This window comes from Aythya ferina (genome assembly GCF_964211825.1).
Source record: "Aythya ferina genome assembly, chromosome: 4".
Classification (NCBI taxonomy): domain Eukaryota; kingdom Metazoa; phylum Chordata; class Aves; order Anseriformes; family Anatidae; genus Aythya; species Aythya ferina.
Genome location: NC_140300.1, coordinates 39676036 through 39810926, shown reverse-complemented (window position 1 = coordinate 39810926; position 134891 = coordinate 39676036). Strand labels below are relative to the sequence as shown.

The 134891-nt window shown below is 38.2% G+C and overlaps 1 long non-coding RNA gene across 14 annotated transcripts; it reads left to right on the top strand.

The window, feature by feature from the left end:
- The first annotated feature begins 24175 nt into the window (after positions 1–24175).
- LOC311435748 lies at positions 24176–94444 on the top strand. Of its 14 annotated transcripts, none has more exons than XR_014692351.1 (4): positions 24176–24354; positions 37826–37921; positions 93046–93111; positions 93809–94444. It is a non-coding gene; the product is annotated as an uncharacterized lncRNA (long non-coding RNA). The 14 variants fall into 14 exon arrangements; XR_014692352.1 differs by lacking the exons at positions 93046–93111; positions 93809–94444 and adding exons at positions 38717–38759; positions 39502–40392 and having other exon boundaries at positions 37886–37921; XR_014692353.1 differs by lacking the exons at positions 93046–93111; positions 93809–94444 and adding exons at positions 38717–38759; positions 39499–40392 and having other exon boundaries at positions 37886–37921.
- The last annotated feature ends 40447 nt before the right edge of the window (positions 94445–134891 follow it).

The window sequence follows — 134891 nt, the reverse complement described above, 5'->3', positions numbered from 1 at the left end:
GCACATCTCAAAAAAAGAAATAAAATCCTCATTTCCTGAGGGCAGTTGCAAAAGCTGGCTTATTTAAAGAGGCTGGAGAAAAGAAGAAAGTTAACAGTAGGGAGACAGGCTATGTTAAGGAGCAGGGCAATACACTGACAATCACTGCCTCTAAGAAAGAATAGGCAAAGTTTTGTCCACATGACTTTCGAGACATGGTGACTTGAAGAGGTAACCGCAGGCTTGAAGCCCTCATAAAGAAGTCTGACAAAGAGCCCTGTCTCTGCCTGTCTCTCCTTGCCAGAGAAAGGCTATGGCTGATGGATGAAACCTGAGGGCACATAAGAGATGTCCAGGACAAGTGACATGGACTCAGATTGAGCTGAAAAGAGGTCAAAGCTGTTGTAGCATTCATTTGTACAAATACAAAATGAATATTCCTATAAAAAGTGTGAGTTCTTCGATTTACCTTCCATATACTCCCCCTGTTTATGTTCAGACAGCAAATGTATGAGTTTGGGCATTGTCTACCATGAGTACTTTACGTGCGTGTCCCTCTAAAAATGGACTCTCTCCCTTTTTGGACTTACCTAGGAAGAAAGATAGCTGATAGATAAGCTGGCCCTTTCTGTGCATGGCATGGTTTTTCATTAATTCTTGGTGCAACACATTTTTAATGATTAATTCAAAAGTTGCATCTCCTTTTTTTGGTGGCTATTGCATCTATGACAAATTGTGGTTGAGAGTCAGCTGATATTTGAGTGTACTCAAGAAATACCATTTTGAGTTCCCTATGATTGAAGGAGTAGATCTATAAAACAACAGTGGTTTATTAGGGCAGCCATATAGTATTGTTTCTGTTCTGGTAGGACACCCATTGCAAACATAGCAGTTCAAATGACAATGGAAAGGGCATGCACAAAGCACTTCAGATACAATTATATCTTTGAAGTAATACAAATAATGTATTAAAAACAATGACAGATTTTAGTTGGCTTTGATTAAGGGTGTTTAATTTGAAATATTTTAAGTTTAAGTTAAGAGGAAATTTCAGAGCCGTAATGTAGTTGTGGACTTTTTTTTTTTAAGCAGCAAATTTATTTTTTCTTTCTGAAAAGTGCCATAGGTTGCACATAACTCTTGCAGTGTTCACAACAAGCTTTGAAATTTTTGCCTGCAGAATCTACAATTAAAGTTTCCATTAATAAAAGGTTTTCTTCTTGAAGAGAGAAAGAGAGAGAGAGTGACTTTGTTTTTTATTATCTGCACTCTGGATACACTTTATGTTCTTGTATTCATGGTAATGCTAGGAGCAGACCAGGGGCTATCATTCCAGAGACAGCTATCTGAAGTCTAGGCACAGTTATGGATTTTACATTAACAGCCTATTTTGCAGAAATCCTTTACTCCTCATTAACAAAATATAGGTCTGATGGGTATCATCCTACTGCTGTTCTTTTGTTTATGTTTCTGTTATTTCAAAAATTGATTGTAACTCCATTTTAACTGGTTTTCCCATATATTACAGTATGCCATATTTAACATGTTTCTTTCAGACAACAATTTATGTCTGGAAGGTCTAGCCCAGGAAATCTTATTTTTCTTCAATTTTGCCTGATTTTCACTATGTTTGTTAGGAGTAATTAATAATGCTGACATTCCTGCGTTTGGTCTCCAGTTGTCTTTCCATCAGGTACTGTCAGTATTATTCTGCTTCCCTTGGGAGATATTGTCCTTTCTTCTACACCACCCCAGGGTATCCTTATACAGGGAAGATAAGGTCTGCCAAGGTAATGGCAGAAGACTTCTATAAATTAAAAACAACTATTTTATGAATTAAAAACAACTATTTTATTTAATGATACTTAGTTGGTTCCGAAATTAAAAAGCACAAGTGATTCTGATAGATATAGCTTTATATAAAAGCATTATGAAAGGCTTGTTTTTATGCTGTGCTAAAATGTTCTCTCTGCTTATCCTGTAAGTTGTTTTAAATGTGATGTCTCAGGATATAAATATTCAGCTGTCTTCCCCTCGTGCTACTGCAAAGAGCCTAGATCACCCAGACCCAAGCATACCAAACTCCTTTCTGACCAGCTCTGCATCAGGCTGCTTGGTACCCCTGCACAGTACCCTGCCTTCAGCCTGGATTACAGTAAAACTGTGCCCTGTGGTGAGAAATTACTGGTACAGAGAACATCCCTTACTGTTACCAGAACTTCACATATTCAAAAATCAGGTGTGTTTCCTTGTCTGCACACTTTAGTGTAACTTTTTATGTCTTATCACTCAAGAAAGTTCATCTTGTCAATTCCTTTTATTTTCTCTCTTTGTATTTTAGATAGAGAAAGGCTGTGCAAGGTCTGCCTCGTATATACATTCATTTAATTATTAATTTAATAAGTCATGTAATTAAAAATGGGGAGTGCTTACTCCTCCACCTCCTTTTTTTCACCTTTAAATTGATCGTCCTGCAGCAAAAATGTTATATTCCAGTTGCAAGACCAACCTTCCAGAAAAAACAAAACAAAACAAAACAAAACAAAACCCATCAAATTAAGAGCTAACATCACAGCTGTGGTGCTGGAGCCTTCAAAGCTGGATTCATTTCACCTATCTCTAACTATTTAAAAGTGAAGCATTTAGTCAATGCAAGTCTTAATGGTCTCTGTAGTCTTTATAGAGAAGCCCTCCCTTTCTGGAAGCAGCATAAGCTCCTCTGGCATCTGCTTTCTGTTTGCCAGCCTTCTGCTCCCACTGGAGCTTTGCTTTCTTTGTGATTCCAGCCCTGCTGGACACTGATGCCTTCATGCTGGTACTTTTTGATGCATCTTTGCTCACATCCATTGAGTACAATAGGTTTTCTCATTGCTCTCTCTGAAGGATTCTGTCATTCCTCGTTGACTATGGGAGGTAGCTGTAGCAACCTGCTTTTTGTGTATTTCATAGTTGAGGAGCAAGAGACAAGATGGCTTTTTGTCTCTCGCACAGAAAACCTCAAAACCAAGATCCTCTGTGTTATCTGGCCTGGTGAAGTGATGGGAGATTGTAGTTCTGGTCTTCTGTCTTTGGCAGTACAGAGCTGATGGGGATATTCTTTCTCCCTCTCTTTAGGTAGCTTTCCTCCACCTGCAGCCTTCACATAGCTGTTTCAGCAGAGAAGAGCCAGGAAGGCATTGAGAGGAATATCTCTGTAGCTACGAGAGGACTTTGCTCCATATGCTTTCTCTTGGGTACAAGTCACTGCAAAGCAGTGCAGCAGGTGACCCTATAGTTCACCTTCTGATACAAATAAGCACTTGGGAGAGAAATCTGGTGTTTTGCACGGAAGAAAGGCAGTGTCAAAAACAGGCAATCAGTAAGGATAAGATGAAAATCTACTGTTTGTATAGAGAAAGAATGCTTTACAGCCCTAATCCATTACTAAAGGTTTCCATTCATCCTTGGCAATGAGATCAATTTGTGCTGAAAATTTAGTCCTATATGTGTGAATTGGATGTGATCTTATTTGTGTTTTACTGCATCAGGTCTGATAAACTCCCTAATCCATTTTAGTTAAGTTTCTATTGATCCACTTAAGAGATCAATTTGGCTTTGATTATTTTTTGGTGGCAGGGGGGTGGATTTCATTTGTCTCAGACTGAAGTTATGGAGGAAAAAAGAAGTAATTTAGCAATGGTAGTGTGTATGCACACTGTCTCTCCCATACATGCACCCACCTGCATATTTACTTGGTGGCGCTGCATGTATGATGCTTTGAATTTGTGCTATTGGCTATAGTTCCTGATACTGCAGTTGAATCTGCTTTTGGTGGCTAAACTGCAATACAGGTATGGGTGGTGGTTGTGGTAGTGGTGGAGAAGCCAGTGGGTATCAGAGACTTCTCTGAGTTCAGCTCTAAGTCAGAGCTGGAAGGGCAGATGAAAGGTCTGGTGGTTCCAAAGGAAAGCTGAGGATGGCTGCAGAAGAAGACAGGTGGTGACTGAACCATTGGTAAATGTTAGCTGTGAATAACATAATTCCTGTGAGGAAAGAGGACACTTTCTTCTTGCTCTGTAAATTTGTATCTGGCTGTGCACATCAGTGGAGGAGAACAGGGAGGGAAAGGCTTTGAGAAGCCCCTTTCTCCAAAGCATCTATCAGCAGTTTTAGGACCACCTGACAGAGGCTCCTGGAGGTTGCGGAGCAGAGAACAGCCCTTGGCCCACAGGAGGAGTCACCACTTGCATTCACACAGGATAAATATTCCTCACTTCCCTTTGGCGTGGTATGGACCAGGACCTCTCATGGCCATCAGCACTATGAAGGGGTAAATTTTGGTGGCCCATATGTGGTATGTACATGCCAGAAACTATGCTCATGGTGAATTTGAAAGCTTTTTTTGGAACTGCCATGGCAGCTAGGCATTGATACGATTTTTGTCTCAAGGGCACAAAGTTGAGGTCATTGAATAATTGCAAAAAGAGAAAGACTTTAAGAAGTACCCTGCTGAGTCATTTTTATTTGTGGAGATATCATAGACTAGTTATGTTTATATATGGCTATATTAGCACAAATATGACTTACATTTTCAAAAGCAGTTTTGCATTAAGACTACATTGTCTTTACCATTGCTGCTCTCTTTCCATAGTCAGATGAAGCTACAAGTAGAAGGCTAATAAATTTAAGTCATTAAATTGAGTGTTTCCTTTTCAACTGAAAGTAACTTGGAGCAATAAACTGAGAAGCCAACCAACCAATAAAAGAAGAAACAACAAAACAGCTTCCAAATTAAAAGAGATATATAGTGTTCAGACTATGAGTCAGCTAGTGAAGGCAACTGGCACTCTGCAGGTACTGTCCCCTGAAGTAAGAGCCATAAAAGCAGTTCTGATGTTTTTCATGGATGCAAGAAAGGCTGATAGGAACAGTGAATCTGAGCCTAAGTGCATGACTTCCAAAAGCTTTTGACTCAGGAGGTCAAGGTAGTCCCTGTGGTCGGACCTCAACATTTCCACAGATGCAAATATCCTGACTCTGCAATGGGGCTGAATGAATATTATCATCCTATTTCTAAGAGGCAACAGATGTTAGTCTTGCAAGCCATCTTCTTGTCAGAGGTAAGCTGGGGATGCACAGGCCAGAGTTTCCTCATGAAACAAGTTTGTTTATTGATGTGCTCTCTGCTGAAAAGCTTGTAAAACAGCACTAAATCTCCTAATTTAGGAGATCTTGGCACCAACGTGGATGCTGAATTTTCTGGGAGTTAGTTTGCCCAAGTAGCTGTCACTAGACAGAAGAGTGGGAAGCAGGCTGTAAGGTCCCTTGCTTTGCCAACACCCTCGCCTTGCCTGGAGAACCTCAGGATCAAGCCTGAGCATGAGGTGGTGCTGCTGAAGGCAGGAGGAGCCCTCTTGCATGGTGTCTGCTGTGCTACCTCGCAAATCCCTAAAAGCCAGCCTGAGAGGAGCTGGAGCTGCCAAAATGCCGTGAGGTTTAGAGCTCTTTAAAACACAGTTTTAAGCCCACGTTCCCTTTTGAAATATTGCCCTTTAGAATGAAAACTTCTATGAAACTCCCAATCTTGGAAGATCTTCCACATCAAAACACTGGAGTGCCTTGTTACTGGTTACTCATCATTTCCGTGGATATAAATCCTAATAACAGTGATTATCATTACCCCTCTGTGTGTTTCCTTCCTGGCACTATGGCAGTTTCTGCACCATGTGCATGCTATTCAGGAGCTTCCTCTTGAAATATTTATTTAGATTTGCTGATAAATGTGCGATTTGCAAATATAATCTCCAACTGAGCAGTCCTTCCCTAGTTAGCCAATTGTTCCTGCCACCTATGAAACATATGCACTCAAGTGCCATTCTGGGTGTGGAATTAAACATACAACGTTGTACAGAGTGAGGGCCCAGCAGAAGGCACAACGTGTTAGCATTCTGTACAGGGAGCCACCATTTATCTCTTGTGTGTAACCTTTCTTCTGGGGCCGGAATTTTTGTTTAGCATAAGTGACAAACCATGTTAATAACAGCCAAAAAGACTAATGTTTCTGTCTTGCTCTGCTGCTACATTTAAACTTTGCAAAAATGGCTTTTTGGTTATGGAAAAAAAAAAAGAAAAGAAAAAGAAAAGGGGGGGGGGGCTCAGATTAGGAAAAGGAAAGGGGAGAAAGAACTGTTGTAGGACTATGCAGAGATGAGTCACTCAGCTGCTATGAAAGAAGAGCTCGGTTGCTGGAATGTCAAAAAAGTGGGGGGAAAAGTAAATGGAATCAATTCTAAAAGCCATCTGGTCCCTATATGGGAGAAATTAGAGTATAAATGTAACTATCTCCCTCAACCCTCCATCTCTGGGAAAGGTGAAATTTTAAGCCATGATATCCACTATTACTCATCTCATTAGTCATCTTACTATTATAATTGGTATCACTGGGCTGGATGCTTGCATTCCAGCTTTTAACCTACCCCTGGTGAACAGGGAGTGGAATTAATCAGCTCTCTGAGGGCTGGCTGTCCCTCTGTGAAATGTCATCAAAACTCTGAGTGGATGTTGTGAGAGGGGGAAGGATGTTTTCCTGGAAGGCGCCTTTCAATGTCAGTGCATTTGTAAATGGGCCTCAGGAGCTGGACATTTTCCTAGTTAAGCTTATGAAATAATTTACCACTTCAAATGGCAGAGGGATTCAGCTCAGGATTAAAATTGGCCTGTTTTCCTCCTTTTCCTCATACTTCTGTCTGTTGATTCACATGTTCTGTTTCTCTATAGGACTTCACATTTGCAAACCAGAATCACAGAAAAATTTGGACTGGGAGACATGAGTAGAGACTGGTTGCTCCACTCTGCTTATCTAAGCAGGACAAGAGTGTTTCCTCCAAGGTGCTACGGTCCTTTCTTCTGTAGCATAGATGTTCACGAGCAAAGATAAATTTAGTCTTGCATCAGATATTTTCAGATATTTTTCTCTTTAGCAGTACGATGTTACAAATGATGTTTTAAGAGGAAGAACAAAGGGAAAGAAGGGGCAGGTTGCATTGAACATTATCTCAAATACGTTAGAGATGTAGGAATCATTTGATTGCTATCACAGAAAACTGTACTATTGATGTCTAGGTTAGAAGGGCCTACAAAACACCTGTTCCACTTGTCACCAGCCTCACAGGTCACAAATCTCTCTGATATAGCCAATAATCAACATAAGACATGCAGTAAGTGAGTCAAAAGCAAAAATAATAATGAACCACAGGAAGAGGCATGTGAGAGAAGCCAGAGGGAAAACAAAAACAAAGACTGGGATTAGGCCATAGATATGTATATGTACATACACACCAATGTCCTAGGTCCCCCAAACCAGCACAGTGTTTTGTTAGGCTGAGCTCCCAGCTGAGCCTGGGAATCATTTTCTACTCCATGCAATAGGGAGCTAAAACTCCCATCTTTTTGTCCTTGCCAATCCAACAGGACATAAAAATCTGTCTAGATGTGAGATCTGGTTTGCAGGCTGACACTGAGTGCATGAGTGGGACAGAGAACTGAGGCCATCAGAAATTAATACCCCTAAGAGCCTGTGAACTTGCACAGTGTTTGTAGCATGCCATGAGAAAGCAAATCTCTCCCCTTGTATGGCATCACACCACACACACCAGGCAAACATGGCCAGCAAGTAAGGGGATTAAAATGGCAGCAATAGCAACTCAGGCACCTATCGGATGCAGAACAACACTCAAATGAAATATTCATTTGGCGATTTGGCATGTACAGATGACCTTCTGAAAGAAGCAGGTGCTACTGATGATGAAATATTTAAAGTGAGTTTGAATCTTAAAAATGGAAAGAGAACATAATTTCATTATTAAATATGGCTATCAACACTTCTCTAACCCCATCTATATTTTCGTTTTGAGTTTTTGGCTTACGATTATTATTATTGGCAAATATGTGTTTATATGTACAAAAAGTGAATTGTGTGATTTTTATGAACAAGTGTTGCACAGGAACAGTTAATTATTTCTAATATCAGGCACAACTGGAATGACTAAACTCAGCTCCAGTGTTAGAGAAATGCAGTTCTTAAACTTCTGGTGCTCCTAAGCAAGAAAATGTATGTGTTTTATAACCAGTTGTTGAAATTTATGGCATCGAAATAAAGAGCTAGATAAAGGCTGACTCAGCCAAATGTACTCACGGCATGGGCAGAAGAGTGCCTAAGTTATTTTTGAGGGGGAGAGCATGTCATCTAAATTAATATGGAGGAATTGCCTCATAAGTCATCCCTACAGTTGCACTGCACTACACTAGTGAACAGACCAGAGTTCAGTGCTATGCTCATTTTGCAGATGTAACACTGATTCATCTGTTTCAGATCTTCATGGTGTTTCACACAGATGAGTTGTAATGAGACTTGGATTAAGAAGAGCAGTGTGCTATAGCTAGATCATTAAACCTGCCATTAAATCCCAGTGAACTCTTCAAGAAGCCTTCGTCACGTGCTAAGAGGCTGTATGCTCTTGCTGATGACTCCAGTGAAAAAAAAGAAAAAAAAAAAAGTGAAATATACTGTATTCTATCTAAAGAGAAAGAAATATCAGAAACAGAAGAGTGGGCGACACTGCACCATTATGAGTATGTGTCTAATCACTGTTTTTCCTGAACCTGCAGGGCAACCAAAGCAATTATATTTTAAGGCATGTGCTCACCCTGAGTGTTGTATTTTGTAGATGTGTTTCAATGAGCACTCTGAAAATGTCACTATTGGCAACAGAGCTAGTGGGAATCAATGATTTCTTTTCACACTCCTGAGGTATTCAGGAGTCCTGGAGTTTTGGCTATTTTTATTATAATTTTAGGGAAAAAAAAAAAAAGTCCATGTGTGGAACCAATGGATGAGAAAACTATGGAAAGAAAAACTCCTTCAGAAATCCATGGAGCCCCTCATCTGCAGCATCCTTAGAGGGAGATCTGCTCCCAGGCTATGAACCCTCCGATAATTGCTGGCATCAACAGCTGGTCTGCTTCCAGGGCAGAACCCATGCTCCTGAGGATTTCTCCACCTGGCTGGAAGCCAGGCTTACTTCTTAGGGTCCTTCTTCCTGGAATCAGTATTGCTTAGTTTGTGTTTGAAGAACACGATGCCTTTCAATGACAACCTGTTTGACTGGAAATTTTCTGGCTATTTCTGCTTGAGAACTCTTTCAGGCAAGCACTGTAGTTTATCAAGGCACTTCTCTGGTGTGACTTTGCAAGGCACGGTCTCCCTGCACTCTGCTGCTAATGGCAGCATGGCAGAAACTTGTACCAGGCTGCTCATTAGAGGACAAGAGAAACAAACTGCACAAAATAGTCTATATAACAATAGGGAAAATGTAAACTTGACAGGGTTTAGAAGGAGGCTAAATGTAGTCAGGCACCAGGACCTGTGAGAAGCGTAATGTAATCATATGTTCATGTTTTTATTGAGCACAGAATTCATTTGAGAAAGAAAAGTGGAGAATGCTTCACTCATAAGTGGTATTGCTCGTAAGGAGATAGCTGATTTCTCAAGAGGATTGTTTGATGAAGGATTGATATTTTTTCCTCTTTGATTCTAGTTTATTTATTTATTTATTTATTTTTAGAATAGAAATTCTTGCTGTTACAAATTATAACCTTTCCTTTCTAAGCAGATATTTCATTCTTTCTGATAGGTATTCAAGGTTTTAGCGCTTTGTGACAACACTTTGAAAACTAAGAAAATGCCCTTTAGCTCCCAACATATCTATTTTGAAATTCATTGCTTGCACTGTTTGTATACTGACTGTGACAGCCAGAACAGAATCGAGATGCTGATGACACGCTCCAGCTAAAGGAAATCGTATAACCCAGGGTACTCAGTACAGCCCTGAAAATGACTGAAGTGTACCAGAGAAAGCAACGAGCTGTGTCTCTCTTTAGAAATGGCTCGCTTTTGAGGCACTTTTTCTCAAAGGACTGAGCTGCCACAAGACCAGGAAGAGAAGAGCTACAATTCAAAGAAAAGAAAACATCTCTACAGCATCTCCCAAAATTGGACTAATTCCTGTGCAGTATGTGCTATTTTCTTGGCTATGCTCATAATGAAAGTTTGAAGATAATACTTAAACGTTGCAAGGAGTTCAGGGAATGGCAAAAAGTGTACAGTGGAGAATTAAATGAATGTGTTAAGTATGGGAGAGGTTTGGAGATTATAACACCTCCAGGCCTAGAAAGAAGGTGATGGAAAGGGATCTAACTGCATTATATCATCCCTAAGGAAATCCATGTAATAAAATATGACAGAATGTGTTCAGGAACGGATACACAATCTGTAGACCTTGCTTGAGAGGTAGGAATTAAGAGTTCAGACAATTCATGAAATACACAGCATTTCTACTAGAAGGCCCTTGACAACAGAAAAAACAGGCAAACAAGAAAAATAATTATGCCAAGAAGTATATATGTGTGTATGTAAACACATGTATACATACACACACACATATATAAAAACATTTAAAGGATTGATTGTGTTTGATGACTAGAGATGAAATGCAGTTGCCAATCTATCATAAATAATGCATCACTATGTGGATTTCTGCCCACTTTGCATCTATGTTTTTCCACCAACGGAGGCTGGTCCTTCAGAACAGAGGCACGTCTCACGGAGTTTGCCTGAGTCAAGCTTAAGGGCCTTGGGACTGGTGGATGTTTTCTTATCTGCTCTTTTTTTTGTTTACTCTGCCCCAAAGAAAAAAAAAAAAAAACGCAAACAAACAGAAAACAAACATGTGGCTAACATGCTGTATGGAGGAAAGCAATGGAGCCAAGACAGTCTGTGGCAGAGGCGGGTCACACCATTGCAAACTACTGATTTTTTTTCAAAGTGTAGGCAAATGGCTATTATAATTATATTTAGCTGCAACAACGACAGATACACTTCCAGAAGAGATGGCAATGATTGCTACAGGCAAAGCAGGAACATAGGTTGGATTTTTCCTCTGTCACATTCCCCTGACTTTGCACATGCTTGCATCTACCTGTACATCCCCTGAAGCCCAGCTGTGCCCAGATGACCCCCAGTACAGAAAGTTTGAGGCACACCAGCTCCCATAGCCAGAGGCATGTAGGAGGATGGCTGCTTGCCGTGGCATTTGCCTACATTTGCTTTCCATCTTCAGTCGCCTTTGAAGCACAAACCAGGTGAAGCTGCACGCTGCAGCAGTGACCACCCTCAGCGAGATGAAAGTGGTTGTGCGGCGATGTTTGTGTTAGATGATTTGTTCCAGTGTTTTAAGGTGATTTATTCTGACCTACAGAAAGTGCAGGCACACTGAAGTATCTTGAATCTTCAGCTGAATTTTCTGTGCTAACAATCTATTTTTTTTTCTCTTTAAGAGGCTTAATTGGTCCAAGCAGCTGAAATGACCTTGTCAGAACAATGAGTTTTTCTCAGATATCTTGAGAAGTGTACAGAGCACGCTGCTAACTACTGCACTTCATTAGAGAGTGCACCAAATTTGGAAGCCTCAGAACTAGTTGACTGAATCAAAGTGGATCACTTGTCTGTGCTTCCTGATTGTATAACACTGGAAGGCACTATAATGTCAGAAAATTAACATTCCAGCACAAAGCCTTAAACGCTGCTTTGAACCATATATCAAAAGGAGCTGTATATCCTCTGCTGCTGGTGTCTCTTTCCATTGAATTGCGTTGGTTTCTCTGAACTGCCACTGCCAAATGTTTCCACGCAGAACAAAGAGCAGGCATGTGCCGGGCTGGCAGGCCACTGGCAGCATTTAAAGGGTGGCACAAATGCTGAGCATCAGATGGATCATGGTCACGTTACTGTTTTGTATGGCGAAACTGCAAGTTTTCTAGGGGACCTTTAATATTTCTTCCAGCTAAATCTGAGTTGATGTACTTATTAGCAGTGGTTGGCAGTGTATTAATTACTCTGAGTAACTGAAAGCAGGTACCAGTTCTCTCAGATTCTGCCTTTTTGAAGAAGTTTGAGTTCTCTTCAGTGCCTGTATGATTGCAGAATGGGAGCACAACAGCCAAGGGTGAGAGGTGAGCTTTATGCCTTTCTGTCTGCTCTCTGCACGGCACATATCTATATCTTTCAGGCAGAAACTTGGCAGGGGAAAGGTCAGCAAGATGCCTAAAAATGAACTGGTAGGAGTGCGGTGGCAAGACCCAAACCTCTGTGTGAGAGAACTTGAAGTGGAGAAAAACTTTCAGCAGTCCCAGAGAGCAGCCACAGGAGTGACTGAAGTGTGTTAGACAACTGAGGTCACTCACTTGTGCAAACAAGCAATCAGTCTTTGCTATTGGGATGTTGCTGGGACCTTTGAGGGCCATAAAGATGAACAGAGGAAATCTCTGACAGGACATAGCCTGGTATCTGTCATAGCCTCCATCCTACAGGCAGCTGCATTCTCCTGCCTGTCCTCTGTCTTTAATTCTCCTTTGGGTCCCTGAGCTGGAACACACTACCTCCCTGGCGTGTTTTTATATGGCAGCATAGCTGAAACACACACTGGAGCGTATGTTTGAAACCCAGATAACGCAGAGCTAGATTGTGCTGGGAAAATGTCCAATTCAATGATTTGAAAGAGTCAAGCCACTTCTGTCAGTCAAAGTCACATGATGCAGAAAAACGCACAGAATATTTAATTTTAATTTAGTAGAAGTAATTCTGGTTTGAGGTAGGCTGCATGCCGTCTACTGAAAAAAAAAATAATTTAAAAATATTAATTGTAAGAAAGAGAGAAGATTTTTGCATCAAAGAGCCCATCAGCAAGCTGTCTTTCCTGTTTTATCAGTAAGCAAAGCTGAGAGCAAATAACAGATGGGTACGTCCCTTAGCGCCAGCAATGAGCATTCATGAAATATAGCACAATTTCCCTCCAGTGTGCTATGTTTTTTAACAGTAGTAGTAGGTGTGGGGCAGGATGAATAACTAGCTCAGATCAAAAATCCTTTTTCTCCTTCTGGGAACATGGCAGCAATTGGCATTTGGGCAATGACTGCATTATTTTGGTGTCATTGTGGAACAAATGACAAAGAGCTTCGGCAGATGTGGTTTTACAGAGTGAGAAGAGCACGAGGAAGATTTGTAGGGCTGGATTCGGAATCACAAAAGACAAACACACAAAAACCATCAGTTTTCTTACTGTCACATGAACAGGGAAACAAGCCTGTTCCAGCCACAGAAAACTCAGACTAGGTGATCTGAGATTAGTGTGTTGTATTAGTGCTGTGGTGTCAAACCTCCAAGCCCAGGGATGAAGCAGAGGGAGAGGCAGCTGGCATCACTCAAGGAGCTGATGGGTGGCTTGAGCACCAGAAGGAGCATGGCTGTATTAGATCAACAGGCCCCCTAGGCAAGCTGCCTGGTTATCGGTGGGTGCTGTGTCAACACAGCCTTTCTGATAACTGCACACTGCCATAGGTGGACCTTGCCAGGCTAAGGTTGGGATCCCTAAAATCTAGGTTTTTGAGCAGGGAGCTGCTTAGACTGACCAGCAGAAAAGAAGCCTTGTCAAGAAGTGAGGGAAGAAAGGTCTCTGCTCAGGGCTTGCAGCTGTGAAAGTTGGGTACGAGGTGCAGGCTGAGGCTGCTCAGCATCTCCCCACTTCAAACTAGCAAGCAAACAACATAGGCGAATGAATATTGGCAAGGCTATCAGTGTAGCTCTGAGGGGATATTCATTTCCCTCAAACCTACCTAACAATGAGAGAAGGAGACACTCTACCAGAACACAGGGCTGAAGTTCCTCATTGATTTAATATTGAATCTGTTTTTGCAAGTGGAGCCATTTCATCAGTGGGAATTCAGTGTGCTTCCAGGTGGTGCAGGTGAGGGTAATGCCTGCTTGTGAGTTCTGTAGGGGGTTTACCACTTCACAGATGCTGAGTAGGTTTGTGGGGTTGTCCAGCCCACACTTGTTCTGTGCAATACCAACAGTCAGACTAAAGCTTTTTAGATTTTCAGCATCTAAATTTCAGGTCAAGGAACCTACAGTGCCAGAGAGCTAAGTCTCATCTGAAAATCTATTTCGTAGTTTCCAATTACAACGTTTACAACTGTTATGCATGCATTCACTATCTGTTAGTTTATGCTCAGCTACTCAGCTATTATTCTAGCTGTATTTGATAGAAAATGCCAGAGGGCCAGATGGTTAAATAGTGTAAATTAACCAATTCCACTGATGTCAACTGATTTTTATAAGCAGAGATTCCAGGCCCCTTGAGTTCACATGTCTATATTCACACACCTGGTTTTGTTCAATAAAAAAACAGTGTGATGTATTTACAAACTAATGGAAACATGCAAGTTGCAGCAGTGCTTCAATTGTGATGTTTCAGATTTTGATTGTAAAGTAAGTTTCAGAGCCATAGGACTTATCCTGACCTGCTATTTGAGTTATCTTACAGTTTACAGGTAAGCGAGGCTGTGCTTGTTTCGCTGCTATCAGAGCTTCCCAAACATTTTAGATGACCAGGAACTGCTATGTTAGGTTTGATGTGAGTTGGGTTTCAATTGATTTAAAATGTGGACTACTAAATTTGGACTTTAAACTACTAAGAAGGAGCTTGGAAAGAGGTGATATGAATTCAGGTTAAACTCAGGTTCAGATAGAATTTCACTGGGGTCAGATCCCTGATATAGCTGGGAGCAGTAAAATGCAAAAACATTGAATAATCTGACTCAGTCAGATTAGAGTTGAAGGAAAAAATTACATAAAGCTCTGGGAAACCAAAACACATATTTTTTTAGCAGTACTGAAATGAAAGAATGAAGAACGGAGAAAGAATGAATGCATCCATAAAAATGTAAACAGGATGATCTATTTCTATGGGTGAGATTGTGGCATGTTTTGAAGCACAGTAGCATGAGGAAGTGATTCTGGAAATAAGAAAACAAAACCCCTCATTCAAAGCAAGAATCACTAGCAAAGGATCTAAATATAATTTTCATACATAATTCTGTCCTGAAAATATTGCTGTGAGAAATAAATATGAGATGCTTGAATGACAATAATAGGAAAAAAAAAAAAAAAAAAGGAAAAAAAAAAAGAGGGGAAAAATGAAAAAACAACAATAAAAATGAAGAGGAGACAAAGAGACAAGATGCAAAAAGATTTGGGGCATGTGATAAGCAGATATATTCCAAAAAATTCATTGGCCTTTATTTTTACAATGGTTTTTACACTTGCATTCTTGAATGCATACCAGAACAGCTGTAAAATTGCTGCAAATACATAGAAATGGGTTCCTTGGAGTATTTGTCATCCTGCCAGGGGCAAATCCTTCCAAATTTATTTTAATAGCTAGCAAAATTTGTTATCCATTCAAATGAATATTAACTTCTCCTGCAGGTATGCCAAGGAGTAACCTGGATTAAATAAACAGATCTAATAAAGAAAAAATAAAATCTGAGTATTTAGGTTACTGGTACTACATAACTGGATACTACACCACTATTTGTAAGAGTTATTTGTATCCATTACATATAAAGAACCAACTGAGGAAAAACTGGTGATAAAACACTGTGTAGGCATTATGGGGTTCTGATAGTAAAAAGAGAAAAGCACGAGTGGTTTATGATATCTTCAGATTCCCAGGGAACTTGTATACCTGTATCATATTTTTCTGGTTTTGACACTTTCATTATACTATACCACTGTGAGGAGCAACATCATTTTCCTGCATTTATGACTTGTAGTGGCCAGTTTAGACACAGGTTTCAGAGGAAGAAGGTTCCCCATCAGAGCAATATTTTGCATATTTTGCCCGATAAAATGTCTTCTCCCTGCGTGTTAAATCCTAGTGTTGTGGGGGACTGGGGACCCTGAAGATATTTCTTCCAGAACAGCAACACTCCTGAAACTTAAGAGAACTTTAGGGGGGAAAGGAAATTTTTGGTATTTCTGTATTTGAATTTGGTTTTGATGTCAATAAAGACAGTTTATATTGTTTCTGTTTGCAGTGATGGTGTTTCAGAGCATTATTATTATTAGTTCAGTTACCATATGAAGAAGTACTGTGTTTTTGATTTTCAGACGTGTGTCTCACTGTCCAAAGACACAGACCATCCTTTGCTATCAACACCTGGCAGAGTACTGATATCTTTTCAGGACTCCTGACTCGATTTTTGCTCAAGGAGGACATTTCCCAGCAATTCTCGCTTCTCGGCTGGGAGTCCTCCTCAGGAACACCCAAGCACCAGGCGACGGCTAACCTACAGCCCGTTCCTCAAGATTACAAAGACAAATTATAGTTTTTTTTTTAGGTGCAGTTCGCCGGTCTCCCCCCGCCGGCAGCCGCTAGGTGGTAGCAGCACCACAGCCACAAAGCCCCGCCAGCGCCGCAGGGCGCGCCTGCAAAATGGCGGCTTGGCGCCTGCGGCTCTGTCGCGACAGGGACTGGTCGTGGGCAGCCGGCTGTCGCTGGGACGTGGTCCCAGCACCCCCTAGGGAGGCGGCTGGGGGCTGCTGAGGGAAATCAGGGTGGAGAGAGAATAACTATACCCTCTGACAGGGTATTTCTGCCCTCAGTTTACTTATTGTGTATTGCGATATTTAAGTCAGCTCATGATGTCTAGGAGGACCCATTTTATGACCCGTTAATGATGTCGAACATTGAGCTTTATTTTAGCAGTTACAGCTTGCAACCTCAGTCTTGGAAGCTGGCGTCTACTGTTCAGTGAAACCTGTCACTGGGGACAGTAAACTTGGCCCTTGTTCTGCAGTTTTATGCTTTTATCACCACAGCTATTCACAATGAGTATTCCTTCACAAAGTGCAGTGAAAAAATGGAGCCAGAAGGGCAGGCTCCTGCTTTTCGTCTTGGGATTTAGAGAATACTTAGAACAACAGTGGGAAAAAAAAAAAAAAAAAAAAAAAGAAAAGAAAAATACTTAAATTTCCCAACCCAACCCTGTTGTGTTTCAAAAGACATTTTTCTTTAAAAACTCCCCTCTGTTTTTGCTGTCCCCCTGACTTCTTTAGGTCCTTTATGGCGGTAGGTATACCAAAACAGTATGACAAGGACAGTTTAGAAGATGTCCACTAAGTTGAGCAGCAACTGTTCAATGCTCAGAGTGGGGTGGCAGCATTTTTTTAATGTCCATGAATAAATGAGAGAAGGCAATAGTGTACTGAAGATTAGTGGGGAATGAAGAAGGATGCTTGTGTGTTCAGCTTATGTGTTGCACAGAGAATAGTGAATAAGACATGGATCCGTGTGCATTTTCCAGTCAGGTATTGCTGAAGTATTTCAAATTATGGAATCTTCTTGTTATTATGCTCTTCTTAAGAGAGGTAGGAAATTACATAAAGACCAGCCTTGAGAGTATGTTAAAAGCCCAGATATACTGCTCAGAAGGCAGGTAGTGACCAAATTAAAGCATTATCTCAGCCAAACTAATGAGATGCAATTGCAGTGCTGTGTTCAATTACATGATCACTTGGACCAGATCTTCAATGCATATAAATTGCTGTAGCTTTATTAAAGCCAGAATGCACTAACAGAGAATTTGACTTCCTTTCTCGAGCAGAACAGTTTTCTGGAGAAGTACATTCAATGAGATAGACCATTTTTGGCTTGAACTGAAAGGAGTACCACATATAAACTATTTTAATGGCTATTTACCTACAGGTGTAGGAGTTTACAAAAGCTTACTGAGAGTGGTGCACCAGGAAATGTGTTGTTATTATATTTCACCATTAAAGACTGATCATATACTTAGAGACTGTATCATCATCCATATGCACAAGGGGCAGAGCCCTGGAACTCAATTTTGGCTGGCGACTGCCTAACAGTACAGCTTCTACATTCCCTTAATGTGTAATTTTATTGGGCTGCCCTGGAGCCCTCTTTGAATATTATAGCAGCATTTCTTTCATATACCTCTAAAATGCCAGGATGCAAATGCAATGCTGCTAATGCCTCAGCCTATTTTGTTTTGCATCAGCAGTTAAGGGGAAAGAAGCTAAATCCAATATTTCCAGCCCTCCCCATACAATTACCTTGATTATGAATACATAACGGTTTTGGATCCCTGTGCTTATTTGATGTGGTTTCCTGTGAGTGTTAAAGGCTGCTTTTAAATGCTGACTGGTTTTCAACAGCCCAGTAGGTAAAAGCACAAGGCAAAGCTACTGGCTCGGTCACACCTTCCCTCCAAGAGTACAGTCACACCTGGAGGATGCGGTATGGGGCTTAAGTAGCAGATGCCGCAAAGCGGACCAAGGTAAACCCTGCACTTGCTGCCATATGCACGTTCCTCCTCTGTGTCTTGTTTTTTTCATCAAAACTTTTGTTGTTGTTGTTTTTTAAACTTCCTGGAGCTTAATTAAGAAACACGACAACTAAGTGAGAGTTGGCACGAAGCCCCTTTCTCATCCAGCACATGGGCATAGTAGGGTAATTGTAGTTATTTACATTTGGCATCCAGCTGACTGAACTAACTCCACTGTATCTTTTTTTTTTTTTTTTCTCTCTCTTGGAGTAGAGAGACTATTAAATTAAACAGGTTAATGTGGCTGCAGCATTTCACCCCCTGCTATCCCCGCAGCCATAGTAAATCTACCACCTGTTTATTTCCATAAAAATTCAATTACAGCAGCACCAGTTTATTCTTCTTATGTGAGCTGTTAACTTCAGGCAGTACCAGACTCAAAGAAATGCATGGCCCATTCCTTTCCAAAGCTGTTCTTTCCAAAGATTCTCTTTAGCTGCTGGAAGCTTTTTTTTTTTTTTTTTTTTTTTTTTTTTTTTTTTTTTTCTGATGCTGTGCCCTGCCCCATGACACTTAAAAATGAGAGAGCAGATTTCTGCCATGTTGCCTTGCCATGATGGTGCAAAAGTAGAAGCTACATGCACACACACACACACACACAGCCATCATCCCAAGTAGTGGGTGTGCGCTGTAGGGCCCAGGGGAGAACTTGCTGTGAGACCACAGCAGAAGCAGTCAAAGGAGGTTAGCAAAACAGGCTAATGACTGCTGTGGAAAATCAACATTTTTAAAAAATTGTGTCTTTGCTCCCTCCCACCTTTCCTCTTTCCCAGCTTTCTCCTCTGAGAAACGTAGCTCACGTAGCTGCAATGGGAACCGAGGGTGCACAGCAGGGTACAGAGGGGAAGAGAAGGCACGAAGGAGAGTTGCCTAGCAGGCTTGTTTCATGGTATCACTTCATCTCCTCAGTATCCCCAAGAGAATGATAACACTTCTCCATTTTATACAAAGTTTAGAGAGCATTGGATGAAAGATGAGTACTGCTGTTTCATTATTGTTGTTGTTATTATTATTATTATTTAATTTTGTGACCACAAATCCCACCATTCCTGTAGCTCACAGTTTCAAAAGCTATCATGGCCTGTCCCTCCTTGATTTCTGGTGGGAAAAATTACTTGGAAATGTTATTCTTCAATCAGTCTGAACTCTGAGCAGATGCCTGATTTTTTCCATTTCATCACTGCTGCCTCCTTTCCCTCCTCCTTCTTATTTTGTGGTCAAGAGCATTTGCGTCTGCCAAAAGCAACAGTTTTAATGGGGAGCTTGAAGGTCAAAACTCAGAAAGAAACAGCGTGTGACTCAGAAACTGAGTATATATGCTGTCATCCTTGGTTCTGCTATTGCTTGTTAGTACAGGCATTGTGTAAACTAAGGACTCCTTGGTATGTGCTGTTTGCCGGGGGAGCATCACACATTAAGGGAGCAAGAACCAGGGAGCACTGACCAGATAAAACCATTAGGTTTCAAGGCCAGTGGATGGGGTAGCTTAATTTTAAAAGTTGCAATATTTTGGACTTAGTAAGAGATTCAGTGGCTTAAATTCTCTTGTCTCATGTTGTGCTGTGCCTTGGGGCACTGCAAGTGGTCTCTAAGTCTGATTTCTCTGTCACTCCCTCAGTAACAGCATTTGGCAGAGGCACAGGCTACTCTGCACTGAGCAATGAAGGAAGACTCAGGCTTGTGGAGCTAAGAGAGACTAGATGTATTAACCATGTAACCATGGGGAAAAAGTCAAGTATTTTCTTCAGAAAATCTCCTGCTACCAGAAGAACATGGACTTATAAAAATGTTGACTACTGTTGCTGCATTATTATTTTTGTTTGTTACAACTGCAGACCCTCACACCTTGCAAATGTTCTCAGACTTGCTCATTCAGCCTGAAGAGAGTCAAGAGGACATGCTCACACACTGCCTTGTTATAGGTGCACCTTTCCATTGCACCTGTCTGTAAGTGATTGATCCTACTTTTCATGAAAATTTTAGTTATAAATCAATGGTGCTTAATTTGTAAGGGAAATCTGGATCACATGGATATTTTTCCAATAACAAATTATACAGTTTTTAGCTTGTGTGTTCAAGAGCCCTCAAGACAAAGAATGTGCCTCCTTTCATATACTTTTCTGAATTTTGCATAATTACTTACTATTTATGAACAAGGCATTGCTCAGGTAGTGTTACTTACACTAACAGTCTTTGGAAATCACCATATTTTTTTCCAAATTTAAATTTGGGATCCTGATAATGTTTTCAAAGTACATTTAAAAGATCAGGGGTAGGTTATGTTGTGGTATTTTTTCAGAACCAGACATGGATGCCTTGTCAAAGCAAACTATTTATCTTAAACACAGCTAAACAGTTTTTTTATTATTATTATTTTTAATTGTTATTATTATTATGTCTGATTAGATTCTTCCAAATAAAATTAATAAAATTCTAATGAATTTGTTCTGTCATGACTATCATCTTAGGCAAACTTCAACAACCAATTCATGCCTATGCTTACATGTAAGAATGGTAATTGATTCAAGTAGGGATTCTTTACCCACCAGAGTTCAAGTTTGCCTGCTGGTTCAAGGATTTGCATTCAAGTCAGTAAATGTTTGTGAAGGAAGGAGTTCTTGGCAGGAATCATAGCGTCAGAATCTAGTCTTTCTGCAAAATACGGGATAGCAAATTTTTTGCTGTTATTGAGCAGTAAGGGCTCATTTACAAAGGATGTTTCCTCTTGCTGCAGGTGACCTGACGTGGCATGGACTTTTGTAAAACTATGAGAATCTTAAAGCTATGTTATTTGTATTAATTTGCCACAAGCTATATTAGAAAGATTATCCAGAAAATTATTTAAAAAGCAAAGAAGAAGGGTCATTTTCCAAGTCTTTCACATTTCAGATTTTGACATTTAATTGCCAGCTTTAATATCAGTCCTTCATAAGGTTGAATAATGTTCTTGTTGTTTTCCCACTATCCGTCATTGTGGTAGAGGGGACATTTCCTTGAGCAAAGGAAGTATACCTGGATGCTGCAGAGAAACACATGATCAGCTAGCCCCACAGAGCTTAAAAAAAACACAAATGATTTGCAAACATTACACCTACACTGTCATCCCTGTTGAAATGCGATCTTCTTTAGAATAAAACATGACAACTCTTCAATGCAAAAAGTTGAATGGAGATTCTAGGAGTTATAGCGAAGCAGCATGTAGTTACCCAGACTAACTTACAGTTAAAGGAGCCAGCTTCCCATTTTATCCTAGAGAAACTCTTTTTCATTGTGAAGAGTGCTACAACTTAGTCTTGGCTTTTGTTTTTATTTTTATTTGTTGTATTGTTATGTTTTGATCAATTCCTTTTTGAACACCATCCTTCTAGGTTCTTTTTATGAAAATGGGGATGTTAATCCTGCATAACTTCCTGGGGGATTATTAATAGATATTACAGAATGGAAAGCTGCTACTATTTATTCCCACTAAGATTCCTCTGGCTTCCTGTAGGAAACATTCCTTCCCATTATCTTCCACTCAAATTTATTTATTTCCAGTGTACCACATCTATTATTTGCTGTCTGCATCTTCTTCACAAGGAAAAAAATCCTTTTTTTTTTTTTTTTGGTACATATTTTATTTAGTCTTTTACTTTTGTGGGTAAACAAGGTTCAGTGCTCAAAGAAGAAAGTGTGATTATGCAAGGGATATTGCTGAGATCCTAAGCACTGGCCTGGTGAGTAGGTGGCTTCCATCCAAAATGTAGCAACTAGGACATCCAGAAGAAAGAACATCATCACATCCTCAGCAGGTTTTCCGTGTGTGTGTGTGTGTGTGTGTGTGTGTGTGTGTGTGTGTGTCCCCACAATGATTTTGAGGTTGCTTCTTATCTCTAAACAGATTATTTTGAAAAGAGAATGGTGTTTTCTCTCTTGACCATGTCTACAAAACAAAGATTGATTTTCCCAGATTAGACAAAGAGAATACAATCAATGTATTCTCGACACAGTTTATCAACAGTCGAAAAAGTAAAAGAAGCCTTGAAATTGTTGCATTCACAAATCAAGAGCAAGACAGTAACTTACCAACAGTTCACTGATGACCCTTAACTGTCCTGTCAGAGCTGTCACAAAGGTAACCCGATAAACATAATGCCAGAGAAGGATGTCTAACTAGCTGGGAGCACCAAGACATTCCTGATAAACTCAGTGAAACCTCATTGATGAGGTGTAGCTGGCAGGACAAAGAAACCTTGATGGACTCAGAACAAAGAAGATGTGGTAATGAATTGACCTCCAAGGAAAATAGGAGTCAGCAGGAAAACAAGAGTTCTAGGAACTGAAGTCCTATGGCCCACTTACGCATCTATGGAAAAAAAAAAAAAAAAAAAAGAGTGTCATACTAGTAACACCTCATATAACTTGTAGATGTAAAGGTGTGCATACAGGTAAATGGTCATAAATATGTACTTGCTTCACTAGTTAGAATTCTGTAGTAACTTGTGATATATGCTTGCTTTACTCTTCTATATATAGTTGCTTTCCTAGTGATAATGTTGTGGTATGTGTAAATATGTATTTGTTTTGCTAGTAGTAATCAGTAACAAAGGAATTCATGGAAGCTAGGTCTTTGTGTCCTTGTGCATTATAGATGCTTACACACCCACGACTGTGAAATTTGTACATCTGTGGGTCTTGTGACCCTCACAAGTTGTGGCCACAACATGTCCTTATACATGTAACTTGAAATTCAAAAATATAAAAAATCATCAGTAGTGAAAAAGCTAAAGCTTGAATGACTTAGTACAAACATTTTAAAAATGCAAAGTACATGCATAAGGAGAGGAACCATACTTTTTTTCCTCATCTTTTTTTCTCAGTTTTAGTTACATTAGTTAGCAGAAGGTATAAGAACAGGTAAAATATTTCCATTAGAGATAACTTTCCTAATTTGATTCTGTATGTAAATGTGAAATCAATGAACTTTGAAGCAATGAAGGAAAAGGTTTTATCCCCATGATTTTAAGAGTTATTCTTGTTCCTGTTAGCTTTAAATTGTCTTTCAAGAAAATTTGTTTTAACAATCAGTGAAGAAAAAAATTGATGAGCATTTACAGCATCACCCACTCCACACTTTCTTTTTGTGAGGAGCAGATGCCACTGTTCTTCTTAAAGAGTAAATGTGAATGTACAGGTGAAAGGTTGCTTAGAAGAGCATCCAAACAGAGTATCCCATCCAAACAACTGTGGGATGACTGACAGCTCTAACAAATAACCACTGACAGCCAGAACCTGGGGTGTTTGCAGGCAACATCAAAGTGTCAACAGCCTGGCAGAGCTTGTCTGTCACTCCAGAGGGAGCTAATATGTTCTGAAACTTGTGAGCTTTAAGGGGTAATGACAAGAAAGACAGTCTAGGAGGTCAGTTCCCCTGTGTGTCCCCTCAGGACAAGCTGCAGGCTAAACTCCATGTTCCTGTAAGTTTTTTTGACTGGAACTTGATGGAGGTATAAGGATGAGCAGTGACACAGAGGCCTGGAATTAGTGGTTTTGTGTTTTAAGATGGTTGAATTTCACTATTTGGAAAGTAGGTGTGCAGCTGACCCCAGAAGTTCAGATAGCACCTGGTAATTTCTCTCTCTCTCTTTCTACTCTCTCTCTTTCTTACATTTCATGAGAAGGTTTCTGTCAGCAGTAAGATTCCTGACATAATTAAACTGAACAAGTGATTCCTGTGTGGTCTTCAGCAGAATTGATGGATTCTGCTGGTCAGCTGGGGGCTAATTAGCCTCTCCCATCCCTCACCGAAGTAAGGACTAAGTCCACGGACACAATGCACCTGTACAGTTTTAAATAATTAAATGAGTAAATAGTCTCTGCTTTTTAATTGGCTAGGTAAAATGATCAGTAAACTGGGTTGATGAACCATCAACCCAGTTGTGGTTAAATTGTTTAAATTAAGTTGTGGTTAAATTCACAGGAGGAGCTTATAAAGCTTCAGAGGATACTTCTTTGCTCAGGTCTTGCTTCTGTTCCAGAAGGAAGTAGTGATGAACTTCTGTGGCTTCTGCTTTTACAGGTTTTGTAGCAAGACAACAACAGTGAGAGAAGGTGAGTGCTGTTATGGCATGGATTTCACCAGCACTGCAAGTAGGAGGTACAGTGGGAAATCATTAAATTGTTTATTAAGTTTGTTTCCTCTGTTAAGGAAACACTTTTGGGAAGAAGTTCTCAAATTCCTGGATGGTCACCAGGGAAGATATCAATCTGAGGCCAAGCACTGTTCAACAGAGCAAGTACAACTAGAAAGTCTTTTTCAACTACAGTTTAGAAATGTAGCCCCAAGTGATGTCTTAAGTGTCAAATTGGTACTGAATTTGAGTGGGTTTTTAAAGTAAGTATCCTCAGTGATTTCAGTTGCCTTAGGGTGTTGTATAACTTAGCGTTTACCTACCTCTAATAATTTGTCTGAGGTTGGGATGTGATTATGACCTTTGTTTCATCTAGTCAACTTCTTCTACAGTGTGTAGAGTCAAAGCTGATTATGGTGGTAGGCTTTTCAGGATAAAGAAGTGTCATCTGCTCTGGGGGAAACATAAGTCCTGTCAACGAGGAGATAAGCAATTCACAGAAGTCAATGTTCTGGTTAATTTATTTAGATCAAATCTGGAACACTGTTCTGGTTGTGCTTCACAGACATAATCCATATTAACATGGTATGATTGCTGTGCATTGTGGGACTATCCTGAAAGCTGCTGGAGATATTTCTCCCTGGCAAGTTTATCTCAATGATAGCATGTTGTGCAAATGCATGTGCTATGAATATGTTGTGGCTTTTGAAGTTGAAGTGATAATTGGTCCTTCTGAAGTTTGTGATAATTAGTCTAATGGCTGTTTAGTTGGAAATCCCTACAGTTTTCGTGAACATCGATGATTTTTAAGCCTTGAACTCTACTTTCTGCCCTGATTTCCTGCACCGTTCTTCTTGGTATTGATGGTGATTTTTTTTAATTCTGCTTGTTGTCCTTTTGTTTTAACTTCATAAAATATATTGCAAAAAGCGTCTTACAGATATACTCCTGTTTTCTTTAGACATCTGCCACTGAGATCTGTTTCTTCATTCTTGTATTTCTTAATCTATCGAAACTAGCTGTAAAATGCTATTAAACCAGGCTCTTGATCAGAGGGAGAGCGTCAGGGAACATTTTACTTCAGTTACTTCCATGAGACAAATGTGATGCAAACTGAAGTAATTTATCTCTGTTGCAGAGCAGAACTGGCAATCTATTGTGGTAGACAGGAGTTGGATGAGCTGGGCAGTTGTGTTGTGCTAAAGGATCTCTTGGGAAAACTCCTGCTTTGGTGCTGGCAATAAAAGTCATGTCAGTACATCTGACAATAGTACATGCACCCTACTGGTGATATAAGACTCTTGTCCAAAGACCTAGTGTGTAGAGAACTGGTCCTGCGAGGCAAATCATTTTAGGGTTCACCCATTAAGGAAGGATTGACTACTAAGTAGAATCAGATGTGTGGGAAGGCATGAATGGGTGTATTTTGCAAGCAGTAGGTAGGTAACAGCGACTGAAATGATGAAAAGCACAGATGCTTAGTTTTTCATGTGGTCAAGTTGTTGGAAGGGGTAGCAGAGGGTCAAAGCTAAAGTTCTTATAATGGATCTAAGAGACTAGAAGCACCACCAGATATCCAAAAAGCTTTACACTAAGAGAAACATTGGCTTTGCTCTGCAGGGCCAGAGAAAGCTTATCGGACTAGGACTGATTATTTAGAATTTCTTTTGCCTTACCTTTTATGCTATTTTTTGTTAGCTAGGTAGTCTTTTAGGCAAAATTTGGGCTGTGTGTGAGGCATACAGTTTTAGTCTTTTTTTTTTTTCCCTCCTGGTATTAACAGATAAAACTATTTGTGATGAAAAGTTTTGTTTTGTGTAACACATAAAAGAGGAGATTCTTTAAAATGTGTCTATGGTATCCAAACTGTAGAAGGATTTATCCTGACAGATTACTGAAACGAAAAGTAAAGTATAGGTGACACTATGTCAAATATCTTTTCATCCAAGGAAGTGTTTACATTAAAAAAAAACTTGATTGGATATTTTTGATTGGAATGATTTTTTTCTTCCCGGGGAAGATGAGTTAAACTGTACTCTATAGTACCTCAATAGGGCGCATGTTAAGAAAGACCTAGTATGAGGTCCTCCTCATCTAAGCTGTATCACTTACTGCAGTGTGTTTTCATAATGCTAGCTGTGGCCTTGGAGCAAGACTGTTGCATCATGGAGGCTTGTGTAATAGAAAATGCTTTGTGGGAGATCTGGTGTAAGCAGAGAGCCTGGCTCAGTTCAAAGAGCAAGGCTTCCAAACCACTGCTCCTGTGAGGCTGTGCTGCATTAGAGAAATGTGGAAAGTACTTCTGTGAAGCCTTCTGTGGCAAGTCACGCTGAAGGGATGTGTTTTGACAGTGAAAAATGAAAATGCCTGTTTAGACTGAAATAAAGAAAGTGTTTTCTCTAATTTCAGGATTTTAAAGTTACTTTGTATTCATGTAAAAACAAAAGCAAACAAAAAGCTGCTGAAGTGCTTAGCTTTTCCCTCTATACAATTAGACTGAGTATTGCTTTACTGTGAGAAGTGTTCCTTAAAGTTCATTGAAATAAAGTGACTGGATCTTTCTTCTCGGCACTTCAGTAGGATAGCCAGGTATCTATCTCAAACTTATTTCAACAATAGTCTAAACACATGGCATAGAACATTACTTATAAACATGGTTTTGATACTAGAATTGTGTTGATAACCCATTTTAATGGATTTTGAGGATCTGTGCGGAAAATGAGTTGTTTGCACACTTCTGACATCTGAACCTGAAGTATTTTTGTAAGTGTTCTGATTTCTCATCTTAGGCAACCAAGAGAGAACTACTTGGTCATGAAAGGATGAGGGTACACTAGCTTGGCTTCTACTATCAATACAGATATCAGTGTTATCTGCCAAATATGGGGGGGAAAAAAAAAAACACTATTAACCACTATCTGTTCTGTGAATAATTCAGACAGTAGACTACTGCTTTCAGTTGTTGTTCAGTGAATGTTTCCACAAGAAAAACGATGATGGCTGCCACTAATAGATGATAGAAAGGAATGAGTTTAGATTAAGAGTGTCCCAAGTATCCTAGAGATACTCCCGTTTGAGACATGAAAGCACTACCTTCTTGACAATTTTATTGCTGGCTTCCTGATTAGAACTGGCAGGTGGCAGCACTTAACTGATTAAGTTTTTTGGCTTTTCACTTTTTTAGGAAGGTAATGGGGGGATTTAAATGACTCTAGAATTTAACCCCAAGCATAACTAGTTGGCTATATGAAGCTTGACTTTTTATATAAAATTAACCTTAAGTCTGTGTGGATTTCTTCTCCTTTTCTATTTAATCAGTTATTAAAAGATGTAAATTCTTGCTTGAATGAATTCTACCTCAGGCTTACAAATTAAGGGACTGAAAATGAACAGATGAATGAGAACTGACATGACAAATGTTATTTCTGTTAACTTTTTACATTCCAGTTAACTGATCAAATGCAGGCTAAAAATTACAGGGTACTGTACTGATGGAACAGCAGAATGAAAACTGACTTGAAAAAAAAAAGGGCAAACAAGAGTATTGGATATATTAATACAGTATTAGAAAGTGCTTTGAGGTCAAATACTACTTTAACTGTCAGCTCTGTAGGATGTTGTTTTTAGATACTGTTGAAGTCACAAAAATAATAGGCAAGGCATGTAATGTTCTGGGATGTTGAGATTTTAACTTTACAGGTAATTATTATGATTGTGTTAGTGATGGAGAACTTATATTTAAGACTCATCCAGGAAATTGCACTGTTGTGGTATCAGGGTACGGAGCTGTGAAAGGGAACTAAGCTGTTTTATGGCTTTGCAAGACATCCTTTCCAGCTGTAAAGATTTGGAAGTACTTGAAAGAGTGTGTGTTCTCTCAGGTTATAGTGCCTGAAAGCTTCAGGAAGCTGTGAAGTGCTGTGGGGGAGCCTCTGAGTGTCCTCTCTTCTGGTTCCTGTACAGTCAGGTGGTGCTGGCTGGGAGATGCCTGAAGTAATAAGATGGATCTGTTGGTTTGGAACATACAGGTTGGGCTATTCCTGAAGAAGGAAGACAGCTTTTCTGGCAAACCTGTGTTTCTGCACTACCTCGGTGCTTTTTCTGGGGAATAAAGTGCCCATAGTCTTCCAGAGTAAAAAAAGCATCTGTCCTGAAGAGATCTGTGTATGTGGCATGTAATCTGTCTCCTTTCTTAAGGATGAGCTTGAACTGTTGATGGCAAACTTCTGTTGCCTGTGTTGTATCTACTTTTTGGTTTGAGAGGTCTAGTTACAATGACTGTGTTTAAACTTTATACAAACAACACATTTACGTAGCAACAACGAGCTCTATTAAAACCACTTTTTTTTTGTTTAAGCACATGAGGTATTCTTTCTCCTTTGCATTTGGTTTATACAGAAGCATCCTTCCAAATTTACTATATTTTACACCCCTGTAGGTGAAAATTTTTAAAAGACTATTTCTCATTAGTTGTGAAATAGCCTTAAAAATCAAAGGGCAAAGCACCTGCAGAAAAACTTCGTAATTTTAAAACAAGATGTTTTGGCTTTTTGTTAGATCTTATTCTTATCTGTCGTTATTTATCAGCTTGTCACTTATTTAAAAGGTATACTACATGATGTTCTTATAATGATCATTTTAAAAACAAACTTTCAATTCATTGATGGTTCAATCATCACCATAGAGTTTTTATTCTTTGTAAGTATTTTCAAAGTGGCCCAAAGGTAAGAGATTTGTAGAATTAATTTTCCCTTCTCTTAATTTGGATGTGATTGCAGTGATGGTGTGTTAGGACAGAAGTAGGTAGCAGCACCTAAAAATAGTGCACCCACACAATGAATACCATGAATAGTAAACTACGTCAGGTTGGTCTGTGAGAAGTTGCTAGCTCTTCCCACTGAGATCACTCTCAATGATACCTCATCAAATGGTTGTGTGCAAATTACTTGGTGATTACTAATGCAAGAGTATTTTGTAGATATGCAGAATTTCAGTATTTAAGGATGTCAGATGCAAGTAAGCCTTCTGCCTTAATTAGGAGGGCTTGAAGCTTGATTTGTGTACTCCTGCAGAATTTTGCATGTGTCACATCTTACATCAGCAATGTGACAGCTACAGTGTATTAAGTGATAAAATAGGATAAGCCGTATTTTGAGATTTTTTTCATTGAGACTGAGAATGAATCACATCCTTCCTGTTGAAGTCTCAGTTGTGATCATCAGATGAGGGACCTTTAATTTGTTGCATGAAATAGTTTTGCCACTTTTCGCTACTTTTAATAACTATTTAAATAGCATATTGCATTCTGTTATCGTGGTTACTCTTTGTAATGAAGAATCATCAAAGTTTAATCCTATGTTTTATGGACTACATGAGAGAAGAAACAGCAATAGTGTATTTTTAAAAGTAGCTTGCAAATTCTTTATTGATGTAATTAAGGGGAGAGCTGTGGAAAGGTTATTCTAAATAATGGCTGCAGAATGTTATCAACTTAGATTTGCAGAGAGGGATGACAGTGAGGTAGGTTGGGGATTAAATACAGAAGCTGGTGTCCTTGCATACAAGAGTACTTGGGCTTCAAGAAGTGAGAGCAAACTAACCTCAATAAATGAGGGGCTACTGGAGGAATATTTGAAAGTGGAGTTGATGTAATAGTTTCTCATGGGTCTCTGGGGTGTGGGTAGCATGCTGGAATGTAGAAAGCAATAGAGAGGAGAGTGTTTCGCTACTTTGGGAAAGAGGAAATTAAAGCCTCCATGTGAGATTTCTGCAGAAATGAAGTAATGGCAGAGGTTTGTACAGGTGATGTTATGACATAGGTAGTTCATGGTGTTCCTAAACGAAAAATGAGTCCTTTCATTTCAGGCAGAGCAGATGTTTTAATGCTTTTCATAAGATGTGTAGAAAATCCAGTACTGCATAACTTTTTCCTGTTCTGAGAGTTGTAGGAGTATGGCAAGAGATTTCTTTTCTGATCATATTTGGGTATTGATGACTTGGATACAAAACATTTACTTTCTGGCTGATGGTATATGTTCATTACTCCATCTTTGCAATATTCTGAGGTTAACATTACAAGTATAGTAATGAACTGTATATAAAAAGCTTAAACATTCTGAAAATCTGGTGATGAAAACTATAACTTCCTGAATTTGGAAAACAGGCTCTTTCCCAGACAAGGAACAAAAACCTTTTGAAACTTTTTTTTTATTTGAAGTTATCACTTTCTCAGACACTTTTCTACCTGCTGTTACCTGGCCTAATACATTCTTATGGTCAAAAGACTCATTTTTACCTTCCTACATACATTATTATATCATGCCTTCATTTTTTAAAATGTGTTTGGACAAGACCAAGGAAAAAGTGAGTCCCAGGAAGAGGAAACAATTACAGAATATAGGGAACAGGTTTTTGTTACCAGCTTACAAGCAGTTAAAATGATGATTTTCCACTGTGGAGCAATTAGTGACTAAGTCTGCAGGAAATATTTAACTGAGTATTGATTTAAAACCAACCTGTTGCTTACTTAAGTAGTTGTGGTCCATTGAATGGACCTTATCTTGAGCTTAGTAGAGGCTTTCAGACAGTAGTGTTAATTAATCTGTATATGGCCTTTGTTTTTTTTAAACTTGGGGGGTTGGGGGGGGATTTTTTGGAGTATCAAAACTAATAGTATTTGGGAGATGCTGGTATAGAATAGTAGCTATGAATTACAATGATGATTACCTATAATTATCTTACAATAATGTCATTTTACCTTAAAAGCACTAGGCTGGCATCTGCATTGCTTTCAAATGCCAGTTGAAGGTTCTTTGTAGTATTTAAATGTTAAGCTGTAATAAGGATGTTCTTGAGTATGTGCTTGGTGTCTGTGTGAATCTGGACATTACCTAGGACCAGGGAGTGACAACAGTATTGAGGTATGTGGCTGTACTTAAGTCCTGTTTTTCTCAGCTCCTGTTTTAGTTTTTTTTTTTACATGGATGAGATAGCTGTTACTGTAGTACAAACAGCAGAATGAGAGGCCAGTGACATGTTCCATAGCAACATCCTTGTTCTTTGAATCAAGAGAAAAACGAGTCTCTTTTTGTATATATGCTGCTTCTCAGACCTGTAGGTGATGAAACTGCATACAGTTGGTAGAGCTTTAAGCAGTGCTGTCAAGTAATGGAGTTCTAAAAACTCTGCTTGCCACTGCATGAGCAAGAAATGAGTCACCCTGATGTGATTAGCAGGAATGCATACAGACAGATCAGGGAGCGAGCAGTGTTTTCTGTTTTCCTGTTTCTTACTAAACTTTGACTTCCTTGACTCAAATATAAAGTGTAGATTTTGAAATGGGAGTCCCAGCAGACTGCAGATGTTTCCATGTGTCCAGTCCAACAGAAGCATCTTCCTGAGAAATAAATATTTCTGTTCACTTCTTGTGCACAGGCTGCCATCCTGACAAATTTTGAATTTTCTTTTACAGGGGAGAGAAGGAATGGGCTCCTCCCCCACACACCTTTTTTTTTCTTGTGTAATGTGGTTGTCTCTTTCAATTTTTCATTAGCTTCTTTCAAAGCATCTGAATCTTTTTTTTTTTTGCATGTGCTTATCTCATGCAGCTTAGCATCTACTTGCAGCTGGGAAATCAATTATTTTCAGTCATAAACATTAAAGTTCTGATGACAAACATTAATTCTAGTGTACACAAATTGAACAAATATTTTGAATGTAAAACTTTAATTTTGGAAAAATGTCCGGTGATGTCTGTCCTACAGATTTGAAGGCTTTCTGTATGTCTCTTTCTTCTCAGGGTCCAGCTACATTTTAATGTTCATTGCATTTTTCATTTTGCTTCTGTTTTCATTCTCACCAGTAACCATATCACCTTGGATCACGTAATAATGCTCACTTTGAAATTCACATATTGTATGCATCTGACTGATACTGCCCTAACCAGTTATCTAATGATATTTACCACTTCTGCTTTCATGATTCCCAACATAGATGTGAAACTCAGAGGTCCGAAGTTGTGCAGAAATAACTCAGCTTAGCATCAAAATTGTATACCTTCATATCCTGTTCCCCTGAACACTTTACAGAAGAAAGGTGGTAGTGGGGGAAAGACCCATGTGAGCCTCTGTAATGAGTTCTGACAGAATCAAGGGTGAAACAGTGAAATTCTGGATTTTGCTGTACCCAATCTTTCTTTTTAATAAGATGAATAGTACAATGACTCTTCCTGTTACTTGTAATTCAACAGACACTCTAAGATGAGTGCTGCTTATTAAGATGAATTAATATTAGACAGTTGTGTCTAAACTGGGAAGTCAAGACTGAAAAACTGCAAGTTATCTTTCAGAGGAAAAGCAGGTTAGCAAAAGGAAAAAAAAAACTTTCCCTCATTCAATCTTTTTTTTCATGTACAATTATTAAAAGTTCTTTTGTCCCCAACAGCCCTATGAAATTAACTTGACCTAGACAGAATTAGCTTACAAAGTCAGCTACATACTTGTGTGCAACGACTTCCTGGACCATCTGCCAGGGTTGGTATTCCTATTCTGAGGAGGGCTGTATAACAACTTAACTAGAAGAACAGGCTGAACATAGCTATTTTGTGATCCTAAGTATTATTTAATTCAGTAAGCCTTTTAAAGATGCAGTTTAAGGGTAGAAATGTGTGCTTTTTTTGTTTGTTTTGATTTAGAGTATCCCTTAGATTTAGTGGACAATATCTAGTGTATCTTGCTAGCAGAAGTTTATGTAATGCTTGGGCTTTGATTCTGAAAAAAGATGATGCTGATGCCTACTCTCTAAGACTACTTTGGTTACAAATGCAAGAAAGATAGCATATTTTATATTCATCCACAAAGATAGTACCTGTGCTTCTACCCATGCATCCATTTGTTTTCTGCTTAACTTGTGGAAATGGATATGTTGTCACATACTGAGTGATGGGGAAGGAAAAAGCCCCTTAGGAGGAGAATGTCTGATGCCTTAAGGTCATCAAGGATTATCTTGCAAGTTAGTATAGGACCAACAGTGACCTGATGCTCCAAAAATGGCAGTTCATAATTTATGTTAGATGAACAAGTATGACAACAAGCTTCAATAATGCAAAGGAAATTTTGCTTTTAAAATGGCAATTAACTGAGATTCTTCTCCATCCATATGCCCCTAACATGCATAACCACAAATATATCTGCATGTATACACAAAATTTGTTTCCCACTGCAATACAGGACTCAGCAGGAAGTTTACCAAAAACTTTCTTGAAAATACACATAGAATGAAGGACTTTTATCCTTAATGCACTTTGTCTGTAGCAGGGCAGAATAGATTTTTGATTAGTCATGAAGCAAAAAGTCTATCCACACTGCTACCAGTGACCCTTTATGAAAGAAAAAGAGCCAGCTATAGCTTGTGTTAGTAATGGAGGACAAAGTAAGGAAATATGCAGTTCAGGGCTGCCCGCATGTAAATGAACATTTTAAGGCACAACGTGTTAAGTGCATCAATGAAGGACTGACTTTAAGAACTGTTGGTTCTGGGAAGCATTGGAATTTTTTTCTGTTCAGGTAGATTTCACCTTAAACAAGAACTAAGTCACATCTTTGAGCCCGAGGCTAGAAATTTCATAGGAGCCTTACTGCAAGTGCTTGACCATGGACTGAATGGCAGAGATGCCCCAAGCCCTGCTTCTCTGGTCACTGCTGATTTCTCCAGGCCAGCTGTAATGGCTGGGGTAGAAGGGCTTCTGCTTTCAGCTGGTGGATGATATTGGTATAAAACCCATCCTGCCCTCTCAATGTAGAACTGGAAGAGTGAAAGTGGTGGGGAAAAACGCTAATTTTTGGCCCAAAATACCTCAATCAACCAAAAACTCCTGGAATATAAAAACAAGTTTAGAAGATAGATGTTCAAAAACCTGTAGAAAAGTTAGGTATACAGGACAATACAAGGCTCATTACTCTGTGCATGCCAGTTTCCTGATATTTGATGCATCAGATGTAAAAATAACTTCATAATGCAGTATAAAAAGACTGCTGGATTCTTCATAAAATGCAGTGAAATAAAACTATATATGTGGTTATTGAGCTATAATATGCTAACCACCTTCCAAGTAATAAAAACATGCAACTCATGTTTGCTTTGATTCCAGAGCAAGTTATCTGCTATAACTTTATAGGTGCAATTTGGCTGCTAAAGAGTTGTATAAGGAACAGATTGTTAAATGCCTTTTAAAAAAATGTTACTTAATGCTTAGCAAGCTGCTTTGAGTGTGATTTCTCTGATCTGCTGAGAGAGTAGTACAAATTGGTCTTGGTGATTCTCTAAATCATTTAATTATTTTGTTATACTAACTCTCAGTGCAGGGGTTAGGAAACCTCACAAGTTGGTTTTAGCCTGTTCTTCAGTCCTTTTGTTGGCATATAAGTGCAGCTTATTTTTACTGTAGGCACATAACTAGAGCTGGGTTTGCTTTTGGGGGTTTGGGGTGATTGATTTTGATCAGGCTTGTATTTTCTGTATTTCTGTAATTTTTGTATTATATAAATATATAATATATATTCATCTTCTATATAGTATATATTTATATAGTATTATATATATCTTATATATAGTATATAAATATAAAATATATACTCATCTGTCAGGAGATAGAACCATTGTTCTTGTGTGGGTTCTCTGTGTCCTTGTGGAAATCCTCAGGAATACCAGTAATGTCCTTTAATGCCCTCAGTTGTTTCATGTCAGGAAAAAATTGCAGCTTTCTCTCCAAGTTTGTTCTGTGATCTGTGAGATTTCACAAGCTATTGTAATCTTGGCTTGCCTCGATCTATGGTTGAATGGGTGATGTACAAAGACAGTGCTAGGAGAACAAATATTGCTAGGTTCTTTGGAAGCTCCTGATTTACAGTATGGAATAAGTTTCAGTCATAGGGAGTTTTTTGCTCAGGTGGGTACACAATGGTAGGTAAAAATATTACTGATTTAAATAATTACTGATAGCCTTTTGGCTTTAGAGGGTTATGTAACTCTAAAACTCAGAAGACTGGGTTGCTTACATCTGGGGAAAAGCATTCTACAACCAAGGGTCTCCTCTTAACTTTGTATTGCTCTGTGGTGCAAAAGCAGTTGCAGTGTTCGTGAAGAAGCATATGCTAAATGCATTTTTCCAGTGCTTTGTGGTGACAGATGCTATTAGAAGTGCAGTATTTCAAAACTTAGTAGAATTTTCCCCCCTCCAGTATCAGGAGAGAAATAGAATAATAAAATATCCTAGTTGTGAATCTGTCAATATTTTTTTTCCTCTGAACAGTAGCTTTTTGAGCCTTATGGTGTCTGCATGGCTGAAAGCTCCTGCAAAGATTTAAGCTTTCACCTGAAGTCAGAGGCTATGGGTCCAGTTCATCAAAACTGTGTCCTGCCTGAGAGGCTTCATTAGGATTTAGATGCGTTTGAAGAGCTGAGGTTGGTCCCTTTTTGAAAGACTTGTCTCATTTCCACATTTATATTTGAAAGACCAAACTCATTATAGTGAGTTTGTATCAGTATCAATAGTAGAATGAGTAAATGCCCACAGCTGCTCTGAGTGCTTGGATTCAGCAAAGGAACCTTTCCTTGCCCTTGTATTCTAACCACACAGTGTGTGTAGAGTTGTCCTGTTAAGTGCTGATCACCCCTGTGGGAGGGTTGGAGGGGGCAGACGGCCTGGCCTAATATACTGCTTATGGGAGGGATCCCTGGTAGATCTGGGATGCTCTGCAGCCCTCCATTCATGGGACTAATCAGACCTAAGGTCTAAAGCTTATAATATGCTCAGCTGCTGACTGAGCCCTTTAGTCTGCATCTCATTTTGTTCAGAGTGAAAGAGATCAAAGGGAAGAGAATGAAAGTGAGGTAGAAAAGTCAGAGTGGCTTGGTGAAAGGATAGAGATCCATCCACAAATTACTCCAGTACCTCAGAATTAAGATAAGCTATCATTATTGTATCCTTTCCGGGGTTTTCCTTGTTAGATGCTTTGTGCCATGACTTGTTATCTTGTGTCAACATCACTTACTGTCATTTTGGTGAGTAGTCAGTGTGGAAGCAAGAATTACACTGCAAGCTGTTAAATTAAAAACAACGTGAAATTTTCTGTATTTGGTGACTGCAGTGAACTCAGTTGCTTTTTCTCCCACATTCCTCTTCCCGCTTTTTTTTTTTTTTCACAATCAAAGCTCTGAAAATTAGGATGAACACAGTTGTAATAAAAGAAATATAATATTCTGAAGAAAGCCTCAGGGAGATTTTCTCATGCAATTCTATGAAGCTATTGTACACAGCTTGAAATTTTAGAAAAATGTCATGTTATCATTTCACAGTAAAATGATGAAAAGCAGTTGACAAACACTTTGGTCTTTTTTCTGTAGCCTGCAATATACTAGAAGGAAAAGTTTTGGAAAGTAATGCTTCTTTCTTTCCTACAACAGTCAGATCTGCGTGGTCCATCTGCATGTATGCTCTTAGCACACTGCCTTCTGACATCAGTGGTCATCTCCATGCTGTGTACCATTGCAAAAGCAGGATGGCTTAGCTAAGAGATTTTAAGAAAGCCCAGTGTTCAAGGCCAGGTTGGATGATAATTTCTTTTCCACACCAGAATTGTAGGTTACATTACAGGCAAAGTTTACAGAAGTCAGAGGTGTCCTTCTACAAGTCTCCACTTCCCCAGTATCTTCCATGGCCTTGAGTTTGGTTCCTGAGCATTAATTACACAGGTTGATGGACTATGGGGCAGCACTGTAAACTACCTTATGCAACTGTACTATAGATGCTGTTGAAAGCCTTCCAGCTTGCCTGACTGTAACTTGTCCGAGTCTGTTCTCTTCCATTTCAGAGATTCATTTAGCTCTCAGAACTTGGTGATATTTTAGGAAAAGTATGTAATATTTCTTCCTTGCTCTCTTAAGCAAGGACAGGTTAAAGCCTCATTGCTGTAACTCAGATTCCCAAAATATTTAAGTGACCAAATCCAATTGACATAAATTGTATTAGGTGCTTGCTTGGTGGGCTGTCAATCTTCAGGCATCAATTCCCAGAGTCACAAGATGAGATCAGAATCTCAGCCATTTCTGTCTTAAGTTTTCTGGCTCTATAAACATAAACTATTTCTCTCACCTGTACAAGAAATATAAATGAAGTAAACCAACTTGTTCTGAAGATTGCTTAATGCAATGCTCTACTTCCCACTCAGTTTTACCCAGGTTTAACCAGCATTATTGCAGTCACATGAAAGCTAGACAGGAATATAAGGTAAACTTGAAAGAGCATACTGTTTAGAATATGTCAAAGACTTTTGCTTGGCTTAGTTTGGATGTGTTCCAGTGTATTATTAGTAGAGATATCTTTAATATCTTATGGCATCAAATTTGCAGATCTAAATCTTAATGCAAAATATTTGAAATGCAATTTCTCCTAGCTCATGACAGAAGCTTCAACACAATACTTAATGAGATGATGGACCATTTCTGTATTCTAGGCATGAATTATACTGGCAGATGTAACTCACAGGAAGGTAAGTGAAGCCATCTTGTGTTTGGAGTAAAAGTTGTGCAAGTAGTGAAGGGTAAATTGTCTATAGCCTTCTTCCTCTAAAGCATCCTCTGTAGTTTGAACAGACATTAACTACTATTCACAAACTACCTGTGGGTGTTTTGAAATATTTATTATGTTCTTCCTCTTTAAAGTTAAAGGCTGCATCTGTCTCTACAATAAAAGATGGTATTTAGTAGAGTAGATAGACACTTGTGTCTGCAAGTAGCAATTAAGTTGCTCATCCCCCTGTGCTGTGTGGGCAGTTCTTATTCCTTAATTCTTGCCCCCTCAAGTTGTTCACTCACAGATTTAACTGTGAGGCAATGTAAAGAAACTGTATCCCTCTGTTCTGAAAAAGCCTGGAACTAGCTCTTTCTTGAATGACATTTCAACATTAAAAAAACATTCAATTGGTATTTCACTGACTTGTATTTTCAAGCCCTGAATAATTCTTGACAGTAGCCAAGGACAAGACAAATGTGTTATGACCACCATTTTATCTTTGGGAAAGAAAGTAGAAATGGTCAATTAACTAGTGAATAGTCCTAAGGCTTCTTGGGAGAAGCAGTTTAATGACCTCCTCTTTTTTTAGTGATAATAAAGTGAAACCTAATTATAGTTCACTTTTTAAAAAGTAGTAATGCAAGCAGGTGGAGATCTACATTTGACCCACTCTTTTCAAGGGACCTGTTAAATGCCTTCTGATTTCTTCTGATAGGTGAGCACCTCAGCTCCAAGCTGGATAAAAATCTGTTTTTTTTATGACTTTCAACAGATTTTTTGAAAACTTGCTTCTCTCAAAGTGGGAAGGGAAATGGGTAAGTTAGTTCAGTTATTGATGAAACTGAGTGTTTGGGCTCTAAATTTAGATTAAATATAATTTTTCTAATATCTGGTCATAGTAGGCTAATCTCTGCTACTTAACATGCACCTATTGCTGCAGTAGTTGAGTGCAACATCAACCTCTGGACATGTTAAGCATGACCCTTGAATCCCTCAGTGGCACAAGCTGCTTCAAAGATCAGAAAAAAGCTGAAACAGCAGTCTCTGCCACTAGTCCCAGTTCCAGAATGAGTAGCATTAGTGGGGATATGTTTTGCATCATTTGAAGTACAAAGGCATAAGTTGCTCTGCTTTTTGCTCACCTGGAGTATGCTGGGCTGCCTGAGGCCCAGATGTTTCCTCTGCATGGCCTCCTGCTACAGCCTTGTGTTCAGACTCTTAATCCAGTCCAAAAAGCTTGCCCATAGTTTTTTATTGGATTTAGGAGCCTTAATCAATCTCTATTCTGTCAAATTTTAGTTCTGGAAAAAATAAAATGGCAATGATGATGAACTTCATTCACTTTTCCTAAAAGACTTGCTCTTCAGATCTTTGTAGGTGGTGCACATTTGGCCTGGGAGAAGTGGTCTACACGGGCTTGTGGTTCTCTCTTCCCTTTCACTCACACTGCCCAGTTGTTGTATGATTAAAATGCTTTAGTTTTATAATATCAAACAGTAAGATAGACTCCTGTTCTCTGGCAATAGCTGAATGTTGGATGATTTGACTTCCAAGCAGGATGGATTTTTTGCCCTTCAAGTATCACCCTGCATATGATGTCACTCTTTTTAGTGTCACTTGATGCTTGTCTTCTCCTATACACAAGCAGCAGAGTGCTAAGGTCTTTCACCTGCCTGGCCTTGGAAGCTGGAGTGCAGTGAGCAGCATTCTTCTCAGAAGTCCAGTACAGACAGAAGAATGGGAAAGATCCAGTTAAAAATGAGTTCAAGGGTTGGTGGAGAGCAAAGAGCTTTGTGGAGCTGCTGAGAGGACTTCTTCTGTATTTGCAAATTGGCAATTCCTCATCAGTCTCTGGTGAGGACAGTGCTGGGACCCCCCTGTCAGGCAGGAGGGATATGTGCTGGAGCAACTGTCCTGAGCAATTAAGTATGACTCTTTTCTTCCCAGTTTGTTTTTTGGTTGTTACCGAGCTGCATTTATTTCAGTTTAACTGTAAGAATAGGGTTGAGTGCAAAATAGAGCAGTTTAGTAAGGGATGAAACATGTGCTTTCTTTTTAATGTAAACTCACAGAATTCCAAGTTATCCATAAAATCAAATCCTGTGGAAAAGCAATTTTGGAGTGGGAAATTTTAACATTGTGTTATTTCCACTGTAATAGAATATTAACAAAGTACCTTTGGGGGGGAAGATTGAGACACTTCCTCTGGAAATGTTAATATAGAGTTTTATGACATTGCTATAACACTTTGGTCTTGATTGCTTCAAAATAAAAATTTGACAAGGTTTTACTTTGTAAGTTTCATGTGACACTGCTGGATTGTGATTTTCTTTTTCAGTCAGCTTCCTATATTATGTCTCTTTCCTCATATCAGTATCTAGAAAAAAGTCAGTTTCATTAGAAGGTAAAATTTTGGGGTATTTGCATACAAATAAAATCTTGAACTAAGTTCTCTCTGTAGAGTGCATTTAAATATTTCTCTGCTGTGAAGTCAGCAGATAATCTAATAGATTTGCTCTTCAATGTTTAAATAACATCTTCTTGAACATTAATGCAACTGCTCCGAAGACTGCATGGTAACCCCTGAAGAGTTACGGTGATGACTGCATGTTTCTTCATGCTAATCTATGAATATGAGAAGGCAGTACTAAGTTAAGAGAAGCTCATTTTCCTTGTGTATAGGCTATGACATCTCCAAGGTTGTTAGCTGAATGCAAATACTTTGCATAGCAGATGGCCTGAAACAGGCACTTATGTGCAGAGGGTTTTTGCAGCAGTTACATGCATCCTGTCTACCAGAAGAGCTTACCCATGCACAGCTTCTGCTTGCTTGTAACTGTGGTGCATAGTGACCAGATTTGAGTATCCAGCCCAGCTTGCTTAGTTGGTGAATAATTGTGACTTTTTAGAAGTATTAAGCTATTAACAGTATTTTTCAAAATAATGTTATTGTTTGTCGGCTCTGTAATGTTCTGCAAGTTCAAGCTAGTAATTAACTATGTAAATTCTAGTAACCTGAATCATACTGCTTCACCTCAAATGCCCTCCATATGCGGAAAGATCATGGCAGTTCACAAGGGATTTAAGCATAGACTTGGGCCATGAATTAATCCTGTCTGGTTGAAAAATGTAGGTAATGATGGAACATGCTTTGTTGACTTAAAATTGCATATCAGGAAGGCTGTGCTGTAGTGGACAAGGTCAAATCAAAGGGGGAAAAGACATGTTGATATTGGTTTGGAAAAAAAAAAAGGCCTTTGTGAATGACTATAAGGTTTCCCCCCAAAAGGTGGTATTATAGCATTTCTAAGTGGCTTTTTCACCCTCCAGTGGATTACCCATCCACTTTGTTTTACCGTGGTCCTCTACAGCACTACCAATGTGAGAACACATTTCTTGTATAAACTGTGGGAATGTTGACATTTAGTGTCATTCCTGGTTAGAAGCTTGCTTTATCTTTATTTTTTTTGAGACATCTGGGGATAAAACTTAAAACTTTCACTGTATCTGTATCATAAATCAAACATTTTGCTGGAGGATAATGGTGCCTTAAAAAAAAACAAAACATGGAAAATTCAATCAATACAATATGTAAAATATAACAGCTTGTCTGCAGTTTAAATTCTAATTCATTAGTCAGTATTTGCATATTTATTATGGGGTACTGGTTTTGAGAACAATAAAGAATGAATTCATCTTTCTGGTGTTTTATAACTATGAAAATCAGAACAAAATTTCAGTGTTTTTATGTATGTAATTTGAACAATGTACCCACTAAGTAAGGCTTGTGGGCAATTTCTAGAGAAGCTGATTCAATTATTCTACCATGTTAGCTCACTTTCTGCAAATCTTTAATAGCAGAAGTTGTTTAGTCCCTTAATTTCATATTTCAGTAGTAGAATGCTCCACATTTCAATCTGTGCTCTGAGTACTTTGTGTAGGGGAATGAACCCTGCAGATATTACCACAGCAAGTCAGTTTTTCCATGCTCTCTGGTACTAGCAAAAGGAATTAAATGAGTGACAATATTTGAATGTTGTCTGTGGAAGAGATCCCTAAGAATTAGCTGTTTGACGCTATTTTCCCATAGTATGCTGGTGGAATAACAGTTGGGTACATCTGTATTTCAGGGCCACTAGGGTTTGGTATAAGCAGTAGAAACTACTTAAGATGTCTGCTTGTACCACATACATGTGAAATGAAAGTTCTAAGACTGAAGCAACTGTGATCCAGACCCTTTGGGTCCAAAGCTATGGGTTTGCCTTTTGATTAAAAGAAAAGGACTCCATTTTTTTATGCATTTGAGTCCCCTATCTCTGAACTGATCAATTTCAATTTTGCATGGTAGTTCAGGTTTTCTTGTACCACATTTGCCTTTCTGCCCTGCAAACCTCTCTCTTCAGTAGTAGCCACATAATGCCTTAGATGTCTATTTGTCAATATTCCTTCTAAGCAGTCTTTCAGAGGTGGCAGTTGTATTTCCAAATGATGCATCTCAGTGAAATCATGAAGCAATGCAAAGAATTGCTCTGTAATCATTGCTAACCATATTTAAAAACAACTCAGAAGTTCAATTTAATGTGTCCTGGGTAGATTTAACCAACTTCTGGTGTTTTATAAATCCTCTAACTTTTTAAAAAAAAAAAAAAAAAAACTTCAGGCAACAATCTTTGCTTTGATAGAGATGGGCTTTTCTTATTGCAGTTTTTGAAGCTTGTTGTGGGTTCAAGAGCTTTTTGTCCTATTAAGCTGCCTCTTTTAAAAAAAAAAGTTTATGAAACTAAACAAACAAGTTTATGTTTAATGCTTATCTTTAATAGACTCTTTAAATTGTTTGTGATACGCAAGTGTCTGAAAATGCACTGTGGCTCCATCTTCTAATGTCTTTTGAAAAGTATGTCATAATATCTATTCAAAACTATTTTTGAAAGCATTCAGGGTTCCTTCTCAACTTTTGCTCCTACTTATTCTTATCACAGTTTGTAGGAGACTTAAGTTGAATGGGTTTTTCCTAAACTTACTTTCTCACCAGTTTCAGTATTGGAAATAATACTATGTCACTGCATTTTTTTGGAGCTACTTTGAGTGATGAGGCACAGAAAACAAAGGCATGTTGATAATGTGGTGCGTCTCTGTCAATGCTGTTTGTGACTAGTGTTATCTTTGTAGTGACCAGTGCTAATAATCCTGAATATTGTCACAGAAAAGCTTTACGCTGAATGTCAGTCTACCTCCTGGATCTAATAAGAGGGGAGGAGAGGCAACCATATTGATAAGTAATTTTTACATACTTATCTTATTTAACAATAAACATAAGTTGTAGAATCATGACTATATAGCCCATTGCTATCTATTGCTGGGGAGGCCTTCTTTCATCACTGAAGGCTTTGTTATCTTTGGCTAGGCAGGTTGCTTCTTTTCCAGAGCCAAACTTTATTTTAATAAATCCACAGCAGTAAATACTTTGAGGCATCACTTCTAATTATTTTACAATGGTAAGTATAGGTCAGATGTAGCAAGGAAGACTCTTAGTCAACAAAGTAATAAACTGAAAATTAACCCATAAATGTGACTGGCAGTTCCTCTTTGGATTAGAAAAGAGCAGAGTAGCTTTAGAGGAGTTATGGAGAAATATCAATTTGATTTACAGACAGTAAACTTTCTGTGGTCTGGGTATGAACATGGATCTTATTTAAGAGCTACCTCTTGTTTGAAGTGAATCTTTAATGCCAGCGTAAACTTCTGAAGAGTAAAAATAAGTAAAGACTATTCAATCCAGTAAGAAAGAGCTGGTAATAGAAATGGAAAATCAAACAGAAATTGGGATCAAAGGTTGAACCCTTGCCCTATATTGTTCTTTATAAAAGATGTATTTTTTCTGAGTGATGCATTTGAACAGTTGCAGAGAGGATGAATTGCTAATCTAAGCAACCAAAAAAAACTGGAATCCTTATTGAAAAATGAAACTTGTGAAATGCAGGGGTCTGATACATGAAGTCAGAGGATTCATAGTTGAAATGCATTCCAATTTTATATGTAATTAGGCTAGGTATTATCCTGCTGGTAGAAAAGCTTGGGGATCTTTTGCCAATGTCTCATGTTGGAGTTTGCTAGTGAAGAACTCATCAAAAACACTGATCAGGTTCAGTCAAAAGTTTCTATAGGTTTCTCATCACTATGAAGAGTCACTGAAGAAACGGCTGACCAAGTTTGAAGTCCTGTTCTTGATTTGGAAAAGTCTACTCTGAACATATTCTCCTGTCACTTAAACTTGCTTATTTTCTTTTTAGCAAACCTGAATGTCTCACTTTCATTGGAGAAAGATCACATCTGGAATTAAATTGTTCATTAAACAATGTTGTCTGGGTATTCTTGGAATACAAAATAAACAACAAACTGACCCAAAATATAACTATTCTCTCTAGTTAAAATTTTATATTTTTCTCAGAAGGAGAGGCTGTGAATAGCTATACTACTCTGAAGGTGCCTAGAATGGACAATTATAGGGTGTGTGTGTGTGGGGGGGGAAGTATTACAAAGGCTGGATTTAGTCAGGCTAGCTCTAACCATTCAAGATCAACTTCTGAATTTAATGTGATTGAGGGTTGAGACAAGATTCTAGGTTTGCCTTTAAAGGACACTTGTTCCAAGCACTATTTTACTTTCTCTTGAGTCTGTGTTCTTTCAGCTGGATGAAATAGATTATTTTCTACAGATTTATTGTCCTCATTTCTGTACCTTGTCTCCCATTCCACAACATATAGATAGTCTTGTTTACTAATAGTATAAAATAGAATTGAGTAATTGGTGATTGTCTTTAGGTAACAAAAGTATGGTTGAATATACTGACCATTTAAAATACAAAGATGAGAATAATGAATCTCCAGAAGTCATACCATTCACTTAACTGACAGCACAGAAATTAGCAAGCTAACATCTACCCAAAGAAGTTTAACCAAGATGTGTCCTAGGGAATTTAAAATAGATCATATAAAAATAAATAAAACTTAAAATACATGGAGCTTCATGGCAAGGACTGATGATTTGTAAGGGCAGTAATTCTATTTAACTGGAATTTTTTCAGCTGATATAGTAGTGCCTAGGTCCTTAACAATCACATTTCTTGTTCCTTGTTCTTCTGAAGCAGCGTTTGCTTCCATCTTACCTGTAGCTCATGCAAACAGTAAATGGATTCTCCTTTGTCTGGTTGATAGCTGGTTTATTCTCCACCATTACACAGTTAATCTGTGTAAAATACAGATTAATCAAAACTTATTTTTCTGTAACTTTTTATGATTGCTTTAATAGGTTGCTTCATCACCCTCCCCTGCCCACGCATTTTTGAAACATTCTTGTGAAGGGATGTTGAGCCACTGACATGGACTTCATTACCCTTGTGCAGTCACAATATTCTTGAAGATATGATGAAACTGATTGATGCTGGTTCAAGTGGTTTAAAGAAGAGCAACAACATAGAGGTGGTTTCCCTGGTGCTTTGTCTAAGGTCTCAAGTATATGGGAAAAATGCTGTGGTCTCTAAATCTGAGACTAGCAACTTTGGTCAAATTCTAACTTCTATCGAGAGTTTTTGAATCGAAGCACAAATCAATAGCAAGCACTGTGTGTGAATTCTTTAAAATTTATCTATTGTAAGGCAGTGACTATAACCTATTAAAATCAGCAAGCCAATATTTGAATACCTTAGGCTTATTTTTCAGAAGTTCTTCTGTGCAGCATGTGAAAACAAGTTGTGCTTTATGTTCAGCAGACTATTTGTAAAGAAGTGACCTATGCCAAATGTTCATACTTTTAGCTGACAGCTGGCCAGCCACTTGCAATTGTTTTCTAGTACTGTAACTACTACAGTATATAGTTGTGAATACATACCCTTACTACATGAAGATACTGTCCCTTTGAGCCTGGTGCTCCCTCCAAGATCTGTAGATTGTGAGCCTTCTGCTTCTTGCACAGAAGTCTGTTTATATAACAGCCTGCAAGGTTGTTTCCCCCCATACACACACACCTTGGATAGTGCACATTGAAAGCTTATGTTAAAATCTCTGTGTTGGATTGTGTCATTTAGGGACTCCTGAATTGTCAATCTGTTCAGTAGGGTTGGCCTGACTTCTGTAAAGTTGTGGAGTTCAGACAGGTCTTGCTTGACACATGCATGCTATCTATGGTGCAAAGTTTCTGGCTTAGCTGGGCACTCCACTTCTGGGTGCTGGGAAGCATTGAGTCTCTGAATCTTGCAAATGCTCCTTGACTGCCTGGACTCTCAGGGCCCTGGTTTCCAAACTGGCTTGCCTCAAAGGCCTTATGAAGTTTTTTGGGCACTCATTTTGAATCTTAGCTTGGGGAAAAGAAGGGGAGAGAGACACACATCACATACTAGTATATAGAAGTCTCATGAGTTTCCTACTTCCATTTCTGCTGCAAGTAGAGACCAGGTTAACAAATGGAAGTGAACATGTAGTGGATGTAGATATAAAGTCAGAAGAGAGAAATGTGACTTTATTTATGGCCTCAAATGCAGGGGAAGGTTTGTGAAGGAATACTTGAGGCTGTTTCAGACAGCAGCAGCTACAAGAGGAGTAGAACCTGGGCTTATTGTTAGACGCAAAGTGCTGAGGGTGGAAGTTCAATGACAGAAGAAGTGGAAGACAGGCTTGAATCCATTAAAAAACAACAATGAAGTAATGACATTATCAATAAATAGCCTGCAAAACTTGGCTTCAACAAATTAAGCTGTTTGAAAATAAGAATTCCAAAAACAAAGTCTCAAAACTCACATCTGATACTGTGACTTTAAAACATTGCATTTTTTTTTCAGTTCAATTTTATGTTAAGAAAAGAAAGAACCCTTCTGGTTCTGGCCATGTATGCCAACCATCATCCAGGAGTAAAGTTTTACAGCTGACTTGTAAGCCCCTGAGAGATGGGTTTTCTAATGGAAATACTGACAGCCTCTTAACTTGAGCAACACTAGCAGGCGCCGTTATAATAAATGAGACTGAGAGAGACATGATACAGGCCCACAAGGTAATTAATGGCAAGAGTAAAATAAAATATAGACGCAACATCCCACTGAGAGCATGACTCAATGGAGCAAACTTGTAATAAAGCACAAAGAACGTCTGTTTAGTAAAGAGCTGTGTGAAACTGCTTGTAAAATAAATCATGAGCTAGTGCTAGAGCTAGCTGAGCTCTCTGTATGTTTCTTTTAAATTAGAGGATTACACAACTTCACTCAACTATAAAAAGCCATTTCTGGCAAGGCAGGATCCCACTGTATAATGAAATAAGAAGTAATGAAATGCAAAGTGCACGTATGCAAACAAGCTCTTAGCATACTTTTGAATAGACGTACAGCAGAGAAGTTGAGAATGCACCTACTACCTAATCTTTTTAATCATGTAATTTTGGATAAGCTGTTCTGACTTAATCTAATTGTCTTCTCATTTGGAGTGCTCGATTTTGGTGTTAGGACACATCACATGTCTAAGAAGGCATAAAAATAGTTTGTTTCTCAATTTCTACACTTTTTTTAAGAAGCTTTCTTTAAAAAAAAAAAAGAAAAAGAAAAAAAACATACCAAACCCCACAAAATCTATCTCTGTGCTGTTTTCATAATGCTTCCACTGGTTTAGGAAAATGTAGCTATCATAATTGTAGATGAGCTGTTCGTTTTGATTAATATACAGATAGCTTGATTGTAGCTTATTATTGTTAACTTATTTTTAATGCTCATGTTGCCAAGACAAAAGTAAGTTACTTTGCATTCATAAACCAAATGAGTTAAACGTGGCAATGAACATGTTTCCAACAACTCTCAATCTGTTCTACTCTTCAAATTTTGGAAGGTAGCAGACTTAGGGCTGATGTTAAACTTAGGTGCAAGCATATGCCATGTAATTGCTACTTTAATCTTTACCAAACAGTTAATGTTGGCAAGCCTTAATCCTACATTACTGGAGTTATGAGTAAAAATACTTAACAAATGATAAACTAAGCTTCAGCGACTTGCTAATTAGCACATGAGGATGTCTAAGCCTGCTATTTAAAACTGACAACTTCAAAGTTGAAATATGGTAGCACTACAATATCTAAGTTTAATTTTTTAGATGCAAATGTTGAGTATGAAAATAGAAATGCCTTATCCATATGCATTTCTGTCATTTTCTGTTTGTTTTCTGTATCCCAAGGGGGAAAAATTGGACATGACTCTCCATGTTCTCCTGCTAGAAATCTGGCCTAGTGCTTTATAATGTTTGTATGTTTGTATTTGTCTTTCTTGTGGAGCAGTGGTCCATTTAGTTTCAAGTCCCCTATAATAGGGAGATACTACAGGCATCATCTTTATAACATGCTGTTGGAGCTGAAGATACTGTGCTTCAATTTTGAGATGAGGGTGATTCGTGTAAATGTTTTCTCAGCTGTTGCAGCCATGTGAGCTTTATGCTGGAGGAATATTAACTGTTAATCTCAGCTGAAGTACAGTATGGGCCATGATTTTTCCTCATTCAACATATAGGATCTTGGGCTCTAGATCCATTTCAGAGCTAGATTATGGATCATGAAAGATTTTGCAGTGCTTGGTAGGACTCAAGTCTTTTTATTTGGAACACCCTCTTTCCAAAAACCTAGTGTTTTCTTGCATTTGATTGAAAATAATTTTCATGATTTAGCTTAAAAAAAGAAAAAACTGCTTGTATAGACAGAAATCTTATGCCTCTCACTTGTACTGTGCAAGAATGAATTGCTTATCTGCTGTTTGGAGTTTCTAGCTCAGATTTATAAAACTAACTGGCTGAGTCTCATCGCTTGATTTATAGAGAGGCTGCAGATGAGTGCCTATGTATTGCTGATTTAAACTAGATCTGTTATCTAAATCTTTACTGTGAATACAGCACCAGAAATTACACTTGGTACACTTGACACGTTTTTAGAATATCAGAGAGAACTGAGATGTATAAGCTTTTTGAACAATGGCTTTTTATTGTTATCTAGTTTTCTATAGCTAATGCAATTTATATCTTAAAGCTATGTGGTAATTTGGAAACGTTGTTAACAATACATGAGGTTTCATGCCCATCACTTTTGGAAATCTTAAGGAATTTGCAGTTTATATTTGATAATGACATGGTAGAATTACTCATGCTGTTTTAAAATATTGCAAAAACAGTGCCTTAATTACTGCATTTGAACTTTACGTGTTTTGTTCAGCCCTGTGAAAACTTATTTTCTGTTAGCAAAATTTCAGAAATTATTTAGAAATGAAGAATACAAAATACAAAAGGTTAATAGCCATGGCTAGCAATTGAAAAATCAGACAATAGCACCATGGAAAAATATTCCTACCCATTTTTGTCACCCCTGTTGGAGTATCTGCATCTTTCAATGAATTCCTCTGAAGGTTATCATGGTTTGACTGCAGAGAGAGAAGTCTACTAAAATAACTTTTGTTTCCTCCAAAAGCATTTAAATTAAGGTTCAAAAAGACCCACTGGTCAAAAAGGCCTTCAAAAGCCTTGAGTCAAAGAGTCACCTATTCCAACCCAGTGGGAAGAAAAAAGCAGCTTTATCCTTTATTTTTAAAGGACAGTCCAATTCTCTCATCGCTGGCTTGCATAAGGAAACCAATGCCTGTCTTCCTTTGCTAGGATAAAACCAGAATTGAGGGAATTGCATAGGTCATGTCCATCATCTACATGTATTTGTGCTCTGAGTGAATGCCTGTGGAAAAGGGGCAATTCTGTGATGTTGGTGAGAAAACTTACTGTGCGATGTCTGTCACTGTCTCATTCTGTCTGAGCATGTTTCTTTCACCTTGCAGAGACAGTGGGTATAGAATTGCTGTAGTGAGACAGTCCTGTAGCTGGTCCCCTAGTACTTCTGCTCTTTGAAAGCCTGCCCCCATTATTTGTGTATGTATTCCAGCAGAAATATGAAGATTTATTTATTTTTTTTATTAAAGTATATCCAAAAGAATGCATATCCTGATTGCTAGTTTTATTTCCATCTATATGGGAGACTTTATGACAAGATACTGTGCCCACACACCCCATTAATTCAGATCTTGTTAAGCGTTCCACTGCAGTAGCTTCATTTTTTCAATTCCCTAATGACTTATTTCTTAATATACTTACATGTTTCTAGTCAGGAGTCATTTCTAGAGAGAGAATGCACTCGGACGATAGGGTTTTCTGTAAAGTTGGAATGCAGATGTTTCTACTTCCAGATAGAGTTGGAAGTCTCTACTTCAACCAATGATTAAAGCTCTCTTTTACTGGGATGCTGTGCTCACCTTGAGTCCAAGTTTGGTCTTCTGCCCTATGTTTTCATATGGCAGTGTGTTCTGAGCTTGAGTTATGTTGTCACCTGCCAAGCATTTCAAAACCATTTATAGCCCCGTAGTCAAGGGAGAGGCAGCATGCTGGAGTGAGGTGAATCTTGATCTCCAAGCACTGCATGCAGTAGTAAATGCATGGGTCAAGTCCCCTGGTTGGGGAGAGTGCCAGCTCTTGCTCAGGAATGTGGCTGCATCCTGACTTGGGCAGATGTGACTTGGGGGACTGCATATGCAGCAGTGGTTTAATTGCCCAAATAAGTGTTCTGTTCTCCTGATGTTTTAGTCCTTATGCCCCAAAATCATTTGCCAGGAACTTATTAATTCACCTACTGCATAAATATAATCAATCTTAAAGTATATTTCAGTGCACATAATGTGTCACTAAAAGGTTGACAACTATAGTGAAATGAATGACATTTAAAATGTACCTTTATGAGTGTTTTAAGTGACCATGTTAAGCAAGTTTGTATTTCAAGTATCACCTAGTTGTTAGTCTTGCATCAGTTTTGAGTATTTGCAGTACAAAGGGACCTGAGTGGCTAAACATGCTTTCTTATTGAAACTTATATTGAAACTACTGAAGGACTTGTAGGAACATACTGAAAAACAAGTGTCTGAGATACAGCTTAAATAGTATACCCTCTGAAGTTAACAGCAGAGTCCTAATCTGCTTCAGGTGGTGGTTGAAACTTGTGGTTCTCTTAGTTTGTGGCAGGAAAGGAAATACTCCTGAAGCTAGAGTCTTGCTGACCCTTGCTGGTGGTGGAGCACAGTAAGGGAGGCTGCCTTTATGTCCTTGCTGGAAGTATGGGTGCTTATTTGTGTGTAGATTTTGAATTTACAGATGAAATATTTGGCTTTTTTATTGAGCAAAAGGTATCTCAATGTCAGGTGGGTAAGCTGATATGTAACCTAAAGTTAGATTTATTTTCTTCCTTTTTCTTTGTAGTATTTAAAACAGCCATAAAATTGCTGACATCCTCTTAAGACTCTTCTCCTGACACTCATCTCCAGATTTGTAATGTGTTCCTATGATTCATGATTTGTAGGGATGAATACAAGTAGTAAACTGAGAGGAGGAAATGACAGGTTTCTAATCCTGGGTACCAGTATCTTTAAAGGAAAGCAAATTCTATTTGGAGAATAGCTAACACATTATTTTCTAGTAAATACAGTCAATTTGGTAACAAATGTGACAGACTGAATCAGTTTTAAAAGGGAAACTGAGAAATTCAGTGTTAAATAATTGTTTTAAGTCATCTGAAGTATTCTAGACCAGAGGTAGGGGGGTGGAGGTATTGACTGTTATGTGGAATAAAACATAAAAATTGCCTTTCCATTTTGATATCATTCAGGCAAAGTAGAGTCCAGTATTCAATACTTAAAGCAATTTTGACCTCTCAATATACAGAACTTTTGCTCATATGGAAGTACTATTTCTAGAGAAACTGTACTAGCACAGCTATGAGAATAACTCTTAAGGATCAACTTCTTTTATGGTAGGAATAGAAATATAAATAGAAATACAAAGGAAAATACTACCTATTTAAGTTAATATTAAAAAGTAAAGGAAAATCACTAACTGTGGTGATCCACAGAATTGTGGAGATACTCAGGAATATTATATAGCTCACTGTAGGTAGTGTTAATAATGAGCAATATTGAAGTACTGACAAAATGGCAAGTTTTTTTTTATTTTTTATTTTTTTTTTTAATTACAGCTGGTTACTGCTTTATGAAATGGTCTGGCTCCAGACTTTGTCTCCATGGGAATGTTTTTAAAACAATTTCTGAAGAGATTTTTCCATTTGAGTTGAATACACTCTAGACTTGTATATACCTTTAATTTCTCTCCTCTGTAGACTCCTGATTTTTTAAATGTTGTGTTCTCTCATGAATAATTTATCTTCAATGATCTTTCCTTTGTGCATCTGATGAGCATGTGATTTGTTTATTCATGGTTAACCGTCCTGCTTTTGCTGTAGAATTTCCGTACTAACTTCATTGCACCGTGTATTTGATGTAGGATATTATTATTTCATTCTTGAGCACTCTAGATATCTTCTTCTTATACAACATGGTCATTTTATTCCTGCTGTCACCTCAGTTCATGACTTTCTTATAGCAGTTCTGGTGCCTGTTCATTTTCATGTTTAATTATCAAGAGTGGAGTCATTATGCTATAGTGCTTCATTTCATCGTTGTGACAACTGCCTTCATCAAAGGGAAAAGTTTATTACAGTTGAATAATACTGTATGTAGTCATAGAATCATGAATGTCTTCAGAAGCAGACTGATTACAGAAAAATAGTTGATTGAATCTTGATGGGAAGAGGACTTTCAGGTGTCTAGCTATTGATAGCTAGTACCATACTGTACCAATTACTTTGAACTTCAGTGCAACATTAGAGTGCAGATAGGTCTTTAATTCTTCAGAATTTCTCTTTCTTTAGATAAAACAAAACAAAACAACAACAAAAAAAAACAAACCCTGCACACAAACATGAGCCAGTACAGATTTTTTATTGTACGCTGTGAGGAAGCTTTTAAACAGTTTGTACATGTTTTCTTACTGTCCTTCTAAATAGTTACTTCGTTACTTTCTCACACACAGTGTTTACTACAATATATACAGTGGCTATTCAAATATATATTTTTTCATTAATTCTGTTTTCTGCTATTCCTAGTAGTCAAATATGTACCATGTGTCTACATCTTTTTAAAGCTAATGGAGTAAAGTGGAGCAGGCTGCTCAAAGCAGCCTGGCCAATTTGATCCATGGACAAATTGATCTGCCACTGAATCTTTTCTTAAGGCTTTACACTGTGATTATGGGTAATGGGGACTGGCAACTACCTGTATAGGAGGAGAAGTTATACATCTGGGTCCTTGAAGTGTCTTGCAAAGGTTTTCCTAAAGCAGTACAGATTTAGCTGTTACAAAGTTACCTGGCAGAAAGGATGGTTTTGATGCATTTTGCTGTCTTCTCAGATTTATTCTGGTCAAAGATTACTTCACTTGATCGACCTCTAGCCTCAGTGGTATACAGAAAGTCATGAGCTGACAGCACCCTGGATACTAGTCCAAGCAGATGGGAGCCTGATGTTCCCACTGCTGTTGCATCTGTGCCAAGAGATATGGGGAATGCCAATGTTAATGAAGGGTCTAATGATGGTTGCTGATTTCTTGGGTCAGCCACTTAGCATGTTGGATTAAAACAACAGAAATCTAGCAGCTGGGACACTAAAGTTGCATTTAAAATAGGCAGTTTATATTTGCTATTTATAGATGAGAGAAGCATTCTGTAGTTGCCCTGTAATATTGGACTGTTTCTTTTGGAGAGCAGTGAGACTGTGAGGAGGGAAACTATTCACACTGGGAATCAAGTGCACAGCATTTCTGAGCTCTCTGCCTGTGATCCATTCTACACGTTAACACTAGCACTGGGATGTTTTAGTGGGTTTCCATGGCACTGTGACCTTCTTTTTCAACAGGCTGACGTGTCAAGAGGCCTAGATCTGCAGTTTTCTGTACCTCATATGTCCTAAAAGTCCAGGGATATTTCCTACTGGATAGTGTTTGCCAGGAGATCTTGTATTATTCATAGCAAGGTCAAATAGAATCACGGTCTATAATGTTTCAGGGATATTAAGTGTGTTCTGTTAAACCTTTCAGTGCAGAAATATATGGGGATAAGACAGAAGAAGGACTTCTAGATGGCTTCTCAGCATGCAAAATTAGATGGATGCATTTGTTATAATAAATGGGCAGTTTAGTGTGCATTCTCATTCTGCTTATGAGCTTTCATATTTCTTTATTATGGCATGATATTAAAATGTGAGCTCTTCTACACCTGACAGTTCTGTTGGACTTGGTTGAGAAGCTATTCGGTTGGATTATGGATGAAGAGCAATGTTCCACAAATTCTGCTGGAGTTTCTGATTAGTTGGATTGCTTATAGCCAGAAATATGTGGGAATGGCTGCAAGTCTATTGCCTCTGGCTCTAGTTTGTCTACAGTATGAGAAAACTAGTTTCTGCAAATGACTACCTTTTCTGTGGATATGACTGCCAGGAGTCTTATGCCACCCTTGGGAAGCCAATGCTTTAACAGACAGAAGGAAAGTAAGCAACCACAAGAAAAAGGCTGGGGTAGGATTTTTACCCATAAAAATTTCTTCTGTTTTGAGTACAAAATGCAAATGCATTTAGCAAGCTGTTTCCTGGATTTACTATCACTTTAGAAACTGAATTCTCTGAAGAAGTAAATGATCGTAGAATCATAGAATTGGTGGCTGCAGTGAGCGTGGTGGAAGGCTGCAGTGATGGTTAGGCAGATGATTGATCCATGCTTTGGATACTGGTTTGCTGTGGATCCTTCTTCATGACTGATTTAAAGCTTGGAAGTAAATAGGCACAGGCTTTGAAAAAGGCAGGACGCCATGGCTAATGTAAAACAAAATGCTGGGAACACTGACTATTCAGAGATATAGGCAGGAGCATGTTAACTTAAGTCCTATGAAAGCAGCACTGATACTCCTAAACTTTATTCAGACTTTCCAAGTGATTCAAATCCTGATGCCCAAAATGTCAAAGAAATTGCCCATTTGCTTTAGGTTTCCCCCCAGCCTTCTCATTCTTTTTTCAACTGATATTGCCACTGAATAAACAGCCATGCATTATGCAGCAAAATTATTCTATGGAAAATGTTCAGACATTGAAATTAATGGAATAAGTATGTTAGCTTCTAACTGCTAAACACAAAGGATTTTGAAGCATAGAGATAACAGAGAGCCAGCAACAGCTGGCTTCTTTAAGAATTCTAATTCATTATTTTTTAAATAAAGAAGCCTACATGAAGCATCTTTTGACCGAGCTGCAGAGACAGAATCCCCATTACTTATACTCTTAGCCTAACATATTGCTTTTTGTACTTTGCTCAGAGTATTGGAAGAATGCTACAGATGGTCTCGCTCAAGTGTTCTGTGTCCTATCAATTAGATGAGTCACTTTGGAAGGTGATAGCTTTTCAGAATGAAGGATATTAAATATTTTCCTTCTCCATCATGGCAAGATTTTTTGTCTCTGTGTTGAACTTCTATAAATAACATTTTTCATTTTTCTGGAGAGCGAGGATAAAAAGTGTGCAACTAGATTATTATATTAAATTTAGATTAAATTCAAGTTTTGAAGCAGTCTGCAGTTGGAAGTGGTTTAAATTCAGGTATTTTTGTCCCTTGATCTTGTAAGCTGCATTCATGACTTAATACTGGAAAATGGTGAACTGATAACTAAGGGTTTCTTTATACCAATGAAAGACTGATGTTAATACTGATCAATGAACAAAAACTAGGCACACCCTGTGTGCCAGAATGGCATTGTAGAGGCAGTCTCAGATTGGATATGGGACAAATCAATATCTGAAATTTAATAGAATTTGATTTGATAGTTCTAGCTTTTCATGTTCCTAGTCTATTTATTTATTTATTTATTTATTTATTGAGTTTAAAGGGTATATTTGGTTCATCAAAAAACAAAACAAATGAGAAAAACAAACTTCAACAAACTTGAATAGCAGGTGATATCGGTATCGTTAGATTCTTGTTGCTTTTCCACACCGATGAAAGGTGTGGAAAACTGACTATTTTGTTAGGAAGAATAATTTATCATGTTAACGTATACTGTCAGCTAGCTTTAGGAGGTAAATTGAACTAAAGCATTTTGTATGTAGAAGAATCCATTCTTATTTTGAAGTATATGAAGTGTGCTTTAAGCTCTTTATCAGAAATTATAATTGCATGGGCTGAAAGGCATTGGTTAGGTGATCATAAACCTGTTCAGAAAAATGGGCAGGGAACAGAATATTACTTGAAATAGATGATCCTTTGAGGAACTTTGCTGATCTCAGCAGGAGAGAGAAGGACTCTTCACTATGGAAGCTCAGGTTTGTGCTGAAAATCATGATTTCTAAGGAAACTGCCCTATAGCTGACTCTTAAAAAATCTAGCAGGAAAATCTACCAGGAAAAGCCTTCTAGATAATATTTCGTAGCTACACATAGCTACAGCTTAGAAAGCAGATGACAGAAGATGACCCTCAAGAATGAGAAACACTTATAAAAATACATTTATATATTTGGGTACAGGCAAAGTTTATACTTGTATATTAATGAGATTGGTTCTGTTTGTGATTAGTTTCTTAAATTGGATCACATGTATCTTAGGCAGTAGGTAGGATTTAAATGCAGCAATTTCCAAGCACACTGACTGTGCAGCTCGTTAAGGTTACCTTTTATCTTGAAGAGTCTTATTAGTTAATATCAACTTCATTAGCATTTACTTATTTGACACCATCTTGGTCTCTTGCCTTGATTGGATTAATTGGAAGGCCTGCATAGTTGAAATGTGTGGTTTTTTTTTGTTTGTTTTTGTTTTTTCCTGTAGGATACACTGGATAAGTAGACTGGAGAAAACAGCTTGTATTCTTATTGTGAAGAAGCAAGCTTTCATATTCAGAAAAAGCTGCAGTAGCAAAGAGGATGGGAAATGTCATATGTAGGGCCTGCTCTTATGTCTTACAACTGTAATACAAACGAATATGTTTGTTCCCCATTCCTCCTACTCCCAAAAGTTGCAGGCCATTTTCACAAGCTTTGGAAAACAATGCCTGATTTTTATTTATTTATTTATTTATTTTTAATACAAAGCAGCAAAGGAGCAGCAAAGCTACTAGAGCTGCTTGCTCCTTTCCCTTAAGAAGGCAAAGTTTCTAAGTAAATTCCTGGTCTGCATTTCCCACAGCATGCTGAGCCATTTGTTTTTTCCATGATCACAGTTGCCATTGAAGCCACCCCAAGGCAGTATACCCCATAGCTCTCCAGTAGAGAGTTGTGGCTCAAATCCAAAATTGAGTTTTATGAATATGGGAAGGCATTGTTAGGAGTGGAAAGAAAGGGGAGACAAGTAAAGACATTTCTGACTCCAATCATGTTAAATTATTATTCCTTGTTGTTAAAAACATCTTGCAAGACAGAATGGGCAGTTGTCCCTTCAGCTGCATGGAAAAGAAAACAACTGCATAATGTGGAGCAGAGGCAGGATATGATCTCTCCCATGTGGTTGATCAATCTGCTGCTTCATTGCTCACTCGCACATTCACTCTTTCAAAGTGAAAATAATGACAATCATAATAAAGCACCACTATTGATACAGCTCCATTACAGCCTGGTTGAGTTCACTATTGCAGATAAAAATCCATAGTGAGAGAAGGAATTAACTTATCTGAAATTAGTGTAAGGGATTTCAGTTGTGCTTTTTTCAATATTAATTCTCTTTAAATGTTGAAAGCAATTACTACTTAGTAGCTTCAAACCAGCACCATTTTGCAATTGCATTATAAACGTGTACCAATGATATTGCTGTGCAGCCAGTGAGAGCTTGAAACATTTGGAATGAAAAATAATAAAACTATCTCATAAATAATTTTATATAACTTCAATATACAGCAGACAACCATATAAATAAATAGATCTCAAGTAAGCACTGTGTTGAGTTACTTAGTGTTTATTGCAGTTATTTCTGTTCTTATTACTTAGTGTGTAGACCGATGGTATCAAACTATAAAACGCAGAACTTAGTTTTGACCTCTGCTCCAAAGCATTTTCTAGTGGAGAAATGACACCTTTACTCAACAGTGATTTTAAAATGACCTAAAACTCCCGAAGCCTTTGTACATAAGACCTCCAGGGTGAGTACACAAGTCTGAAACAATAATGAGCTCTCTACAAGGTTGGCTGCAGGAACTTATCTGTCATTCTGACATGCTAGAAGAAATCTACTGGAAATGTTGGTGGCAAGAACATGAAATGGACTTGTTGAGATTTAAGATATCCAAAAGCAGATAAATGTGAAGACATTCCATTAATCAACCTGACAAGAAGAAAATCCAGACAAAGGGGAAGTATACAGCTGTCTAGCTAAAGCATGGTTCATTAGTATTTTTTCTTATATACGTTCCAGTATTTGAGTGTTTCTTGAGTTAGTCTCACAAACTTGTATAATGCTGGCTGTTACTTCACATAGTAGCTTATAATTTGATTTCACTCCTGTAGTGTATCGGACCCTGAGCCTTGCTTTCTTTCATACGGCACTGGAATTAGCAGGATACAGTATACAGAGGGCTTATGCTTGTAGTAGGTGATTTCTAACTACCTAAGAGTGTTGCCAAAATATTTTATTCTTGTTTTAATAAGTAAGGCAAAACTTTACTCTGCAAGTTTGGCAGTCTGAAGTTCTATGCTTAGCAACCATGCAACCATGTATTAGTATAGGCACAATATACTTGGATGGGTAAGTGAAATACCATGAACTCCACTGTTAATGAAGTTTGTACAGTGACTTTATCACCAGTTTTTGTAATGTATACTGTTTTAGATCACTACCTAGCTACAGGATGGCTTTTATCTTCTTAGTGTTTGGTAAAAACTTCTAAACTGTCGGTGTCTAAGAAAGCTTACATGTTTTCAAACTTTATGCCAAATAAAGGAGCAAACTCAAGACATGAAAAGTCTTGCAATGAGTAACTTATATTAGCCCATTATTCTCTGTAAGGAATGTATATCTAGTAGTTTGTCTAAAGCTGAACTCCGTATCAAACAATATTTAACATACTAAACATTCTTCATGCAGAAAAATAGTAACAGCAGTTAAACCATACACATTTCTTTCCAAATCTAAAAATATTATGAATTTGCTAGATGTTATATTGGAAATGTTTGTCTGGTCATAAGGACTTGATTGTATACAGGAATTGAAAGTATTCATGTCAGCATGTATGATTCTGTTTGGACTCATGAAGTGTGAAATAGTGTGATAAATACTAATGAATGATTACTGATGTGCTATATTAGGTAATAGAGAAATGCTTGCTCATTTTCACTCCATCTGGAAGTAATAATCTTTACGTGTGATATTACCAACACTGATTTATGTGTCTGTGCCTTCATGTTCTGTAACTTTCCTTGTAGGAAAGTAGTAAACAACTGCATTTTACTACCACAGCCTGTGTCTGGAATGCCATCTATAAATGTGTTCAAAAGAGTATACAACACTAGATGCAGTGCCTTAGTGGGAGGCATCTGATGTTCACTAAGAAGGTCTTTCAGTGTTCTTTGGGAGTCTCTCTTCACACCTTTATCACAATGTCTTCTATGAATTTGAATTAAAAATGGTCTTCCTGATGTATTTTAAGAATGCACAAGATCAAGAGGAAACAGTTGCAAAACAACCCCAGATCTTCATTGATGAATACCATTAAAACTATCCTGGCATTTTGCTAATTTTTTTAAAAATCTGGGAGCAAAGTCAACATCTAAGACCTAGAAGCACGTCATGTGAATCAAGAGCCTGCAGTCTACAGCTTCATTATCTACTTGCACCATGCTCTAGGACCTGAAAAAGCTTGCTTGTTCTCACTGGGATCTCCAGCAGAAAAACTGCATGTGGAACTGGGTTTTACTTTGTGAATAAAAGAAGAATTTATTTATTTATTTATTTATTTTTTCAACTATTAAACTTTGTGGCTCTGTTCCTGAATAAGGCCAGAACTGGATTCTAGAGCTGTTCATATAAGATAGATCAGCATCTATGCACATCCCTAAAATTAGATAAATTGAATAGCAAACTGTGGTATTCCTTCCTCATTAATAAGTTGTAAATTAGCTGTAAGTCTAAAAATGTTTTCTAGTAAGTAATTATAAAAATCAAGGCATCACAGTTGAGTCCCTCATCTTTCTATCTGTACATCACTTACTGTTTTTTCTGTTCTTGTTCTCCTTACAGCATAGAGTTGGGTTCACATCTATTCTGAACACAGGCAGTCTGCTCTGGTGTCAGTTTTTCTTATGAAAGCTGTGTGGTCATGGGATTTCAAATCTGTGACTGAAATTTTTTGGTGCCACAATGAGCTATTTAGCATGATGTACATCTACAACTGGCATGAGCTCCTGTAATCTGATAAGGAAGAAAAGGTCAAGTCAGGCAGTCAAGGGGTTGGGGAGTAACCTAGAGAGTAAGAAGTTAGGCAGTGTGCAACTACATATAACAACTGCAATGTGTGACTAAAAGCTAACTAGAATAGACATAACTTCTTTATCTGCTGTACTCAAACTGAAGCTTCTAAAATCTTGATTTTAGAAAAGCTGCACACTCATTTAAAACCCTATGTAAAAAGGTATTCAGTTCCCTTAGGCTCATAATGGTATGAGTTTTTAAATGCTCATCCTGTGGGCAGTTAGCCTGGAGGAAATAATGTAGCCTTGCTTCACAGGATGCAGATAGCTGGGGAAAATACTAGGGAAGTGACAACTGCAATACAGTTTAGAGCAGTACTCCTTGGAGGCACAGCAGATGAGGTCCTGTGTGTCTAATACATCTAAACTTTTCTATTGGAAGCAGGATATAACATCTGTGAGGGCTGCTGTGCTTCTGGGGTTCATCCAGGGCATCTCAGCTAAAAAAAAAAAAAAAAAGTGACCATGTTGAGTAAAATGATTATTTTTTCACACGGTGTCCCCAACAGTGTGGAACCAGGCTCTTATTGCCTGTGCTAAAACACTAGCTTGTCTTTTGCAGAGTAAGGTGTATTTCCAAGACTAGTTCACCTTTTTTCTAGGTGAGCACAAACACAGAAAGGTAGAATGAAAAATTGTCTACTCTTTGTCAGCAGGGAAAAGAATCATTGCAAAGGTTTTTTTTTTTTGTTTGGTCGTGTTTGTTTTTTTTTTTTTTTTTTTTTTTTTTTTTGAGATTTACAGAGAAGGGATCAATGTAGGAATTTCTTCTGCATTCCTCAGAGCAGGTATTTCAGAATGTTGTATTTCTCAGTAAATACTGGCAATTCTAATCTGATAGTTTGGGAAGGTGGCTTCTTTAGAATCTTTGACTTCTATGAGAATGACAACATGATAACCTGAGTCCTCAAATATTTCTAATAAGTTTTTCATAAGACTTCACCATCTTGACATGACTGCAGTACATTTATTGTGAAATATGCTCATCAGAGATTAAAGCAAGATGCAGTGTTATGAATAATTATAATTTGTATTCAAATTCCTTCAAAATTCAATGTTGGGTTGGAAATTTAAAAAGTAGCTACACGATATTTAGTAACAAAAGCACTTGAAATGATATTGATCTTTGACTTCTAGTGTGTAACCTTGTTTCTTTGAAGTCACCGGGATTATTCTCACTGGCGAATTAGCAAATTTCTTTCTTGCCCGAGTTTCTTCCTCCCTTATTTTAAACCAGTATATGTCCTTGTAGTTATGAATTGCCTTCCATTATGGTGTTCATTCTGAACAGTTGTTTTCAGGCTATTTATTATAGCCTATTACACATTGATAGTTTAGAAATAAAGCAGTTCCACAGATGGTGTTAATCTCAGTTTCTGGCTAAGCAATGAGAGCTTGGATTAGCAATGAAAAGTTTGGTGTTTTGTATTTGCACCTGTGAGAGAAATGTTTTTCTAGGAAAGTATTGTCTGTTTAATAACTTACAGCTAGAAGCCTTGGAAAGGCATATGAACTAGGAACTATGGGAATTCTAAAGGAAACGGTTACAAAGCTAGAACAAACAAAAATACCTTATTTGTGAGCTGTGGATTCATCTCTTAAATAAAATGTGGAGTACTTAGCATACTGTCTACTGCAAAAACACTTGTTAATCAGTGGTGATCTGCCAGGGTTGTCTTCTCATTCAGATATCAGTGCACATCATGTTTGCTGGGTCATGAGGTTTACTTCAACACTCAGCACTTACCTGACTTCCAAAAGACCAAAAAAAACCACCCCAAACCAAAAACCAACCATCCAAACCTCCACCTGCCCCCCCAAAAACAAAACAAAAACAAACAAAACCAACCTAAACCTCATAAAAACACTACTTAATTTTTCCTTTGACTCTTGGTCAAGGAAAGACTAAGAGATTTCATGTGACAAAATAGATTTGATTCAACAGTCTTTGAAAGACTGCAGAAAAAGCAACAAGTTCATTGCCAAAAATGACCTTAAAGAAGTGGTAAGGTTGTCTAGTAGTATACAATGCTGTCCCAAAATGCCAGGATTAAGAGAAGGGAGAAAAAAATATGTCCTTCAAGTTGTCTGGACAAACAACAAGGGGATGAAGAAACCCAACACCTCTTCAATGTTTTCCTGGAACTAAAGCAGCATCTTGTATATTATAACCTGAGTGCTTGTGTCTCTTGCTGGATGTGGTGCACACGATGGGGAATTTGGTCATGGCAAAAGGTTTACTAACATGATCTTTTAAAGTTTGATTTCTAATTGAGTTATGTCTGAAAAGAACTTATGTGCATCTTCTGGGCTGTCAGTGCAATGTTGGAGATGCTTGACTGAGCTCCTAAGTCTTCATGGCACAGTGTTGTGTTCAGTAATTGAGAGATTACTGGTTTAAATTTCAAGAGCAATACAATCAGTTCAGCAAGAAGCCACCTCCAGGTTAATTAGTGTGCTTCAGTTTTAAGGCTTTCATCAGTGAACTCCATATTTTTAATTTTCTGAAATAGGAAATGTTTTTGAAACTTAACGAGGCTGATAGAGTTGATGTGTATGTGCATACTTAAAAATGCTCTGCAGTTTGTTCAAGGTACAAAATAGTGTGTGATTCTTAAGTGCTTCTCCATACTCCCATAATTATTTATAGGTTGTAGTGACTGACACGAGAAACAGAATTCTCTGTATCCAAAAAAGCTTGACAGCTTTATTACACGTTGAAGACAGTGACTTGAGTATAAGACTGATGCTACCAGCCTTCCTACACAGAATACAGCCCCCTCTACCCTGGACAATGTTATCTTATAACCATCTCTTTTCTACTTTGTCAAAGTGAGTGCTGTGCAAGCTATGATTACTTGAATAAAGTTGCTTCATGCTTTCTGGAATTTTCTTTGGTCGCAGGTATGTTTTACAAGCTTGTTGAAGGACTCATTGATCTCAGGTCTGTCTCCAATGTATCTTACACCTCCTGCATGCTTTTTAGCCAGGTGTTAACAGCTATGTTCCCATGAGATTCAGTGCATTTTTTCACGTGAAAAGAAAATTAAGAATGAGTCACAGCTTATAGCTCAGTTTTTGACATAACAGGTATTCAACACACTAGTTCGTGAAAGAATGAGGGAAGTCTGTATGCACTTTGTAGTCAGGCTTTTGCTGTCTTCCAAAATCGAATAAACAGCTGTTTCTCTAAATGCAAATGTTTCACTTCCATCCAAACTCTCAGCATGGACAGTCAGACTAAGTATGCTCTCTCCTCCTTTAGTCCCAGCACATCTACTGATCCTTTTTCTTGCAGGGGAATTGTCATGGTTTTGTTTTTCCTTGTTTGAGATTTATCTTTGTATATCTTTGTCCTGCATGTTAGCAGGAACTTGTCAACAGGATGGACTCGTATCTGGTGAAAATCTGAATCCAAGTTGGACCTGGGCATTGTTTAGTTATGCTGCTCTCTCCAGGAAATACACAAGAGTGATTTTTGCCTAGATGACTCCACACGTGTTTAAGCAGTGCCTTGCCTTTACTTGCAGGAACCATGATGAAATCTGAGGTGGACCCGATGAATGTGAGTATTTAGAGTGAACACAGACTTGAATAGAGCAGGGGTTCTCCTGCAACAAAGTTTAAAACTTCCTCGAGTCTTGGGCATAAATTTACAATCTCAGGCTAACGTGAACTTATCTGTATACATCTTCAAGTGTGGCTGTTATGTAGTCCAAGAATTAGGTGACTCAAAGCATTCTGCAATGCTTATTGTTCCTGACTGCACACCCTTAGGCAACTCCACATAAGGGAAATAAAAGTTGCAGGTGCACCATGGACGGTGCATATTGTACTTGCTAATTCAGTTATGTATGCCCATCCATTCTGTGCTTGTGGTAAAGCTTTTTGAGGTCAAGGCTTTTTTGATATTTGGGACCAAAAGTATTTGAGGAGAATTATTTTAAAATCATTGTTTTGAAGATACTACAAAATTAATTGCACCTATTTGAGTAGGTGCAAATCAGTGAGTAATGTAGCTACCTGTATTTAATTAAATGGAGTTGGTCAGTGTTTAGCCTTGCTAGGCTAATTTGTCGGGACATTTGCACCTGAGAATGATCTAGGAAGAGCAACAGTGGTACACTCAGATCTGGCCATTGTTTTTTGTCATGCCTTTATTACAAAACTTTCATCTAGTGTAGAGGAGGTCAAGCGCTTCTGAGGAGCTCTGTTAGCATTTATGGTGTATCTGCAGCACGCCAGCCCCGCAGATTATGTGAAACATGGGTAACCACCCATGTTTCCAGTAGCGTGAAGCCGACTATGAATGAACAGGGATGTTTTCTTAGATGTCTTCAATAAATCTGACTTTTCAAAGGAAATAGATCTTCAACTTGTTTCTAATAGACCCATTGTATAAAAATGATGCAAGTGTTGCATTTTCTGCAAACAGGTTATTACCAGTGAGGGGAAAACAATCAGTGTATAATGTTCTTGAAAACCCCTCTTCATGAAAACTTCTGCAGTAAGATCCTGACAATAACTATGCTATTTTAAAGCCCCACACTTCTGATTCAATGTTATTGCTTTTATTTGTGATATACGCAAAAACTCATTAAACTGACATATTTTAACCTAATGAAAAGGTAAACACTGCTTGTCGTGTGGAGCATGGGGAACCTTGAAGTATTTCAGCATAACAGTAAAAAAAAAAAAAAAAAAAAAAAGGGGGGGGGGGAGGGAGGCACACTCTGCAGTGTGTTTGAAAAGCTCATTAAAACCATTAAAGTTTCTGCCTGAAACTTTAGCCCACTTTTATTTCTAACTAGGGAAAATAATAATATTGGAATGACTTTGAAATTGTGCTTTCTATTTGCTTTTCAAAGCCTTCACCTTTGTATGGAGGCAAAACTATAAATTGTACTCTCCCACAAGTATGCGTGCATATGTATATATATAAATACATATAAAAACTAGGACTTCCTTAATTCATAATAGGCCTAATTTCTTACACTTTTACAATTGCACGGTAGTTGATGTTGCTTTTGAATAAGTTGCTTTGAGGGGAAGGCAGTAGGAATACTCTATATGTGTGCTGGCGGTGTTATATGCAGTTGCATTTAATGTTCCTGTGGAAAGGAAAAGCTGTGACTGAAGGAAAAAAACAGTGCTATCACGTGTTAGTGTTAATGCGTTTGACAGTTTTCTTTTCAGCTCCCTCCATTTAGAATTCTTGTTTCTGTTTCCTGGGATGTTTTAAAAGCTATGACCAGTCAATTGTCACCAACTATCAATGCAGTTGTGTACATGTGCAAATAAGAGATGCCTTTTTCAAACCTTCAGCGTCTTTTAAGAGGATCTGTTTTTCTTCTGTGCTGTCTGTTGCCAGCAGACACGTCAAGTACGAGACTTTTGTAGTCTCTTACGCTTTCCTTGCTGCTTTTGTCAGAGGCGATTTTGAGCGTGTGTAGTGTTTCTGAAAGATTTATCAGCCTTCTAGTGCAGGAGCCGAGCTAGTGCAGTTAGTCTTAGAGGCTGTTGAGTGGCTGATGTTTGGAAGACACCCTGGGCTCAGGCAGAGCTTCTCCCTGTGCTGGGAGTGTGCCCTCCTCTGTCTGTAGGTGGCAGTGAGCACACACTGTGCGACAGTGCTGCGACACGGGGTCACCAAGTCAGAAGCTACTTGCAGATTCCTGTTTTCAGAGACCTTTTTTCCATGGTATTTTATTTTATTATTATTATTTTATTTATTTATTTTTTTAAATGAAATTCTGCAGGGCTTTAGAGATTGAATCTCTTTGTAAGTGTTGTTGACCTTTGAGCAATAAAACCTCCGCTGATTTCCTCTCATTCCAAATGCTGATGTTTTATATCTGTTCTCGAAGCTAGCATTTGTTTATGGCAGGGGTGTATTTTAAAGCCTATTTTTTAAATGGGAAAGGTTATAAATGTAGCTTCCGTTATTACTAAACCAGATAGAACATGCTAATTTCTCATTCCATCCCCTTCTTGAAGCATTTCTTTCTGCTGTTCAGCCAGCCTTTGAATTGAGCACCGTGTGAATGCCTATTTTAAAGGTATCCTTTAAAGCCGAAAGACTTGCTGTGGTTCCACTGGGGATCTGAGGCCCTAGGAAAAAAATAAAGCATGTGGAGAAGCAGCAGGATGGCTGCTCTCTGGGTAGGTGAATGTGAGTGCTCCTGGGGTGCGTGTGCTGGGGCAGAGATGGATGTCTGCTGTGGAAGGTCAGCCTGGCCCATGGGGAGGAGAGAGCCTAGAGCAGGGAGCAAAAGAAAACTTCTAGGTCTGCTAAGGAATGAAGTCAGATACTAGGACAGACTGTAAGGCATGGAAAATGAGGCTGAGGGTTTGTCTCAAACTGAACCTTGCTAGTACTAAGAAAGCGCTTAGTTTAGGCTACTGTCACCAATGTGTTTTTTCCAGTAAGGCTGCTTAATTCCCTTTCTAATAATATATTCACATTACATCTTTTCCTTTTTCTGAGCCCAGTAGATGTGTTAAAATATTACAGCTGTATGGATTTGTGTGCAGTAATGGTTCTTCAATCTGATACTGAGGGAGTGATGTTTAACAATTCCCAGTGGGAAAGTTGGAATAGGGAAAAAAATATCCAATATGCTGGTGAATATTCAGTCTTTCATCTTTAATAGGAAATATGATGGGGACTGTTATTTCTGTCACGTGTGAAGATTATTCTCATTTTTTTTTTCTTTGTATATTTTCTCCCACATTACTATTTACATTACTTAACTCCAGATTCCAGATGGGACATTACTAATTTTCAGCTCAGGTCTTTGGAGTGATCTCAATGTTTAAAATGAGTGTAAGTGAAATCAGAATGAAATGAAAAAAAAAAAACTGCAGGAAAGGCATGTCTCCTTGTGTATCATATGTGCCACCTGACAAAAAGGGAGATTATCACTTTCTCCTCTGTCTCCTGAGAGACATCTTTCTGCGTGTTGTCCATACGTGTGTACTATGCAGTGCTGCAAATTCATTGGAATAAATTTCTCAATTTTGGGGCAACTAGAGACAAAAGACTTCAGATCTTTGGGTGTTTGACGATTTTTCTATTTTAAGGGCCAAAAGTAGTGCTGGTACAAGTGGCAAGGGTAAGGCTGAGGGGAAAACACTGAGGTTTCCCTTTCCTGTCCATACTGTTCTGGTCCCTAGGTGTGAACACTCGATATGTACAGCACAAAATTCAAAGGAGCAAAAATAACTAGAGTTAGGCCAGGAGCTGGTGCTGGGTATAAGAGATGTGTTACTGTATGGAAGTGTGCATAGCAGACATGCAGGCTGATTGGTACTTGCTTTGTCTGGGCTCTAAGTTCACAGGGCTCAGGCTCACTGTGTAGCTGTTTCCATCTGCTGAAGGGTATGAAGGAGGAATAGGTGCACATGCAGCTGCTGGAGGATGGCAAGCAGAGTGAGCTCATGTCTGCCTGCATCTCTAGATAAACATTACTTTTAGTGAAGTCTTCAAGGTGGTTTAGACATCCACTGAAATCAAGACAACAGTTTCTTCATAGGTTTGGTCCCAAATACAAACTACTAGCTGGAGGTCCTGCGTTACCCACTGCCGGTAGACATCTGAGTGATCTCACTTAAACACTTTTTTTTTTTTAATATATATATAATGAATATTCTTTGCTAACTTGTTTCAATTTAATATGCAGATCTTGTGCTAAATAATGATTACTTGAGCAACTCCAGTTAGGTGAGAAGTCCTACCTTCAAGCTGCTATATATGTGTCTTTGGGGTCTGCATCTCAACCCCCCTTCTGTAAAAGCATTCTTCTGTCATTGAGGTCTGATGAGATAAATGTGTCAAATAGTAAAGACCCTAGATGTTGGAGGAATGGAGTGCACCAGGAGATGAGAAAGTTGCATTCGGGCACTGTAAGGTAGGTAAAGTCACTCTGGGAACTTGATCAAGTAAACAATGAATACAAAGAGATGGAGTCACAGGATACAGTGTAAAAGCACTGAGAAATAAAAAGCACACGTGGGAGAAAAAGTGCATGTAAAGAACATTTCCAAGATGCTAAAAATGAATTCACATAAAAGGAAATGTCTTGCAGATGAGCAGAGAGAAGTAGAAGCAGCAGCATCAATTAGTCTAAGCCTGGGAAAGCAATTTGACGTCCAAGAATTCAGATGAAATTTTGTGCCCCTTGGAGTCAGTCTTGGCCATAGGAAGTCTGTGGAAATAGGATTTCTCTCTAAATGTCTGCTCTATGTTACTGGAGACCTACATTCTTTCAGATTAAAAAACAAAAAGTTATTTTAAAAACAGATGTACTCAAATATATGCTTAGCTCTAATTAAATGAGATCATAACGTTATAAAATAAATTGGTAAATGTGCCCTATGCCAGGTGGACTAGTTAATCTATTCTTGAGGACCTTTACCTGTATGGCTCCTTTGGCTTTGATTCTTTGGGCTGCTTGTTTATATACCTAATCTGAAGCAGATGGGCTCTTCGGTAAAGTCATTGTTTGCTGACTTGAAATTTTCCACAGAACTGAGCTGTTATTGAATGAGATGTTTGACATGAAGTCAGAGAAGTGAAAAATGGAATTATGCAAACTGAAAAGTTGTTACTGGCCATACCTACTTCAGAAATCATTTTCCAGGTGTTTATATCAGTAATTGCTTTGGTAATGTTCCTCCTGATAGAAGAATATGCTGACAACTATTTCAATTAAATACTTTTTGTTTAAAGTCTATTTTATTATGAAAAATACATTTTTTTGTTTGTTTGTTTGTTTCCACTTAATTCTTCTCAGTATAAACTTTTTCTAACAAATGTCAATCTGAGGTGACTTGACTAAAAAAATACCTACAGAAGAACATCAAGTCTATTTGGTATGAAGAACTAATCATAATGTGGCTGTGTGTTAAAGAATACCTCTTTGTGAATGGTAACAAAGTTGGAGTAAGCACACCAGATGAACTTGTGATCTATGAATCGACCAGTTAATACCAAATTAGAGCTCCGGCACCTACTCTATTCCCCTTGAAAGGCAACGGTGACATTTTCCTAATAGTGAAAGTTGCTTTTTTGTTTGCTTTGCTTGACTGCAGAAACAAAGTGATGAGTCTGAATTATCTAAAGGTTAATTAAGAAGACAGAATGATGTCAAAGGCCAGATCTTCCCTCCTTATTCACAGAAAAGCCCACTGACAGTCATCTGAATCTTAGTTCCATAGGACTGAGCAGTCGAGATATTAGAGCACAGCTATGACCGTGATCTTAAATCCACTTGTGGCTTCATTTAATGACTGGTGTTTGTGTATGATTCTTAGGGAAGTTCTAACAGCTGGGCAGCATAATCTAAGACCAAAAAGACGTGAACTGTTGAACTCTGACTCATGGGTGGTGGTTCAGTAAAATAAATACATTGGCCAAAAGTGAGGGTGATCTATCAGAATCAGACTCGTTTTTGTGATAAACAAGTTTGACAGCGTTTAGGTCAGAGACATTTCTCTTCTATTTGTCCTGTTGCAATTCAGTTTCCATGCATTTTTTTATGGATTAAGCAAGCATATAATGGTTTGAGGATTTTCCCTTCCAAATGCTTTATTTCTGATATCAGTGACTATGGGTTTCTGGTTTCTGACTAGGTGTTAAGGCAATGTTGATATGCAGTTCTTTTGTCTCCTGACTCCAGTGGTAGAAAAAGAACTGTGGTGAACTGACAGCTCTCTTGATCTGGATCATCTCAGCCACACCTCCGGGATTCATGACACAGGCATCACTTTCCCACAGTCTAGGCATAGACCATGACAACATAAATCATGAGAGGTCTGCAGAGCTTCTAGAAACCCTAAGGCCTGAGATGACGACATAAAATGCTCAGAAAAGGTACTTCGCAAGCTCCCATTGATTTTTGTGAGGAACTTTTCACAAAGTAAACAGTCACTTCTGCTGTTTGCTCTCTCAACCTTGGCTCCCTCCTCTTCTGTCTGAGGGGATTAAAAACAAGCCAGGAAGTTTGACTGCAGTGTTATAAATGGTACAGAGTGTTCATTTTCATAGATATGGTGTTTACAGTTCACTGATTTAAAGGTTTATGGCTCAGTTCACAAACCTCGAGAACATAAAATTGATTGTTCCTTAATGTACTAAGGAGCTTGTGATTTGGGACCTCAGGGATTAGCATCTGGTATCTAAAATTCATATATTTGATGTTTTCATAGTTAATGCATTTCAACCCATCTCTATAATCCATTACATAGAGGTAGAAATTCATCTTATTTGCTTAACAAATTTCCTATTGATATTAGATTTAAACTAACATTCAAATCTGTTGTAGTAAATCTGTCAGCATGGAGGTACAACCCAACCATCAACTGTTGGTGCTTCTGTGCAACCATTAGAAAGACTTATTTTCTAATAGCTATGTAACAAAGGCAGCGAGCAGCCATCTAGTCAAGATCATAAATAAGATACTTTACTATTCAGTTAGTCTCTGCCTATTCAGTGATTGATAAATTCTGAATGTGATGGTAGGAGGCACAATTAGACTATCTTTCCACATGCTTTGCCTGGAATTTAGGGTCCAGTCCTCTGTAGTCTAAGTTTAATAGAAGAGAACCTTAAGCAAATATCACCTGTAATTTTGTGGCAACTATAAGCTTTTCAAAACACCAAAATCATTTGAGATCAACTGTTAGAGCTGATCAAAGCAAACAAGCATAAACAAGATATCCTCCCATTAAACATAAGCCATCAAACCTTTTGGTTTAGGGTTAAGAAGCTTCTGCTAATTAGATGTAGTTCTCAACAAGAGCTGTGATAGTGAGCTCAGAATGAGACATGTTGGTATACGGGGAACTCAGTGGAAGGCAAAATAATGAATGGGTTGCTGTTGCACCAGAATGGAGAATATACAGAAAGATCAAATAGCCCATATTCATAGTAAACTAGCATTTTGTGTGAAGGGTATGATGTAGAAAAATTAGCAAGTGAACAGCATAAATTCAGGCTGAACTTGAATTTTAAACATAGGTCTTAAAGATGAACAGCTTATTAACTGCCAAACTAACCAGGAGGCTGATTGTAAACTTAATAGATTGTGAAACCTATTCTATCCTGAGTAAGTTGTTTTTGATAGTAAATTTTCCTTGACAATTTTGATTTTTGTTCCATTTTGGCAGAAATGATTGTGAAAATAGGGACTTCTAGTTTAACTAGATTGCAACAGAAATTTGTGCTTACAATTTAGTGCAGCCAGCATTGTTACAAGTCACTGACACTCGATATATTGGAGAACTTCAAATCTCATGGCGATATTGCCTTTTGTTTTAAGCCAGATCTAGACTGTTTCTGGTCAATGCCCAGTAATAGCACTGAGGTTCTAATCCAGCAGTAGCAGGTATAGAAAGGCAGCTTGGGAGCCAGAACATGCTTGTGGTCTCCTTGTTTCTGGTTGTTATAACTTGCTGTTACTTGATGCTACTAAGAAGAACAGCTGCATTCATTAACCATCAATGTCCCCTACTACTGAGAGAGGGAGTCTAAGTGCATGTTCTCGAGTTCCTCACATCTTATTTTTTGTGTGTGTGTGTGTGTGCAGTGGTTCTTGTGTTCTTGTGGGCTTTTTTGGAATAACCTTTTCAGTAGTTTTTGCTGATCACAAGTATATGTTTAAAAAAACACAAAACAAAACAAAAAAACCTCATTCTTTCCAGTTACAAACAACTTTATTATGATCATAGCCCAGTGATTTGTGATATGGTTCAGCTGTAAGAGGTATTAAAACACTTCCAAGATAGGCATCCTTGCATAGATAGCCAGCCAAGCACAGAAACTGTGCTCTTCTAAGTGTGGTTAGGCAAGCAGGAGGTAGCCTGTTGAGGGATTTCAGTAAGCTGCTGTGATTGATGGAAGGGGGTAAAGTAGGTTTGAATAAGGACCATAAACTTCATAAAATGACAACTCAATTGCCTCTCTGTATTCACTCTGCTGCTGTCACTAATTAGCTGAGGAAACTTCAGGAGGATGTTTGCTGATGCCCAAAGAAAGGTAGGGGTTGCTTGAATGGTGTTGCCTTTTAATGTTGGTACTTCTCAATGACTTGTCACACCTGTAAAAAAAATAAAATAAAATCTTTTTTATACTAGTAAAATTTGTCTGGTGTAGAGCTTGAGAAACCTTTGTTTCAACATGGATTTACTACCAAAATGTTTTGTTTCCAAATAAGCCAGAGTAAATGGTCAGAAGCTCTGAGTTAAAGTCCCAATTAAAAGTTTCAGGGCACATTTCCTGTTAGATGTTTTATGGTTTGACAGTGCTTTGTCTGGTACTGTTGGAATACCTCAAGATAACTGTGAACTGAGTATATGATATCTGAATTCTGAGAAAGGTGTGGTTTTTCACCATTGGTGAATCTTCAGAGATGACAGCAAAGGCAACTGGGCTACAGCCTCCCACCTTTGAGAGGACGGTGGGAGGAGGATCTGTATCACAGGAGCACTCTTGGAAATTCAGAGCTAAGGCCACTGGAATCAAAACTGAATGAAAAGAGTGCATGGGGCAAAAACAGCAGTCCAAGTGCCCAGCAGAGCACATTTGTGATGAACGTCCAGGGCAGATGTGTTTGATATGGGGAGTTTTGGTTGACTGATACTTGGTTATTGTCATCCAAGATAATTAGCGTATATTAAAATGATAAGATTCCCCAGGAGTGTTTCTGTACTAAAATTATTAACCAATCCTGTAATGTCTTTCTGTTAAAGACCAGAGTAATGAATAAGTATCTGGAGAATTAATAACTCTGTTCTGTTTCAGCTTATTTGGAGTCCATGATTTTAAAGTAAACCTTGAAAATTCAGTGCTTTTTTCCCCCCCCGGATAAATCAAGAGTAAACCAATGAACAACCCCCTATACGTTTCATAAGCAATTGATATGGTAACAAAGTCATTAGGGCTTCTACATATATTCTGAGTCAAGTTCTGAATATCCCTGAACGCTAGGGGGTAAATTTTCTAAACTACATCATTACAGAAGAACTGTACAGGGAATACTTTTTTTTTTTTTTTTTTTTTTTAATTTTAATACAGAGTGCTTGGGGAGTTTACCCCTGAGTATTCAAATTAGTCATTAATCAAAAAAGCAATTTGTTGGGCATTTGAAAATCATTACCAGTTTAAAGGACTTAGATTCTATTTTAAGGATTTCAGTGGGCAAAAAACCTTCAGCTATCACTAGAGAATATCCAATCTACACAGCAATTTAAATACTGTATCTCTAAGAGCCATATGTTGCTTAATTTTCACAGCTTTTTCTAACCTATCTTATATAATATTTATTCACAATGGGGAAAAATAACCTTCAGTAGAACAAGTATGCTGAATGTGTTGGATCTTGGTTTAAAATGAGTTTGCATTGCTCCTCGTAGAGGGTAGGATGAAGCGAAGCACCTTGCCTTGCAGAAGTCCAAGAGCAGCTTCGGGCTGAACTTATTCACACTTGCATAGAAGCTTTGTGTAGGGGAAAAAAAGTGGTATTGGTAGTATGGTGGTAGGACAAATATTACTGGTCTTGTCTGTGACAATACTACTATGGTCTGGGTCCAGTGCAAGTTTAAAGGGGGGTTGTAATTTGGTATTTAGCAATTATACTCTCAGAAAACTGGCAATTAATGAGCAGCTGTGAAATTTTCTGTTCTTCTTTGGTATGGATGTATAAGTTCTGGAGCATCTAGCTTTCACACTTGAAAATCATTATTAGCAAAAAAGTAAAAGGCATTATACAGAAGCACAATCCTGTAATCAGAAGTGTTATTTTGCAGATGTTTGAAATTTTGTGTTGGGGTAGATATAAACTTGAGGAGAATCTTTGGTTTTGTGCCTGATATTTTTAATGAAATTAATAAACAGAGTCATTAGACAGCTGTCTAAGAGGACCAGCACAAGCTAAGTTATGAAATTGGGATCAACTGGAGTAGGAAGATATCTGTAAAGTTCATGTGTGTGCCCAAACATCCAAGGGGGAAGTTTGCTGTGGTGTCTAACTTAAGAAGTAGTACTGTGGTGGTGCTAAGATCGCATAATATCCTAATGCACATACTTCTGCATTGCCTTATTTTCTCTGTCAGTAGCTGCACAGATTTGCACTCTGTAAAATAGTTCTGTAAAAATCATGAAGTACTGTGTTCTTGATATGTTTTGGAGTGGTGCTACTTACATACACGTTTTTATCAAATGTAACAGGTCTGTGTCTGTCTTTTTTTTTGTGGTCATCCTGATGGAGTAACTAGCAGCCGTCTATTTGGTCTCCATAGCCAAGTTTCCTTCTTCCAGAAGCTAGAATATGACTGAAGAGGGAGATGTATGCTTAGGTCATGCATTAACTTTGTCTTGGACTGGTGTCATGGATAGAAGCAATATTATTTTAACAATAAACTAGATGTTGTATGAAACAAACAAACCCGATGAGCCATTCCAAAAGGAGAATAAATGACAAATGATGTAAAAGGAGAGAAAATGATTTCAGGAATGAAGTAAATAGTTTTACCTGGAAATGTTTGTTCTTTTTGCATTTACACCTTCAGTTTTCTAAGTGCTTATTTGAATTAGTGTAGTAATATCTCAGAGGTCACTGATTGAAGTATTTTTGATTGGATTAATTAGTGGTAGCTAATGCTAGTGGTAGCAGCTTAGTCAATTCTTCAGACCTGAATACTAGTTTTACCTCTTGGGTCTACTGGAAGGGTCTGCCTTTGAGGAGCATGGTTTGGTCTCCCTGATCTCTGATGCTAAGTAAGTGCAGCCTTGTATGTCTCTCTGTAGGAAGCATTGGAGAACTATAGAATATTCTTCGGTAGATCACCAGTAGTACTGATGGGCAAAGAATTCAGGGGAGATCAGATCTCTTCAGAGAAAGACAAAGCAGTTATATTGTGTGTTGTTTTTTTTTTGTCTTCCTAGATTTTAAAAATAAACTGTCTGACCATAATGCATGAATGTCTCATCTTGTAGGGATTCTGACGTTGGGAGGAAAACTGTACTGCTATTCTTATTTATTGCACTTGGCATGGTATATATTTGGAATACAAAGTTAAAAATACTTTGGAGAAACAAGTGTATCAAGTAATCCAGACACTGTAAATGCGTGAATTAAGAGCCAGATTCTATGACTCCACTGGGCAGTAAGAAGTCTCAGAGCAAGTTAATTATTCAGCATTTAGTTTGGACAAAATATGACTTGGAAATGTAGTTTTGAATGACAGTAAAAAGAACAGTTAGAGGTGCACAATAAATACAGCTTTCAGTCATGAAAATATTTTGAAGAAACTTTAGTTTGAAGAAGTTTTATCCAAAAGCTGGATTCTAGAGCTTTTGGAAGAGTTGGAGGTTTAGAAAGAACACTATCTAAAATTATGATGAAGTTCCTGAAGGAAGGGAGTTTAATAAAATTCCTTTGTCTTAACTTCTGAGTGATTAGATTAGACTTACTCCAACAATATCAAATCAATTTTTTATTTTTTTTTTTGACATAAGGTTGCAATTGTATTAAAAGCTTCATAAATTTTAACAGAACTTGCCTCGTTTTTCCAGATGAGACTTAAACAAGTAAAACAGTCTAAATTGGCTAAAATTGGAAAGAAAGTAAGAAAATAAAAGTATTTAAGGCCAGGGAAGAGTGACAGTGGAACCATCTCCAGCTGTCATGGAGAAATGTTAAGACTATATTTTTTCCTGTTCAAATCAACTTGGGAAAAAAAAAAAAAAAAAAAAGTCTGAGCAATGATGGGCTTTGGAAACATAGAATTCTCCAGTAATTTAATGTGTCCTTGGAAATGCATGAATTCCATCATACAGCTGATGCGAATTTCATTTCGATGATGACTTTTTTGTAGAAATTGTTTACATATGAGAGTTTTTAAAGGCATCGTTGAGATTATAGATAAATGGATAGGTGGGAATGAGTTGGTAAAGGAGTGATTATTGTGACCTGCTATGTTAGCACAGTACTTTTAGTAGAGTCTGACTAAAAGTGCAGTTGGGTTCCCTTGTCCTTTGCCACCTTGGGAGAGCATGGGAAACTTGGTGCAGTCCTAAAGATGGAGAGCTGAATCCCCAACCATTAGTGGGTTGTAGAAAATGATATTCCCATTCTAGACCATTTTTCTGTGGATTTACAGCCCAAATTTTCTCCATACGATGCTCAGATATACAGGAACATATGGCTCCAGTTGTGGAATCTGGGAGGGATGCTATCAAGTTCATAAATTATACAAATTGCAAAGCTTGTAGATTTTGTGCTTTTGAACTATACAGTTGTGGCAGGGAACTGGACTCAATAGCTGGGGAAGCTTTTTTTTAAGGGCTGTGTGCTGATGTGTGAGATATTCAGAAGCGAGAGCTGTATAACCTAGAAAGTAAATGAACTAGATTATGTAAAACTATGATATCTGAGGTGTTGTCCTTTCTCTAATGAAAGAATAAAAGATTTTCAGATGAAAAACTCAATGTATGCAGAGAAAGTTGGTAATTTAATTTGTGAAATAAAAAGTTTAGTCTCTGCTGTATAAGTTCTGAAAAATTAAATTCATAGCACAACAAAACAGTCTGTGTCATGAGGAATGAACTTAGGTTTGTAATCTAAATTCAGTTAAAATATACAGCTTCATTTTTGTTGGCTTTTTCTATCCCTAGTAAAACTGTTATCCTAACTGCTGTTTGTTTCAGAAGATAAGATACTGCAGAGGAGTACTCTTAAATACTATCTTCAGGAAACATTGAGCAGTTTTAATTAGCCTTAAAATGCACCTATAACTCTGTGCCAAAACCTGAATGCTTAAGGGGTAAAGGCAGGTTAAAAGATTTGTTGTTGTTGTTGTTTCCACCTTACCTGGAGGTAAGGAGAAATATTTTTCATTAATATTGCTTTTCGTAATTGAACAAATAGAACTGGAGAGATTTTGTTTAAGTTTCAGAAGAAAAATTTTTCAACACTTCAATTTTTATATGTTTCCCGTGTGTTTCATGATTTGGTCTTCGAGTAGTGAGAAAGGGGCATAGGGAATGTCTGTCGAGTCCATGTATGGTTTGAAATTCAGGATCGTGAAATATACTCATGGCTGAGAACTACAGTGGATGTGTTGAGATACAGAATATCAGATTAGTGTCTACCATATTTAATTTTATAACATATTGATTTGTGGGGCAGGTAGTCATCTGAACTGTTGGATAAAACTTCAATTTATACCCTTTATTCTCCCAACATGTGCCAGTTGATGCTCAGTTAAACTTATGTGAAAAGAAGTTACTCAGTTCAAAGACCAAATTTTTGATTAAAACACACTTAAAGAAAGACTGAGGGAATGGGTAGGCATTTAAAATCACAGAATTTAAGGGGTTGGAAGGGACCTCGAAAGGTAGCCAGAAGTCCGGTGTTTGACTTAAATCTGGAATTCTGGACATGTACATTTCAGTCTTTTCTGTTCAGAAGTGACTTTTGGGAAGCACATAAAATTTTGTGTTGGATCTTTATCAGTGGAAGAAGAACTTTGAAAGGTCAGTTTGTTTTGGAGACAAAATAGAAATGTTGAAATATCTTGCAAGATTGAAGAAAAGCCCTTTCCAGCAGTAGGTAGTAATTTGAGCCTGAACCCACCTACGTTAGACACTGAACCAGGTTCTCAAAACTTTAAACTTGTACAGAAGTATTTCACATAAAAGGGCTACTTAAGTTATTCATAATCTAGTTCTATAATGCTTTACTCTCACTATCTGACTCAAGTAGGTGAGGTTTGTAGTGAAGCCTTCCACTGTCCTCAAATTTACTGCTTAGCCTGCCTAGGTATCCTAAACAGATGTCCTCAGTGTTTTTTCCCATTTCACCTGCAGTAAAGGAGATGTGGATAAGGCTGATTTCAGAACCTATCATGGGAAGTATGGCTTTGTGCATTTCCTTCTGACTGGGGAAAAACCTGAAAGCTACACTGGAGCAGTGTCATGATATATGGACATGTGCCACCTGACTTCCTCTGTTGGAAATTTCCTTTGGCTAATTGACTGAGGTTTGTTTGTATGATGGAAATCTGCACCTGACTGTATGCCACTTTATCTTGCTTGATGTGGTTCCAATGCTATATAAAGCAGATTCACTGCAAACTACAGAGTATCGTTTTTGTGTTAGGAGAGTTCTCACCTCAGACCTTGTTTCTGTGATGAATGTAGGAACAGGTGCCTGGAGCTGCAGTGTCAAAAGCTGTCACAGGCAGCCAGTGGAGACCTGAACTTCTTGCCACTAAGAGGTAGGGTGTAAAGCTACCAAGCTGGTTGACAAAATTAGTTTTTTGGTGGCTCCCAATGGCACAGTTAAATTAGGACACTGCAGTTTCTTGAGAGTGTAATAACTTTTAAAAGCAAATCCCACATGTGTTGCAGGAGAAGCAAATGATGAAGAGGTGCTTTGCTTGTCTTTTCCAGATTTTTAAATGAAAGCTGCAACATAAAATGATGTGTAGGCTTTATGCATATTTGCATAAATGCATGCATATTTGTTGTGCATTTCCCTGAAGTGTACCTCAGGAAAAGCAAAGGCTGAAGTCTAATTCTTCATTTTTGAATAGATGTCTAAATGTTGACTTCCTCTTCTTGAGATCCTTTTCTTTCTCAAGTGTGTAAAGCATCCAAAGAAAGCACCAGGGTAGTTTTACTCTAATAAAATCTTTCAGTATGAACACTCCACTGTCTTTGTAAAGCTGCATTATATGAACATTGATGTTGTTGATCAGATTTTGAAGCACTTACTCAATTTTTACTTAGTCCTTCATGTTAAGCATCCTTTCTATTAAACATGAATTTTTACCTGTCTATAGTTGTATGAAAGAATGAAAAGATCATGATCTGACTTACAAATAAATATTTATTCTTGATAAGCTATTGAACCATTGTGTGACTTGGGGAAAATAACTCTGCTTCCCTATATTTCCTGACAGTTGTGAAACAAAAACTAAGGAGAATCTCCATCCTTTACTGGATGCGGGGGGAAACTTAGTTACAAGAGATGAGGAAAAGGCGGAGGTGCTCAATGCCTTCTTTGCCTCAGTCTTTAGTGGCAATACCGGATGTTCTCTGGATACCCAGTACCCTGAGCTGGTGGAAGGGGATGGGGAGCAGGATGTGGCCCTCATTATCCATGAAGAACTGGTTGGTGACCTACTACGGCACTTAGATGTGCACAAGTCGATGGGGCCAGATGGGATCCACCCAAGGGTACTGAGGGAACTGGCAGAGGAGCTGGCCAAGCCACTGTCCATCATTTATCAACAGTCCTGGCTATCGGGGGAGGTCCCAATCGACTGGCGGCTAGCAAATGTGACGCCCATCTACAAGAAGGGCCGGAGGGCAGACCCAGGAAACTACAGGCCTGTCAGTTTGACCTCAGTGCCAGGAAAGCTCATGGAGCAGATCCTCCTGAGAGTCATCATGCAGCACTTGCAGGGGAAGCAGGCGATCAGGCCCAGTCAGCATGGCTTTATGAAAGGCAGGTCATGCCTGACGAACCTGATCTCCTTCTATGACAGAGTGACGCGCTGGGTGGATGAGGGAAAGGCTGTGGATGTGGTCTACCTTGACTTCAGCAAGGCTTTTGACACCGTCTCCCACAGCATTCTCCTCAAGAAACTGGCTGCTCTTGGCTTGGACTGGCGCACGCTTCGTTGGGTTAGAAACTGGCTGGATAGCCGGGCCCAAAGAGTCGTGGTGAATGGAGCCAAGTCCAGTTGGAGGCCAGTCACTAGTGGCGTCCCCCAGGGCTCGGTGCTGGGGCCGGTCCTCTTTAATATCTTCATCGATGATCTGGACGAGGGCATCGAGTGCACCCTCAGTAAGTTCGCAGATGACACCAAGTTAGGTGCGTGTGTCGATCTGCTTGAGGGTAGGAAAGCTCTGCAGGAGGATCTGGATAGGCTGCACCGATGGGCTGAGGTCAACTGCATGAAGTTTAACAAGGCCAAGTGCCGGGTCCTGCACCTGGGGCGCAATAACCCCAAGCAGAGCTACAGGCTGGGAGAGGAATGGTTGGAAAGCTGCCAGGCAGAGAAGGACCTGGGAGTGATGGTGGATAGTCGGCTGAATATGAGCCAGCAGTGTGCTCAGGTGGCCAAGAAGGCCAACGGCATCCTGGCTTGTATTAGGAACAGCGTGACCAGCAGGGCTAGGGAGGTGATCGTCCCCCTGTACTCAGCTCTGGTGAGGCCGCACCTCGAGTACTGTGTTCAGTTTTGGGCCCCTCGCTACAAGAAGGACATCGAGGTGCTTGAGCGGGTGCAGAGAAGGGCGACAAAGCTGGTGAGGGGCCTGGAGAACAAGTCCTACGAGGAGCGGCTGAGGGAGCTGGGCTTGTTCAGCCTGGAGAAGAGGAGGCTCAGGGGTGACCTTATCGCTCTTTTTAGGTACCTCAAGGGAGGCTGTAGCGAGGTGGGGGTTGGCCTGTTCTCCCACGTGCCTGGTGACAGGACGAGGGGGAATGGGCTTAAGTTGAGCCAGGGGAGTTTTAGGTTAGATGTTAGGAAGAACTTCTTTACAGAAAGGGTTGTGAGGCATTGGAACAGGCTGCCCAGGGAAGTGGTGGAGTCACCATCCCTGGAAGTCTTCAAAAGACGCTTAGATGTAGAGCTTAGGGATATGGTTTAGTGGAGGGCTGTTAGCGTTAGGTTGGAGGTTGGACTCGATGACCTTGAGGTCTCTTCCAACCTAGAAAATTCTGTGATTCTGTGAATTCTACTTCAAAAGTCAAATGATTTGAATTTCAAAATATCTTACAAGCTGGGAGCAGAGCTTTAATGTTTTTAAAACATTAGCTGGGAACTAAGCAAGAGAAGCTGGAAATGATTCTAGGAACTGTCAGGAGACTGGTAATATTCATTTGTACAGGCCTTTGAGATTTTCATGTTCTTCTTTTAGAAAAGTTGGAAAGAACACCTCAGTTCTCTTGGAACAAAACAGGGGGAAAAACAGTACTCAGACCCACACATCAGGTCTAGCCCTGATTTTGGCAGCAGAGCCAAAGCGTGTATGTCATGAGCGTGAAAGGATCCTTTTGGAGATTACAGGGAAGCCTGTTCTGTACTGCAGCTGTTACTGTAGCCCAGCTGACAAATTGCTAGGAGAAGTCAAAAGCCAGTCCATTGCTTTGAAACTAGTTCCTAGGTTGAACTGGGTCTTCTACCCAGTTTACATGATTTGGCTTTAGAAGTGATAGCAAATAATTGCTTTTGTTTAGTCCTATGGGTAACCTCCTCTCCTCTCCTTCCCTATCCAGCCTGATTTCTTTACATGGCTGCAACCACGTGCTATAAGGCACAAGGGGAGGACAAAGACACACTTGGCAAAGCATGCTTTGAGCATTAAGCCTAAATCACACAGGACTGTAAGGAACTGAGGAACCTGGTCTTGCCCTGGTATTTGTCTGTACTACCTGGAAAGCTGACGAAAAGATGGTAAGGAACAGTGAAGATGGTTTTGCTGGTTAAAAAGTCTGAGTTGGTGGAACTGTAGTGGAACCATTAGCCAGATGCTAGCCCAAGGTAGAGTAATGAAACTGCTATTCTGCGACTCTGTTAAGAAAGAATTAGAAACTAAAGATATAATTGGGCTTGTCAGTATGGAATCTCTTTTCAGACAAATCTGCTTTTGTTTTTGTTTTCAGCAGAGTTAAAGGTCTGGTTGATAAAGACAGCTGTGTCAATATTAGATGCTTTGATTTCTCTGAGGTATTTAATTCAGTTCCACATAACATTTCAATTTAAAAACACTGCATTGTATAGCATTAATAGGCTACCCAGCAGATGGTTGAGACACTGGCTTACTGACAGGTATCAAAATGTACTTGCTAATGGGTAGAGATCAATGAGAAATGCCATTTTTGCCATGATATCCTAGAGGCCAGGAGTACTTTATATTATCATTGATCCAGGCACATATGAGAATATTACCAAAGATTTTACATCAATGTCTGTGAGGTAACAAATGACAGGTTATTAGAGAAATCTGAATTGCACCATGCTAGGTTCAGATACTGTGGTGGGCTGATGCTGAGGTAGTACCAGTGTGCCATGATACCACCATGATCATAAACACAAGTGACAACCTTATGTTGTTACAGTAGGCTTGTACCCTATCTGCTGTGGAGTTGTCTAGCTCTGCTACATGTCCCTCCTCTCTCTAGCAATTCTTCTTTCCCTCCTGAACAAAATCTAGTTCGCTGTAAGAAACAGGTGGGTCACAGGAAAGGAGAAACTGAATGACATGCCCCTATGCTGGGGCAGATCTGGTCAAGCATAGGGTCAAGCAAAAAGTGCACCTCATACCATAAAGTGAAGGTCTCCAGGGCAAATCAAGTCAGATCAGCTGGAGAAAAGAAGAGTCTCTTACCTCTGAGTTTCTTGATAAGTGTGCTGCATGGTGCTATTTATATTTTTATATGAACACCAAAATTTCTAGAATTTTGGGAAGATTTAGGTTGGAAGGAACTTCATAGTCCAAACTCCTGCTTTGAGGCAGGGCAACTGGGGAATTCGATCAGGTTGCTCAGAGCCCTGCCTAGTTGAGCTTTAAGAACTTTGAAGTATGGGATCTCTCCACGCTTCTGGGCATTCTGCTCTAGTCCTGGGACCACTGTAATTAGTAATTCTTCTTCATGTCCAATGGGAATTTCCCATTTTGCATCTTGTGGCTGTTGCCTCTTGTCTTTTTCCTGCACCTCCGTGGGAACTTCCACAGTGTGGGAAGTGCTTATTTTGTAAATATCTACTCAAGGCATAGTTCTGCATGATTGGTTGGGTGTCTTAGGTAGTTTTTGCTTATTTTCTTGTCAGATAATGGCAGGTGCCTAAATAGGATATTGGCCTAGCTAGTTAAGTGCTCCAGGTGTTAGAGCCATTAAGCTGAATGGAACCCTGATCCATATATATATTTTATATATATATATATATATATATATATAGTGCTTGAATATGCTAGTATTTTAAACAAATTTCAACATTTAAGTCTCTAACTGATGTCTTCTAGTAGCACTACTGCTATCTCTCACCAATTTAATAAATGCAATAAATAACTATTAAACTCCTTGTATTTCAGTGGTGGAACTGTCATTAGCTATGTCTGCTCTCCCTACAGTCTCTGTAATGTGAACAGAAGTCGCTTAGCAGTCCCTTCCTGCCACCACCACAAGAAGTCACTTCATCAGCTTATCTAAGTTCCATGCCCCCCTCCCCCCCAGCAAAGTCCTCCTTAAACATCTTGCCTATGTAGTTCTGCACCAGTTACAAAATACATTGGGTGTGAAGCAAACACCAGCTTCTGAGCCTTCCATCAGTTTAATACCATTGTAGTACTTCAAATGTAAGAAAGCATCTAAGAATAACTGTAAATGAAAGAAGCTATGGAAATGAATAATTGAATTCTGAAAACAAGTGTCCCAGATGTCATCCTAGTGTTTACATTAATTTTGAAGTTGCAGTTGGTATTAAGGGGATTTTTCACAAAGAAAGTATGAAGAGTTGAATGAGTTAGACACAAAGCTGTTTTGCCAGAGTTTCAGTTCTGTGTGCAACGTGGAATTCAACTTCAGATAAATCATATTATTTGGCTCATTTTTTCCCTCTTCAAATTTGTGCCTACCACTGTTCCCATTCTTTAGTTTAAACCAAGTTTTGCTATGTTTATGTTTTATGCTTGATCATAATTTGAATTTTATGATTAGAAATTAAATTGTTTAGTATGAGAGGAAGCCACTGAAGAGTTATCCTCATCTTTTAGCTCTTCTACACATACATGCATGCGCATGTATTTAGTTAAACCCCAGAGAAAGCGACAAATCTCTAGAAACCTCCCACCTGCTTTCTATTTATAGCTCTCACATACAAGAAAATTGTTTGATCAATGATCTGAAATGTGTTTTACTCAACCTTGGAAGGAACCTTGGAAGGGCATGACAATAAAAGTGCTTAAGTGTCATTTAGGAATACTCCACTGCGGAAAGGAAGACTAGTTTTACAACAGAGTCATAATCAGTGAAAACATATTTTGACTCAGACTTTCTAATTTCATATTATACTTCATTGTTTTCTGAGTGTAAATTTTGGGGTCAGGTCCTGATAATTGTACTTAAAAAAACATGTAGGCGCCTAAGGCATGAAATAAACTCAAAGACCTCTCTTACTGTAGTAACTGTACTAAGGGCAGGAATGGTGGAAATAGATGTAGTAATAAAAGATCCTCCAAATAGGTTTTCAAAGGCAAATACAGTTTCAGCTGTTTCTTTCTCTAAAAAATATTTTCAGTGAAGAATACTTATTTGGCATACACCCAAATACTCTCTGCTTAGATGTTTTAATTTTATACTTGAAAATAAGAAAAAAAAATGCCAGTGGAAAGAATCTTTCAGGTATCTGAGATACGTGATTAGTGACTTTCTGCCTGTTTCCACATTCACTGCTGATTCAGGTGGGCTCTAAATTCTCCACTTGGACCATGTTTCCAGTTAAATGGGCCAACAGCTCACCGGTACAGGGGAGACCACTGGGTGGATGTGCTCCTCCAAATGGGGAGCTGAGTCCAGGGGTGAAAGGATGAGTCAAATGCTATAGTTCCTGACAGTAGCAAAGCTGTAATGTATGCACTTGAAGGAAAAAAAATAAATCAGGAAAAAAAAAACAGTCCCTGAATTAGACTGACTTGGAGGCTGAAATCTATTGTAAATTCAGACCCCCCTCTTTCCACCAACTCTAGTTAGTAGGCTTTGAATTGGGAGTATAATGACAATGTGCCCACTCTAGAAGCTGTTTATATGGCTGTAAGACTTGAGACTTCTCAACATAATTAGCTACTCAATAAAAAGAAAACACTTCAGTTTAATACCCGTGATTTTTAGTTGTGATGACTTGGACACGCAGATACAACATTTTAAAAATAGCTTTTACAAATACTTTACTGCAGTTCTGACATCTAGCTAATGCTTTTTTCATCATCTTTCTTTTTTTGTGCAGAACTTTATTGGGGGTGGGGGAGAATTTTACTGGGTAAATGAAGTATACTTAAGAACTGACTTAATTTGATGTGTTAATTTGTTATTCACACTTTATATCTTGCTCTAGAATGATAAAATTGTTTGTTTTCCACATGGGAAAGGATTTTATGTAGTTGAAACATTCTTTGTTAGCAGAGTTGTTTTGGCTTTCTTTTTAATGCTCTAGGATTTCTAGTCAGATTATTAGTTGTCTCTGGGTGAGGAAAAGCCTGTGTTTGAATGGCTGTTCCTTTTAATCCAAATAATCCTGGTCTCTAAAGAGATTAACATAAACACGTATGTGCTTGTTTCCTGTTGCCTATGCGTTGGTGGTTTGTTTAGTTATGCTATATGCCTTCTCTCATTTACAAAGAGCAAAACAGGAAGCAAACTGAAACCACTCTGTAAAAGCAATGGCTAATGGAAACAATAACTGTTGACAGAGAGCAATGTGGACTGGATTAGGAATGGATTGTTGCTAACAGAAGAGAAAGACCAGGTTTCTATTTGTAAGCCTTTTTAGGTTGTTATATTGATGTTAAAATAAAAGTGCAATTCCTAGCTGAGTAATATGGTCGAGGAACAAATTTCATGTAAAATAACCATGTGTTATAAATGGTCAGAGAACTGCCCATTTGTGATGTATAGCAAACATATCATCCTGTAATTGATTGTGCTTATGCTGCTAAAGCACAAATTTCATCTCTTCTGTTTTGTGGGCTCAGTAAAGTGACAGAAGAATTATTCAAAGGAGATGGTTATTAAAATTTCTTTCTAAAACAGCACATATTGCCCTTGCTGATGCAGGGCTTTGCATGTAAACATAGTTAATTTGCATCTCTCCTTTATTCTAAGTGCTCAGCTTCTTAATTTAGCTTCTCCTAGACAAAGAAACTTTTTCCTCCTGTGCACACAGCTCAGTACTAATGTAGCTCAAATAATGATGCTTTTTTCTCATGAGGCACTAATTTGTTGCCTAACATGTCATTAAGGAAGTTTCAACATTTATGTAGAATTAATTCTTTAAGAGCTGCTGCAGTGGTGTGCATGCATAATGTCATATCTACATACGCATATTACAGCTGCCTTCAAATATTTTGCACTCTTTTCTGCCACTCAATTATTGGCTGGCAGATGGTCACTAGTTGTGTTCCTCAAGACCAGTCGAACGTTTTAATCAGTGATCTGGATGCAGGACTGGACTGCATCCTCAGCAAGTTTGATACCCGGGAGGTGCTGTTGACTCCCCAAAGGAATGAGAAGCCTTGCAGGGGGATCTAAATGATTGATGCACTGGACAGTCATTGATGGCATGAAGTTCAGCAAAGGAAGAAGCCAGGAGCTGCACCTGCGATGGAGTAATGCTGGACACTGGTACAGACAGAGTAATGAGTGGCTGGAGAGCAGCTCAGCAGATAGGGATCTTTGGGTGCTGTTTGACAGCAGGCTCCACATGAGCTGGCATTGTGCCTTGGCAGCCAAGAGGGCAAACCACATTTTGGGGTGCATTAATCACTGCATAGCTGGTTTGTCCAGCTGTGTTTAGTGTTGGTGTGGCCTCACTTTGAATATTGTGTGCAGTTCTGGTCTCTGCCCTATAAAAAGTATATTAAGGTCTTTAAAATAAGGTCTTTAAAAGCATCCAGAGGAAGCTGATAAAAGGGCTGGAGGACATCTCCTGTGAGGAGAGGCTGGGGACATAAGTCTTCCTTTGCAATCTGGAGCAAAGGAGGCTAAGAGGTGACCTCCCTGCTCTCTGCAACTCCTAAGGAGGAGAAATGCCCATGGAGGTGCTGGTCTCTGCTCCCTGGACACTGATGACAGGATGCATAGGAATGGCATAGAGCTGTGCCAGGGGAGGTTCAGATTGGATGTTAGGAAACTGTTCTTTACTGTGGGGACAGGCTTTCTAGAGAGGTGGCTGATGCCCCACATCTGTCAGCATTCAAGAGACACTTGTACAATGCTCTCAATAATATGCTTTAACTTTTGGTTAGCCCTGAAGTGGTCAGGCAGTTGGACTAGGTGATCTTTGTAGGTCCCTTCCAACTGAACTATTCTACCTTGTTCTGAAAATGGCTCTCAAGTACTTCACTATATCAGTAAGGGTCTTACAATCTTCACTGGTAAATTATGTCTAAATTCATATATGGTTCTATTTCAACTTACTTGATTCTTTGCTATTTGTTTGTTTAAGGTGCCCCAAATATTGTAGAGTTTGGGTCAGGATACAATATCTGACATAGGATATCTTAATTTAAAAGAATTAAATAACTTGATCTATGTGCTGTTTTATTTGCAATGCATTAAATACGAAAGATTTTTTACATACCCCTAGAATTATGGTGGGCTAAGGCATGAATTATAACTCAAGCATAACATTTTTTAGAGTTTTTCCTGAAACAAGTCACATTGTGCACAGGTTCACAAATGGTTTTGGTTTGAGATATCTTGTAAAAAGTTTTGTTTGGAACGACTTTGTCCATTGGTAAAAGAATATTCAGGTAACTGGAACACACATCTAAATCTCCTAATATTTTAGTTAGGTCTATATTAAACAAAACAAAGAGCCCAGTTTGGAAGAGGATGCACAGGGGATTCAACCCAAGCTCAGTCCTTGAATAGACTGAATAGTTTATTGGAGAGAATACAATTTCAAATTATGAGGTATTGGTCGTAAGATGTATTTCCACTTATTTAAAACAACCAAAAAATCCATTCCTGGAAATAGAATGCTCTGGTACTCTATCATTATTACTCCTGGATAGTTAACTTTAAGATATCTTGGGTTTCAAATTAAATGTCAAAAGTCATTTGGCACTGAAAATGTGTCTCTGCCTAATGCAGAAAGCAAGTAACTTTGTATGGCATATTTTTCCATTTGCAGTTCCTGTAACTGTGCCAGGAATAGTAATGTATCACAATTGCTTTTCTGGCAAAAATCAGGCCAATAAAATGCATTCTTTTTAATAATAATAATACTTAGGTTCTTATATATGATATTATATATGGTATTATTCTGCTAAACAGTTTAGAAAAATTGAAGTAAATGAATGCAAAAATATTTGAATACTTGTTAGAATATTCTTGAAATCTAGGCAGTTCATTCAGCAGCACCCTGGTGGGGTGCTAGAAAGGTAAAGTTTCCTGGAGTCATTGAGATAAACAGGCAATTCTTTTACATACCTCTGAACAGGGTATATACCTTGAGAAACACCAGGGAGCCTGTACAATACACTAGTTATGACCCTCCTATACTGAGTCAAATCCATACCACAATTTGGCTTTGTATTTTTCACATTGTTTATATATAGTGTCGAAAAGGCAGATATTTGCTGGAAGGAAATGCTAATAAACATTTAGTGTCCAGTCTTTGCATGGATTCTCACTCCCAGACTTCAGTAAAGTTACAGAGATGTAAAAAAAACACATCTCAATAAAGATTTCTAAAAATTTCTAGCCACATCAGAATACCTAAACCTGGGAGCGTGATGTACTATAGTTGCTTTCATAACTGTGAAAGAGCAGTTTTCAAAGGTTTCCCACAAGAAGCATTTATTTTAAAGTGTGGGCAACATCCCTTTGTATGGAGTTCTACATAGCAGCTTCCTACTCCTGCTTCACAATTGCCTATATCACAGAATTTCTAGGTTGGAAGAGACCTCAAGATCATCGAGTCCAACCTCTGACCTAACGCTAGCAGTCCCCACTAAACCATATCCCTAAGCTCTACATCTAAACGTCTTTTGAAGACTTCCAGGGATGGTGACTCCACCACTTCCCTGGGCAGCCTGTTCCAATGCCTCACAACCCTTTCAGTGAAGAAGTTCTTCCTAACATCTAACCTAAAACTCGCCTGGCTCAACTTAAGCCCATTCCCCCTCGTCCTGTCACCAGGCACGTGGGAGAACAGACCAACCCCCACCTCGCTACAGCCTCCCTTGAGGTACCTATAGAGAGTGATAAGGTCGCCCCTGAGCCTCCTCTTCTCCAGGCTGAACAAGCCCAGCTCCCTCAGCCGCTCCTCGTAGGACTTGTTCTCTAGGCCCCTCACCAGCTTCGTCGCCCTTCTCTGCACCCGCTCAAGCACCTCGATGTCCTTCTTGTAACGAGGGGCCCAAAACTGAACACAGTACTCGAGGTGCGGCCTCACCAGAGCTGAGTACAGGGGGACGATCACCTCCCTAGCCCTGCTGGTCACACTGTTTCTGATACAAGCCAGGATGCCGTTGGCCTTCTTGGCCACCTGAGCACACTGCTGGCTCATATTCAGCCGACTATCCACCATCACTCCCAGGTCCTTCTCTGCCTGGCAGCTCTCCAACCACTCATCTCCCAGCCTGTAGCTCTGCTTGGGGTTATTGCGCCCCAGGTGCAGGACCCGGCACTTGGCCTTGTTGAACTTCATGCAGTTGACCTCAGCCCATCGGTGCAGCCTATCCAGATCCTCCTGCAGAGCCTTCCTACCTTCGAGCAGATCGACACACGCACCTAACTTGGTGTCATCTGCTAACTTACTGAGGGTGCACTCGATGCCCTCGTCCAGATCATCGATGAAGATATTAAAGAGGACCGGCCCCAGCACCGAGCCCTGGGGGACGCCACTAGTGACCGGCCTCCAACTGGACTTGACTCCATTCACCATGACTCTTTGGGCCCGGCTATCCAGCCAGTTTCTAACCCAACGAAGCGTGTGCCAGTCCAAGCCAAGAGCAGCCAGTTTCTTGAGGAGAATGCTGTGGGAGACGGTGTCAAAAGCCTTGCTGAAGTCAAGGTAGACCACATCCACAGCCTTTCCCATAACATCGTTATACCATGTAGCTAGAGTGCCACAGCTCATGAGATGGCAGTTTCTTTAAAGCCATTAAGCACTGAAGAGGAGAGTGTTTGAATTCACTCTAGCTTCAAGTCAGCTTCTCTGCCATGCAAAGGAAAGAAATGGAATATGAAGAAATGGATCAAGTGGAAACAATTCCCTTCTTTTCCCTTCCCTGTTTTAAAGGCAAGGGTAAGTGATGGAAGAAAGATACAGTTTCCAGCAGCAGTTTCCTCTTTAATTTCCTAATTCATCCAGCCACAACAGAAATCCAAGGAACTGAGGAGTGGTTTAAATACCAACTTCTGCTGTTATCCAACTAATAGCTTGACAATGCTCTCAATACCTTATAAATTTAGAGTGATACAGAAGTTGTTCTCCTCTTGAGTGTCATAAGATCATAGAATGGCTTGGGTTGGAAGGGACCTTAAAGATCATCTAGTTCCAACCCCCCTGCCATAGGCAGGGATGTCACCCACTAGATCAGGTTTCCCAGGGCCTCGTCTAGCCTGGTCTTGAATGCTTTCAGGGATGGAGCATCTACAATGCCTCTGGGCAACCTTTTCCAGCACCTCATCACACTCTGAGAGAAAAATTTCCTCTTAACCTCTAATCTAAATCCTCCCCTCTTTTAGTTTAAAACAATTCCCCCTTGTCCTGTCACTGACTAGGGAAAGTGTTGCTCTCCATCTTTTTTAATAAACTGCAATGAGGTCACCCCAGAGCCTTTTCTTGTTTAGGCTGAAGAGCCCCGGCTCTCTCAGCCTTTCTTTGCAGGAGAGGTGCTCCAGCCCCTTGATCATCATTGCGGCCTTCCTCTTGGCCTGTTCTAACAGATCAACATCCTCCTTGTGCTGGGGGCTCCGGGCCTGGATACAGTATGCCAGCTGGGGCCTCACAAGGAAAGAGTGAAGGGAGACAATCACCTCCCTTGACCTGCTTTTTTAATGAAGGCTCCCATTGTCATCCCAGTGGCAGTTTCATGCTAGGATCAAATATTAGATATAATACTAAATCTCTGAGATCTTTAAAGTCATTTTAGTCACTAAAATCTCTGCCAGCGCTGAGTATCAGTTAAGGGTTTGATTAGCTAGAAGGATTTGGTACTTTATCAAACAAACAAACAACAACAAAATCACTCTTTCCTGGATGACTTTTATGTACGTTTTACAAATAAACGAGATTATATTAGAATCAATTTAATCCACTAAAAGGCATATGGAGATGGACTACAATGCCTTTGAGTTCCCTTTAAGACCTATTTTTTTTTTTTTGCAATTCTATGTAGCAGAACCTGCTTATGTGTGTGGAGTGGCTACATACAGTGAGAAAGAACTCAAATCTGTCTATAAAAGTGGGTAATGGGAATACAGTTTTTGATCTCTTAAAAACAGCTCTTGCTACCTGTAAAAAAATGTCGTGAACTACAACAAACACACCAGTGGCCTAACTTAAAGTAAAGAATGATCATAAAGTAAGCTTCAGTGTAGTCTCTTCCAGCCACTGTTGTATCTTTTGGCTCTGTCTTGTATTATTTCAGGCAATGCATTTGATCATACTGGCCAAAAAAAAAAAAAAAAAAAAGCGAAGTTGTGTAGGCATATTTGCAGGAACTGTTGCACATTGCCTTCACCATGGTACTATGATTCTTTCCCTACTTTCACAAATGCCCTCCCATTTAATTTAATTCAAATTAATTAGTCTTCATTTTTTTTCCCTCCTTACAGCTCTGAAATTCATAAAATATTCTCCTTGATCTGTGACAGATTATCTTTTTTGTTTGGATAGTTCATAGTCCTGGCATTATACTAGGTGATTATTATCATACAAGAATGGAGTCTGATAGCAGCCTAAGTAATTAGCAGCTGGGATATTCTGCTGGTTTTTGACCCTATACATTGGCCAATTTTCTGGCTAAATCAAATGGAGCATACTACTTTTTTGCTATCTGTTGGCTGACTTTGAGGCATGCAAACATAGTACAACTTAGATGGCATTTAATGTAAGTTAGATGACTACTAGGTTCTGCATCTGTTTGGAAGACAGGTTTTGTGTTCTAGCCTCAGGCAGAAAGTGATTTCAGATTAAGAATGCACAGTAGTGGTGCTATAAAATCCATGGAGACATGGAAGAGTGCATGGGAAGCTAAGGCTGTCAAACTTGGAAACTTCAAGGGCTTGGTGATTTCTCAAAGAGGCCTGATCTAGAATTAATGGTTGAGGAAAATGAGTGATTATCTATGGCTTTCTGGACAGAATATGAGGAGAAGAAGAATGATATAAAATATAAATACTTAACAAATAAGCTAAGTTAAATGGTAAGCTTTTAACTATAGTATTTTTTTATGGCAGAAGACACTTATGCACAAGAAAGCAAAATGGGAGTGAGGAGAAAAAGTTGTTATTTGAAAAGAAGGCCATTGCTGGGCTGTTTTATATTAATATTTATTGATGCTCACCTCTTTTAATATAACAGAAATAAACTTGTCCATTAAAGAAACAAAAACAGCTACAGACATACCTCATACTTCCATACGGAGAAATTGGTCTTCTATTACCTGGAAGCCATCAAGCTACATTACCCTTGTTTTGTACAGAATTTGTTTCAAAATCCATCAGCTTCCTGAGATCTGGAAACATTTTCCAACTCACTGTGTACTCGTCTTACATGTGTAGAGTTGGATGCTTCTGGCAATCAAGGGTACAAATGTATCAATGAAATATCTCAAGTGACACTGACATCCTCTGATGTATCTTAAAGCAAACAAAAAACATCAAACTATTCTTGGGAGGTTTAAAGTCATGAAGTTTCGTTTGTCATTTTAGGAGAAGTGCATCACAAAGCTCATTCCGATGAGAAGAAAGAAACTGGAACATACAGAGCAGAGACTGGTAGGATGGAGCATGTAAAGCTAAAGTTTTTTTCCTAAAGAACACAGATTAAGGACAAGAAGTCATCATACTGTCTTAGCATAACAGGAAACTGATGTAAATACACGTTTAGTTTAAAAGGATTCACAGAACACCTGTACCATATGTCTCTTCAAAACACTAGTCCAAAGTGTTCTCATGAGAACCAAAAACAATGGAAGCTGTGGTACAAGAGACAAAGAGCCAAAGCCTACATTTTATTTTTTTTTTATAGAGTTACAGGAAGACAGGAGAAACGGGGGCAAAAGCAGTGCACTCAGCACAAAACAGTCATGACGTGGTATTAGTAGTAGACTAAGCATTGTATAAAGAGATTAATTTATAGTTCCCATTACAGAATTTTGTCTCTGAAGTATAACAAAGAGGTTTTTGAGTATGCCAGAAGCGTTTGTGCAGTCCCATTTTATGCAGTTGAAGCTCTGCTTGACTGCTACTATTTGAAGATGGAATTTCAGTGTAGAGTTCAGAAAAGCAGGTATCTCCCCTATTCTTAATCTCTCCACAGGATTGTGCAAAATGATCAAATTGACAATATTCTGTGAGTAACCATGCTATTGCATGCTTTATTCAGCCCTGGGTATAAAGTAAGCCAAGAAAAATGCAGATACTTCTTCCAGGTGAACAGATGTTAATGTCTTCATTCAATTTTTATTTCCAGATCTTGCACTGCTAAACTCCCACTGAAGCCAGCAAGTCTGCCTAAATAAAGAAAAAGTAAAAACTGAATAAATGCCTTCGGTTTTGTTCCAGGGCAAGGAAATGGCTATTGGATAACTGATCAGCCAAGTTTTCCCACAGAGAGCAAATACTGAGATTTCCATATATTAAAAATTCAACATGTGTAATTCAAAATAGGTCCAAACCCATCTCTCTGTAATCCATTTTAACTTCCATGAAAAATGCAGGCAAATATTTTTAATAGTAATCTTATTTCTGAAATGGCTCTGCTTTCAGAGGGGAAAAAAAGGTAATCATACATTTCATATATGGATGAATTAATAAATATCACCTGACTATAGCTCCTGTAAATGAAAAATGTTATTTTGTCTTTTTAAAAAGGAATAGAACTCAAAAGTCTTCCATATGACTGTGCTGTTGAAATCATTACTGTTTATTGATAGAAGCTGATGTGTACATAATGCATAATATAGTCCTCAGACACTGAGAGAGTCAATGTTGAGAGTGAATTTTGAGCTTGGTTATTAAACAAATTTAGATGATGTTTGTTTGACCTAGTTTAATTTTTTAAAGACAAGAATGGCTGTTTTATAAACTATATACCAGTTGGCAGCAATTCTCTTCTTGCTATTTCATTTGTTTATTGGTGGTTTGAATGCTTTGAAAAGTGAGATGGCTGTTTTTTGTTTTTTTTTTTTTTTCTTTTTTCCAAGTCCAAAGTGGGGGGTGTAGAGAGCCTCATGTATGTTGTGCTATTGTCTGGTGCTTCTTTTGGGACGTCCCATAGATGGCTTACTACTTTTGTAAGCTATTTATGACAGAGTCCTAGATGAAAATGAAAGATTTATTGTAAGCTGAAGTGATGAACAGAGTTGCATAGACCTGCTTTCATTTGTGTAGGTATGCTCATGTGCTACGACTAAAGTATGGTAACGAAACATGGAAAGGATATGGTAAGAGGTTCAATTTTTAAAGTGTTCATCTAGTTCTGAGAAACAAGATGGTAATAATAGCTAAAACTGTGTGTCAGCTTCCCATCAGGGGGCTTCTTTGCTAACACTGCAATGGAAGTTAATAGCACTCAATGTTAACTTAGATTTAGTTTTAATGATAACTGTAGCTTTGGGCAGTTTTTTTTTCCAACTTGATTTGAGCAGGATTTTATCAACATGTGTGACATGATAGAGCTTCAGACCCCTGTGCTCTGTGACACTTTTCCTCCTGCATTTAACAGTTAGCATGCAGAATCTAGGATAGGGAGCAATCCTACCAGCACTTAACAAGCAAAAGTGCCCTCAAAAGGAACGGGAGTTCAATGCAGCAATCAACTTGTGGAAATTCTAATAGTTGATAGAGTATTGAATGAACAACTTGGTTCTCTCTCCTTTTGTATTAATATCAAGTTACTGTATATAAGTTGAAGGCATGACTCCTGGATTGGAAATCAGAGAGCTTGCATCATGCTCAGTGCTGTGAATATAATTTCAAAAAATCCTAGAGGAGGTGATACAGCCATTTGATTCAGCAAAATGATTCAGAGTAAGTTGTAGGTTCAGAATTTCTAATGAAAAACTCACCTCTAACACTAAACTTCATTACTGTAGAACAAGTTGGTGCAAAGCATCTTGGTCTTATAATGGATAACTTGTGAAGCACTGGTGTGCTTATCTTCCTAGGTTTTGAACAGAGGAACCTGTATCCATTTCAAGATTTTTTGATACTTCCCTCTCAGGGGCTGCAGGACATACATGTACAGCTGCGAACCTTAACAGAGCCAGATAGCTGCCTCATGTTTCTGTATTTATTTTTGTGAAGAAATGAAACACAGAGCCGAGGCTGTTAAACTGAATGTTTTACATTTACCCCTACATCCCTATCTTTTTAACTGGCATGCTACAGTTTCAGTAAACTGTTTTGCCTGTAGGCAAATCTTCACGGTTCAAATTTCCTCAGCATGCCTGAGGGTTTTACTTAACGTGAAACTCATGGCTCTGTTTATATTTACATTTTAACTCACACTTGTCAATATGTGTCTGGGGATCGATATCTAGAGTTCCACCTTCTTTACTCAGGATTTTATCTGTTTTAGTTATGCTTGAATATGGCAAAGTGCAAATCAATGTGCTATGCTTAAGTGTTTAAGCAAACAATCATCTCTTTGATCATTAGATACCTCTCCAGTTTCTAGTTTTCTACTCCATAGCTAGACTTTATCTCACAGCATTCCTACAACACAGATTCTTAGGATTTGTGGTTGCAGACCTGAATTGCAACAGCAAGTATTGCTCACTTGTTCCCTTAGGCTTTGTGTATGTCTCCTGGGAATGAATATCTGACCCGTAAACTTATAAACTGTTTTTTTCCTGTTTCGATGAAACAAAAGCTGAAATAGAAGGAAGCCCTGAAGGGCTTAAGATCAGGTTATCTTATTCAGGAACAGGCATGGTGCATGACAAACCAGAGTCAAGAGCACGGCTGTATCACAGGAGACACCAACTAAAGCCTCCACTGGCATCTTTCATGTCCACAAATCGATCTGTGCTCCTGAGCTCACACAGACTATATCCTCCGGAACCTTATTAGGTCACTGCAGTAGGGCCATCTGTATGCCAATGAGCTCTCCAAAATTTCTTCCTCTGGTTTTGTTAGTTTAACTTCATAAAAACATATCAGAAGGGCTGAAGTTATCCTTCATTATGTTTGCTGCCTCTTAATAGAGGCAAGCAGTAGAAGCCTGGGTGGCAGTTTAGAGTAAGTGGAATAAAGTTCAATGTTCTGCTAATGGCTCAGTATAAAGGTCTCAGCTTTTCCTGTTTTTTTTTTTTTTTTTTTTTTTTTTTTTTTTTTTTTTGACAGAGTTAATCTCTATTTCATCTCTACTACAGGCAGTGCTTTTGGCCTATTTATAACTTCAGCTGCCTGAAGAAAGCCTAAAGGAGATGTGATCAAACCAGACTGTACAGCAAAACACATTATATAAACATGCAACTTGTACCAAGGAATAATTTGAAGTATGAGGAGGAAATGTCAAGTACGATGTCTGAAAAGCAATTTGGCTTAAAATTCCAAGAATTATGTACGTGTGGCATTTGCCAGCTTTCGATTCATCCTTGGAGGAAAGGTACACATCAATCATACCTGCATGTCAACTACTGTCAACAATGCTAAACTTCTTCAGTGGATTTTCCCCTCTGACAGATATTAATTTAGAATAGATTAATGTAAGAACTTTCTGTGATTATTCTTATAAGAAGATATAAATGATTTCACCTTAAATAGATGTTTAGTTTCATAATGTGTCACTACTGTTGGAAGTTCACTTGCATTCAGATGTCACTGTATATTATTAACAGAATTTTCTTTATTAGAACTCTTTGAAAGGTTGAGCTAAAAGGGAGTTTAAATGATGAACCTACCCAATTTTGAGAACATCTCTTATATATCTTTACAACTCTAGTTTAGACATCATTTTGTATTTTTTTTTTTTTAATCATAAGGATTGTTTCATGCTCCCCAAATATGCAATGATTAATTATTTTCTACTTTAGTAGAGATCAATCACTATCACTTTAGAACATTATTTTACATATTTGGAAATGTGTGCCTTACATTTTCTGAAGTTGGTAAACTGATTCCTTCAATTTTCCTGCTTGGGGTCAGATCTTATGTGCTTCATTCTCTTTTATAGTTTCTACACTTCTAATTATTCTTTATTATTTAGATTGAAGTGTTCAATGCCAGTCATGATATCTCAACTGAGGTTTATTGGGTCTAAGAAGAGTATGGAGTAGGTGGAGTCTTATTCAGAGTATACCTTTTACCTATCTTCAATATTTTCATCTATGTACAGTGTATTATAATTATCCTTACTGAGTATTTTTCTTAATTTCTACAACTTTGATTGATTTGTTGGCCTTTGGTACTCCAAATGTTTGCAACTTATCTAAATTTATGCCACCATCTTTTTGCCTGCTTGTCCAGTTATCCAAATCCCTCACTATCAGGATTGCCTTTGACTAATAAGAAATGTAAATGACCAAATACATGTTCAATTTTAATTGGTCACGTTATTTTTTTTTTTTATTTGTCTGCTCTGAAGTGATTGCCTTATCTTGATTTCATAAGACTGTAAGGTAAGGAGACGGTCATCAGAGTTGTTTATTCTGATTGTTTGGTTTGGGGATCAAAAAAAAACACATGTTCGCCATCTCATAAATAATTCCTCCCCTTTCCTTTTCCATTAGTTCCTTGACTAACCTAGATAAATGGGGTCCTAACCTTGAAAAATTAAGCACTAGGTATCATTTATTTTGGAAGGTATTTTTAATCTTTTCATTTCCTCTAGTCCAACTGATTTCATATAGAACAACTATGGGACCAGGTTTCAAAGGAGTTGAAACATTCAGAACAATGAACAGAGTCAGTAGAAATAAGACTTGGAGGAGATGCCTAGCAACACAAAATAAGAGTATGAATTTTGGCAGATATTTTAATGAAATTTTATGCCTGTTCAATGAGAGTGTAAGATTAGGTAGATTTTTGTCTTCCTGAAGACCTAAGGAAGGAAAGAGGCTTTGAAGCCTGTTCTTTCCTGCCGCTAAATTCAAAATGTCTTCAACTTTTCTTTTTGTTTTAGGTATACATCGCTTTGGCTGCTGTGTTCTTTTTCAATAACATTTGACTTGAATGCTACAGTAACTGTGGCATTGTTGTTGAGCAGTGATCATATGGTGATTAATAATTGTGAAAAGTTCTTTATTTCATGTTGCTAGAAGAAATAATTTGAAATTCCAAAAGGAAGCACTGCTTGCTTCCTTATGAATGCCTGTCCCCTTACTGCTTCTTACATGCTGAGATAAACAGATCTGGGGCTGATCTTTGACACTATGTTTACTGGTGCAATTACGCAAGAGAAGATGTGATAAGCTCTAGAATGGATGACCTGAACAATTTTCTTTCTAAACAGTTTATACGAAAACACTGATTTTTTTTAATTTATTTACTGGTACTACAATTATTACTCATCATCACTTGTATCATTGTATGTCTCTGACATGTGTAACAAACCTGGAGTGATAGAAGCCATTAGTTTGCTTTTTAACTGTAATGTTTATATAGCCTAAAACAATTTCGTACATTTATTGAAAATTTTCTCATCCATGCATATTCTTTGGTGAGCAGAGTTGAGTGCTTCATTGTCTTTCCACTTTTCTTTTTAAAAATGAAACTGGCTTCAGTTAAATAATGACTGATACAGTGGAGGGTTAAAAGAGCATGGAGGAGGTACCTGGGAAATTCATTGGTGGATACAGTGAAGGGCTGCCAGCTGATACGGGTGGAAGGCTGTCAGTGTGGAGGTGCTCTGAGGGAATTTGGATGCTTTTGGAGACTGTGAATGTAGCTGTACCGTGTGGAAGAAGCTCTGTAAACAAGACAGTTTCAGGGTGAGTGCAGGCTTCAATGTGGTATCTTAGCCAGGAGGAAGGGCAGCAACCCTTTCTGCTCACAGGCCTGGCTTACTCCTGAAGCCAGACAGACACAAGGTGCAGTACTGCTGATGCAGCTCTTCTCCAAACCTGTTGTTAAACTGGGAATAGGGCATGCTTGTGATTTGTAGGGTATACCAGACATTCTTGCCCTATTGTGCCAAATGGGGTTCAATTATGTGATCCTTGTTTTAAGGATCAAGCACATGGGGGAATACTTCATATTCAAGTACAAAATGCACAGATGCATCTGTGACAGGGTATGTATACGCGATGCTAAGTGGACATTTAACAGGATGTTGAGTGGATTTGGTTCTTATTCATTTTCAACTTTTCTCTGTTATAGTCTGGCTTGGAGCAGACTTTGATAAATGAGGCTATAACAGTTATTTTAAATTGCTTTAGCCACATAACTACTGCCTATTGAGCCTTCCTGTGCTATATTTGAGTGCTTTTAAAAAATACATAGTCTGTTGTAATAGCTTGTACTATAAATTCTGTAGTGCTGTAGTGGCTGCATCCTTTGGTATTTGGTAAAAGGCATAGTACGTTTGCAAAGTCCTCTGTAACCATTGAAACTGAAGCATAATCCTGCTCAAACAAAAGCATTAGAACTTGGGTGGCTGTATAAAAATGAAAAAGTTTTTGCAACTTTCTTTCTTGTAAAGACTGATATTTCTTTTTTGTTGTTGGACTGTGTAAGCCACCTCCTCTTATTTAACGGTGGTCTATTACATTCCTCCAGAGTTAGCGTACTTCCTGTGGCATTCCATCATCATGTCAAGGTGGTACTTCACAATATTTTTCACATTTTCTGCCTCATATATCAAACCATAGAATGCTATCCATAAGGCACAGCTGTCATTCTGTAAATTTTTTAGCAATGTTCTCATTTTTATCTGACATCTAGAAATACCTAAAGTAATAAAAAATCATTCCTACCTCATATTTGCTTTGGTGCTCATTCTGTCCCTGTCAGTGTCTGTGTTATAGCAGGTGAGATTTATATATCCCCTTACTTGGCATTCTGTGAGGGCCATGCAAAGAGCCCCCAGACTGTGAAATTATTCCTATTTTCAGAATAAAAAAAATAAAATATCTCCACTTGCAAAAACTTCCACTGAATGTATTATATATGCTCTTTTTGAACATACATCAACACTTCATCAAATAGTTTGTGTTCTCCACATGCACTTTTCTGCACGCTTTCTCACTTTTCCCCATTTTTGTAGTTCTAGAAGGAGGCCACTAACTTTAGAAGGATCATTTACAGAGAATGATTTTATTCAGGAGAAGAAGGTATGTCAATCTGCCCCTTTATCTGCTAGTAAGTTGAATTAAGTTCTATTTATCATCTGTAAATTCAATCCTCTAAGTATTTAAAATAATCAAGAGACAATTTTTATTTTAAATAAAAATTTGCCTTAAAATCAAGATACACTGTCATTATCCCATATAGCTAAAAAACAAAACCCAAACTAAAAACAAAAACCACAAGTCCGAGTTCCAAAGCTTTTAACTCTGTCCAATGTTATTTCCATGCTAACTTTCTCTGATCAGTAAAGTGTAGGGCTTTCAGGGTCATCTGTTTAATGTGTTGCTATGCTCTTCATGAGCTGCAAGATAACTTTGAAGGGCATAAAGGATTTGCATCTCTGCTGGTCTGAGTCTGTAATTCATTTGTTAAATCATGTATGAAACATACACAAGTAATATGACTGAGACAGAGTTGTTATATTGTGGGATCATCAATAGAATTCCAATAGTAATATACAGTTATTCTTGCTGTTTCACAAATGTGGACTCCCATGCGTTGGCACAGATTGCTGAAAATAGGTTTGGAAAAAGTTAACGCAAATATTAGTAGGTTAGCCCCGTGTTTCTTAATATGCAAAGGTACACAGCTTTGAATTTATTGTTGTATGGAGGCACTATGTCCGATATTAGCAATTCAAATAAGAAGCTGTGCTTTATACCAGAGAGCAAGAACTGTCAGGGCTTCAAAGTTAATTAGACTAAACAGGCAATTAATTACATCTTATTAAAATGTAAAGGACCTGTGACAAATTGCACTAATTGCATGTTCTTATATATCTGAAGAGGTCAGGCTACTTAAAAAGTGTGTTGTTAATGGAAGACAAATGTAGTTTTATATGCTCGATAGAAATATTATAAACTGCATTATTTATGACTCTGGTGGAACACTTAATAATTTTAAGCTTTAAATCAAACTGTTCATTAAGCACACAACCCTGATAGTACTCTGTAAAAAAAAAAAAAAAAAAAAAAAAAAAAGGGGGAAAGAAAAAAAAGAAAAACCACCAACCTGCTGCTAATGTAATATTAATTGGAAGGTCTGTTTGTTCCCCCCCCCCTCTCCCCCCACACACACTTTTTTGCTATAGAGATTTTAAAGTATGTAAGCCCTTGGGGAGTTTGAGCTCCTTGAAGTCTTCTGTTACTCTTCCAATCAAATAGAACAAAAACATATTTGCAAGAATTATGTAAAATTCAACCTCTCAGGTCTGAACTATTGTAACTTTATGTGAAAATAACCAACAAAATTAAGAAGAATGAAATACTGGATAATAGGACAAAGAATACAGAAGAATGGTGAGGAAATCCCTTAAAAGCTTTGTAGGTTTTGCTGTCAAATGCATGTTCTCTATTGAACTTGTGAGTAGATATGACTCATCTTTAGTTTAAATGAGCTATGGTAAGTGGAAAAGCTGCTGTATTTGTGTATTGCAGCTGGGCTAGCCTAAGACTAATGCAAAAGTGAAGGCTAACTACAGGTTTGCTGTGATGGAACAAAGACGAGATGCCATTTCAAATCATAGCCAACAGATAAGACAGACAGATGCTCCTCCCACGTTGTGGCAAAAGGTAACTCATTTTCCAGATTGCTCAGTTACAATAAAAGTCACTGCTAGGAAATATCTAGAATGAAAACTGTGGGCAGTACAGTGATACTAATTACAAAATGCTTATACAGGAACACAACCATACTTATGCGGACTCACACAGAATAGTTGAAATGACCGGTTTTTCTAGATGCTTCCATACAAGAGAACATGTGTTAGAAATTTGGTGGCACCCTTAGAGCCTTATAGATGACAATCTTTAATCACTACATGATTTTACACAGTGTGATAAACTATGCTGTTCCATGAGCTTCAGGATTCTGAGGGGGAAGGGTGAAGTGCTCAGATAAGAAGTTTAGGATATATATATATATATATATATATATATTTATTTTTTTTTTTTGTCCTTTGGAATGTGTCAATTACTATGTTCAAAGTTCCTCTTGAATTCTTCCTTTCTTCCCTCCATTACCCAGTTGACATCTAGATATAAAAATGTTCTTTGTGTTTACTGATTTGTGTAGTTCAGAAGAGTTGTAAAAATCCAGCTGTTGTGGTGCCTTATCACTTTTAAGTTAGGAAAATGTACATATTTCTTCTGGATGACAGAAGTGCATAGTATGAAGTATATATAGTATGAATTGCATCTCTTTGTTTTGACCAAAGAGATGCAATTTTGAAATCTGAGTAAAGATTAGATAATAGTCTTGAATAGGGGAGATTTTCTTTTTTTTTAACATGAAAAAACTACTTATCAATTGAAAGTTAAAATAAAACCCCAAAAGAACAAAACTTGTAGATTAATAAGGTTTGTATTCCATTCCTAATATAAAAAAATCTATCTTGTGCCATCCTTCTGCTGGCAACAGAGCACTTAGTTTTTGCTTCCCAGTTTAAAGGAATAGTTTTCTAATTTTTCTGGGAGAGTACCTTAACCACCGTGGGACATTCTGAAATGGGCTTCATTTTCATCTTTTTAAACTTGTCCTAGTTTCCGTGGGATAATCAGACATTTTTTAGGACAAGAACTGAAACTTTTGGGCTCTAGATTTCTAGGGCATATCAACAAATACAAATTATTATTTTTTTTAATTAAAAAAAAAATCACTATGAGATACATAAATATCTCATGAAATTGCTTTGGTCAGCTCAGCCATACTGAACTGCATGATACAGTTTCAGGCCATGTTTAGGAAGAGTTAATTCAAACATAGTTGCTGTCATAGTCACTGATTTGATTACAACATACCCATCTGAAAAAAGTTTACTTCTCATTTGCTGTGCATGAACTCAATATATGTAATTTGTTAGTATGTAAGCTAGAGCATGAAAAATCTTGGTTATAACTCATAGCTGGGAAAAATTGTCAAAGTTGCTGAGATTCTTCTACAACTTCACAATGGATTTATGCTTTTAAGTCCATTCCATTGTGACAGTTGCTTTTATGGCATAGTCTTGAATTAAAGAATATTCTGGATTCAGTGTGTATTTCTTGCCAAATTCAGAGGCATGTGGTGTTGCTGGAATTAAATTAGTGTAATGCGTCTGAAAGCTAGTATCATTAGTCTGTGTTTTCTCTGGCTTTGCACCAGTGATCATGTTTCTGCAATATACTTTTCTTCATTAAACAGAGAGGCTAGAATCATCTTTTTGATTAGTTCAAATGGACAAGAGCAATGTCCTAATTTTATTTAAAGAATAAGTCTATAGATGTATTTCCTAATAGCACGGTTGTATCGGAAGAAAAATTATGGTTATTAAAAAGGAATACAGAAATCTAGAATGTGGAAGGATGAGTTGAAATGATCAAATACTAATGAAATATATTATGATTACTGATAAAATAATTTAGGTGATTTGAACCATGTACCTAAATAAGTTCTAAATGATCTGTCAACATAGGGTACCAAAGACCTTACTTCAGCTATTCTCCTGGATATTTTATTTATATATACACACACGCACACACACACACATATATATATACATCCTATCTATTCTCCTGGCAAAGGATTAGCAGATTTTGACAATCCTCTTAGTTTCTAAATCTCGTAGTTCAGCTAGTATTATGTTACGCTGGTGTAAATGTTTAGTCCACGTCCAGTGCCACGTCATATTTCTTATCATAAGGGTGTATATGAAGAATGTCTTTTCACTGCTGTCTTACACTTGTCCCTTAAGGTTGTGGTTTAATTGGCGCAGTAACATCTCTATTGTTAAGTATGTGGTAAATCTTGCTGCTACAAAATAGTGAAGCAGAACCAGATACTCCAAGCTTTGTTCTTGCCATTGATAATACTTGATCTGCATCCCTTGATGCTCAGAATTTTTCACATGGGTGTCACCTTAGTTGGCCTTTGGCACTTAATGGTACTGAGCTTATATTTGCTTCTAGTTAATTGAGCTATCATAGAGTATTTTTGTTAATTAGTGTGGTTTTAACCACATGTGAAAGCCAGAATACTTTAATAAAATTCATAATATTTTTTTTTCCTCTCTCCATAATTAACCTATTCAATAACAGAATGTAACTGCCTTAGAAATTCTGAAGTTATGTATGCATAGTCTTAATACAATTTTAGGAGTATTTTCTATCATTTCATAGTCCCCAAGAAAGGGACTGCAGCTGAAATCTTAATGTGAAATATCAGTCTACCTTACACAGAAGCTGTGTGCAAAAATGATGCCTTGGTAGATTGAAACAGAAGTCATTGATAAACTGAGGTCTTCCTCTGAAATGATCAGGTTATACCCTCCAGTCTGTAGAGCTTACAGATAGCTGTCAATATAAATTCACAAGAACAGGAAGCAGGAAATTGCTGCTTTCTGAATGACAGTTTTGGCTGCACTCCCTAGAGAACTTTTCATGACCAGTGATGAAGAGTCTTAGGGTCTGACAAGCGTAATAAGTTGATGCAAAATAACACAAACTTTGTGAACCCTTGGATGTTCTGCTCCATGTGTGCATTTGGCAGGAATTTTGAGTGTACTTCTCATAGCCAGGGAGGGAGACAAAGGCCGTTTTAAACTTCTTTCCTGAGCTGTTACATTGTGGATGGGGCTGTGCTGTGCGTACCACTTGGTTACAAGCTCTGTGATCTGGGGTTTGAAAAGGAAATGGGTCTTCCGTAGAGCAGAATGAGGGGAAAGAGAAGGTTAAAAAAGAAGAAGAGGATGAGCATATACTTGTAACAATACTCAGGGCAGGGAAAGGCAAAAGAAAACTGAGAAAAATGCAATAGATAAGGCACAACAGAGAGGAGGTAACCTTTGTATAACTGAATGGGGTTTGACTCTCCTATCCAAAAGAGGAGAGGGGAGTGTATTACTGCATCTCTTCAATTATGCAATGCATATGTGAGTGATTGAATAAATTACTGACATACTCATCTGTTCTATCTGAGGCAAGGCTTGCATCTTGCATCTTACTCTCCTCCACTCTGCTTTTGCATCCCCAAGATAATCAGAGAGACGCTGCTATCACAACAAAGATTATTGAACTACACAATTTTGAGATACTTTATTTTAAAACATGTGCCTTTTCTGCTTTGAGGAAAACTGACAATAACCTTCCAGAAAAATTTTCCGTTGTCATCTTAACTAGAGGCTTTATTAGATGTGAATTCACTTTTGGTTAAGGTCAGTGGTGACCTTTCTGCAGGCAACAGTCTTAATGTTTTTTAAGTATGTATCTTCTGATTTTCTGTTAAATTAAAATAAGCAAAACTTATTAGCAATTTATAAATTGTAGATATGACAACAAATGAACCAACCATTTGGGATATGGCAGTTTGGGGAGGGGAAGAAAGATAAGTAGTTGAATTCAAAACTACCTTGTTTGAATTGAGTTGGAGATCTGAGAAGCAGAGGGGTGTGAGCAAGGTACTGATGTTACCAGATGTATGTTTATTTAATCAGTAATAATACATGGAAAGCATTTAGGATCTATATGATATCTATAGTTATTCTACTACTGCAAAAGTAATTCCTAATGTGATGTCTTAATCCTTTGTTGGTAACTGATTATCTAAATTAAACGAAAGCATTACATGTATATTGGAAATACATGCCGTGTATATATATGTATTGATACGTATGCGCACACACACATATAGTACTGCTATGTAATCTGCTAAAAGGGGGAATAGTTATTCAGATACATTCACACAAAGTCAGTTTTTCCTTTCCAGACACATTAAAAAAGCAAACAAACAAACAAAAACATTCTCTTCTCATGGACAGACAGGACTAGATAAGATACGAACAATTCTTGCAAATCAGTTTACATTTTGATGGATTGATGATTTACTAATTCATAGTTACTTCAATTTTTATGTAACAACAGTTCTGTTCAGAGATCACAACTCTCTTCAGCATTTAGTTTCACCACAGTATTGCAAATTTTTAATGAAATTCGTAGACTTACATAGTTTCTTGTGATGGTCTCTGGAGTATCAATGTTCAGCTAATCAGTAAAAAGAAAACTGAGCAGATATAAATTTTTCCTATTATGTAAGTCTGTACCCAGCAGAATGTGTTCAGAAAGACAAAGACTTATTCTGTATTTATATCTGACTTTTCTCATTAATGCAAATTCTAATTGTTCGTTTTCTATCCACTGTAAGGCACTTGCAATTTTCTTCTTCCTTTATATCAATCCTTAACCAAAATCATAGACAAAATTTGTAAATGATATCAGTTTGACATTTACACTTTTTGTCACAGGAGAGAAAGAGTTTAAAAATAATTGTTCTGTTTGAAATAACTGTATGGATACTATCTAACAAGTAAGCTTTAGAGTATTATAACAACCTGTATACATCTCTTAGCACTGGAGAAAAGGTGGCTTTTTCCTATTTGCAGTAACTTCAAAGATGTTTGTTCCCTGTCCTCAAACCAAATGTGTAGTTCAGTTTAATGTCCTCATTTCTGCATCATGCATTTCTGCATAATAGTGTCAGTTGTCTTGGGATGCTCCATCTGGGTACTGTAACCCCAAAACTGCCATAGCTATTTGCTACCATATTTGACAAAATGGTTCCTCATGTTGTATGTATTAAGAATTTTACAACATGGCAGTTCCACAGTCAGGAGAAAGCCCAAGTGTCACTTGGCAAATAGTGTGAATTCAGATATGGAATACTTGCTTTCTTTTTTGTGTACAAAACCTTTGATTTCTATCTCGGATTCTTTTATTCTTTCCTATATAAAGTTTTTAATGGTAGTCTGAAATTGTTTCTTTAAGCCTGGAAGACATCTGTAGCAGGAACATGCTGAAATTATAATTGAAATGAGGAGCTGTGATCATCCTTATCATCTGCATATGTCCCCACATGGTGAGCATTAATTTATTCTGGTTTGCTACCTCTGTGTGCTAAAAGTGATTCATACTTTGTAAATATAATCAAAGACAACAGCTGCCCTCTTCTGTATCTTTAATAAAATTGAATCTTTTTGTCTGGAAATAAATATTATTTTATTCCAAGACTAAATCTCTTTTTTTTTTTTTTTTTTCAGTGTCAGTTTGAGTGGAATAAACCATTTGAGTCCAGCTCTGAAATGCTTCTATTATAAAGGCATCAGTAGGAGCTCTACAGTTTAAAATTGCATTTTGATTTCCAATAAAAGCAGGACTAAAATCTCTCCATTTGATACTTTAATGGCTGAATTTAATCTCTAAATTTGTCACAATAGCTCTTCAAGGAGCAATTGAAATTTCTATCTATTCTTCCAATAAAATATTTATAACATTCCTCACTGGAAACATTTTTAAAAGGAACTTAGAAATATTACTTTGGTTCTTGTCTGTCTTGCCTTCCTATGGCTTAAAGAATAGCAGCCCTCACTTTTATCTGTGGACGTTCTGATGACTTCTTAGACACACATCCTTTTTGGAAAATTGAACACCTAGTTCTTTGTTTTGGGAAAGTCCAGTTGAGTTTAATATTAACTACAAACTTTCCCTCGCTATTCTTGAGGTATTGTGCATTAAGTAAACAGTCACAGGGAACTTCAGATACATCAGTGTCTCAGTGCAGACCCTTATGGGTTTTATACTAGGTTATACATTAATGTAACTGAGTTTAAAGGGAATTAACTGTAAAAAGAATATGAAGAGTCCTCATATACTTGTATATTCAAGGTAAAATTGACAGACTGAGAAAAGAACGAGTCGCTTTCATTTCTGCATTTTCATTAAACCTTTTCCATCCTGTATCTGTTTTGTTTCTCTTGTTATTGCCCTGCATCAGATGTTTGAAAGGTGACTAATGTCTTATCTATTGAAGTCTATAGTGGGACTTCTATCTTGCCTCTTCATGGAATACCTCCCTTTTAGTTATTTTTAATTTTTTTTTATATATATATATTTGCAATTTGGGGTCAGTCAGTCCTGAAACTAGAGGACTGAAACTAGAAAACCTGACTTGTAGAGGAACAAAACTAGTATCTGAGCAAGAGAACACATGTTTATTGATGTATATTTAACATTTTCTAAACAATGTGGCAATACTCCGAGCTTCATAAGATAAAATTGTGCTGTAAAACTGACAGGCTGCTGCAGAGGCTGTGAAATAGTCTGATTTTATCAAAATTATTTATCAGTGTCTCAGAAAACTGAATCTGCACTTTTAACTGAAATGAGCATTTGTCATCTCAGAAATGTGTAGGAAAGTATTTGGTGCAGAAACACTAACCAGCTGTCCAGAACATTCATTTTAGATGGCTTTTATAGTAGTTTTTCTCTCTTCCTATAAAATGCCCTTCATTATTATCAGCAGGCTATTATCTGTTGGCCCTGTTTTTCCTAGTATATACTCCAGCTGGGAGGAAGGAGGAGGAGGAAGGAGTGTCACTTCCAAGTTCAGCAGGATCCAAGATCTGGGAGAAGCTGGCTCTTACTAAGGCAAAAGCTTCAGTCTATAAGAGGGAGAAACTGGATCCTGCTGAGTGGGAAATTAAAGGAGTTAGGTACCATTGGCTCTTCAGATCAACGTTGAGAGATGAGTACATTTCCTTACAGAAGGAGATGTGCAAAAACAGTCAGCTCCTTGCACCATGTGGGAAGTTAAATCCTGGTCCAGCCCATTTGCTGGTGACCCACAAAAAGCTGGATGTCTATATGTTGAAAGCTCCCCTCTGACCGCAGGTGAAGCACTATAATATTCCTTTCATGTGGTAGGTAGGTGGTAATGGAGAATACACATGATAGGAAACAAGTGTACAAGGCAGGGAAACTGAAAAAGGGAAGGCAGAGAATGTATTTCTCAGTGAATATTTTGTGCAAGGAAAAGGACTGGTTCTCAAGGACGTTGAGAATCAGTCTTTTGTCTGGCTCTGAGATTTCTGAAAGTTAAGCCAAGTTTTGTCTCCTTCTTTTCTTCTTTTGTGGTAGCTAGCCCAGGTTTGGAAGTTGTGTTGTATAATGGGTAGGTGAATGAATGAAAACACAGGAGACTAGTTCATTAGGCTTTGAAACAATGTTTTTATATTTTTAGCTACATGTAAGCATATTTAGTAAGCATTTCAGGATGCTTTCTACCACCAATTACTAAAACAAAAAGGAAGGAGGGGAGAAGGGGGCTTGTGGCTGTTGGGCTGAGACTTGTATTATGACTTTAAGTCATTAAATAGTAATTAAAATCACAGTAACACAATTAAAAACCCTTTAAAAGAGAATTAACACAATTAAAAACCCTTTAAACGAGAAACAGCTTTTTTGTACATGCTCCAAAGTACTGCCTCAGGTTTTTAATGGCTCTGTGAAGCTGCTTAAGTCTATCTGTCAGAAGTTCTCTGATTAGCTTTTAGTGATAATCCTAATATTGCCATAAAATCTAAAGACTGGGAACGCAGAACAGCCATTTAAGCAAGTGATGCATCTATCTGGTAACTCATAGTATGTGAATCAGTAGTTTCTAGGTAGGTCCTGCTTACGCTGTATAGGACTTGGTCACAAGTTGTCAGTAATTGTGCTTCATTGTACTGTGAGTAGGTCACCTCTCTACTGGTAAAGGAGAGTTAAAAGACATTCATAAAAACAGTTTCACAGAATTAGTTTTCTGTATTTGAAGTGCTATGGGTGATACAGATTTTGAGTAATTAAAAAGGAATAATGAAGTGCTCTTTCATACTGTGGCTAGCAAGGAACATTAAGAATTTTTAAATTAATCAACTATATGTTATATTTGGTCTCTCAATGTCTGTAATATCAACTCTATCTTCCTGGTATTACTTAAGTGACAGCTTTGTTTTTCTGTCAAAAAACAACAAACCTAATAAGAACAATGTCTCGATACAGTCCAAAGAGGCTACCTTTTTTTCTTTCTTTTGTATTGTGAAATTTGAATTATTATCTGCAATATTTGAATGAGTTCACAGACACAGTAATATAAGAGCATAAAAATGATTTTGGCCTTATTTTAAGCATCTGTAGGTTTAATGCTAGTGTCCACATCTGCTCAAATGCTATCCCTACTTCCATTCACAAACCCACAGCTTGCCTTTGCAAGAAACTTTCTCTGATTAGGAAATTAGTTGTCAGTTGTTAAACATTGCTTTCTATGCTTCTAAAAAACAATAAAGGCACAGAATGACAAAGGCTCCAAAATAAATGGGGGGAAAAAAAAAGTTATCAGTACCAAAGAAGCTTCTGTCTTTCTAATCTAATGTTCACTAGGATAACCAATCTGTTTGAGAATGATAGCTATATTTTGCAGATATGAAATCAGAAGCCAGAACTGAAGAGTGAAATAAATGTAGGTGTTCATTAGACATTAGAAAAACCTCAAAAGTTAGTATATTATGTTAGAAATGGGTCAGTAAAATGGCATGATTGCTATACAAGGGCTGAGGAAAATTATATCTACCACAGCTGTTTTGAGGTTAAAAGTTGTAAAATAACCCTCTCAACATATAGAATATGGCATGTTGTATACTTTCATACTCTGCTGGTGCTTGATGTGCGTGCCTGAAGTGGTAGATATATTTACATACAGATGCTGAAATAGTTTTGAATTGATATATTCATGCTGCAATCACTTCACCTCTTAGCTCATCTCCAGGTTACACTGCCGGGGTACATTCTTCACCCAGCAAAGACAGCCACAAAGTGTTCACTGGTGTCACTGGGATGTGGCTCTGACTGGACTGTTTGCTCCTCTGAGGGATTTCTTTCTTGTTGCTGTGTAGCTGGCTGGGCCTGTGGGAAAGAGGTGGAGGAAAGGGAGCATGAATATAACTATTGTGAATGTCTGCAGTAAGAATCAGGCCCTGATCTACATGTGGGGTAAAGAGGATAAAGAAAGCTCAAATGGGATGTTTCTGCCTCAAGCCAAGTGACACAAGAACTCTCAAAAAGAGTGGTAGTTATCTTCAGTGAGGGAAATCCTAATTTTTTTGTGGTTGTATGAAGGGTTTTCACAGATCTTGGGGGCTGGGATGATGCATGGAAAAGGTGTTTCTGACATTTGGGAACCAGGCAGTGAGTTACTGCTGTAAGCATTGCCACATCTGTTTTCTCTGCAGCTCTGCTAAGCTTCACGATTGCTTTTAGTGTTACAGCTACCTGTAACATGAGCAGAGGGAAAGAGAATTGTGTGTATGTTTGCGCGCGCACACACACACACACACACACAAGTATCCTTAAACCTCTTTCCATCTCTTTAAAAGGAAAAGACCTATATCAGGACATGAGCATTTCCACCTTACCTGGGGTACTTGCCCGTACTAAGACATGACACAATGGTTTACTGGGAGCTAGGGCTGTACACCAGGAACTGCAGTCTGATTTTCAACAAAATTGTATGCCTTTCTAGAGCTTTAGTACACTTTTTTTTTTGTAATGGTTCTAGAGCAGTGATGTTCTCCATACACTTTTTGGTGGTCTGCACAGAAAAATAAGAGGAAGAGCTGTGAATAACACTCATGAAGGCTCAGGCTTTTTTTTTTTTTTTTTTTTTTTCCCACTACCAATGTAGCTGCATACATCTGCAGAAAGTAACTTTGCTGAAATGTGGGTCACCTATAGTTTTTACTGTTCTTTTAACTCTATCTGAAGAAAAAGTATTTCAACTGACAGCCCAATCTTTCTCTTTAATAGCATGAAATATAGGCAGAGGGGGAATTACTGCTTCCATGAATCATGGCTGATGATTGCAATGCTCTGTTTAAGGCCTAGGCCTTTAGAGGTACATTATCAGAAAACTGCAATGCTAAGCACTCAGATGCTAGGTATTATCTTATGTCTAGCATTATATAAATGCCATGAACTTTGATTTAAAAGGAGGCAGCCAGGTAATCGTTCCTAGTTTTTAAACTTTTGTTTTTACTTCTAAAATTTTTAATGTCTTGAAAATGTACTCCCCACCCATTGATCTTATCCTTTCCCGTTTGGCAACATTGATTTGTTTTCTTGTCTTTTAAATGTAACACAATCCGGCCAAAGCTGTTTTTGTTTAACAACTTCCATTTAAATAGTACTTTATCTTATTGCAGCAGCATCTTCGAGTGATGTTAGCACTGTATGGAGGATATTTGGTAGTGTGCTGATGAAGTCAAAAGAGGCCACAACATAGTATTTTAATGTCTAATTAGTAATTAGACCTATAGCCAATTCTAGTTGCACATATATAAATGTTAAGTATATTTGTGTATATGTCTAGGTCCTTTGGCCATATTCTTCTTAGCTACTCTTTGTACAAATAATTCATACTGCTATAACTCAAGGCTAAGAGAGTGTGATACTCAGCTTGAAACTGGCACCTCTGGTGTCTTAGCAGGTGTATGCAAAACACTACAACAGTGAGTGAAGTTCTGGCAGCTTGGATTTACTCACATCTACAAGTTACTGTGGGCACAAGGTCCTTTTCAGGTACGGAGACAGGCACTATGAGTATTATCCTTGACCTCTATGGGGAAATCTAGATTTCTTTCACCCTGCAGCTGTGTGCCAGTATAGTGAAAGTTCATCTCCTCAAGGTGAAATCCAGTGTAGCATGAATCCTGAGTCAGGATTTGCTCAAAACCAGTGATCCAGTTCTAAAAGCAACTGCAAGTAGGTGATAGAACACCACGAGCATACTTCAGTAATACTGACGTACACGTGACTTAAATTCTGTTTGTTTCTTTAAGCTATTTGAAGATAGGTGCATTTTTTAAAGCTCTAAGAATGATTTATGTTCTTTTAAAACCTATCTGCCAAGGTGCTCTATCCTTATGTACTAGTTCATATTTTTTTTGGAGCACTCACCTAGGAAGTCAGGACATGAATTCAGTTTCTTTCTCCCTAGGATAACTCCATAACTCCAGGGAAGAGTAATGTATAGTTAGTCTTTTATCTTCCTCAGGAAAGCATAAGAACACATGATCAGAAAGAGAGGACAAGGAAGACTGTGATTGTACAGCATAGTGGGAAGGTTATTTAAATGATCAGGAGCTCAGTGTGATAGAAGAGTGGATTTCAATTTCTCTGCTTTATGAAATAATGGCATTTTTATTGTACCTGCCTACACTTTGTAGAATGACTTTACAAACTTACTCATGCAAAAATAGAGCAGAGTCCTGAAAGTGATTAAAAAAAATAGCAATTAAAAAAAACAAGCTCTGTTATGAGCTCTGTTATGCTCTGGGAAAGCCTACAAGTCCTTCTATTTTTTTCTGAGAAATTGTGTCAACATTTATCATAGTGAACATCTACAGGCTGAACAAGGGTACAGCTCCAGGTAGTCAGGAAAAGTTGAATTCAAAAGTACAGAAGAGGTGCAGGATTACCCTGTATCCTTCCTGAGAATACATGTGGATTGAATGGGAGTTTTCAGAGTTACAGATTCAGGCTCCAATTTTCTTCCCTCTCCCCCTCTATTTTTTCTTTTTTTTTTTGCTTTCTACATCTGTTCTTCAATGTCCTGTTGAAAGGAATGTTTTGAATCAAGAAATAAAATATGCCTGGCGTTCAGATATTCAGAAAATCCACTGAGTTTCTGTAAAGACCTGGAACTCATCTGTACACCAGAATTTCTGATGTCTGTTACTTGATGTCTTCCTTGTCCCCAGAATGCTCCTTTACATATATCACCCAATATTTTTACCTGTACTACCAAGGATTTTGTTAGTGGTGATGGTACAGTGAGAAATATGAAACAAAACCAGTCCTGTTGGGTAGCACAAGCATCAAAATCATCCTTAGGTGGTAGTTTTGAGTGCTTTATGCTTGTACACCAGCAAAAGCAGCTCACTTTTTCCTTCCAGTTTTTTCCCACTACCTTGTTTGTGCTAGTGCAGCTTTATCAGAGAGAAGTTAGAGGCTGAAATAAATCCAGGGAACTAAGTCTTTAGTATGATTGTGTTTTTTGATCCCGGTCACTGTACCTCCAGCATCCTTCTAATGGCACAGAGACAGTCTTAGTCTGGTTATAGTTCAGAGGAATACAAATCGTTGTATTTAGGTGGAAGTCCTACTTTATTCCTGCTTGAAATACTTTTGAAACTGTTGTTCTGGATCTACACCTACCCTGTGTATGGTGTATGAGAAGAGGATGATGGTCACTTGCATAAAACACAAAACTTCAATATTTATCTTGAAGTGAAGACCAAGAGGTGCTAGACTGGGACCTACAATCAGGTAGTAAATGCACCATCCTTGCTTTAGAAATCATTGTAGAGAACCTAGATCAGACTGCAAAAAATCATCTGTAGTAGTTTCTCCACTATGGAGTCAACTGAAGCTGTATTTTAGTATCATAAGCATGTAATGATTTAGCTTTTCTTGAAAGGTGTGTCAATCAACTAACAGTATTGCTCCAAGTCAAAAAAGTTTGACTCTTCCATTGTAGTTTGCAAAGAAATTAACTTGTAAGACTATATAATATTATTAGTCCTGCATGGCAGTGGTAAGGCTGGCAGGCAGCCTACTCTATACAGTGCAGGCATGCCAACACCGCATTACAATGGAAAATCAATTCTCAGCCAACTGTACTTGAATTGGAAGCAATTCAAGCACAGTTAGTGTTCTGAGTCTTAAATTGCCACCATGATATCTTTTCTCAAAGATAAAGTCACATGAAAGTTTTAGAGCAGGACTTGTAAAGACTGCATTTGAGAATGTTTTTAAGTGTCATATAAATGTCATTTCGTTTGAAAATATTGAGACTAAGCAGGGGACTTAGAGCTAGACTTCACAAAAATTATTAGTCTCATTAGCAAGATTCTTACTGGTGATGGGTATAAACAAAGATGATACTATGGAAGAACATGGTGCATTTTTAAAATTAAAACAATGATCAAAATATAAAGATCTAGGAAGGATGATAGTATTGTGTATGCATAATAATGCATAGTATATGTATAGTAACTTTTCTGATATGTTTTCCATGGGCTGTCTCCACAGTGGAAGTAGCTTATTCACCTGCTTTGAGAATTTAGTGTCAGGCTAGCTTGACATGGCTTCTGAAACATGTATTTTATGCCAAGTAGTTTGCTGTAAGAGTTCATTAAGATAAATTGAATGTTACTATTGAGATTAATCCTATACTTTTTATACTGTAATTGGTGTATCCAAATTTTCTATATTTGGGAGTACTCCTTTTCCTTTTTCCGACATGCTTGCTTTGACAAGTGGTTGTCTAGTTCTTCTTGGTCATGCTTTCATAAGTAGTTGAACATCTCGGTCCTTTATCTCCTGGTTTAAGTTTGGAGAACCTTGATCTACACAGTTGGTTTACAGAAGTCAAAAGGCAAATACCAGTTCTGGTCTAAAGTTGCTTTTCAAGCGTAGCTGGTTTCCTGCACATTCTTTCATGTGAATGAAAGTGAAATCCTATCAGAAAAGGACTTGTTTTCTTTTTCACAAGCGAATATTTTACTTTGTATCAGCACTGAACTGTAATCACTCAGTAAATAAAAGATTTATATTTTGGTTAAATGAATTAATGTAAGTAATTCGTGATGGTGACAGCTAACAAACTCTGATGGCAAGAAGGATCTACCTGTGATGCGTTCTTAAAAGAAAGGCTGCCTTTAAGGACAATCTTCAGTATACCAAGTGAATATAATTGCCTGCCTCTAATTAGGACCTGATTTATGATGCTGTTCTTTAGCCTGTTAGTACTGTCCCTAAATGTTTGAAGTTATCTGATCTTATCTCAAGTTATCTACCTTATCTCATATTTATTTTTAAAGATTTGGATAAAAACTCTCAAATAAGGCCTTTTTAAAGTTGTCCTCTAATGGAATTTAAACAGTGAAACAGTTCAGTATCTATTTGAGTCTGTAGAAGAGGACATTATCCTGAAAATGCTTAATGAAAGAAAAGCTTTTTTAACCTTGAATGTCTTTAAATGAAAATTTTATAATTTCTCTCAGCAATCAGTAAGCAGAACAACATCAATTGAAAAATAGCTGTTTTATAAATTAAGTAAATGTTTTTAAATGCTTAGAAGAGACTTTTAACTTCAGCAGAGATATGATGTTCTCACAGTGAGTCTCTGTGACTAATCCACTGGAAAGATTTACCGTTAGGGAACTCAAGGTCTGAGTTTCAAAGGAAATACTGGTAAGGATTATTATTCCCTTGTCCCCAGCAGTTCTCATAATCCCCTTATACTCAGAGTAGGATTTACAAATACAAAATAAATGACAAAACTAGAATGCTCCAAGGACCTGTGTTTGCAGAACTAAAAATGAAGTCCAGATGATTTTAATATTATTTTGAGTTCACTATTAGGCACCTATGTATTTTTTCCCTGCTAGGTAACACAAGTAAGAAAGGACTTGAGTGTAGGCCACTACCAAGTGGCAGCAAAAATCTAAAAGACCTCTGTAGCTTGCTCACAAATGAAATTTTGAAGAAAAACTTAATTGCAGTGTTGAGTTTTTGCGTGCTTTGGTCAGTGTGTAAAATTGGGACCTTTGCAGGCTTAATTATAGGCTTACAAGTGTCTGTTCAAGATGAGCAAAGTGCAAAAATGGAATCTGCTCCTCAGCATGTTGAAACTCAATGGTAAATCTTGCATTTGGGCAGCTCTGGGCTCTCTGAGGACTTGCGTATGCTGCTGGAGCAGAGTGGCAGAAGGGGTTGCTTATGTGAGAGGAGGCCCAGAGCTTGTGTTTCAAGTTAAGCATATGGTTAACTTTTCCTGGGTGGCAGTCAGGTAAAGCTTTTTGAGTGAGATAAAGCAAGGTTAGCTAAAATAGACATCTGGAAAGATCCTGAATGAGAGCTTAATGGATCTGAAAGCTCATATCCTATTTTTATTTGTCCCAGCCTACCTTAGGGGAGTGATTGACAACAGATAAGTCTATTCCAATGTTGACTGAAGAGGACAGTAACAAGATCCTGGATTTCATTTTCTTGAATACAGACAAAGCCCGCTAGAAACTGTTCAACAGTATCGTATGTTGTTTTAATCCATGGAAAATATCTGAGGCCTCCCGTTTCCCTTACAATTTCTCACACAAATGAAGTATGCTAGACAGAGTGTGAGAAAAAGCTTTCTTGTGCTATTTCTGTCTTTCCCGTGACTTCAGATCATTCCGTGTGACACTGCTTTTTGAATTCCGAATTCTAACGGGTTGCTTGGATTCAGGCCAAGGCTTTCTTTGATTTTGGTTTGTTTTTAGGGAAGTAGTCTTGAGGGCCTTTCAGACAGAATTAAGATTTCACTTAAAGTTAAATCCCATGACCGAGCTGAATAAAATATTCAAACTAAACCATATGTTTGGGCCATCAGTAATTCATGTTAGATGTACCTATGCCTGTGAATATTTTGTGCTCTGATGGAGGTGAAGAAGCGTGTTTTCTCTTAGAAAGTATCTGTTAAGTTTTATTTTTAATGAGTTAAATATTTCCTGTTCAACCTGAACCTCACTGAATTTATTTTTTCAATTGAAATTTTTTATGGCCTGGAAAGTAGCATCAATTCTGCATTTTGAAGCATTTTAGTTTAAACTGGACTGGGTCTCCAAGCACTGTGTACCAACCAAGTTGGTCAATGAGGGGACACGATTCCACCTCCAAACCTTCCCCTCCTGTGCATAGGAGGGGATTCAAGGACCTGGTGCATCTGAAAAGTTCTGAACTTCTCCCTTTGTATTTGCGCAAGAACTATAGCTGGCATGAAAGAAAGAGGATTCAATGAAAGGGGACAGGAGGGATGTGAAGATGCAACTGTCATCTTTGGTTTAGAGCACCAATTACTTATAGTGCTGTAAACTCAAGTAATAAAAAATAAAAATCTTAAGGTCAGGAAGCCTTCATAGGAAATGTGTCAGGTGCTTTACTGAGCATTTTGCAGAAAAAAAATGAAGACAAAAACAATGCCTTGCGATCAAAAACTCAAACTCACTGTAAAGAATAGCAAACAGCAGAAGTCACAGAATCACAGAATCACAGAATTTTCTAGGTTGGAAGAGACCTCAAGGTCATCGAGTCCAACCTCCAACCTAACGCTAACAGCCCTCCACTAAACCATATCCCTAAGCTCTACATCTAAGCGTCTTTTGAAGACTTCCAGGGATGGTGACTCCACCACTTCCCTGGGCAGCCTGTTCCAATGCCTCACAACCCTTTCTGTAAAGAAGTTCTTCCTAACATCTAACCTAAAACTCCCCTGGCTCAACTTAAGCCCATTCCCCCTCGTCCTGTCACCAGGCACGTGGGAGAACAGGCCAACCCCCACCTCTCTACAGCCTCCTTTAAGGTATCTGTAAAGAGCAATAAGGTCACCCCTGAGCCTCCTCTTCTCCAGGCTGAACAAGCCCAGCTCCCTCAGCCGCTCCTCGTAGGACTTGTTCTCCAGGCCCCTCACCAGCTTCGTCGCCCTTCTCTGCACCCGCTCAAGCACCTCGATGTCCTTCTTGTAGCGAGGGGCCCAAAACTGAACACAGTACTCGAGGTGCGACCTCACCAGAGCTGAGTACAGGGGGACGATCACCTCCCTAGCCCTGCTGGTCACGCTGTTCCTAATACAAGCCAGGATGCCGTTGGCCTTCTTGGCCACCTGAGCACACTGCTGGCTCATATTCAGCCGACTGTCCACCATCACTCCCAGGTCCTTCTCTGCCTGGCAGCTTTCCAACCATTCCTCTCCCAGCCTGTAGCTCTGCTTGGGGTTATTGCGCCCCAGGTGCAGGACCCGGCACTTGGCCTTGTTAAACTTCATGCAGTTGACCTCAGCCCATCGGTGCAGCCTATCCAGATCCTCCTGCAGAGCTTTCCTACCCTCAAGTCAGAGCAAGACAGAGCAGTACCATGTGACTGTTTAAAACTGTGGTACGCAGGTAGTTCTTATGACCATGTTTCAAAATGATTTCTAAACAAAATGACTTCTAAAACTTGACCAAGGGCAGTTATGGACAGTGAAGTACTAGAAGAACCTCGTCTAGGCTGCTGTATTGATCAAGTGTGGCACACCTTAAGCACTTCACATGCCAGCTTTTTTAGTGGAATATACTGTCAGTCAGAAATTAGAAAACTTAGGCCAAGAAGCAGGAAATAAATGCGCAGAGTTTTTTTTTTTTTTTTTAAAGAAATTTTATAGTAGATAAGAAAAATTCATATTGTGAAAACCAGCTTTTGTAGCACAAATATCCTAGTAAGTTCTGGATGCCTCATCCCTGGAAGTGTTCAAAGCCAAGCTGGATGGAGCTTTGAGCAACCTTCTCTAGTGGAAGATGTCTCTGTCCATGGCAGGGGATTGGAGCTAGGTGGTCTTTAAGGTCCTTTCCAACCTAAACCATTCTGTGTTTCTAAGAGAAAACTTTTACAGAGTGATGAGCCTCCTCTTCCTCAGCAGATACAATATCCACCTGTGGTAGGATGAGCTAGATCAAGTATTCTTAAGGCTTTGACATTTTTATGTATCCAGGCTTCTTGTCATCTCTGTATAGTTATAAATGTCTGCTGCCATCTCTTCTTGGGTGAATAACTGAATTAATAACCTAGAAAACCTGCCAACATATTATACAAGAATTAAAGTCTTAGTATGCTTTGTTCTTGTTTTAGTGGTGTTTCAGCTGTTTTATTGACTGCTTTGTTTCTGAAGTGTAAAATGTACTTCCAGTCTGGAAACTGTTAGGCTTAGCTTCAGACCTGTTCACAGTAGTGAAATGCATACGGGACAAAACAAGAAGAGTGACATAGCGGTAAGAAGCTGGATTGTCACAGTATTTGAAGCCTCCAAAGAGGCGTGCAAGACTTCTTGAAAATCCTATTAGGCAGAGCTTATTTGGCACTTGGCTTGTTTGTCAGAGGTTTTCAATCTTTAAAATGGGTGTTATATCTGTTCTACTGGACAGGGATCTGTGCGGATGTGTATTAAAAAAGAGAGTTCATGTGAAACTTGGAACGTTTAACTATGAAAGAGAGGTTGATACTTAACGTAAGCTGTTGATATGCTACTGCTTCTAGAGGGTAAAGTGATTTTAGTGGTTTATACTCATTTTAGTGGGTTAAAATTTTGTCCATTGCTGGACATAGAGAATAGGATCTTTAAACCAAATGTTTAGCAATTTGTTTGGATTTATATGGCAAAGAAAAACACTCACTCTGACACAATTTACCATGAAATTAAATAGCAGCTTACCCCAGTAGCAGGCAGAAATCCTCCCTCTGCCAGAAACTGAATGTCTTCTACCACACTATAGGTACCTTGCAATGGGCCCTGGCAGTTAATAAATTAGGGCTATTTCAGATTAGGAGGGAGCTTGTTCCAGGCAGAATTCAACCATGGAAAAGAGCCTATGAGCAGATATCTCTACCTTCATTTTCTCTATATGTGATTTGTAACTTTTTGATTATCCTTTCATAGGTTTAAAAAAGAAATGTTTTCCTTTTTTAATAGTCCTATATGTTTATGCAGTTATACTGGTATAAAGATGCTAATCTTCTTATTCAATACAATTAAGGAAACTGGAACTATACTCCTTAGTGACAGCTCATACAAAATTGTAATGTCCTGTCATTTTCCTTCATGTGAAAAAAAAAAAAACACAAACCAATGATGATATATATACATATATAGTAAAGCTAGTGTAGAAAAACAAGCCACAAAATAGTATAGGAAAGCAGAAAATGATATCGTTATCACATTTAGAGGCCTGTACAGCTAAAGTGATACTTGCTGGGAAGCTGACATTAACTATATATTTTAAATGTTTATGAGGAGAAAGAGCCACAAGCTTAGAATTAGGCCATTTATGAAAAACAATGAAATCTGTTGAAGTTGGTCTGAAACCTGTTGTAGGATCTCCACTATGAATGTGTTTAATGATGCATGAAAAACCATTAGTCTGAACTTGGCACAACATCAGCAAGTAATTGCATTGTAAGAAAACTTAAGGATGGTTTGCAGGCCTTAGTGCTGGGCAACAAAATAAATGATGGATTAGTTACATGAAAGCCTACACAGTTGCAGTTCTGAGGCTTTGACCAAAGGGTTATTTTGGAACATATGTGATGACAGTACGGCTGCTGTCAGATCTAGTTCGCCTTTGGTCCCACACGAGCTGGCATGAATATTCTGTACCACTGGCAATTTGCAGTGATATATACATTGAAGAAAAGTGCTCTGGTTAAATACTTAAAATGCAGTCTCCTGGGCTTTTAAAGTATTCAGCAAGTTCAGGAGAGATCCCCATCCATATGCATGTGTCATCATAATGCTAAACAAGCTGTTTGAGTTGGCTGAGGAAGGGAGGATGGAACAGGTGTGTGTGAACTTCAGTTCAAAAACATTTAGGAAAGAAGTAAGCATCACCTGAAAAAGTAGCTACATCTTTTGTTCATCCTTTGTTCTTTTCATCTCAACTTCTTTCCACTGATTCTTTAGTGACGGAGGGACTGCTCTTTCAATGGAGCAATATGCAATGTTACAAATCCTTGACAGAAAAAGATGTTTTTTCATGGCATTAAAAGACAAAATGGAAATCAGGAAGAATAGTGAAGTTTTCACTGGTTTTACTCAACTGCTTATATGCTTCTGTAAATACAGCTGCAGTGAAGCTCAATAATTATTTATCATTTATAAACGAGTTTGTCTTGGTTCTCAGTTATGATATGCTACTGATAAATCAGATTCAATCCAGTTCAGAGTTTCAGACTGTGAAGAGTGAGAAGGCAGAACATTTCTCCATTAGCGTAAAGCAAAAGCTATTTTAAGCTCTGTTTCAGAATAGGAATCAGTTTCAGCTGCAAATGGCAACAGTTTTCGACTACTGAATGTACTTTATGGTAGGCTTATGTAGCTGGATTAAGCCTTTATGTCAGGAGTGTCAACTGTCCATAGCAGTCAGGAAGACACAGCTAGTACCCTGTCACCAGCCATATTTTCATACACTAAGCAGAGCTCAAACATTAAGAAAAATCAGTTCCAAATTTCTGGTGAGTAACAGCAGAAGACCAGTCCAGCCTATTGTAGAGACTCAACACTACTCTTTACACTACTCTTTGCACATTATGGATATTTACTACAATGCCTTAGATGGTAGTTCTGGGAGAGCTATCTTTCACTTTTTTGATTTACCTGAATAACTATGAAGGCTTGTGGCAGACACTCTGAAGGGATAAAATTCCCTGACTAAGCCTTTGTCCAGTTTTTAATAAATGCCATTAATTTCTGCTATGTTTAAACCTGTTTGCATGTGTGAATCTACTACAAAGCCATTCTTTCCTTTCTTCTACATTAGGAAACTGAAAGCAAGTTACTGCGAAAAATCTGTTGGTATTTCTGTGGAAATTGATGTTGTAGGGAGGAGAAATAGGTGTATATATATATATATATATAAAAAATAAAAGAACAACTTCAGGTGAACGGATTTACGGATTCTAAGATATAACCTTCTGGGAATGAAGGGATGAGCCTGGGCCCCACAAGGTCGGAGAAGTGTTCTCCAGATGTGATTTTTTCTCAGCATCTGCCTCTCTCCATGGCTGACCCACAATCAGAGCAGTTCTTTTTCACACATGACTTCACTGAAGCTATGTAGTATGCAAACCCTACTATAATTTTTGTCATATTTCTCCATGTTTTCAAATCTTCTCTCCGCTTCTCTTGTCTGTAAACTTAGAGCATTCAGAGAAAACAGACGGATCTTCAGAGAAGACCATGTTTCTGGCTTGAGTTCAGTGGCTTTCTTCTGCTGACTATTTAGTGATATCACAGCATCTTGGGTGGCCATGTTAGGCAAAGATGCAGAGAGACATTTCCAACAATTCGATTCTCTGAGGTTTATTGTGCTTTTTTAAAAAAGAGTCACAGAATGAGCATTCCTAGTGAATCGCTGAGATGGAGTACGGTGATGGTGGAAGGCTTTCTATTTTCTCTGCAGTTTGTTTGGTATTTGGGGATTTGAGTGGAACCCAAATCTAAATCCCCAAACAATCAGAGCTCACGGCCTCAAGCTGCACTTGGCACGGGGCCAAAGCTGAACAGCCTCAGAAGTTTCTTCTGATTTCTGTGGCTTCTGCTTGAAAAGAGAAAGAAACCCAGAATCAGTGGTGAGCTCTCGAAAGCAGTTGAGCCAACAAAGCCTCAATTTCAGTTTTGTAATTAAAGTATTAACATCAGACTCCATAGACTGTGGGAGAAAATTTTCATTTGGTTTCTGGCTCTCTATAGCATATCAGTGTAATGTGCTTTTATGCTGTGAGGAGGGTACACTTCTGCTAGCCACCGCAGATAATAAAATAAATAAATAATTAAAAAAAATTGCCAATAACTCCTTGTAGGATCGCTTTCAATCTCTGATTTAAAAAAAAAAAAAAAAAAAAAAAAAGTAAAATTTGGTAACCAATGTCAGGAAGTACCATCCTTCCAAAAAACTGAGTTCAAATGTTTCCTAATAAGTATCTGTCTGAGTTCTGTTACTGATTGTTGGCAGAATTACTAGAAGCTGTGATTTCAAGTGGGTTTGCCCTGCCTGTGATTTCATCTTACCTAGAGTTGCTATCTAATAAACAGGAATTTGTAAAGTGATGAAGTCAGATTTTAAAGATTTTTGTCCCTACTCTGTTACAAAATGGCCTAAATGTGAAAATCTATCAAAGGTAATCACTGATTTCTTTATTTTTTTTTTTAAACTAGGAAATCAACTAGATTATCTCACCATTTTTTTTTTTTTTTCTGTTCATTTCTCTCTTTTAATAAGTAACAACCAAATATTGGAAGTTTATTTCTGTTAGGTACATTTATAGGATGTCACAGCTTAGAGTTTCATATCTGAACGTAGGAGGAAAATTACATTGCTGCTATAACTAAGATTGGTTTTAAAGCCAAAGAATTTAGAATGAAGTAATTTTGTAAGAGAAATTTTGATGACTAACTGAAAATTATCTTACAATACCCTATAATTTTGTAACTGCATTCTGTTTACAATCAGGTTCCTAAGATCATAAACTCAAGGAGATTTCTTACTGTAAAACTGCAAACTTTCACTGCATCTTTTAAATTCTAAATTTATTCTAGACTAACTTGACTTGAAAGAGGCCTTACATATCAGCTCTTTGGGAAGTGAATTTTTATTCCACTAAGCACAGTGGCATTCCAATATGTGTGGCTATAGCGGCTTCGTGATGTAGAAACACAGTTAATTAAAACAGTTAAACACACAGGGAAAGACATATTTTTAATTGCCTGTCTCCTAACATTTAAAACTGTTCTGTGTTGACTAAATAAGGATAATTCTCAGATGCAAATGTATCCTTTATGTCTGTGATGAGGATCCACCTCAGAAGGTGGTGATGTAAATGCTGAGCAGTGCTGTCACAATTACTTTGTGAGCAGCTAAAAGACCCACTGGGGAGTGATAGCCATTCATGGGGATCATAAATTTATGACATCAGACCAAATGAATAAATCTCATGCCTGAATACAGTTTGAGATCTCCTTAGGGGTCCTCTTTGCTCTTTTTACTTCAGGGATAGTCTTTTAGTGTGACACACTCTCCAAATTGTTTTTCTTGTGGACACCTCTGAAGTAAGCCTTTGCCATTCTGCTGACTTTGGGTCATCTGCTGTTTCTCTGCACAGGACAAGCACTTTTACATTGCATCGCCTGTTCAACCAGAAATTATTTTGAAAATTATAGTCATAGGTAACTATCTCTTCTCAGATATATCGGGCTCTCTAGCTCATCACCCAATATTGAATATATTGTAAACATAGTAAGGATGGCATGTGTTCGACTTCTTATTCCCATGGCAAGTTGCCCACATACACTATGCATTCAAAAATCAGTTATATCACCTAATCTGTATAATTTCACATTCATTATGCTTCGATTACTCCAGATGCAGGCTGTTGTCTTCGTACCTATCTGCAATAATTTTTTGATTCTGTGTTTGTTTTTTCTTTTTCTAGATGTCTCAGACATCTGGGTGAAGGAAACATCCCTGAACCCAGATGAGGAATGCACCAAGAAATTGCCTGCCAGCTCTGGCTAGCACTGTGCTTCCCAGAAATATGTGCTGCATTGTCCTCTCTCTCCCATGTTTAAATGGCAGCTGTAATCTTATGTCACCCCTTCTCTTCCACTGAAGCAAATTAGTTGCTACTGGCAGGAGATCACAAACTGCTTTTGGCAGTAATTTACTGTTTGTACACCTTTGCTCTAAAGGTCAGGCCATGCTAGTGTCTCATGTTGATCCAACCCTATCTAATCCATTCATTTTGCTTTCTTACACCTGTTATGTTACATTATTGTAATTTGTCTCGTGTTTCTCTAACCTTGCTGTGAATTATTTTTCTGCCTTTTTTTTTTTTTTTCTTGCTGTGCCTTGGGGTTGTTATGATATGTACATTATTTTTGTTTTGCTTTGTTTTCTCTGTGGGCTAAGAGTAGTAAACTTTCATCTAGGCTGGAAAGGTCTTTATGAAAAAAAAAATATATATTCTCTGTACCTTGACATTTTCTTCAAGGCCCCTGAGAAGGCTCTTACTCATGGCCTTGAAAATTAGGCAGCAGCAACGTTTTTGTTCCATATCCCTTTAAATCGGTGACATTTTCTGATGTCTATCAGTGAGACCTCCTAGAGGAGGTCTCTGGCTGAAAGCTTGGGTGGGCTTTGCTGCTGCAGTTTAAGGTTTTACCATCCTAGCAGCCTGCCTTTCCATTCTGCAAGGGTTTTAGAGCCCTTGTTGCCTGGAGAAGGAGATGTAACTTCTCTGCTGGAGCAGTGTATGGTTGAAACCATCTTTGCCTGGTTTCTAGCTCAGAAATACCAGTTATGTGCTGAAACAGATGAGATCTCAATGGTGAGGGAAGCCTTAGGGCTTTTAGAGAGGTCCTTCTGGGCATATCTGCCAGAATATAACTGGTCATAGTTTAAATTACCGTGAATTCACAAGCACGATGAACAGAAGCAGGCCCTTAAAAATGACAGAAGAAACAACAACTGAAGTATCCAGTACTTTTAAAAAAATGTGGGCAATGCAGAAGCAAGATTTGAAAGATGAAGTATTTATGAAACCTAGAGATCTCTCTCAGATATTTTGGGAAAATAGTATTAGTTGATGGGTCATTAGGAGAGAGACCAACATTAGCTGATGTGGGAGTTCTGATGATCCTCACTGTTCGAAAAAATAAAACTTAGGAAAGCAAAATCCCTTCTTAGTAACTCCTCAAGTTGTGTGAAGTTGAACATAACGGCCATGCCAGAACATATGAATAGTCTGTTTAGCTTAGTGTTGCCTTCTGCAGTGCACAGTAGTGGATTTGTGGAGGTGGAGAAAGGATAAAAACAAGGTGAACATGCAACAGTATTTCCCCTGAATTCTCCTTAAGCTTTCAAGAACTTGCAGCTCAGAGATGTGTCTTTGTAACATGCAGGTTTCACCATCCTTTGGAGCAACAGGATTGAATTAGCTCCCAGGACAATGAAGGATAGGGTCACAGTGCTGCTTTCCCTCATCTGTTTATGGCTCGTGATGCTCAGAGTAAGGCAAGAAGGAATTAATCTCACATTTTTTGTCCTCTTCTGCCCATGATGGGTTTAATTTAGTCCTTAACACATTTCCTTTTGTGGTACACTGGAGTTCCAAGAGGAACTCAGCTGTTGCTGTGGGGCCTTGTTCATTTCTGGGCTAGCTTGGGAAAATGCTCCTTGTTTAACTGACAATCCATTTTAGAAAAAAAAAATAAAATTATATATATATATATATAGTAATTGGGCCCAATTTTTGATTGCATTTTTGATTGCAATGTTTGATGCTAACTCCCTGTAATGGAGGGTGACATCTGCCAGGTGATGATATCTTGAGACGTTTCTGTGAACACAAATCTAAAGACATCAATGCATGCTTCGCAAAATGATGCTGATCAGTGTTCAAACAAATAAAATAAATCTTCTCGTGATTAATGGTCTGAGAGGTGAAATAAATGTTTTGGCAAGATGGCAAATACCATGCAAAAGAGCAAACTGGGGAGACTGAAAGCGTGATCTCGTGTTCTGTCAGCCTCACGTTCTTCCTAGTGTTTTAGATAAGTGTTCTGAGATGGTGTGTGGTATTTCTGAGGGGGCTGCAATTCCCAAGGAGGCTTTCCAGGATGTTCTTGGTGGGAAACATTTCAGGCTTCCTGCTTTTGATGTCAAGCCAAATAAATATTTAAGAACGCTTTTGCTGTTGTGCAGCTGTATAATGCTCAATATTTCTTGTTACTGGTGACAAAAATAAAAAATAACATAACATTAAATAATAAAGTAGTTAATTATAATTAATGTGTTAATAATCTTTTTTAAACTTTATTGTTGTTAGCTTTATAAAGAAATAACATTTTGCTGGTGTGACACCCTTTTCAAACAGAGCAGCTTAAGACATTCTATGGCAAGCTATATTATCTGCAATATAGCATGAATTGCATGACTGCACGTGAGTTTGGGTGCCTATGAATTTGTACTGTTCTTCAGTGAACTTAAACATGTGACTAAGAATTTTAAAGATGAACAAAAATCAGCAAAAATGAAGACTCAGAGGAGCAATTTAATGAATTTACTAGTCTCTGCATCTAGCGTGGGGAAGCTGCTCTTCATCTTGTCTCAGTAGACCTCTTTCCAAAATATTGTGAGGAGTTTGGAGCAGAGTGGTACTTTCTGAGACCAGAATCGGACAGATATGAGACTTTCAGGAGAGGGAGTACCATCTCTGAGAGCATGTAGACCTGTCCTCAGGTCACAGCAAGCATTAAATTGATATCATTCAGTGGATGTTAGTGACAAAGCAGAGTTAGTAGTGATCTCCCAGTTTACCTCTCACCATCTGGCATACCAGAACTATGAGTCCTAAACAGTACTTCTCAAGAAAATACTTTGAATACCATATTTATAAAAAGTAGTTCTGTGTTCAAGATCATGTTAACTTTTTGAGTGGAGAAATGTGCCTTTTTTCTACAGAAAATCCCTGGTTTCATGGTTCTTTTTTTTTATTACTTTTCCTAGAGCAGACAGTGTTTCAAAAAGCAAGTGCTAGGAGGGACCATTCAAGTGTCTGGCATTTCACTTTTGGAAATTAGATTTTCTGCAAAATATTGTTATTGTGATTATCTAAGTTGCTTTTCAGTATGAGATGAGTAATGATATATTGCTTGAGTCTGAGCTCTGAAATTAGAAATTGAAGTCAGGACAAAATCTGACTGTTGGCCTGTTATGCATTGCACTGGCCTGTTAGCTCTCTTCTTTCCCCAGGCCCTTTGTGTTTCTGGTACAGTGAAAAGTTATGCTCTGAAATGACAAAATGTAATTATATTATTTTTTTTTCCAGCTATCTTATGCATAAGGTGTTGAAGTGAGTTAGTATGTCCCTGTGTTCATCTTGTAGCTCCAGTGGTCCCAGCAGGAAGTTGTTGTCAGGGGGGAGTTGATCAGAAATCCCTCGTCTCTTAAGCCTGTTTTTAGGATTCTTACCTCAAAGTGCTTGTTAATCTCTGAGTAAATAGCAAAGTTCACTGCTTTTCCTGTGTGTTTGGGAAGTGGATACACAAATAAGGATAGTTATTCCAGAGCTCATAATTGCCACGTGCAGTGCTTATTCATGCAGTTACATTGCTTATTCATGAGATCATCCCAAATTTCTCAACTGAGTGGATTATATTTTGAGAAATCTTTTTGACGTGTAGTATATTAATTTTCAGAGGAAAAATATCAAAGGAGAAATAGTAGCCCTCTGTAAGTTCTGAATTCAAGACTTACAGAGGATGTTTGACCTGTTGTGCTAAAATGGCTTGTTCCGGTCCCAGTAAACTGGATTTCAGAGATGGGTGAAGTCTCTAAACTGCACAGCAGAGGGGGAGTGGAACTAATCAGGCTGCTTGCTTGTTGTTTTCTCTTAAGCTGTGTAATTACCATTTTAGGTTACCAACTTATGCCATATGCAGTTGTTTACCATTGTGGAAAATAGCGTGTTTTTATTTCAAACAAGTTCTTTAGAATTGGAACTGAATATTAATATGTGGTGAGTATATATTCTAAAGTAACTTATACTTGCAGGGACTCAACAGCATCTGTACTGAAGTGCTATTAAGTGATACTTAAAATAGTTAAAACTTAAAATACTTAAAATTACTTAAAATTACTTAAAATACTTAAAAATGTGTTTAAGACCACAGAGGTGAGAAAATATAAAGCTTTATTAAAATTTACCTTATTAAAACATCTGTCTTTCTGGATCTGACCTACAAACATCAGATGCAGGTTAAGACTTCTGGACTACATAAAGTGTTGCTGTCTTTCCTAGCTCTGATGGCCAATAATAGTTTAAAGGAGAACAGTATTATTATATACATTATTATATATGATGAGCTTGGTCACTGCTGTCTGGTTTGCACTGAGCACTGCTGGAGAGGCTAAGCAGTGCCAAAAACCAGGAATGAAGCCTGTGTTGTGCAACCTACTTGCCAGTCCAAGGCTGAGCGCTGTAGAGAAAGAGGGAAAATATGAAATAATATGTGCACATATCAAATATATGCAAATACATGCTAAATACTATGTATGCAAGGATGCAATATTTAAAGTGTTTGCTCTTGGTCAAGTGTTTCTGTTTTGTGGCTTGCTTTCTTGAAATGTGCCAGACTGATCCAGGGCTGGTTGGACTCCGGGTCAGATGTGCTTCACCTTATGAGCTAATGGGAGTTGAGTTTCTCGTTCCCTTTTTTCTTTTGAATTTTTACTACAGTGCACTGCAATACACTTCAAGCTACAACTTGAAACTGGGATTGGGGGGTGGAGAAGCACTGTCTTTATGTTATTTAGGAAATTAACTTGAATTCATTTTTTGACTAATGTGGCTGCATCTCTATAAAGGAGATCCTGCTTGTGTACTGGGCTTCCAGTGCTGGGAATGGGACGGTCTGGTTTTGACATGTTACTTGGTTAAGTCATTCTGCATAAAGCTCATAAACATCTTCAAGGAAAACTCCTGAAGTACGTGTAACAGCAATTAAATAGAACACAATTTCCTTTAAACCTTTTGAATTTTTATCCCTCTTTGTAAGGTCATAAATTGTAATGACTCATTATTAATGGTGACCAGAGATCTAATGCTTCTATAATGATATGATTTTCTGCAAGTTTAGAGCCAAATATGAACACCACCATTTTCCCTGTTCCCAGCAAAACAAAAACACACACCAGTAAAACTGAGTGGGTTAGGTTTGGGTTTATGCTTTTACACAGTTAGGTCTTCATTTTCAGAAAACTCACTAATACTTTAGGCTGGTCTGGAAAAGTAAGCGTCCTCCAAATTATGGAACAGATTGGAAAATGTGGATTTCCCTGGACTACAGCAGAGTAAAAATGGTTAAAGAGACTGATTATATGAATTGAGAAGGCCTCAGGGACAGTATGAAATTTAGTTCCTTGTAAGGAGGAAAAAAAATCCCATACCTATGTGTTAAAGCCATTGCTATTCAGGAAATCACGTTAATATGTACTTATATTTAAGTTTATGCATGAGTCAAACCATGTGCGAAACAGCCTTCCTGGAGAGAAAGAAGGCTTCTCTGAACAGAAGCCTTAATTAACATGTTGCAATCCTGGGATAAAACTGCCATGGAAACAGAAACAAGTGGTAATGATAATACCATCCTCAATACATTTAAATCCTCTTATTTTTTTATGATTCCAACTTAAGCATGTACTCCCAGACTTTCATATATATATATATATATATATACACACACACACACACACACACACATATATATGGTCAAATTTAAATATAGAGCTGCTTTTTAATTGGTATTATGTTTCATGAAACATGTGTTCTGAATAACACAAAATAATTGCAGATGTTCTGCCAGACTATATGAAAATTCAAATAACTTCCCCCCAATGAATGACCAAAATAGCTATGCACATACTTTTACTTATATATTTTAAAAGCTGTAAGAGCAAAGCTGTGATCCCAAATGTTGTACTATTTTTAAGTCCCTTATAGTACACAAGGGACAGAAAATATACCTTGTATTTATATTTCAATGAGCATTTAAATCTTAACTCTAGCTTGGCTCTGCAAATTAATAAGTTTGCCTATGTAATTTATTTTACATGTGTTACTAGTTTCCGTTTTTCCTTATGAGAAGTTTTTAATTGGCTCTGTCTTTGTATAGACTTAAATCCCTTGTTTAAGTAAACAAGTGTGTATTAAGTATGTGATTTACATGCACAAATAGAAACTTGACATATGGGTTTTGGTGATGCATTTTCTGGATTTACATCAGTAAGAAAGACCTGGCATGGTTCCTGTTAATATAAAAAGCTTTGAGGTAAGTTTATGGAGAAGTAAAGGCTGGAGTAGGAGCTAAATGCAACACTAATATAGAGCTTTACTGTCAGGATCCCCATGTACTTTGAGGAAAGAGCATGGAAAACGTAGGCTCACCTCAGTAAGCTTGACTGAATGTCCTTCAAGGTTTTGTTTGCTTCACCCTATAAAGGAAACATTCCCCAAACCCCCCAAAATCATAATTCCATCACTTTTATCTTCTAGCATTTCTTGCTTATAGGCTAAACTGTTGTCTAAAAAGGGGTTCTTTTCTCCTTTTTGGACACCAAATCTGCAAGCAGTGCCTTCACCGGCAAGAACTATGCATGGGAGCAGGAATGTACAGCTGTAACTCATTTTTGGTAGAACCTCTTAAATATGTGATATGTGACAGCTGTGGTAATGAAACATTTTGCAATTGCAGAACAGTCATTAGCATTGATATTGTTGCATTCATACTTTTGAGTAGAGCCTTTATGTTCCTTTTCAGTAGTTAGAAATTACCACACGGATCTATATAGTTGGTTCCTATGACTAGTGTAACAAATATGTTCTGCATCTGTGTAACTGTAATATTTGCTTCTTCCTATGTGTTTTTCTTCTGCAGTGTCTGTAAGGCCTGGCACAAGCTAATTCTGGGGTCAATTGTTGTAATGATCACCACTACCTTATTGTTTCCTCCTCCTTGACTATTGCAATCAGTGTGCCTTTGGTATTTTACACTCTCCTCGGGTGTGTCTTACTGATCTTACTGCTCTGGCATGGATACTATATGGTATAAGTTAGTTAAAACCATTGTCAGGATTATGAGTGACTTCAGTCTTGGATGATGATGGCGATTAGCCATGGCAGGCAGCCAAGGCTGATGCAGCTGCTCACTCACATGTTCCCATCAGGATGGGAGAAAGAGTGGGAAGGGCAAAAGTGTGTGTTACCTCGTGTGTTGAGGTAAAGACAGTTCAACAGGTAAAGCAAAAACTGAATGTGCAATTAAAGCAAAACAAGTTTATTCACAACTTTCCATTGGTAAGCAAGTGTTCATCCATTTCCAGGAAAGCAGGAATGCCTACTGTGTCACACTTACTTGGGAAGGCAAATACTATGACCTTGAATGCCCTCCTCCTGCATTCCTCCTCTCCTTCAGCTTCTACTGCTGAGCACAACATGGTATGGGGTATCTCTTTGGTCAGCTGGGGGCAGTTGTCCTTGCTGTATCCCCTCACAACCTCTTGTGCACCCCAGCCTACTTGTGGGAGGGAAGTGAGCAACATAGAGAAGGCCTTGATGTTATGCAAGCACCATTCAGCAATGGCTAAGATACCAGGGTTGTGTCACAAATCCAAAATCCAGCAGCATATCTTCACTTAGAGGGTGGTAAGGCACTGGAACAGGCTGCCCAGAGAGATGGTGGGTGTTCCCTGGAGGTGTTCAAGACCAGGTTAGATGAGGCCCTGAGGAACCTGATCTAGTTGTGGCATCCTTGCCTATTGCTGGCGAGGGGGGGGGTTGGAATTAGTTGGTCTTTGAGGTCCTTTCCAATCCAAACCATTCTATGATATGAGCTGCTACGAAGAAAATTCACTATGTCTCAGACAAAACCAGTATAGATGATTAACCCTGGGGAATTGCTTACCCTCCTTGATTACGGAAGGTGCCTCGCTCAGTGCCTACAAGTGATACTTTCCCTGGAGTACATTGCAATGTGGAGTATTCATATTAAATTTGAGTGGTATTGCAGCTTCCTCTCCCTCTCCCTTTCCCTTCTTTTTTTTTTTCCTGCATTATGTTAGAAGTTGACTATTAGGTTCTGATTGCTACACCTTTCTCTCCATCATAGTCAAGGATGTACTTGCCTAGTAAATGGTCCTTACTCTCTCTTTGTATACAAAAGTGCTGTCTTAGTAACTGCCATGGAGATACCCTCTTATTTTCTCAACCTCACAAGTTTTGTTTCAAGGTTATAATCTTGTAGAGAATCAAGACTATGAAGAACAAAGTACTAGGCACGTTCACTCTATATTATTTACAAATCCACAATACTTTTTTTTTTTCAACACCTCCTATTTTCATTATTCAAACTGCTCATTCTTTGTTGAATGAGCTACATTTTAGTACATCTAAAAATAATTTGTGGAATTTATGTTTCAGGAGGATGAATACTTACAGCAAGGTAATCTTTCATGGAAGTACTTACATATCTCAATATATGACTCAGAACAGGGTTCAAACAAACTCGCATACACAAGATTTATTTTCCCGTTTAACTGTAATAAAGAAGTGCCTTGAATTGTACTCTCTGTAAGTCATACACAAAGAAAAGAGACACACATTATAGTCCTAGATATTAAATCCCTGTTTTTATCCAGGTAATATAAGAGACTTCTCACTTATTTTAAAACACTGATTTATTTATTTTTTTCAATTTCAGAATAGATTGTTTTCTCCTGGTAAAGAGAAATGTGAGTCTTTTTTAATCCTTTTTTTTTTTTTTTTTTTTTTAAATATATATTCTGATATTTTCATGTGTTAACCAAATAACTTCCAGTACCTATGTTCCCTTAGCCTGACAATAATTTACATGGTTGAGCAGAGTATTCAGGGGTACAGAGTGACTTTTGTTTGGCCTTGTATGCTCACTATTGTAAAAATGACATTTTCACTATGTTGAAGTGTTTGAACTTACTCTTTGGTCTTATTCATTAAACATAAAATTAGAAGAAAAACAAACAAACAAAACAAAAAAACAAACAACAACCCTTTGTAAAAGTATTAAGTCAATGAGAGACTATGACAGTAAGATCGGTTTCCTGCTGAGAACTGAATGAAATCTGCATCTTTCTCATTCAGCTCTTGTTTGGTGACATAAATATATGCAAAGGATTATAGTTATGGAGTCCTTGTAGCATGCCAAAGTACAAAAATAAATAAAATCCATGATTGCTGTTAATGTTCATGCTTTTGAAGTCT